The following is a 144,179-nucleotide window of genomic DNA, read 5'->3' as shown; positions in this document are numbered from 1 at the left end:
AGGTGGTCAGGAGAGAATCAAGCTCCAAGTTGCCAGCCATGAGAAAGAGTTTTTAGAAATTAATGGTACCTGTGAGCTTGAACAAAAAAGAAGGAGAAAGACAGCTCATTTTCTGAGACTCAGTTTAGGAGCGGAGACCTGCACTATTCAGAGATTTGATTGCTTCAAACAGTACATACTAACTACGACCAAAAAAAAACGGGCCACATCTGTGATTGCTAAGGACTTTGTTAGCTTGGCCTCCTGATGTAGCTCCCCTGTAGCCAAAGATCTTTGTCATGAGCCTGGCTGGCCTCCCAGCACCACCTACTTCCATCTGAACTGGATGCCATGAGATCCCACCCAGAGGAGTCAAGCCTCCTCAGGAACAATGAGTAATTCTTGGGAGACGCCACTGGAAGGCTGCTGCCGTGGCACGGGAAGGCCGATAACATCTTCCAAGCCACAGCAGCCCTTTGTGTCAGCAGACACAAGTGGGATGTTCCTTCTTAAGCTTTCCAGAGTTGGAGGAAGTGGGCCCTGAAACACAATGCTCATTGAAATCGGCTTTCATCTGGAGGATCTCACAGCATAAGTACTGCTGGGTGATGTGCTTTCCATCTGCTGCCGAGGCCTCCTGATGCATTTCCTCTGTTTGTTCCAGAGGGATGGATGGCAGCACCTTGGAGCAGGCACACATTGTCCTGACTGGTGGGCATTATTCTGGACTGCAGAAAATAGTAGTCCTGAGGCAATAACAGTATCCTCAGGAGCCTCTGGTGGAAGTGGATGACACGTTGAATTACCTCTTCTTTCTCCTTCCCTCTCCATATGAATAGCACACTCATTATAGAAGGGTTTAAAAGCATTTTACAACTAGCTGTGGTGATGTTACGTGCTCTGTTCAGTTTCTTGCTGCAAGGAAAGTCCATATACACTTATAACATTAAACAGTTTAAGCTCTGGAGAGCAAAACTGTAAATGGGGGTAAACTAGAACTGCTAGGAGAATGCTGAGTGTTACACACTGTTGTTTCACCGTGCTTGACAAAGACTGAATGATACAAGAGACAGAATCGAGAAGGCCATGGTCACTATGAGAGAGTCACTTCAGCCACGAACTAAGACACTGTGAAAGCAACTCCTCCAAACAGTGATTTACTTATCATATGGCTACAGACTGGTCTTCTGATTCAGGATGTAGCTTTGCAGGACTTCTGGTTATTCATGGAGTCTTGCAATTAATCACAAGGGACATCTAAGCTGAGGATTATTGCAAGTACAAATGAGTACTGTATGATTCTGCTGTGTGGGCAAACATGTAACTGAGTATGGGAGTGTAAAGAAAAAATGTGGCCCTTTCTAAAGGGTAAATGTTCTCACCAATCCTGTGGAATAAACCCCCTTTTCTGCTACAGGGTACTGTAGAAAGAGATACGCATGTGCCCCACTTATTTGGCATCTCCCGACCAGAAGTACTTCAGGAAGGTTCAAACTGCAGTAAGATGAGATTGGTAAGAAGGAACTGGAAGTAATTTGTCTTTCACAAACTAATTACTGGGCATTAGGCGTGAGCCCAGCTCATGGATCACAAGCAGGTTTTGGTAGAGCGAATATCTCCGCTTCATCACCCTGAGATGTTTATAGAGGGAGGAAAATGCCAGACCAAAAATTCATTGAGTCCATGCAGGAATGGGTAGTGTGTTCTGTGGGAGGAGGAAATTATTACAAAAAATAGCATCATCCCCTCACAGTCCACTTTGGTAACAAAATCTATTTTTAAATTTACATGTCTAGAAATAATGCTGGCAGATCCCCTCTCTGCTGGCTATTCAGGCACTCTAAAAAGAGATCCTTACTTCCATCTGCCTCCAATGACTAAGTGTCATCCAGTCTGAAAGGGAGAAGAATGTCTTTCTTTACTTTTGGTTACTTGTCTGTCTGGAATCCAGACATCATGAGGCTTCCTGGGTGGGCTCAGAGGAGTGGAGTGAGGCTGAGCTGGGTCAGGGAACACAGCAGGCAGGGCAGGCAGGCAGAAGGGCAAGCTGCCTGTCCTATGATATCGCTGGAGAAGCGCCATCAGAATCAGAACTTAGGGCAAAGGGAGACTGAAAGGAAAATCACAACAAAGAGTACAACAAGGAAAAAAACTGATAAAAGGGGGGAATTAAATGTTTTATATTGATTTGTAATTTTTTTGTTTTACTTGCTAAGAGCAACAGGATACACATCAGAGAAATTAGGAGACTGCCAATTAGTTAAAATATTAATTTATTGTAGCGAGGTGAAAGCAACTCAGCCCAGCAAGCTAAAAAATTTTTGTTCAAATTCTAAGAAAAAATCTGGTCTGTGACAAGCTTGGTGATAATACTGGGAATTATATTGTGCCTAAAGATTTCAGTCAAGTTAGGCCTTTGCTGTGTGTGATGTTGTATAAGCACATAATGCCCATTTAAGAACATATAAAGAAACTACCCTAAGACCAGCTTTAAACTTCAGCAAAAGAGTCCTCTTCAGTAGCTGGGCGTCTGATGAACAAACAAGAACTACCAGGTAGACATGCATATATGGTATTCCAGCCTCAGCATCCTTCACCTGAGTGGCAGTAATACTAGAAATTGCATGAGTGTTTTGATAAATGGAATATACAGAAAACAAACCTTTAATTTCCCAAGCTTCTGAGATTAAGACGTCATTTAGGAGTTAGGTGCCGCTGAAACAAAGGAGTTGTCAGGTGAAGAATACCATATGTAAAGAGTGCTTAGTATGACTGTGTCTTCTCAAAGTAATCTTTATCTTTAATATAAGCACTGTTTAGAAAGTAGCCATGTCACTTCCGAACACACATAACCCTTTTCTGGGGCCTTTTAGATTCTCCATTGAAAGAAAGCTCTTTGTTGGAAGGCTGAAGATCTCAGAGATGCTTAATATAACAAGTGTTTTTATTCCTGACTATACAGAGACTCGCTGTATCTTTCATTATTCTTAATGCATCTCTGAAGAGACATCTGCCTGGATCTCAAATATATTCGTCTAGAAGTGAGGGCCTGAAAGAGTAACACTAGCACTTCAGAGCGCACCTGAAAGAGAGGGAGGGTTAGCAGAGTTAGATGAGATTTCCTGGCAGTGATTTGGAGGGAGACAATAGGAGAATATAACCATTTATGTCAGTTGTTTCATTGCTATTTATGCTGTTTCAGCTTCAGCCATCTTTCCACAAGCTTCCCAGGAGTAAATGGCTGCTTCTACTTGCTTTCACTTAATGTGGTATTTTAAAGCAGGGTGGAAATTAAATCATACAATCATCACAAATGAGACCACTTTACTAACCAAAAGTCTAAAGTATCAAACAGAGTAGCAAACGAGTAAACATGATATTGTGACCTCTGGTACCACAGGTATTCTTTCTTTATTTCCAGGGAACTGCCAGAGCTTTAGTCAAACAGCAGCTTAAGAAAAGTCCTATCAGGCAGGGACTATTGTTCCTTGGTCTCCTCTTCTTTCCAGCTGATATCAGGCTGAATCACTTCATGTAAAATTCAGTGACTAAGTACCACATTTCACTGACATGGATCTCAACTGCTTACCACAGTGCTGCATCTTTAGTAATCTGCCGCAGCAGCTGAGACTGTCAGGTAGCAGAAGATCTGTAAAGCACCACAGTGGGACAGAGTAGTCATGGCATCTCTTGGTTACCTTGGGTTGGGCAGGCAGTGAGTAAGCAGCATCATACCAAATGTGGGTGTCATTAGATAAAGTGTGTCAGCATGACTACAGTCTAAGTATTAGGACCTTAAAGCAGCTTAAGTCTCTAACTGCCTCCGCAGATACACAAACCTGACATAAAAATCTGAAAAACCTTAGCTTGCTGTTGGTTAAGACTAGAGGTGCCTAAATTCATGCTACTTTCATTCCTGTGTTTGGGACATGAGCCAGAACGCCCGGGCGGTGTTGTTGAGTGCAGTGGCACCAGGCTGAGCTCCCAGGAAAAGGTAGAGACCAAGGTGACTTACAGAGCAAGGCTTGCTCTCCTCTGCAGCATTTCCAGCCACTTGGCTCTGCCGCTTTGCTGTCCCCCCACCTTTTCTTCCCTGATTGATACACTGGAAGAAAGTGAGGGAAGGAACTTTAACCAACATTTCAGTGTCCTCCCACTTTCTGTCCTTCCACCTTTACTTCTGCTGGGTGCTTCCCCGTATGTTTGTAAAGAAATGGTTTTCCCACCTGATTCAACAAGAATTGCAAACACCTCCCAGCTGACCTCCTTCCAGCTGGCTGCAATGGTTGTGATTGTCTTTTTGCCTCCATGCATTCAGCACACATCAGTTCAACAAAACTGATGGTATGCAATTAAACCTAAAATTTCTGTTACTCTCTAGGAGACTGTTTTTGTGCTTCATTATGTCCCCCTCATCCCTATTCCTGAGTCAGTAATGGCTGAAGCTTTTCAGCACAGCACAGTGCTGTTAAGGAGCTCATCTTCAAATTGACAACATTCCAAATAGCATTAATTTAGCATCTAACTCAACAATAAAACCTGACTGTTACAAAAATGTCTGGAGGGGGAATCAACATTAAAAGCACTAAAAATAAAAAATCGTTGTTAAACTGAGATACCTGGGAACAAACCCACAAAGCCAATGAGAAACAGAATGCCAGATCCCAGATTCACTGCTGAATAGCGCTGAATCTCCCCCCAGAACTGCCTTCTAGGCTAACCCTGTGCCTTTGAGTACCATGTCCCTTGGGAGCAGCAGTGCAGGAACAGAACGGTCCCTCCAGGTCTCTGCCTGCTCTCTCCCGCTGTCTGTGACGCATACACCCGGGTGTAGCAGGGGAGGGGGTGAAACTGTGAGAGTCTGGAGAGGCCTCGGGAGCTTTGTGTTACGTACAAAAAAAGGACAGAAAAAAATAGAGGCAGGGGTTTGGAGTCTCTAATCAGCAGTGATTGCTTCCTGTGCAGAAGTCAGCTGTTTCCATACAATAGCCAAGCTGTTCAGTCTCGAGGCGCCATCCCAAGGTCATCATTTTTCTATTGTTGTTCCCCACCCCCATGGAAATTCCTGTGCTCTTTTATGTATATAAGGGTGTTGGGTTTTTTTAAACTTGAAAACCTCACGCCTGCCTCTCGTGGTTGTGGAAGGGTTCGTCACTACCTACTGGCCTGAACTTGGCTTTTCCTTTGCTCTGCATCATCGATGCCTGATGTGCCTCATCTCAACAGCTTTTTAAGGTTTTTAAGCATAATACTTGTCTGCACTGTGTTATGTGGAGGATGTAAGCCAAATCCAAATCTGACAAATTTTTTCCTACTTGCTTTCCTAGGAATTCATACGTCATTGCCCTCTGAGACAGTGAGAAATGAGGCCATCTCAGTTCCTAGAGATTGTTCTCTTATAAAATATTTATTTACACACATACAAATCTTGCTCTTTTAAACCTACCTACTGGTAACTCTGTGAAAGGAGCTGTTTTATCCTAAGAAGTCATCACTGCGTTGGTTTGGTTAAAGACTTGCTGAACAAAATTCTAAAACCTTCAGAATCCAGAAGTCCTGTAGGCAAATATTCAGTCTGGTTTCTTGGAATTCTTCCAAATCCTTTTCACTGGACTTGATTTGATCCTGGGCAACACTAAGCATCTTCTTACAAACCACTGCTTGTTATTTGTTGCTGTAGACATCAGTTGGTCAAGGAGATTCAGTTTCCTGCAGGTTTGATGCCACTTCTAGCCCAGTGTGCAGTTTTCAGAAGCTTTAACTGAATTAGTCAAACTTAGTCATTTGTAGTTTACTAAGCAGAACCGGAAAAAGATTGTGAAGTTCAGGAAGGGCCTATTCATCAGCACCTCATGCTACTCAGGAATGCAAGATGTGAACTGTTTATTGTCATACCAACAGTGGGATCTCCTCATGAGATATTGGTCTCTCAGGATGCTCAGTGGTGATTGTGGTCTCACAAGGCTGCCTCTGGTGTCACTTACTGCTAATGAAACAATTGTGCTCCTCAGCCTGTGGCTTACATAAAAGTTAAGACATCTCAGTGCTTTAACATGCAGTCATTGAAGGAGGCCAAGTAGGATGAAAACTGTGTATTCTGTGATGAAAAATGTTTTTTCCTAATATATCCTTTTTTCTTTTTTTTTTTTTTTTCCCAAATGAACATGTTTTGATGATATCTACTGTTGCTGAATCAATCAAGGCTGAGCCACAGCAATGCCCTCCACTGTGTCTGAGAGCTGAGGGTATTTGGATATACAGACTCCTTTGAACCTATCAGGCTATTACTGCTTGTAACTCACCCTTTAATTTCTCTCAGGGTGATTTTTTTCAGTACGTGCTTCTTGAGTTCCCTCAGGGGCACAGATACCAGGTGCTCAGCTGCCAATGCAGTTCAGGAATCTCTGTGCTTCCCAGAGTCCTCTTCAAGAAAGTAGTTCTGCTGGGAACAATCGTGTTAAAACACTTTTGTTTGAAGGCTTCTTCCCAGTTCTATGAGCTCTGATTATTTCTTTTCCAGTGCATTATTCCACTGTAATAGTTTCTTTGGGGATATTTCTAGCTGCTGAATAGATTATCATTCTACCATTAGACAAGACATCACAAAAACCCTCTCTGACAATTGTGTTATTTTGAAAATCTTGGGTGAGTTACAGTTTAATGTGAAACCTGTGTAGTATACATATGACACAAAGTAAATTGTATGCTTTTTAGCCTCCATGAATAGATTTCTGTATTATTTGGGGTTATTACAAAAAATAAAATATTTTTTGTTGTAAACCATCACTTTTCCACTTTAGAACAGTTTCAAAGTGACGGGTAGAAACTTAGGCACAAAATGCCACAGAGATTTACATATGGCATCTGTAAACTGCCTTTTTACCTTTTCCCTGATTGTAACTACTGCATTATGTCAAATTCTGTTATGATTGTAACATTATGATAGAAATACTGTCATTTTTTTCTATTATACAAGCTTTTAATTAAAGGCTCTTTTTCAGATTTACACCAAAAATTCTACTACAAAACCTTTTCCTTCTCAAGGATGATTTTTCATAGGCAAAGGCTCCAGGGCAACCTTATAGTAACCTTCCAATACATAAAGGGGGCCTACAAGAAATCTGGAGAGGGAATTTTTCATAAGGGCATGTAGTTAGTGATATGACAAGGGGGAATGTCATTAAGCTCAGAATAGATTTAGAATAGATACTAGTACGAAGTTCTTCACTATGAGGGTAGGAAGGCACTGGAACAGGTTGTTCAGAGGAACTGTTGCTGCCCTATCCCTGATGGTGTTCAAGGTCAAACTGGACGGGGTTTGAGCAACCTGGTCTAGTGGAAAGTGTTCCTGCCCATGGCAGGGTGGTTGGAACTGCATGATCTTGGAGGTCCCTTCCAACCCAAACTGTTCTAAGATATCCAAACACTTCTTAATAAGTATGGTATTCTTTGTCACTATTGGGTATCTCTACTGGTATAATTTACTTGTCGTGGTTTTCCAGAAACTGCTAAGTCCTTGGTTGCCCACAATGAGGCTTAATACAGATTTCTTTACAGCCCCTACAATTATGGCTCAGAGCGTTATACCATAGTTCTTAATAATACAGTCTTAGGATTTCAGATAGCAATGTCACAGTACTACATCTGGCATTGACTCTTAATAACTAAAGTGAATGTACATATTTAAATACTTTGATGCAAAAGCATATTCAAATTAAGTTTTATAATTATGAAATAAAATTAGCAGTACTATGAGAAATGTTGCTATAAATACATTGCTTCATTTCACATAAATAAAATTAAATTTAATAGAAAAAGAATATACTGCTCCTATTTCACACAGTGCCATTCTAATTAGGCTCTTAGACTGGACACTGCTGTAGCACCTAAGTGTCACTCATCCAACTGCCACACTGACTAAGCTGCACTTCTTTTAATGTCCTTTCCACCCCTCTCCCCTGCCTTTCCCTGGCAGAAAATGCTATGAGAGTTATTGTTCAAAAAGAAAACAGACAAAACTGTCTAGAGCAGAACAATCTTTGCTTCTCAGGACTACTGCAAATTCATTCCCAAGAAACACAGTCAATATCACCTCCACCTTTTATTCCAATGGACTGAATATTATTTTCTTTTAATATTATTTATTTATGTCCCTTTGTTTCTGGGAAATGGATCATTTAAAGCTACTAATATGTAATACTGCAGCCCCAAAATTTTATGATCATGCAGGAGCTTTGTGCTGCTCACTGGAACATGCAAAGTACTCAAGGAAAGTGTACAAAAAGGCAATAATTTGGGATGAAGTAGAAGATTAACTTGGTTGTTTATTTCATTTAAAGGTGAGGTTTGCCCTCATATATTATTATACTCCACAATAATGCTTCTGAAAAGAATGGACAGATTGACTTCCTCACTTCGCTGTGAGATATTTCCCGGATGGGTTAAAAGCTAATATTATAACAATTTTTTTGCATTTGTCTTCTCTTCTTAGGTTTTATTTATACCTTTGAAGAAACTTATTCCTTCCTGCTATGATTCAATACCTAGTTTATTAAAATCTTGCCAGTTACTTTATCCTCAAAATTGCTGTTGTAGAGGTGAAGACCCTTGAAATAATGACTATGACACAACTTTTAAAATCCCTCAAGCAGTTAATTATACTCCTGGAGAGCTCAGGTAATAACAAGAACACTCTGAGTTGTAATAAAAATGTAAGAAGATTTTTATTAGAATGGCATAAATAAGTCTCTAACTACAGTGTTTTGGTTTATCAAAGGCAATAGGAAGAGGGAGAAGGGGAGTAGAAATAACTCATGTGAAGCAATAACACAGGAAATATAAGCCATGTGTAAGCTAGGCTATGAAAATATATCAACATATTCACCTTCAAGAAACTTGTAAACACATTTCCACAGAGCAGAAATAACTGTAAGCAGCAGTTGGTCACTTGGGTCCTAGCACAACATGGCTTTTACCCCACACTGCTGAGCCCAAGGAAGGACACTATGCCACCAGAGTAAGGTGGAAATTGGTCATTGGTGACTGAGGGTGACAGTACCAGTAGTGTCTGGCAGATAACCTCCAGGCAGGTTACCCACACCTAGGTGTAGGCACAGCATGGTATGTTTTCTGCATGGTAGTACAGTACTCAGCCACTTGGGCAGAGGCAGGCGCTTTGTGGTGGGCTGAGGCTTTCCCATGCAGCATCCACCACCACACGGGAGATGTGCACAGATGCTTCTCCCTGTTGCAAGGCGGGATGAGACCTCACCTTGCAGCAGGAAGCTGCGCAAGACAAGTCTGTGCAAACACACAGTTCCTGCAGACCAGCTGGCAACAGGTAATAGCATATAAAAACTTTATACACATTTTAGTGTTTAGCATGTGGAGGTACTGAGCAATGGCTGGGGTTCTTAATCCTGGTAGGCCATTATTTTTCAGTTTGTGGCAGCTGGGTACTGTTTAAGAAAGAAAAATATTGCTAATCTTGTTGGTGACATGAGCTTGTGCAGCAGTTCTTATGCTTCTGCTTTATTTGTCTGACATTCAAAAAACAGCTATAGCATAAAGAAGTATTCCAGGTGCTAGTCCTTACCCTTTGCTTTCTAGGAACCCCACTGCATGGATAAGTTCCTGTTGCCACTTTATACAAAACATGTCTTTTTTTAACTTGGCCTGTGACTCTCATACAAAAGAAGCTCCTTTTATCACTACCTAAAAATAAAGAACACTTACAAAATGCTCTGGTTAAAGTGATTCTTTCATCAGCAGAATGATTTTTGCATGTTGCTACTTTGTATGTGGGAACTGCTACACAAGGAGAGAAACTGTGAATAGACTCAGTGTTTACATAGTACCAAAGTATAAGGTTGCTCCTTGTCACCAAAACAGCACTGAACCCTCATGATACTCTAACATGTGCGTGGTAGCCGATGACGCATCATTGCTGTGTACATTAGCACAGCAAAGATGCTTTGTTCTCTTATGTCATGAGCTTCAAATCCCAGCTGGGGATTTACTGACTAAGCCACAGTGAGCTGCTGTGAGTTCCCTTCCAGAAGGAGAAAAGGAATAAAATAGAAAGGCTTCTCCTTTCCATTTCACTTCATAAGTGCTGCTAAGCACTGGGAGTTATTTCTCTGTTGGTACCAAAATATTACTACAGTTCTTGATGACAAGAGCTACACACACCCCTCAGTACAGAAAGGGCTCATTAGCCACCGCAGGACAAGGCATAATAGAGATTCCTCTGAATTCAGATACATAAATCACAGACAAAATCCTCATTCAAATGAAATTAAAAACTGCAATTCCATCCTACCACAGGCTGGAACTGGTAATTACTCAGCATTTCTCTACAAGTAGGCTACTTGTTCCCCTGCACAAATGCAGACTGAGGGCTTTCATATTTACTGCCAGGTAGCCACTTCTTTAATTATTCTCTGTCTTTCTGCAAGTTCTTATATTTTAGTAATGGTGCAACAGATGTTGTATGTGGAAGATGCTAGAACATACAAGTCTTGAATAGTCACACAGAAAACTCACAATAATTCACAGTTACTTTTTCTGCCTTCTTCACCATGAGATATGGATAGTGCAAGTTTATCACCAGAGCCAAGGCTAGTGAATCTCTACAGGAGGTTCTTCGTGCTGAGAACTAAAACAGAATAGGGCAGAGGCATGGACTCTTTCTGTTACAGTTGGTTGTGACCTTTTTGAGTGATGATCCCAAACTACTACACAGTGGTGGAAGATTTAGCCTCACAGAAATTATTACTTCGTTGCTAAAGAAGTGGAAACTTGGCCACAGAAAAGTTGTGACTTGTACATGGTTACACAGGAAGGAGTGAGGAAAAGGGAAAAAAGGTCTAACCAGTGACTTAAATTCTTCTTTTCCTCCTAGCTATTCATTTCATGATCTTGAGCATTTCCTGTATATCAACTCATCTCAGAGAAGTGCTTTAAAGCTTCATTTGTATATGGACAGCACGTGGAGATACTTGGATGGGAAAGATAACTAATAATTTTTCATTGCTTTTGTCAAGAAGCACAGGCTGAAGTCAGGTAGCATCTGAGTTAGGCAGGATTTTCAGAAGCCTTCTGTCCTAGAGGGGTGGCAGGACAGCAAGCACCAGCCTGACTTTTCTTCCTCCAGCAGCAATCCACTGCCAGAATTGCTTTGTAAAAGCAGTGTGAAGAACGGAAACTTGGGTGCTAGGGGAAGAAAACAGACTTAAAGGGATCCCAGGGCACGAAAGTATTCAAAATCATATGACTCCTATGTGCTGTCACATCTCTTCCCCTGCAGTGAGCACCAAGTGGGAGTCCAAGGGATAAATCTCCATCCTGCCCCCAAGGAATGAACAGGACTGAAAAAATTCTAAAACTAAGGGGGGATATGAACCAAGACAAGGCACTGAAATGGAAAGGAATCAGCAGGGAATACTGACAAATCTAGGCGAAGATAAGGACCCAAGGACAATGTGAGAGAACTAAGGAAAAATAATTACAAGAATTAAAAAAGGGTGATAATTGGTCTAGTCAGTTGTAGGTGTCCATGAAGGTCAGTCAGAAAAAGTGAACAGTAGGATTGAGAAGTGTTTTCTCATCTCTAACTCTAGAAAAAGCAATGACAGCTTATTTCTTCAGGGGGCAAGGAGAAAGAAGTCCGTTGCCGTTGCAGAGATTGCAGCACAACAGAGGAGGGGGTTATGAGAGTTCGAACACACCCAAAATCTGTCAGCTTCCTAGCTACCCATTTTGGAGCTGAGTGTGCACCAGGCTAGGTGTACAACCAGGGATGCTGCAGGAAAAGTAATTAAGGGGTGTGTTTAAAATAGCACCGACCCTTCCTATGTTACTGACATTGACTACAGGGACAGGCACACACACCCAGGCCTCCTCTGAACTTCAAAAATTTTACTGGACCAACCGTTTTGATTAGAGACATGATTTCTTTTAAACTGGAATTACTGTGGCAGTAAAAGACCTCAGGTAGAGGCCACTGTACAGCCATACAAATATGACCCAATTTGTGGTCATTCAACATTCTTTTCAATTTCCATATGGAATCAGGCAAGGCAGTATAAAATCACATTGTACTTCTAAACTATGTCAGTACAAAGGCTGCTGCATTAAGTACAACAGTCAGCAGCTAGATTTTCTGGATTTATCAACTTACCTGGGTGGAATCACCTTCACTAAAGCTAGTCTGCCCTACAGTAGCTGAGGATATAAACTCTGTCTGGCCAGACTGTTTGACCAGTATACAAAGCCGGGCTTAACCTTGCTTGTTAAGTTGATTTAAACCTGAACATTTTACAGCTGTTCTATTCCACTGGTGACTGCAGATCATCTCTAGATTAACCCCTTGGCAAAATAAGTCAGAACTAATGATGCAATTGCAGTGAATTTAATTAAGTTACACCATCAATTAATAAAGGTTGACCAGCCTTTATTAAAGTCATGGTTGCATTCTCTGCAACCATTAAAGTCATGGTTGCAGTCTCAAAATAGGCCTTTGTAAGACCTGTTGAGCATTACACAAACCTTGCATGGCTCCTCACAGACATGCTTCAGGCTGAGGTGTTCCTGATCAGACAACCCAGCTGCAGGGGAAGTGCAGCAGCACTGAGCAAAGCCCAACGAATGGGTCTTCAAGGCAGGAGTAAAAAGTCAGACACAGGACGTGTGGCTCCTGCTGCAGAAAGGGAAGTAGAGGAGAGGTGCAGCACTGCAAGAGGGGGCTGATGAGAGAGACTTCCAGTATTGGAAGGTACCTAAATGACCAAACTCCTTCCAGTACCTAAAGGGGTCCTACAAGAAATCTGGAGAAGGACTTTTTATAAGAGCAAGTAGTGACAGAACAAGAGGTTATGGCTTTAAATTAAAAGGGAGTAGATTTGGATTTGACATTAGGAAGAAATTCTTCACTGTGAGGGTGACAAGGCACTGGAACAGGTTGCCCAGACTGGATGCCCTATCCCTGGCAGTGTTCAAGGCCAGGTTAGATGGGGCTTTGAGCAACCTGGTCTAGTGGAAGGTTTCAACTGGATGATCTTGAAAGTCTCTTCCAACTCAAACCAGCCTGTGATTCTAGGATTCTAGATGCTGCTGGTGGTGCTGGTGCTGGTGTGGGAGCTGTGGTCACTCCTCTAGGAGGCCCTTGTGTTTTTCAGGTTCCTTTCTCCTCATTTCCCAAAAAGCAACCTCAGATACCAAAGACCCTCAGCCTCACTTTCCAGATGTCTTGTGAACCAGGGCCGGGGCTGTTCGCTGGCTCCTAGCTCTTCCCACCTGAGGAACAGCACTGGTGGCAGCTGGCTGGCTTGACAGGCACCATGGCACACTCAGTGGCAGCCCTATGTAAAGCAGGGCCCAGGAAGGTATGGCAGGAAGCTGGTACTTGCGAAGGGGGCTGCTCTGAAGCAAAGTGATCAAGTCCCTCCCACACTGAGCTGCTTGGAGTTAAGGAGTATGATCACATTGGAGGTACAGTGGGAGCAAGCACCAGGGGATCTCCTATGGTTTATTATTTTATAAGCTACTGTGTGTGGGCAGTGGATCTCACCTGAGCCTGACCTACCTTTGGAGGAGGGGAAGAGAGGGGGAGATCTGAATTACACTGTCCTGCGTGCAATCCATCTGTGGCATCACACACAGTGTGATGTTCTGTATTCTCTTTCCCTCCGCTCTCTCCAGTTTTATCTCCAGGTGAAGGGAATATCTGAATGAGCTTGATTACTAAACTCAGCAGTAACCCTGTGCTTACACACTGAAACCAGCTATGTCATTCTGATCTAAAAATAGAAGAGGGAGAATCAGTCCAACCTGAACTGCATCCTGAAAAATATATTTATGGTCTTCTCTGCTCCATCAATTGTCCTGCAAGCTCAGCAGAATCAATTGCCCATTGCATTCATGGACAGCCAACAACAGCTCTCCGAACTCCTGCCAGTACAGGCCTCTTCAGATCTTCCACCTGCAGCAGAGGCACCAGACCAGAAGCAGGGATTCAGCAACAACCAACATTTGATTCTGTGTGTAATGCTGTCCTGCTCCAAGCACGTGTGGACAAGGCTTTTGTTAAGGAGCTGCATGCCAAGCTGCACTAACACTCCACCAGCAAAATTCATGTGGGGAGGACATTTGGAGGGGAGGAAAGGGGGAAGATGCAGAGCTGGCCCCTGCCCAACTGTAAAGATGAATGTTGAGAGGATCCTTGTTCCATGCGTGCCTTCTACTTTCTCCTGATAGCTTGGCAGTTTAAAAACATCAGTGCCTGAATGAAAAAACATGTTCGCATCTCTTTAATCCATTCCCAGCTAAATCCCCATCAGTATCTTCAGCCAGCACTACATACAATTAAAGGGTTTGTTTTTGTGATGCAAAATCTCTCCACAATTATGGAGTGTTTGTGAAGCACATAATTTCTATGTGTAAGTTTGAAGAACTAGGTGACCTGCCATTTTATTCCATTCCTACTGTATCACCTATGCTATATTGCCTTTCTGCCCACACACCATTAGCTTACTCCCTTCTACAATGAAACCAGCTCCATTAGGATAATTCTTTTCTATAAAAAGGCAAAGATGAAATTGCTTGCAAAGTACCCTCATGGACACCAAGTAAGGTGTCTGGGATGCTTTGAAATGAAAAGTAGTGATGTGAAACTGAGTTCAGAGCTGGAGGAGAACTTTCCAAAGATATGTTATTTTGCCATCAAACAGTTACACAACTGTTAATTGGAATTCCTTTATATCAGTATAGACAGAAACAAGAGTGACTGAATTTCAGAGTGATGGGAGAATCCTGCAGGGTCTCTGCCCTCCTCATTCAGTTCCTCCTTCTTTAAAGGATATTGGCAGGAGGATGAGTTTAACTACCAAACAGAGCAGCTGAAGCTGTGAAAAAATTGCAAACAACAAAACAAACCAAACCCCTACGAAATTTAGAAATTAAAGGACTGTCGTAAATAAAGAAATTAAATTTATTAATTAAAGGATTATCATAATTAAAGGACTATACGTAAATGCCTATAGCTAGGTTGGTATTCTTATGATCCTTAACTGAAATTTGCATTAACATCTTTTTCAAAATAGATGCTAGTAATGTTTGATTTATGTTTGCTCAGTATGCTTTATAGAGCTGCTTATTAAGATTCCTTATACTGGATACTTTTATCCCATGTATTTGTAAGATGTTTAAAACAAGACATTTGGGTTTAGCTATAACAGTAGTAAAATGCAAAAATAGAAAGTGCAACAGTAAAAAAAAAAGACAACAGCATTTTATTTTAGATAATAATTTCATAACAATGAGCTAACTTACCATTTTAAATTACAAAGAAAACCAAAATAGACAGACATGCACATACATATCTTATGCTCTTTATAGATATCTGTCCCATTTTATTAGTCTTGCATGTGTTTACTTTCTTTTTTAGACTTAACAATAAAGTATAAAGTTACTATGAAAACTGCACATTACTGATTTGTTTGCTACTATCAACTCTGACAGGAGTTTTCAGTGCATGGATCATTTGTGACATCTTATTTAAAATGCCATTCCTCCTTTGGCCTGCGTGACTTCTTGCATCGTGATTCACAAATAATGTATTTTCCTAGTGGGAAGCATGCAAAATTGTCATACCTGAGAACAGAATTGCTTTGCTTACAAAACCTTTTTCAAAAGAGTAATTTAAATTGGACCTAATAATGTACCAAGTGTTTCTTATCTATGAGCAATGGTACTCTTCTTATCAAGTTATGCAGTCATTAGGACAACTGAGAAGTAGCATGGCTCTGTGTTATCTATTAAGATGTTAATTATTATTTGTTACTATTGCAGATATAATATGGTCCCTGGAGGCTTCTTATAATTGAGGTTGCCACTTTCAGCAGTGAAGTGAAGCTCTTTTGACATGAAACAATACAGTTGTCTCATTAACTGGAAAGTGATGTTAAGTATTTCATTCCTCTATGACAAAAGCAATAGAAGTGTCCCTTATTTTAGATACTTTTCTGTGGAGAAAGTAAGGCAGTGGTGAAGGAGCCCCTGTAAAATCATCTAACTCTCCAAGCATCCTCTTCACAGAAAGCCTGAATGGGTCAGAGAAAACCCACTGCTGGCCCAAGGAGCACTGGTTTGGGGAATATTCCTCTGCCACTCCTGATGCACACACATACTTAAGCTGTAGTGAACATCACTGAAGTCAGCTGGGACCCCAGCAAGCGATTATAATGCAAGTATTTCCTGTGCACATGTGATTTCTGAGACACAGCTGTAATTTCAATGCAGGAGAGTTTTTCTCAGGCCCTCTTTGTTGCCTGAACAAAAAACAACAAGATGAACTATGAAACTGTAGGCTGATCTTCTGCCAGAGCTCTCCCTAATTTCCAGGCTTTTTGAAGGCATCTGTCTACAGGCTAAGAAGATTAAGCAAATGTATCAGTTGCTTGCAAAATTACAGTTGGACTCAACGATCTTAAAGGTCTTTTCCAACCTAAATGATTCTATAATTCTATGATTCTATGAAAATAAGTACCTATAGATGCACTTCTGATGAGGTGATTTTAATACAAGTACACTTGTGCTACACACAGTGCTCATTTCATGCAGTGCTCTTACATCATGGGTTAAAAAATGTGTGGAGAACAGCAACATTTACTTAAACATGAGTTAGAACTCTGGCATCTTAACTGGGATCATTAAACAACATGGTTATGAAAGCTAAACTTTCAGCTGAGACAGGAAAGAGCCATGTAGGTGGACGTTTTGCTCCTCTATCTTGCCATTTCACTCATTTTCTCTTATGAATGCCCTATTAGGATAATTTTTGCTTGGCTTTTTAAATCAGCATTTGTCTGGATGCATAATGGATGGAAAAAAAAATAACAACTTAGCAAAAGCTATTTGCTTTAGTGCTACTAGTGTCACAAGATACAGGATATCATAGAATCAAGCTTTTCAGTCCTGCTTATCAGATAAGAAGAGCCTGCTTTCCATAGGAAAGCCTGTTTTACCAGCTCAACTATACCTTTCCTTCCTTCTTTCTACATTATCTCTATCTAGCAGAAATATCTATTGAAGAGAACATGGTCAAATAAAATGAAAAATGCAAATAGGCCAACAGAGATGCTTGAATATTACTTACATCTGAAATGAATTTACTCTGGGCAGCTGAGCATGTTCATCCAGTTAGGGAGCAGGAAAAGCACCGTGTCTTACCTAGCCAAGCAAGACTAAGGAATATAGCTTGCATGTAAAAGATGCGTAATGAATCTATTCATTACTATTTTAGCAACACCTGGAGGCATCAGTTAGGACTGGGACCCTGATTTGCTGTACAAAGACACCTTCTACCTGCAAGAGCTTATAGCCTAATTAGACGAGAGCAGCAAAGAAACATGCAAAGCTATGCACAAAACACAATGTGTATCTCTAGTTTCACTCCCAATGACTGCACACCTGGATGAAGAGATGTAAGTGCAGGCTTCTCTACCAGCATCCCACAGCTAAATGTAAAGCTACAGATAAAGAGCTCTGCTCCTGAAATGTCACAGCACCACACAGATAGTATTATCTTCATGGTGGATAGTCTATGCCATTTTTCTTTCGGACAATATTGTTCTCTTAAAACTTCAATGTGTTAAAAGTGTATGCAAGCAAGCAACACAAACCCTTCTACTTCAGAATTTTTTACCAGGGCTGCCACCAGCAAAAAATGTTAGAGATGCCAAAAAAAAAAAAAAAGAGGGAAAAAAAAAAAGGGAAAAAACCCCCAAAAAACAAAAAAATGTGCATTTGATAAGTGTAAATTTTCATAATTTGACTTCTGTTTTTTTGAAGGACATGGCAAATTGCTACAGACAAATGCTGAAATGGCACTAAATGTGTGCCTGAGGCTTGATGGATTTTGATGACAGTGTCATGCTGCCAAACTGTCTCTAAATAAAATCATTTATACAGTAGTAGCAGCTGAGATGTGAACCTGAGATTAGATGACTTGTCATTTTGAGGGATTTTTCTTCTGGGAATGGTGCCTTATATGAAAAAATTAGAAATCTGGAAAACAAGAAAATAAAAGAAAATGTTTATGAAGGTTTTTTTCCCCTCTGAATGGAAGAGTAGAAAGAGTGGGAAATATATCTCAAATCTTCACTACTGCTGATGAAGTACATAAAGATCAGAGCAGAAATTCAGATCAGAATATCCAGATCCAGTTCTGGTAAGAGAAGTTACATGGAAAAGAGTGTATTATGCAGGCATTACAAAGATTATTTTATTGAATAAAATGTTTAATTTATATTATATTTGTATTCACAATGCCTAATTTTGCCTCCAGGTGCAGCATTTTACCTATGATGATAAAGTATTGTGTAGGTACCTAATGACTAATAAAAAGTCTGGCTTTACAACAGTACTCGTATCAGACCTTAAGACTGAGCTAACTACACTAAAATATATGTATAGAGATATCTTCTTCCAGAAATTTTTCTTCTGTATTCTTGTCTGTATTCATTATAGGTATGAATGTTATGGCTATAACTTTCTTTTTCAGTTATAAATTAACCATAAAGATGCCTTTTATTTGCAACACTTAATTACATTTTCCTGTTGATTATAGGTATGTCAGAAGCAAACTTACCCATAAGCACCTTATATTGCTGTGTATCTCTACCTCTGCATATATTTGTCTTGACAAAGTGGAAAAGAATTTAAACACATCTGCATATATACCTACCTCATAAGCAGTACTTTCCGCTTGTTAACTGACTTACATATAAGATATTTCTTTTCCATAAATAAGCAAATAAATAAATAAAACCAGATATTTCAATTTTTACCCACATTTTTGTTTCTGTAATTTTTATCCCTGAGAGATTTCTTGAGAAGGGGATTGTTTCCTTGGATTTACTATTGAATCTACAATTATTTAATTTACAATTATTCAGAATATTCCATCTCTAAGTGTCCTGAAGCAGACAACCATTAAATGAAAAAGCAGAGGAAAGCTGCTAAATAGTCACAGTACTGTAAATGAGCCTCAGGCATCCCAGGTGGAAAGCTGTTTGTTCTCAGCAGAAAAGTTTTACATATAGGGAACCTAAGGACATATATGATGCAGCTCATCCAAGACAGTTTTATGAACTCAAATCATTGTTCTGGGCCAAGCTAACTCATGCAAGATAACTCTGCTGCTTTGATGAAGGACAGATCCTCCCAAATTAGCTCTTAAAAGTGAGTGTTCTTTGCTTCTTTATTGCTACATAAAAGAGGAAGCTTAATCCCTCCATGATGCAACTTGAAAGAGGAGCTGGTGTACTGAGCCGGTCAGAATATGCTGATGGTGCTTGTGGAGATCTTGCTCTGGGATGATATTAAAACACTCTCTGCCTAATGGTCTCAGTGCTCAGCTTTCAAGTAAGTATTGTCAGATTCACAGTTATGCTTACTGAGGGAATGAACAAATGTGTGTGACAAAACAGGGTCACAACATAACAGCTGAGAACTAGGATATCCTAAATAGACAAACAAGTCAGTGTGCAGCCCGGACATGTTGTGGAACAGATGTAGATGACAGATCATGTTCATGACTAATCACCAAGACTTTGTCTGCAAGGACAAGTAGATCCTTGGGTTGACAGATGAGATTAAAATCATCTGATTTATTAGCAGAATTATGAAAATTAAGGACAACCAAGAGACTTGGGTGTACAGCTCAGACAGAATGCAGGGAGATCTATGTCCCTCCAGTTCTAAAAGATTTTAACGTGGTGTCGTGTTTAGCACTGAGAAAATTGGTAGTAGAAATTGTGATACATAATTTAGAAAGAGGAATGCAAAAGCATGACAAAAAACTTTGTAGAGACTTCTCCATGGACAAATAAAGATGATATACAGTACACATGGCAGTGCCTGGGGACTGTGGTCCCCCTCATCTCTTGGGACTTGCTCACTCCCTGCCACATGATGCCCACTGGGTATATGACCATGCCACATAAGGGGAAGGTGGCTATGCCATCATGTGCAACTTTTCCATAAAGAACCAGTTTTCAGCTGAGCTGTCCCTGTCATAGGTTGCAAAAGCCTTTAAAGGAAGTACTGGCAGCTTCTCAAGTTATTGTCATGCCCCATTTTCTTGGGATTTTTTGAAGGTAGGGACACATTGAGGAGCAGAGTTTATGCAGCCATTATTATTGGAATTAACCACCAGACTCTGGGTAGCAGCAAACACCGTAACCCAACTCTATACGTTTTTGCAAAACACGGCTCCAGTTTTGTATTGGACAGTCAATGAGAATGACAAATAACAGGTAGCGAAAGTAATGAGGTGAAAGATGAGTGAAAAGCTGACAAAATAATTAGAAAATACTAAGGTTATGTGGTGATAGAGTTACAAGTTATGTGCACATCTTAAGGCATGCTTGGACTCTCTATAATGTTAGATTTCAGAGTTCAAAGGTCTGCCTGTGTTACTAAGTTGAAGGGAGAAAGGATGGAGGATACAGCAGAGGAAGGTAAAAATAGAGCAATTTGGGACAACTTGGGACAGTGACAGGAAAAAACAAAGGGAAAGAGGAAACAAAATCGTAGGATTGATATAACGGGGGAAGGAGAGACCATTAGAACATGTGGCCACTAGTATGGTGAGGGCAATACTTTTCGCACTTGCAGGAGCATGAACTGACGGTTACTATTGTTGATGGAGGATTTTAAGCCCTGGAGCAAAGACATTGCCTGTGGAGCTATGTAGACCACTGCTAACCTTCAGGAGAGGTGTGCTCCTGTCTTTCCTCTCAAATGCAGCTGCCTGGGAACCATGGCAGAGTAATACTGTACTGAGGGAGGCTATGCTTAGAGATAATCCTACTGATTATAAACTCCATGGGGGAATGTGGCAGGCCAAGCTAACCCTGAAGCTCTGGTCTAGGACTGTCACTGTAACTGCAGGTTCGTGTTGGGTGAGCAGAAGGCTGGGGAACAAGATGAAGAGATTGCATCTACAGAATTATTTATTATACTCTGAAGTTATAAACAATCATGTGAGAGCAAGCACGTTCTGAAGTGCATTCATCATTATTGTTAGCAATAATGATTAAAAATATTCTTTGTGATTCCCATAGGAGTTCAAATCTCAGGGAAGAAAAACCAACAACCTGAAAATATGAGAATATTATAATGAATTTAGCTTCACAGAAACCCTGTGAAGTAGGCACCCTTATCTACACATTACAGAGAAGGAAACTTTGGCATTGAGAGACTGCAATTTGTCCAGGGTCAGGCTGGAAACCCCAGGAACAGCTAAATAGAGCCCCAAGCTCATGAATGCCAGCCCTCTGCTTCAGTCACAAGATCATTTTTCCTTTCCTTCATTTGATAGTTTTCAGAAGAACTAAGTTAGGCAAATCCATAGTTATGTAATCAAAAGTAACCTTTATGCCATCTTCCAACCCAGGGTGTTCAGAACTACATGGGAACAGAAGTCAGATAAAGGAGGTTTTCTCTACTTTCCATATATGCTAGGAGTGCAGATGAGTTAGGATCTTAAGCATCAAGCTGGGTAGTTTTTATACATACGTCCAGTATCAAGACTTAGAATGGGGTGCTGGAACAGACCCAAAACTTTTCTAGATTAATTTTAAGCCCCTGCATGAATCTTTTTAATTCTCTCTCTGGACTGAGACATATTTGATTATTCCAGGGAGGTTGTGCTGCTTTTTACAGGAAAGCCAGTAAGACCTACCACAGGACACATGGTCACTCTGGACTTGGGGCAATTGTCTGGAGGCTGGAAAAGGTCCAGGATCCTTTTCACCAAAGCAAGACTCAAACATTGCTCATCCTAATGAGTGAATGTTTTCAACATTGTCGTGGTTTAAGCCCAGGCCGTAAATCAGAACCACGAAGTCCACTTCCCCCCCCCACTTTTCTTCCCTCCGCTTCTGGAGGGACAGGGAGGAGAATCAAAAGAATGCAACTCCCACGGGTTGAGATAAGAACAGTTTAATAACGAAGGTATAACACAAATCACTACTGCTACCACTAATAGTAATAATGATAAAGGAAATAACAAGGAAGAGAATACAACCGCTCACCGACCGGTACCTCGCCCCCACCCTGCCATGATCCAGCCCTTCCGGGCACTCTCAGTTCTACATCCTGGGCATGGCATGCTGTGGTATGGAATACCTCTTTGGCTAGTTTGGGTCAGGTGTCCTGTCCCTGCTTCCTCCCGGCCCCTCCTCCTCCCTGGCAGAGCATGAGACTCACAAAGTCCTTGGTCAGGGTAAACATTCTGACCAGCAACTGAAAACATCGGCTTTATCAATATTTTCCCAGGCCGAAAGTCAAAACCACAGCGCTGGACCAGCTACTAAGAAAAAGAAAAACTGACTGCTGCTGCTGAACCCAGGACAAACATTAAGCAATTTCTCAACAGGTGGAAAAAGTCACCGTCTTCCTTGTTTTGCCTGCAGCCTAATCTGATAGAGGTTTTCAAAAAATCCTTATCAGCTCGGATCTCATGGGCAGGAAGAGGCAGGAAAAATTCACCTTGTTTGTGAAAGCCGCTCAGTGTGAGCCTGAGATGATCACCCAGCTGCACAGCACTGCCAAGACTGTTGTTAGCTTTGCTCAGCCCTGCAGCAGAAACATAGGGCACATCTCAACTGCCAGTCACTGTTCTGGGAGCAGACTGAAGCTAAGCAAGCCTGCAGTCTGGGACCTGTTATGGTGAAGACGCTTGCCCTGACTTTGCCATTTGCTGGGGATCATTGCCCTCAGTTCATTTGAAGCAGGATGAACATCTTTTACCCACCACTGTGTTGCATGCAGAGTAAGACTGGATGTACAAATGGTGTTAGTGGTGTTATGGAAGTATAAGTGCCTAGTGTTTCAAAGAATGAAAGCAGTGAGCAGACTGCTAGACATAGTTTAAGATTTAATGGTCAACAGTGCTGGCCTGATATATAAGTCTTTTTGTGGATCTAACTTGAAGCCTTTCACAAACCACTACCAGAGCCATATCAGAGGTGGAATAAAGCCGTAGTGCAGCTACTTTTACCTAAATGCATAATTTCATACATGTTTTTCTTCTTTTAAAGCTCTGATTAGAATTAGAATTTGGATTAGCACAAGTGGGCATTCTTTTTTTTTTTTTTTTTTTTTTACCAACATCCAACATGTGCAGAAAGCAGAGAAGAGTGCTAAGAGACAAAACAAAGAGCTTCCTGTGAGAAGTCATCCTACCACACTGTAGCAACAACAGAGCTGTCTCTCCACCAGCCCTAGGCAGTGCCGCAGAGTGGCCCATGTGTCTCACGAGCCCTGAGGACCAGACATCCACCTTTGCACAAAGAGAAGACACACCTAAGGGACAACTCGCAGCACCCAGGGAGATGTGTTGCTATCACAAAGACAGCACACAGGGTAGCACACAGTGCTACTGCCTCGCAAGAGTTACTGTAGCCTCAGATCAGCTTATGACATCTCTGATTAACAAAGAAGCTTTAATCTTTCCTGCTTTGGGATCACATATTAACCACGTGAGCATGCCCTTTAGCATCCCAAGCAGAAAAACACGTCCACAGTTGTCACTTGTCTAACTACTTCTTGTTTCTCCAGCAGTTTCACAGGGATTCCTCATGTGACATCAGGGAAATCAGTTTCTCTCTCCTATTATCAGTTATCCCGTCTACAGCAAGATTATTAGTAATTCCTGATCTCACACCAGTGTGCAGGATTAACCCTCATCTCTCCTCAAATTATTGTCAGTTTCTAATCTAATCATAGACAGCAGAAAAAAAGACCAGAAAAGTAACAAATCTATGAAAAATATTAAGATTGAAGATAAGATCTTAACCTCAGAGGAAAAGGATCTACTAGGACCAGCCTCTGCCAGCAGCAACCAAAGCCTGAGACTCTCATGAGTTTTACTCTTTAAACTGTTCGTAGTAGCTATCAGGACCACTCATTAAATTAAATGCCTGCCATTGTAAATATATTTAGCTGGGTCGAATGAACACACTCCAGGATCATCTGATCTGCTTCATGGAAGAACTGCACTGGATGCCTTTTTCAGCGGAGGAAATGGGTGATGAATGGCTACCATGGCTGCTGTGACTGCCACTGCCAGAAGCATCATTCCTCATCTCCATGGTCAGAGCAGGGACTGCAAAGTGAAGCTTGGCAAGAGCTGTCTCCCACTAGCTGTGATGGATGTGAGGGCTGTGGCACTCTCTGCAAAAGCAAATGAAACAGAGGAAGAAAAATTACCCCAAGGATAAAGCTAATCAGTCTGCAGAAGTGTTGGCCTCACTGAGCTGAAACAAGACTAGCAAAGGCACCTCGTGTGGTCAGCTTTGTGAGGAATTGTTCCCATGTTTTGTGCCCTCGGGTCTTCTTTTGCTTTACCAGATGTGTGTTGTCACAGTGCTACACTGCAGCGTCTGGACACGGTCTGGCTTGCTGCAGCTTTCTGTGCCTGAGCTGCAGAGAGGACTTCTGCCACCACTGAGGACAGCGCCTGGCTGCCAGCAAGTCCTCCTGTACCAATGATTCATGCTTGAGTCACTTGTCCCCTTGCCAGGAACAGCCAGTTTTCTCCCAGGGAAGACACTAACCTTTCTGGCTGACTCAATGAGACTAACCAAAAAGGACAGGTGAGACACCAGTGTGTATTTGTTCCCAGCAAGGTTTCCCAGGTACTAAACCATCAGCACCTAGCAACAGTATGGAAACAAGTTTAAATTAGCTGCTCCTCCCTCTCACGTTGATTTTATTTTCCTTTTCAGTTCTGAGAAGGAAGTTCTCAGGAACCAAAATGTAGAGAAGTGCTGGGGAAGATGAGAGGCAGCTGTTGTCAGCTCTGAGAACTTCTGCTGCCAGATCAAAGTGTTCATGCCATGCAACATTAATAATGCCCTCCAGGAAGTCTCAGAGGAACATCTATCTCCAGAATAGCAAACAGGTCAGCCCAAGCTTTTTATTGGTCTCCTCCAAATGGATTTGTAAAACTTCAGATCACTTTCTGTGAACTTTCCTGCTGAAACGCACATTTGCACAGGCAACTGACTTAAAATAAAACCTTTCCTCTGTCTCTGTTTGATGACAAATCCTCCAGGATAGTACAAAAGTGCTTCTTTTCATGCTTGAAGGAACTTCTGATCAGTTCTGGAGTGGCTAGACCAGGAAGGCATTGCTTAGAGGTGACTAGTCCAGATGAGAACATGAGCTAAAGCCTCATGTTCCGCTTTCAGTAAAACTCCCCAAAATGACCATTTAAAGGTGGACCTACCCTAAATTGACTGTAAAGGCAGACCAGAGGGTACATTCAGGCACATTTATTCCCCCTTTATTTAGGAAAAAATTATAAGTTTTTCAGAATATATCTGTTTTCCTTTTGTGTTGGCTCCTTTATGACAGAGGCATTTAAAATGTGTCTTCACTCACACTTCAGTAGGCCTGCTTTGATTGCAGATGCCTTGTACCTTTCTAATAAAAAGAAATGCAAAGTTTCCCCTCTGCTTGGTGACCAAAATCGAAGAGAATGTCAGAGAATACAAGATTTGGCAATTGCTTCCGAGAAGCTGAGAAGAGGCTGTTCTTGTGTGAGCAAAGTTGATGTAAAACCTAATGATTAGAGCATCTGAAAAAAAGACAAATGATGTGAAAAGCAGAACCTCACTAACATGTTTCTCATCAGAGAAACATTTAAGACTATGGTGGGGTCAAGAAGCATGTGTAGTATCTTCAGAGTGTCCTTCACCAGGCCAATGGTACTTCAGTTGTCTGGAAGTACAATACTACTCATTTCTGCAAAAGAAATACCTTTGAACTGGGTTCAGCAGTAGCAGTCATTTTTCCTCCTTCTTAGTAGCTGTTGCAGCACTGTGTTTTTGACTTTCAGCCTGGGAAAAGAGCTGATAACAGCGATGTTTAGACTGACCAAGGACTGTGAGTCTCATGCTCTGCCAGGGAGGAGGGGAAGCCCGGAGGAAACAGGGACAGGACACCTGACCCAAACTAGCCAAAGAGGTATTCCATACCACAGCACATCATGCCCAGGATGTAGAACGGAGAGTGCCCGGAAGGGCTAGATCACTGCGGGGTGTGGGCGAGGTACATGTTGGTGAGCGGTTGTATTCTCTTCCTTGTTATTTCCTTTATCATTATTACTATTAGTGGTAGCAGTAGTGATTTGTGTTATACCTTAGTTATTAAACTGTTCTTATCTCAACCCGTGGGAGTTGCATTCTTTTGATTCTCCTCCCTGTCCCTCCAGGAGCGGACGGAAGAAAGGTGGGGGGGGAAGTGGACTTCATGGTTCTGATTTATGGCCTGGGCTTAAACCACGACAGTGTAGTATCTTCAGAGTGTCCTTCACCAGGCCAATGGTACTTCAGTTGTCTGGAAGTACAATACTACTCATTTCTGCAAAAGAAATACCTTTGAACTCCTCCCTTTGAACCTCTTATTGCCAGTAAATTCAGAGAAGGTTCCAAAACACCTTCAGCCCTCACTTGGTACCCCTTAATAGAACAAAAAAAGTCAAAATAAATGTTCTGATGCTTTAGCAATAGACTTGAATTGCTACCATGATACAGAGCAGAAAAAGATGCCCTTTTGCACATCCTCATCCCTACAAGTGCTACATCAGCAGCAGCTGTGTATTGCACACCAGAGAAACTGAGTAACTTTGTTTCTCTGCAGAGGTTGTTGCTGTACTTTCAGGTATCTAAACATGTTGCCAGTATTAATTTATTATTGGGAAGTAAGAAAGATTATAAACTTGATTTTGAACTTGCAAAACAAGTACAATGGGAGCTCATTTAACCTTCTGCGTGTGGTGGTGCAGCACAGGCAAGGATGTCACTCCAGAGCTGTGATTCTGGTTCCCCGCCTTAGTTAGTAGATAATTCTTCATTTCATAATATGCTGCTCTCTGTGCCCCTACCATGACTTTGGAAATCAACCTGCTTTAACACATAGGCCACATGAGTGCTTTCTTTGTGAAACCACATCTTTAGGGGCAAAAAATTTTCAGTGCTATGGATTTTGTGCTCTGCAGCAAGATACAAATGATTGCAATTTGTCCTCCACCCCTCTTGAGCACTCTCAATAGGAGAAATGAACCTTGCTAGAAAACTCACCTTGTAATCTTTTGGCATAACAGCAGTGAATTTCACAACATACCTGGTCTGATTGATGCTCAGCTCTGCAGTTACTCCTAAATACAGCATACTTGATGATTTTATTTAAGTTTACATCACTAGGTTTGTATTCATTTTTGGTTCCCTGGTAAAACTAGCAAAACATGTGACCACTTTTTAAACCAGCTTATTTTTTTTAAAAAAAAAAAAAAAAAAAAAAAAAAAGAGAGAAGTTAAATTTTTGTTTTAACGTGAACTGTCTCCTGATAAAGGAAGATTAAAAGATAGATAGCGTGCTGGATGCTTCCTCTGTCTGGTTAGCAAGCATTTACCGCACACCCATCCGAGTGGAGACATAAACATGGTGAATCATGCTCAGTCCTCCGAAAATGTTAAAATTGAGCCTTTGAAGAGGTTTCTTCATATTTTTCCCTCTGGGAAAGTTCCCTAGACTCCTGCAGGAAATATTGTCCTCTCTTGTGCTTCAGTATTCAGGAAGACCTACAATAGAGCACTGAGACCAAAAAAGGGTTAAAATACTTTTAGAAAACTCAAGAAGTCTGCTGTCTTCTCCAGGTAACTCTGCAAAGCTAACGTCTATTCTGCTGAAAAAATAAAACCTCTGTTCCCAAAATACATGGGAATAATGGTCTTTCAGACTTCTCTGAAATGTAAGAACCCATTAAGGGCATCATATAGCACTTGATTAATATTTAGTAGCAAACAAGTTTGCCAAGTTGCTTTCCTGCCTACTGATTTTGGTTTGTCAGAAAATGAAAACACTCCTGGTAGCTGAATCAAGACTGTGGGTACAGTAAGATCAACCATTAGTCAGGAAAAATGGTTCTTATTGCTCCTGTTTTCAGTACCAATTAGTACTCAAGACCAGCTGTTGGAGGGATTTATGTCTGAAATGTTGTCATGAAGAGAAAGCCAGACCCAGGTGTTAACTGCCATTCAGATGGTGAAAGAGCTGTGCATCATACGGGCTGGGAAGTGGTTCTAGGTCAGAGCCCTGTCCCTTGAACTCAGTAACCCACTGCTTGCAGTGGCAGAGGGCAGGAGCTGTTTAACCCAGAATGTAAAGGAAGATGCAAATTCTAATGCAAAGGTGTTCACCTTTGACAATGATTTAAGTAATGCAGTTTTAAGTAACTCCGGAGTTGCCTAATGTGTGCTTTGTTGAGGTGTGATGCAGTAACCTTTGGATTGCAAAATCCTCACATCTCTCATTCCCTGGCTCCAAGATTGTGACGAATATATTAACTGTTCATCCCACACTGGCTTCTCTGCTTAAGACTGGAAAGGAGATCTGTCACCAGGTCATGGCATTGCCATGAATCAGAAGCTGAATGTATACAATCGTTTGATTTGGAACTGTGAACTCAAAAAACACAATAATAAATTTTGAAACCTTACAGAAGAGATTTGTTTTCTCAGATTTTGCCAGTCCATGTCTTCATATTTGATCAAGCTAGCAATCAATTATCCAATTGAAAATTTCTTTTCTTTTTGAAAACAACAGAATCTGATTTCCAAATAATGAAGTGGAAAAATTGATACCATGTCACAAGTTCTCTGATGAAGAACTTTATACCAGTGTAGAAAATGGTAAGTCAAATAAAGTTTTGCAGTCATAGAGGCAAGCTAAAAAAAAAAAATAGACAGAAAGTCTTATTTCATGAACAGTGGGTTACACCTGTCAGCTGGCAAGGAAAACACTAAGAAAATATCTGTATAGCTATAGCTAAATCCTGCATAAATGTGGCAAAGGTCATAGGTAAACCCATATGTCCTCAGACCCACATTTTTTAAGAAGCCACCTACAGCAACAGATGCTGAGGTTACTCATGAGGTAGCATAAACCAACAGGTTCTGTCATGAAGCTGACACTTTTTAAATCAAGATCCAGACTATTTCAGCCCAGTCCACTTCAGGGATACACTATTGCTTGCTTTGTATTAGGAAGTGTTTGCTTTGTGTTAGGTACTGAATCCTAGTCTACTTCCCAACCTACTGAATTCACCTCAGCTGAGCACCATGCTAGGGAGCGCAGGCTTTGTCACACAGGCTGTCAGATTTACTTGCATCCTGCTGCACATGCCCTGGGGAAATACTTTCGCATATGGTCTGAGGATCAGTATTAGCAAAATGATCATGAGGCAGTGCAACAGTTCAGAGTGGTTATCCCATCAAAGGCAATGCTCTGAAAGCAGCTCAGAAAGAATTCTTTTAGTGGCCTGGCACATTTGTCATGTCTCCCCCCACCGGCGTCCTTCCCACCCACTGTTAATCTCCAATGCTGCTCTTGAAGTTTGCCAAGCTAAATGAGACCTACCTCATGAGGAGGTAACCCACTCCAAAATAGATTTCTCCAAGAAGGCTTTGTCCTAAGTGCTTGAGTGATTAAATGCCCATAAATAGCTCAAAGCGATGAGACACAGATAAGGAATGACCTCTCCTCAGGAAACAACATCCTGCTAACTTGATTCTCATCTGCTGCCTCTTCGGCCTGGTAATAAGGTTGGGCATATGGTCACTTTAAATATGTTATGTGTTGTAGTCCACCCTTTTGGGTCACCACATGACACATAGAGAAGATAAGAACCGTCCCCTTAGGTTTACACATGCATAGGACAGTCTCTCTCAGCTACACCATTACCAATGCCCATCAGATCATTTTCTTAAAAAGAAAATAAAGCTATTGCCCCTGAGGTGTCCTTTGAAGTATAGGACTCCAGGCTCCTGGCCAACATCCCTTTCCTGGCCAACTCGCTTTGTGCATGACTGCAGTAGCACGCTGCAGTCCCATGGGTCCTGCTTATTCATCCCAAATAAACTTTACCCCTTCAACATGGGAAAACAGATTCACAATGATAGAAGGCTGGGACATTCTGCATGCTTAAAATCATAAGACTTTTAAAATTATTTTTTATCCATTTTTTTTCTTTTGGTTAAATGCCAAAGAAAAGAATTACATTAACCCATGATTATAAAACATGCCTTTGATGGCTTGTGTGTTTGCCTTGTAGTATCTCCAAGTTAAATATTGTTTAAATACCCATCAGCTCATCAAGATGTATGAAAGAGACAGGGATCAGGAGACTGGCAGCAAGCTAACTGTATTAGTTGCAAAATAACCAGCTACTGCAGTGCCAGGGCTGATGCACATGGATAAAGGCAGCTGTCAGGAGATACAGCTTCTGCATCCCATGGGTTTCTTCTAGGCCAGCAGCCTGGCCAACCCAGCCCCTTTGGTCTCTGACTGCAGCCACCTGCCCCTGTGCTGGGCTTCAGGGAAGCTCTGCCTGCCCCCCAGCAGGAGGGAAGGTGGTACAGGCCTCCAGGCGTTACAGGGATGCTACATGAGGGACCAGAGAGAGGAGTTTAATTGCTTGGTGTTGCTGGCAGATGGATTTTGAAGTGGCAATGTCATATTTGTGACCTAAGATGACAAACTGACCCAACCTTTGTGACAACTTATAGAATTATTGTCCTCTGGATGCATTTGTTGTGCTAGGTTTAAAAAATATCTTGCCCTGGAATTCCTTCCTTACCTCCTCTGGTGCAGGCAGGTGGCCTGAAGAGATGGCAGCTCATTTTTCTCCTGGCACTTGCACTTCTTTTTTCTATGAAAGCTGTGACTATTCATGTATGAATTAAATGATGCTGGCATTATACTGAATTGGTGTCACAGTGAATCAGAAATCTTTTCAAACCACTTGAATTTTAAGGGGACAGAAGGAGTGGATTTACCTAAATACAAAAAATGAACAATAGATGAAAAGTGAAAGTGGAATAATATAACAACATCAAAAAATATCCTATATTTATGCCCATTTCAGTGCAAACCTCTGGCTTGTGATCCAGACACCCTGCTGATTACAGACTGGGACAAAAGATGAAAGTTAGAAAAGGTGTAATGTAAAGTAAAAGTCAAATATCATTTAAAGTAGTTGAACTTTTACAATAGCTTTGCTATTTTGTTGACATGTCTCTGAATTTAGAACTGCAGAAGCTGGTGCTCGGGGATAGATAGGTGTACCTGTCACAGACACAGGACTGGAAGAGACCAAGCGTGCTGCACAGACAAACACCAGTCTTCCCATAGTACTGCCTACTCACAGGCAATAAACTTTTAGAGGAGCCCTCTGTTCACTTGCTTCCATTTACCACAAACTGCAATATCTTTCTACCCTGCTACAAGAAACTTTGGACTCATCATTAAAGAAAGCCACATCTCTCCAGTGCAATGGAAGACAGAACAGTGGGGACCAAGGATTTCACCACTATTTTAAGCTACACAACCGCATGGGATATATAAAGGAAAAAATACTATTTGTTGACTTTTTCTTTATATATGCCCATTTATTAGAGAAAACATTTATATAATATTACAATAGTTTATTAATAATATATATTGTATATTAATAATATATATTATACACTGATAATATGTTACGTATATGTTGCAACTTACATAACAACATGTAGACTGCAATATATTTTATTTGCTCCTGATTCTGCCATCCTGAAGGAGCCCAGCATGCACTTTTGACCACATATACAACGCAACACCATACCCATACAAAAATACCTTTTTTGTATATACTGGAAGAACAAAGCACACTTTCTACTGAAAAAAAACCCAAGGCAATATACCTTGAGCTTTAGATCAGGGTGTGAATCATGAAGTAAAACTTAAATGGATTCGTTAAATGAGTAAATGTAATAATAAAAGGTAGGATTTCACTAGGAATCATTATTCTAAGGAATACAATTAACAATGTGGCATTATTCACAGTCACATTTATCTATTTTAAAAAGAATTATGACAAAGAGAAGGAAAGGTTAAAACACTTTAGTAGTTTGGTGTGTGAGGGTAAGTGAAATGTGTACCATAAAAGGAGAGGGAGAGATGTGTGCATGTAATCCCAGATACATGGGACTTTGTCACCCAGGTGTTCTGAACATATTCTACTCCAGAATCGGAAATACAGAACATATTCAGAGAGGATGCAATAAGACAGTTGTACAAGGTAAATAAATACTGAAATTTTTATGAGTGAACTTTTATGAACCAGTATAATATGGGATCATGAGAGGAACTCATAAAAGGAGGGCAAAAGCCAAAGAACAGATGAGGACGAGAAAATTATATGAAACATGCAGCAGAGAAAGAATTGTAAAAACAGTCATGGTTTTTATTTGACATATATTCAGAAGAACATCCATTAAAACTGCTAATTTGTTCTGGGGTTCAGGAAACTAAAGGTTTGCTCTTGCATTATAGTTATTTCCACTGCCTGTCTCTTGAGTAACAGCCTCATTAAATTCTACTGAAATGGTATTATTCTTGTGTTCCAGGTACACTCTGGAAATTCTTGGCTACAGCGCAGTATATCTGAAACTAATCTATTTGTACACAACACTGTAACTACATCACAGCCAGGACTCTGTGCTTGCATACAGCTGCTGATTTTGCAACAGAGAGCAAGGATGACTGCAAAAACCAGTGTCTGCAAGTAGGGCTTTGGAAAGGATTCCACAGGCAAAGGTTCAGGTGGGCGACACCAGAGGTGCAAATGAACAGAATATCACAGTTAGTTTCTAATTAAAATAGGGTCATCCTAAAGACCAAAACCTCATATTTCCCAGTAAAAATCGTGACATGCCATGTCTACTGATCGAGCAGGTGTTCAAGTACAATGAAAACTATTATAATAGCACAGAATATAGAGAGGGGCAGAACTCCAAAAAGTCACTTTTATCCAAAGAGTGGCCTACACCATTCCTGATGTGTCCCAGCTGCTCATGGAGCCTCCAGAGATGGAGATTCAACAGTCTTGGTTATTAGCTAACCTGGCTGCACTGTCCCAGCACTTAGCCATATACCAAAACCCCGTATAGGCAGACAAGCAAGGTTGTGCCATGGCACGCAGGTTTGGCAGCTGTCACCTGCAGAGATAGGCTTGCTGGTTCTGAGCTGAACAGGTGCATGGGGAAACTACAAAACTGCTCTATCCACTTGGGAAAAGTGGAACTCCTCCAGTGTTGACAACCTTACTATGCATGATGATTTTATTACGTTTAAAGAACATATGAGCAATGACTGTTATCAACAGTGCTATTACATTTTAAAGTAATTTTCCTGTGCCCAATACAAATTATAGGTGGGTCTGAAATGGTGAACCCATATCAAGTTTTATAAAGCTGGCTGTATCATCAAGATCATTAAAACAATGTATGCTCCTGTTCTATATATAATTTCAGGTCATTATAAAAGAGTATGGCATAATTACAAATTGAATTTCTGGGTAAAGCATTACTGTGCTACCACAGTGTCATTAATCGCCTATTTATTAAAGCAGCAGGAGTAGAATTTGTGCCACCTTTAACCAACCAATTCTGAAAAAGAAGGCTTCCGGGAAATAATTTTGGATATTTTCAAAATCTGTCAATCATGCAGATTCCTTTGAAAATTAATCATATCAGCAAGAACAGCGAGGTAATATATGGAGATTATTGATGCTTTTAGGAACTGAAATGGATGCATCCCATTTTCTTAACCTTTCCAATAATAACACCACTAACAGGCCCGTGGGCTCTTTTCGCAGCTTGTGAGCAGAGCTGCGCAGTACTGCTGGCCCCAGCACAAACACGGTCCAGCAGCCACCAGTCCCAGCACTGCTTCCTTCGCAGTGCCCACCAGCTGCTCTGAGTTGCAGAGAGCAACCCCAGTTTCTTCTCAGCGACACCGAAAAGTGTGGGCATAGTTTATAGGGAGGTGTGCCAAAGACAATTCTCATGCTACCAGACTGTTCCCATTTCAGAAGGCTCTTCTGCTCAGCTCCTGTAAGTACGAAAGTTACAGCCTAACTTCTCGCTACACCTCTGGGTAACACAAATCTTCAGCCTGGCCTTCCATGACCTGCTTTCCTGTTCTTTTTGTGGGTGGAAGTCCTATCTTCCAGTACACAGCAGGACGGGGAGCATCTGACCTGTGCCTTTATTTCTCTTGAAGAAATCTTATGGGGATGCAGGTACCCTGGAGATGTCTTGTGTGCTCAGCGTTCAAGGTTGCTCTGAAATCTCACCTATCTGGTGCTTGCCAATAAACAGATGCACACCCAGCTAATGACACTCTGAGCTGTGACTCCTGGCCCTCGCCACTCAGTTTGTCAGCATTTGTAAAATGAAATAAATGGGAAATACAGAAACCTGAGCAGTGGGTGGCTATAAACGGGTTGCTACCTCTCACCTACGTTTGGTGAAGAGAAAGTGTGAGGAAAAAGGTCAGACAGAGAATAAGAGTTTGTATTTCAGGCTGTAAAACAATAGCGATAGCATTTCCAAACTCAATAAACAGTCAAGAAGCTGTTCAGGAGGAGAGAGAGGTGGCAATGAGCAAAGGCAGAGAAATGTCTTCTGCAAGGAAAGTGCAGGGGGCATAAACAGAAGGTGTTGGGCTACACCACCCTGAGCTGCTGGAGTTAACACTTCTAGTGTCAAGCAGCACTAAATGGCAGCAGGGCATAGGAACAACATCACAGTGTTGCCAACCCTCTCAAAAATCAAGCTCAGGGGCAATCTGTAGCCAGCCACTGGTTTCTCTCTTGCTGGGTAGTACTCAAAGCAACAGCTCCTTTTTTATTTTCCCCAACAAAAGCTGAATTGAGGGCCTGGCAAATTACAAGTGTAATGACCTACTCTGAGTGTTCCTGCCACAATTACTGCCAGAGTGGCTAATCTTGGGTGAGTTACCATGATACTGCAAACATGACATTGCAGTAACCTCTCAGCCCTTCAACTCCCCGGCCACTGTGGGCTTAGGAGGTCACCCAGGCCATGCACAGCCAGAGCCATTGACCCTGATCCTCAGCCGCACCGGGACAGCTCTGCTTCAGTACCAAGCTGCCCTATGGCTAGCCTGGCTGGCCCGAGCAACATTGCTGGCAGCGTAGTGCATGAGCAGGCAGCCTGCCTGTACCCTGCCTGCTTGCTCTCAGGAACATCTTTGGAGCCTGGCACCTCGCCCTGCAGACAGTTGATGCTGGCTGCTCTGGGTATTGGCACAAGGCAAACCCCCAGACTGCAAAGCGGAAAAGGTCACTCGGAGCAAGCGTTCTGCCCCACAGCATTTGAAACAGATTAATTGCATTTAATGAGTATCAGCTGATATTTCAATTTTTTTAAATGTAATTCACTGCTAATGTTAAAAGGAGGCCGTGTGAGGCCTATGGCAGGTCTTTTACTACCCTGGGTGAGTTTGGCTCGGTGAGGACTGTAAGCCTCGATTTTCTCTACAGTACAAATGATTTTCAGCCTTGTGCCTTCTCCCGTGATCTTACTCATCACTGTGACAGCAATCCACATCGCTGCTGTGGGCTGCTTTTTTAGGAAGTGGGCACATGATGACACACTGGGAAAATAAAAAGCCAAACCTCATTTGGAAAGACTCCATTTTAATGACTGTTTAGCATCACATCATGACATCACGATCAATCTTTGGACAGAGGGGATGATGAGCAGAAGGAGAACGTGGGGATTGGAAAGGAGACCCCAGGTTCTGCATGGAAGATTGAAAAATCAGCTTTTTCTGGCTTTATTCTGACAAGACACTTTCCTGGAGGTCACAGAAATGCCTGACTGCCGGGGAGACTGTTCACTATACCACCTCCTGGCTCTCTGCCAGGCCGCTCTGCAGCATTAAATCGCCCCCATTCATCCTATTTGGGGCTGGTTTTTAACGCAGGGATCAGCCCGTGCCAGCCATAGAGACTTGTCGCTGTGTCTCGCTCCGAGGGGCCGTGGGCGCTTTCCTCCTGCCCCCTGCCGCCCGCTGTCGTGACTGCACTCTCTCCCTCGACAGCGCTCACAGTCCGCTCCCCAGCCACCCCTGCGGCAGGCCAGGGGGCTCGCAGCAAGGTTTGGGTGATGAGGAAAGGCTGGTACCCTTGAGCATCTCTCCTGCTCCTGATATTCGTAGGTCTCGATTTTTCAACAAAGCAGCAGCACGAGTGCTGATTTCTTATCCCGAATAAACATGCGAGGAAAGGAAGGAAGAAGGTGGGAATGGTTGCACACAATATAGTTCAGTAAAAAGAAGGGGCAACTCGCCTTGTGTGCATTCTAGGGTATTTGAGGTCATGTGGATACAGGCTGTGAAGCCAGATGGACTGATGCTCAGCCTTGCTGCAGAACAGCAGCTGGTACCAGAGAGGTTCCTCAACACTTTTTGCCACAATTTCTATTCCAGTAATACAACGATATTAAAACTTCCCAGTGATCAGGATCAGGAAACTGTCTGGCACAGTATGACATTATATCCCTCTTCAAAAATGCTCTAAGCAAGGTTAACAAGAAGTTTAGTCTCCAGGCAAGGTATTCCATAACCCTATTTTCCTGCGGTCTCCTTCTGAAATATCTGAAAGCAACACTAAAAGGAAGAGAGAGAAAAACACCTAAGAGCAGTCTGTTGCAATTCTACATTCTCCTCTTTTGAGGAACTTAGAGGGAACGTAGTTAAAGTGTTCATATTGAATGTTAAGTATTAATTATTCTAATCAGTAATAAACATATTCAGACTGTCATAGTGAATGGTCAGATGGTATTAAGAAATAGAGATAAGGCAGAAAAAAATTCTTGGTACAGCATTCTTTCACTCTGTTTTATGTCTGAAAGTTAGATCTCTCCTAAGAGTCACCATAAATGGAAGTTTGGGTCATACCTTAATCTCTCTATGCTAAAAATCACCATTAAGACATTAAGAATAAATATCATCTAAGCACAGGCCTCTTTGGAAGCTTTAAACCAAGCAATTGGAAAGCTGGTATGCAAGTTATGTGAGTTAATTTAGAAATAAATCTACAAACAAACACAACTAAATGCTGGTATGCTTATTACTGCTGCTTGTGGTTGTAGACAGCACGGCAGCCAATGTAGTGTACCTGCACCCCACTGTGCTAACCCTGAGTGACATCTGGACGACTGGCTAGTGTTTCTCATTTATCAAGTTAATATGCTGAAGAAACTTGGTCTTTTCACTTGGTCAGGACCCACGTATTGAAGTCTAATGTTTAATGTTTAGTGAATGTCTAATGGTTAAATATTGATAAGAGACGCTTGGACTGAAAACAAGTAGCTGAATCATAAAATCATAGAATAGTTTGGGTTGGAAGGACCTTAAGATCATCAAGTTCCAGCCCCCCTGCCATGGGCAGGGACACCTCACACTAAACCATGGCACCCAAGGCTCTGTCCAACCTGGCCTTGAACACCGTCAGGGATGGAGCGTTCACAACTTCCCTGGGCAACCCATTCCAGTGCCTCACCACCCTCACAGTAAAGAATTTCTTCCTAATATCCAGTCTAAACTTCCCCTGTTTAAGTTTTAACCCATTACTTCTTGTCCTATCACTACAGTCCCTAACGAAGAGTCCCTCTCCAGCATCCTTGTAGGCCCCCTTCAGATACTGGAAGGCTGCTATGAGGTCTCCACGCAGCCTTCTCTTCTCCAGGCTGAACAGCCCCAACTTTCTCAGTCTGTCTTCATACGGGAGGTGCTCCAGTCCTCTGATCATCCTCGTGGCCTCCTCTGGACTTGTTCCAACAGCTCCACGTCCTTTTTATGTTGAGGACACCAGAACTGCACACAATACTCCAAGTGAGGTCTGACGAGAGCAGAGTAGAGGGGCAGGATCACCTCCTTCGACCTGCTGGTCACGCTCCTTTTGATGCAGCCCAGGATATGGTTGGCTTTCTGGGCTGCAAGCACACACTGAAGCCGGCTCATGTTCATTTTCTCATCAACCAATTTACAGAAGGTCTCTTAACTACCTGCATTGTAACTTAAATGTTAGAGATGCAAAGATTCTGTTCTGCCCCAAGCAAGCTATTCCTTTGTGATCAGAGCAGAACCACTTCCTCAGGCAACTGAGTCAGGTTTGAGTTCTCCCAGTAAATTAAATGAACAGACTCCCTCCTCCTCCTTTCAGAAATAAGTTGTCAAAATTAGGAGTTAAAAAAATCTATCAACTGAATTGCATGGTCTCAGGAGGATTTTAACACTTCAGCATGAGGGTAAACAAAATATTCAGGTGATACAAACACTTTATGGTCAGACTGGATGCTCTAAAGTGGCAACAATTTAGAAGTTTTTGCATAGTGGAGTTATCGAAAATGACCATATAGCTTTGATTAAAGCTATGGAGTATATTCACTCAGTGATTAACTGAAGCAATTCCATGTTGGTATAATTAAACAGCATACTTCATCTTCACCCCACAATATTTTTTCTGAGATGGTAAATCAGTGATAGATCTGTACCCTGCTTGACTAATTGCCAGTTATCCATGCCCTACAACTACTGGTAAAGAATAAAGAATAAAACCTTGAGGCAATTGAAAAAGAAAATGCAGTAAAATATGGAAATAACTGTAGTAATTAAAAGGTCCTTTTTTCTTAGTCCTTTGGGAAAAAGTCAAATATTGTAGTTAATATCTTCTGTTTGAAATAATGGCAATTCTGCTTTTAATAAGAACACTAAACTTGCTGATATTCCAGTTCCTTTCCTTTCTAGAAAACAGAAAATATGCCTATGCTTAACTATTTTTCAACTCTAAAAGGGGAACCCAATGTTTTGAAACAAGCTGATCAGTCAGTCTGGTTGCATTCTTTGTAACAGTTGACCTGCAACCTCACCCTCGACTATTTGCACTTGTATCTTCTAACATTTTGGAGTTTCATAGCCTGTGACATCCTCCCTGCAGTATTTCATCACTGCCTTATAGGTCTAGACTGTGTCCAAAGCCCCAGGGGCCGTGCCTGTCTGCCTTGCAGAGAGGTATACTTTCAATTCAAAGGGATGCTGGCATAATCCAAGAGCTGAAGCATGCTGAGATTTGAAGCTCTCCTACAGGTTCAGTTGAAGGGGCATGATAAAGCGTATCATTGTAAGAATAAATCTGCACCAGTAACTATAAGAAGAACAAAAAAATGGAAAATGCCCAAATAAAGACGGGGAAAGCCGAACATGCCAGTACTAGTGGCACATTTCTAACATCAGGGATCATAAATGCTTGTTTCCTGAGGCATGCATGTTAGAAGAACTTTTCTTGGTAATATTTCTGTGGGTGGATAAGAGCTGGAAAATACCTTTTTTCTGTTGCAGCAACATCCTCTGAAGTGATACAGTGCTACAGCGCTACAGCACATGGCTCAGCCCATAGCAGAGAATTAGCAAAAACAAGCTCCGTTTTCTAGTGGAAATAAAAGCTGTGGACTGTCTTGCCCTCCCCCTCCCACTGACACTGCCAAGTCCTTCCACTGTTCAGTCTCATCCTTAAGCCTTGTAAGTAAACTCAGGGATGAAAAGTGTGCCTTTGTTCACTAAAATATCAAAGGAACTGTGATGTTTCTTTCTCATGCCAATCATTACAACAATCATTAAGTCAGCACAATAGGTGCCGGGCTTTCATGTGCTTAGGGCTGATGGCACACACACAAAATATTGCTGTTATTGTTATTTTTACTATTTTAAGGCATACTTTGTTAAGACTACAGCAAGCCTATGAAAATAGCAGACATTCAGTTGGTGGCCTCTCTTGGGAATCTCCTGCAAAGCCCCATATGAGACAGATTAAGTGAGGAAGAAGCACCAGGTGAAAGTCCTCCATAGGAAAGGAAGCAGCCCACGTCCTGCTTCCATGGGGTTTGTTCTATGCTGGCGCCATGTTGGCTTTGGTGGGACTAGAATCAAGCGCACAGACATCAGCTAATCTTTCTGTGAGCCAACAGTGTAACATACTTGGTACTAAATTCTGCCAAGAAAAAGACCTGGCAGATGTAGATTTCTTTTAAATATATTTAGCTGTTGTTATAATTGAAAATAGTGTAAACAAGATTACCAAAACATACTGACTCATTCTCAGGTGTTTTGTAAAAGAAGGGGCAGATTTCTTCAGGGCTCATCCCTAGTGTCAAACAAAAAAGCTTATCTCGACTGGATTTTCATTTAATCTGATTTACTTTTTATTCGTGTTTTTACTGTTGGCATGAAGGAAATCGTGGATCTGGAACCTTCAAGGTTTTCTGGAGTGTGTTGAGTTTGAAGCTAGCTGCTTACGATTATTCAGTACAAAGAAATCCTCAGACCTAACAAACACAACTGTAACAACAAAAATTGAGGTATCAAGTGCCTGATTCTCTCAGCCTTATCTTCTTTTACAAATGTAGAAGCTGTGATACAGGGTGGATAAAAGATGGCGATATTAGCAAAAGAAATTGATGGGGTTACAGGTTCTACTTTGAAACAGAATGCTTCCCTTTAAACAAAAAAAAAAAAAAAAGAACAACAAAAGCCAGCTTGTGAAAACAGGCTGCAGGCAGACAAAATGCATACCCCTGCCCATGGCCTTGTATGACCAAATCTTCTGCCTGTTCCTGTAAGGACATTCCTCATAAACTACATCACATCAACAGGAACCTTTCGGATCATCCTGCCTTGTTTCTTGTCTGTTCTCTCAAACCATATGAAACAATCTAGAAAAGACGGGAGTTGTGTTTGATTTAGCCTGGCTTTTTCCATTGATTGACAAAGCAGATATGCATTTTTATCTTCAGTATTTGAGCACAGTCTCTTAAAATATGTACTTTTAGAGAACTACTGCAATAGAAAGATGCTGCAGATCCTACTTTGCAGACTGCACAGAGAAACTAAAGCCCAGGCTTCCCAGGGTATGGAGAAACCTAACCTTTATTGATTTCCTTTGAGTTACACAGGAAATTGTTGCTAAAAGAGAGGATCCAGAACCCAGACTAGGATCTCAATCACTGTCGTCTTGCAGTTAATACAATTAGCTTTCCTATTTACACAATACTTTTCTGCCGATTGCATACAGTGGAATGTTAGAATGTGATTTTGAAAGCACAGCAGCCCCATAGTTGTGGAGGCCTATCAAGCCATTAAAATACATTTTTGAAACTGGAGAGTGCTCTAGAAAAGGTTGCACTGTAATTTCCATTAGAAATCGTCAGAACGAACCGATCAAGAGCAGCTGTTCAGGATTCTGGCCTACCATGAGGGGCAAGGGAATAAACAGTTGTCCCTCTTCACTAATCAGGCACCCCTCCATAGGCAGCTGGCAATGCAAACAGGACACCTAAGGGCAATCTGCAAAAGGTTTATTTACTATTAATGAAATTCAGTAGCTTCTAAGGTAAGGAAGTGCTCCTCAGAGGAAGACTCCGGAGCCAAGCCCTTTGCTTCCATTTGGGACTCATTAAGCAAAGAAATAATCCAGTGGAAATGGCTGCTTATAAAAAAACCAAAACAGTCTCTTCTCCCTGAGACAGATTTTGTAAGCCAGATGGATGTTTTCCATGGCTTTATGTGATTTATTGCAGCACGTTGGCACTAACTAGTGGATTTTGATGCAGTGCGTATCTGATCCAAATTCTTCTCATACAAATGATTTTTGATCTGTCATGTCTATTTGTAAGTTTAGAGGTCACTGGGAGAATGACTTTTTTCAACACATATATAAATAGTATGGTAATTAAGTCCTTCCTCTTGTAAACTATTTTGCAGGTTGAGAGCCTCACACTGATTCATAGATTTTCTAGTGTCAGACCTGCTTTGACATGCTGCTTAAGCATCACTCTTTACTAATTACAGTATGTTCAATAAAAGGTACAATTTATCAGCTGACAGGCGGCATTAACTTGATGACACCGTGAGAATATTTACAAAATTCAATTAGCCTCAGCACTGGTTAAAAAAAAGAATACAGACAAATAGGCCATCGGAGAGACAACATGCATGTGGGAGAGGTTTCCCTCAAGTTTTCTCAAGAAAAGAACCCTACAGCACTGCAGGAAGTTATCCCTGCTCTCTCTGAGCTAAATGAAATGCAAATATAATTATGGGGGTGAAGGCTGCAATGCAGAATTCTGATATTTTTACTGGGAGCAATGCTTAATGGTCTGGTAAAGCTGTAATAACATACAGAGCCGTTCATCTCCAGGCCTCTGAGACAAAAATAGTCCAGACACAGCCACAGCGAGGTTGTTATCTGCTGAACATCCAGTAAGACAAAAGTTGGATGCATTCCAGTCACTTCCAAATGAGCCCTGTGTGCAAAGCTTGTAGTTAAAAAACTATTTTCAGTTTCCATCCAGAAAAGCAACCAGGTAAAAGAGAAGTTCAAAGATCTCATCTGTGGTCTTGGCAGACCCAGTAAGGGCAGCAGAGAAGACTGACCATGGGAAGTGGTAAATTTGGGTTGGGAGGACACAACAAGCATTTGTGTCGGGTCCTACACATGACAACACCACTCAAACTTTCTGCTGCTCTCCATATACAGTTTATATACAAGGTGGCAGGCAGCCCCAGGACAAGCACAGCTGGTGTCTGGCAAGACCTTGCGACAAGTTGTACAAACAATTGAAAAAAATTTAAGAAGCTGTGTCAAAAAAGGACCTTCTTGAGACCACTTACTTTGTATTTTTCAGTAAAAACCTGCAACAATCGCACTGTGGCATTAAAACTTGTAATCTCTGTTCCACGCTGTTTTCTGGCAGGGATCTTTTAGCTCCAACTCAGACTAGTCTATTTGTAGAGGAAACACTGTCAGCAATATGCTTCTCCAACAACTATACTAAATTGTCCTGCAACAACTACACTGCACATCCTTTCCCTTACCATTGGCACACAAATTAACACAAGCAACCCAAGGAATGGGAGGGATTTGTTTTGTAGCTGTTAGGACTTGCTTCTCACATGAAGGAGATAATCTCCCAAGATTTACTCCTATGACGGGATATTCCAATCATTCCAAGGATTTCAGGATTAGCCATATCTGACACACAATTTTTTTAGCTGTTTTGAAATGTCAGCAGTGAGAGCTCTCAAAATTAACTGTTTGTGAGCCCAGTCCCAAAAGATTTCAACTCAGTCAATACTTTTCCATGTTGTTGCACAACAAAAAGCAATTGAATGGTCTATTTTTCAATTTAGAAGCATCATTAGCAAAATGCTGGGATGGGGCAAATCAACTTTGAATTTTGCAATGCATTTTAAGGCCTTACTGAACACCCACGTGGAAAATGTAGGGCTTGCTTCTCCAGTGATGTATGTCATGGACAATATTTTCTATTTCTTTGTCCCTTACAAACATCAGGGCCCCTTTGTTAGAGGGTGTTATGTGCTTTGATTTCCTGTCAGTCCATGGAGAGCTGGCTGAAGAGGCAGGATAAAGCATTTTCCTTTCGCCTCCAAGAACTTTGTGTTCACATCCTGGGTATTGTCTGAAGTGACATAAGGCCTGAGTGATTTTCAATTGACATATATATTCCTTGTATCAAGTCACTGAACAAAACCTACCACAGCATGACCGAGCCAACAGGCCACATCATTTTTTATTAAATAGCAGGCAGTAACCAAACCAGGTGATCTACCTAAAAATTTGACTGAAGCTGGGCATTTCACAGTCAAACATGAGAAACCAAGCAGCTTGAAAACGGGAAGAATCTCAAATCCTAAAAAAAGTACTCAAACTTAGTGGGTTTTCAATTTTGGTTTTGTTTTGATTTGTTGGTTTTTGTTGGTTTGTTTGTTTTTTTTTTTTTTTTATGAATAGCTAGGTTTTAAAATGACAGCTGCTGAAAATAACTGGAGAGATTTAATTCCCTGTCTTCAGTCAAAGAACCTATCATTAGGTTAACAGACTTGACCAGGAGGGTTTACTCCTGCAACTATTTGCATAGGAAACAGTATCAAGGAGTCACCCCAAGGGTTCAGGGAGAGGTTTTGATTTTACTCGGATGACTCACGACATTACAGTGCTATGTTCTCTTTGGATGTTTAGTGTTCACAGTGATGTAATTGGCATGTTTTGAAGCTTTATGTCTTTTGTTTTTCCTTTTACCTGCCTGCTTTTGGGGTAGTCATCAGACAAGGGGAAAGTTCCTCTAAAAGAGTACTCTGAGTTCTCATAAAAAGATACTGCAATTGTCCAGGCACTTGCACAGCCCAGCCCTGTTTACAATAACCTCAGGAGCAACCTCCACGCCAGAAATAGTTTATTAGGGAAACTGGAAGTGTTTAAGACACTCTATAAGTTGCATGATGTCAATGTAAATAGCAAGAAAGAACATGCATTTACAAACATTGAACAAGTGATGTCAACGGCAAGAGCTGAACCCCGGACAAAACGGTGTGGCAGACTCCAAAGATTTCTAAAGATAAGCATTTAGGAAGAAACCACAAATTTAAGTCAGCCAGATCCCACTGACTGAACACAACACCTATTTCTTTACACCCCACCCTGATGTTCCACCTTTGCACTGCCAACACTTGCCACACAGCACCATCTCTCTCCTGCAGCAGGACCTGTGAGGCCAGGCTCAGATCTCTGGCAGAAGTGTGATCCAGGGTTGTGACAAAGAAGTCCAAGCACACAGGAGAGGCTGCAGTGTAAAGTGTAAGGAAGACAGGAAAGCACCACCCTGAAGGATGTATCCACAGTTCTCCCCATCTTCACCTCTTCCTTTGGCCCCACCAGCATGTTTGATGTTCTCAGAGATACTGGAACCTCAACATTTAGAGGGTTGTTCTAGTTCATATATATGTACTATTGAAACAGTGCATTAATCCAGACCAATTTTTCCATTCTGCACAAGCACAGATTGAAAGCAATCCTCTTCAGCCATTTTCAAAAATCATTCAAAAATCCTATTTTCAGCCTGAAATTTGAAACATGCAAGTAGGCTTGTAACAAACTCTGGCTCTAATTAAAAGCAAAGATTTTCTTCTGAGTCTCTATATTAGGAGAAACAAAGTTGCTTTCTCATACTTTAGATCTCTTAGTCTTTCCTTCTCTAATTTTGACAGTGCCAATATTGCCTTGCAATACTGTTTTGGCAGTGGTGAAAGGGCATGGTAAGAAAAACATTCATTCATAAGTTTTCCAACCAACCTTTCGTCTTCAGCCAAAGGAAAGAAATGGGCAACCATATTCAGGCTTCAGTTTTCAAGCACTTTATTCACTGCATTTGGAATCAGCTCTGCTTCATTTTTCTGAAAACATTCATGCCCTTTGTTTCTGGCGGGTGTTGCACTTTTGGATCACTGCAGTAGAACATTAGAAATTATTCAGGAATACCTTCAGAAAACTGGATGACTTTTCTTCAGTCTATGTCCTCTTCTAACTCATCTCCATCTTTGCAGACTTTTTTCCAGTGTAAAATAAGGAAAAATAAAAGGTACTTCTTTTAGAAAGAGCTCTATGTAGTCTGTTTTGCTCTATCATCATGGTTTGGCCACTCTCACATGTGCAGATTTTCTGTAGATAGTCCTAGAAACAAAGCCAGAAACATTGTCAAAAATATTATTTACACATCAGCACAACTTTTCTGCACTATTAGCTTTTGCCAGTTGTGTGTGTCTCTTCTACAAGGATGTCACATGCTTCCTACAGTGAAAGTAAGAGACCCATGTTGCACCCAGAGGCTTCAAAAGGTATGTGTGCTTTGTGTCCAAGTATTGTCTATCTAACAATAGAGGTATTCCACGGAAGCAGCAGAGCAGCTGCTTCTCTCCCCCTCCAGCTTTTGTAGAACAAAGCACTAGACTCCTCAGGAGTCAACTTTGTTGTTTTGCTGTTGTATAAGGAGCTGTCATCCGGCCACAGGCGCCAGCAGACTCAGCCCCCCTTACAGGAGCAAACAGTTCAAAAGCAGGGCTGGGTTTATGCAGTTTAATTTGATGAATTAAGCATCTTTATTACAAGCATTCTTGCAATGTTTGCTATTAACGCTCAGAAAAGGATATGTATCTAATCTAGCTAGGACGCAGAGAGGGACAGAGGACAGTTCTGGCAGCAACTTTCAATTGCTCTGACAGAAACTGTAATTCTCAGAGCCAGCATGCAAACTATAAATAAATACTTCAGCATAATATTGATCTTCCCTGAACATCAGATTGGATTACAACCAATAGAGTTTGCCACTGGCAATCTGGTCTTTGCCCCTTCTCTACATCCTTGGCCACCACTTCCAAGAAGAGAAAAACAAAAGTTGCAGATAAACAGTTTGTGGCCAAATTAGTCAGGCCAAATGCAAGTTAAACTGACAGTAATTATGGTGGTTTTATACTCTTTCTCCAAGTGGCTGTTTAGTGTCCATTCGGATCCTGGAATGAAATGACACAATATCCCATGCAGTAAATGCTCAATAGAATTCCCTCTGCCAGAGGTAACATACTGCAAATACTACTGTGTTCAATGATCTCAGCATAGGAAGAGCAACTGCTGATCAACCTATCTTTTAAGAAACCGGAGCAAAAAGAAAAAATCTAGAATCACAGCCATAACCAGTTGCTGGCAGTTAGATGAAACCCTTCTGCAAACCTGCAAGTGCTCGCTTCTGCTGTGTCTATTGCACAGGCACCACAGTAATAAATTATTCAGATAAATTCCTGATTAAATCCAAGAAAGATGACACACTTCATAATAATGTTAGGCAGATGGACAGAATGATTTAAAAAGTAGTCTGTTCATTCCTGTTTCTTACAATATCTGTAAGCATTTTGATTCACAGCTTTAACTTCCCAGCTCCAGCTAATCCTTTCAGAAATAAAGTTGACATACCAAGCAATAATAGTCTTCATATAAATGAAAAAGCTTTTATTTTCCATGCACCCACTGACTTATTCATCATTCAAGTCTCTACTCCAAACACATTTCTTATAACAAAACCTCTACCACTAACATTCATGCAAGAACTGTCTATCATGACTACTGTCAGGAAAGAACAGAAAGCAAGCTTCTTGTTTATACAGGAATAAGAATGATCTTGTGGTTAAGATACTTATTACTGAAGACATATGTATTCCCTTCTTTATGCAGAGCCATGATTTTTGTACCATTTACCTTACTGACTTTGTACCATTTACCTTACCTGTTGTCTCAATTCTCCTTCTCCTAAAGAGACCATTATTATAACAGGGCTTTCAAATCATCCTGGGACAATGTAAGTATTTGCTTCATTTTGACAATGAAAAGTACAATCTCTAGTTTAAGATGCATATATGAATAATTAGGTTACCATAAAGAATCCTATATAGTTATTATCTATCTACACCAACTTTCTTAACCAAACTTTCCCTGAAGTCTGTATCTATGCTGAGTGTTGGGGAAGCAAACACCAGCTGAGCGAGAAGACCAAGCCTTATTATGGTAAGTAGGTAGACAGCACCCAAGGAAGGTGTACACCCAGGGTTACCCAAGGCAATGAGAAGCTGGATAGAAAACAAAGAAAATTCCTTTTTCATAAATGAGCTCCTCCCCAACAACATACAAACGTGCCTAAACTAGCTCTCTAAAGTTTAAAAAACACCCCCACCACAACCTTCCAGTCTTTTCTACTTAGCAACAGGCTTTCTTGCAGGGATGACATGTTCTAATACAAGCATATATGCCACTATGCTGTGTGGTGATTCCCTCACTTTGCTTCAGAAGTGTAAGGCAAAAATCCCTAGTACGTTTGTAAAAGCGTAAACTTTCTTTGTTGTTATACCACCTTCTAGCAACAGTGCTTTGTTACCAGAGTACTGTCTGATAAGTTAATAAATGATGTCTTTCCTAGTACCAAGTAAAAAAACATGCACAATATCCAAAGAGCAAGTTTTGGGAATCCTTTCCAGCAAATTTGCTTTATCCAACCTGATAACCCTCCACAAAACAGTGTGATTGTGACAATATGGTGTTCATCAGTGGTAAAAGAGAAGGAAAGGAGGTTTGAGGTCTTTACTGTCACTTCTTACACACTTCCCTTCAAACTTCACTGCCTTTCTGCCAGGTCTGACCTGACCCCACATTATTCATTAAAAGTTAAGCAAAAATACTCTTCAGAGAGCTGCACTGTCTGCTTATCATAGCACCAATCTCACCCACCATATTTTTAATCACTCAGATGTCTGAATCCATGTGTTGTATGCCCTTGGGCTCAGTAACCTTATCATATTGTTGATCTGTATAGAACCATGCACACTCTCTATCTATAAATAACAGAAGTAATTATTACTAGTAAATAATATATACTACCTCATTTGAAATGAATCATGCTCTCCAGTCACCCTGGAGAATGAGTAAAATAGGCAAAGCTACAAGTCATCTCTTTAAAATACTTTTTATATAATTATTATGAAATTTCATTAGGCTATGACTCATTCCTGCAAATGCAGGGTTCGTTGGGGTAATTAAAGTAAGTCATGTAAGTCTCTATCTCTTCAAGGCAGTGACTCATAGGCTGCTGCCCATAGCAGAGTGCAATGAAGTCAGAGAGAAGCTCCTCTCTTCCCACTGAAAAAGCAACAGCAGCTCATGAAAGCAGTGGGTAGGCTCAGTTTGCCCTTCCCTTTAGTCCACTTAGCCATCAGCTTTGGATTTTTTCCCTATTCAAGAAGTTAAATCACTTACATATTAATTAACTGTCTTACCATGAGTAGAGGGGGGCTGAACGCAACTGGGATATACCAAATGCCTTTTCCCTAAATAACTGTTTGTAAGATTTAAAAAAAAAATTGTGTTTATGTGTAGTGATGTAGCAGTCATCTAATCAAAAGTCACTAAGAGGAAGGTGCAATACTTAGGTACAGATGGATCATTTGATGACAGAAGTCAAGTTGCAGCTGAAATTAAACTGAGCACTCAAGAGATCAGAGGAAATTAAGAGTGCTGTTCTCTTTTGATACTAAGAAAGGAATTTGAGCAAGTGAGGTGAGGTCAGCCTCTGCACCCATGAATATCTGCACAAGAGTTGACAAGAGCTTACATTCTCAAATTCGTGTTGAAAAAATACACACCTTAGGTGAACCAGATCAGAATAATTAATATAGTTTGGAAAACTGGTTGTCAAAATACAAAACTACTGAAAAATAGAGCGTAAAAGACAGGAAAATTTAGCTGCAAAACTCTCCCACACTACAGACAGCTCATAAGTAGCTCTTTGTTTATCTCTACCACGGTTTTCCATGCTCTACACTTGGTGTTCTGTGCTTTCTAGTATGCTTTGCTTTGCTAAATATATTTTAGTTTATAAGTATATTCTTCTCATGAGCTCTTCAGCTCTTTTGATGTGGGAAAAGCCATACATCAAATACATATCTTATTTATACTCTCAGCAGTATTTCATATCAGAAGATTGTTGTCCACATGACCATGACAAGAATTAACTTAGGGAAAAGAGTATATTTTCAATATAAAAAATAATCTAAAATCTACCAATTTTTGGAAATGTATTTTTTGAGAATACACGATTAAGCTGATAGCATGATACATCCCTTTGCAATAACACAGATCATAAATGTAGGAATCTGTGACAGTTCAGTATTAATTAACTAGCTTCTTTTCCTTAAAGCTTACCATCCCTGCTAAAGCTTGCAAAAAGTTGTGCAATGGCAATAATGGAGCACATGCAGGGTTTAACCTGGTTTATGAGCCTAGTCCAAATGAATTTGTTAAGAAAGCTGCCAGAAATACTGAAGGAAATGCAAAGTTCAGGTTGTCCAAGTGAGGTTAACTTAAAACTGTGCATTAAACATTCACCTTCTTTTTCAAGTTTCACAAGCACATTCCAAGTATCGAATGGTTGCTTCACCACTTTCTCTGTATGAAGGGAGACATTAGCATACCATTTCAACAAGCCCTATTTGAATATAAAGCATGATGTTGCATGTTGGCCCTAGGGCCTAACAGGCAGGGTGTAATTCATTTAAGAAGCTGTTTTTTAAAGAGGTTTAACTGCCAGTTTATTTATTTTCCTGTTTGGGAATGGAGATTGCAACTGATAAAAGCAATCTGTTTCGGAATTTGTCACCAGGTTTGCAAATGTCCATGGTACATAGTTGGTTATAAGCCTGTGTGTGTAAAAAAAGTGTAAATTTACATTTTTGTAACTGAACTGGATCTGGCTGGGATGGAGTTACCTTTCCTCATAGCAGCTCATAGCTATGCCTTGCATTTGTGCTGAGACGGGTGCTGGTAACAGCCCACTGTTTTGGCATTTGCTGAGCAGTGCTTGTCGATCATTAAGGCTGTCTCTTCAGCATTCCCCACAAAATGCCAGTAAGCTGGAGGTGGGCAAAAAGCTGGGAGAGGACACAGCCAGGGCAGCTGACCCCAACCGACCAAAGGGATATTCCATGCCACAAGATGTCATGCCTAGCAATAAAAGTTGAAAAAAGAGCATTGAGGAAGGAGCGCAGGAGTTAACACATTGCTATTCCAAAGCAACCAGTACTCACACTCAGGTCCAGCTTCCCAGAAAGTGGCTGGACATCACCTATTCATGAAAAGTACAGAATAGATCTCTTCATTTTGCTTTGCTTCTGTGTACAGCTTTTGCTTGTCTCATTAAACTGCCTCTATCTCAACCCATGAGCTTGCCCATCGTATTTTCTCCCCATGACCTATTGAGGAGGGGGAGTGAGAAAGTGACTTGGGGAAAGGAGAGGTGTCTGGCATCCAGCCAAGGTCAACACACCACAATAATATTCACTGATTTTTAACTTCCTATACTATGATATGTCTGAACTTTCAGTTCAGGTATGAAGAACTGGAAGGTCTTTCATGGCCCTGCATTGCATCTGTCTATTCTTCATGCCTCATTCATACACTTTCTTACTTTCTCATTCTAATGGTTCAGATCTTCATGTGATAGAAGCTGCAACAACACCGTTCATTAGGTGTTGCATCAATCTATTAAACAGAAACACCACGTTATCTTTTTGCCAGACCACTTTGCACAGTGGATCTCTTGTATAAAATGAGGTTTTAATTTCAAAGCAGTGAGTCATGGACACACAGTAGCACTCTAAAAATAAGTATCACAAATAACCAGCCCAAGTGAATAAATCCTGTGGATTGTTTCAGCAAAGAGGTACTAATTTTGTGACAGAAGTCCAGAAGATCACACTAAAATACTTGGCTGACCTGTTCTGTCGATTGTAATATTTATTAGTGTTCTGGCAACTTTATCAAATGTTTCCTTCACATAAAATGAGTCCACTCCATTTTTTTCCATCAGAAATCTTTTAAGAGCATGACTGTACAGAGCCAAGAATCTTACTAAAATGTTTTCTGTTTTGTCCCCCTTTTTATGGGCATGTGCTGAAGCACCCTGGAAAATAATTTAACGTTTTTACTAAAATTAACTTCTAAATACAAAAAAATCCATACTAGCGAACATCAGCCACCTCACAGGCAGAAAACCTTTGAAATGTGCTCTGTATTTCCAACAGAAATAGTTCGAATTCCAAATGCTCAGATTTCCTGAAACATGCTGGACTTCCCTCCTCTCATTGATGCCTGTTCTAAAAACTCCTATTGCTTTGTCTCACCAATGGAATTTCATCAGTATGAAAGAAGAACCACTAAAGCCATTATTGCAGGACCAGAAACAAATGTGTATGAATTATGTATGCTTGTGTACTAAAGAACTATATGTGATTGTTTTTACTATAACCATTATCCTGTACTTCCAATCCTCCATTCCTATTTATGTTTCGATTTGTCTCCTCAAGTTAGAAACTGTGCCCCTGTGACATCTGTGGCACTAATGGATGGCACTAGAACAACAAAGAGTACAATGCCATTGCTTGTAATGCTCATGCGGAAGACCTGGCAGCAAACTAATCATAGACACAAAATTAGTTAGGATAGACATACGCAAAAAGTAAATTCCATTTATCAACACATCACTTTTATTGAACAAAACTGAACAGTCAGCTGTCTGAATTGTGCCTAATGACTTCATTTACTGCTGTTCTTCATGTTAACTAGTGATACACCAAATATCAGGACAAATTGATCAATCTATATATGTCAGCTTCCAAGACAAATCTTTTTGCTTTCAGCAGCAAAAGAAGACTCAAGGCTAGAATCACTACAAATGCAGTTCATGGAAGGGTATAGCCTTTGAATTGCTTGTTGTAGTACTTCAGGATAAACTCAAACAAAATACTAAAGTTGTGGAGACCGATAACGAATGGTGTCCCTCAGGGATAGGTGTTGGGACCAATCCTGTTCAACATCTTTGTCAGTGACTTTGACAGTGGGATTGAGTGTGCCCACAGCAAGTTTGCCGATAACACCAAGCTATGTGGTTCGGTTGATCTGCTGGAGGGAAGGGATGCCATCCAGAGGGACCTTGACACGCTTGTGAGGTGGGCTGATGCCAAGTTCATGAAATTCAACCAAGTGCAAGGTCCTACACCTGGGTCAGGGCAATCCCAGGCACAGCTACAGGTTGGGCAAAGAAGAGATTCAGAGCAGTCCTGTGGAGAAGGACTTGGGGGTGTTGGTCAATGAGAAAATGAACATGAGCTGGCTGCAGTGTGCGATCGCAGTCCAGAAAGCCAACCGTATCCTGGGCTGCATCAAAAGCAGCATGACCAGCAGATCGAAGGAGGTGATCCTGCCTCTCTACTCTGCTCTTGTGAGACCCAGCTTGGAGTATTGTATGCAGTTCTGGTGTCCTCTAAGTAAGAATGACTTGAAACCGTTGGAGGTAGTCTAGAGGAGGGCCACGAGGATGACAAGAGGGCTGGTGCACCTCCCGTATGAAGACAGGCTGAGAAAGTTGGGGCTGTTCAGCCTGGAGAAGAGAAGGCTAACTCATTGTCAGAGTCCTCACAAATGCTTTGAAAGCTGTTCACTAGCTTCAGCCAAGGCTGACAGCCATGACAACATTTCTGAAATACTAGTGGTGTACAAGTTTTTTGAAAATCAGTGGAAGGGAGAAGAAATAGATACAAATTATTCACAGAATAACAGAATAGTTGAGGTAGGAAGGGGCCACTTGAAGTCATCCTGTCCAACCACCACTCAAGCAGGGCCACCTAGACCCGGTTGTACAGACTCTAGGAAAAGAGGAAAAGACTTAATCATTCATCCATCAGATACCACAGAAACAGTACAGAAGAGACACAAGAAGAAAGATTTCATAAATTTTACAGCTCATGGAACTTAGTTCTTACTGCAGAAATTTTCAATTAAACTATTTTGGGGGACAGAGGTGACACGAATTATAATTTCAAAATTTTAATTTTACTTTGTCAAGCTATGTAGCTCTTAATCTTCGTATTTATCTCATTTTCTTGGCATAATTGCAACATGTCCTATGACTAAGATGTTATAAATAAACTCCAGCTATAAATGACTCATAGCTCTCCAATATAATACATAATATCAAATTATGAACGCAATACATAATGCATTATTATTGCAGCAGCATCTAAATAATTGTTGTGTTTTGAATATATCTAAAAATTTACAGATCTGACCACAAAATGCATTGTCATTGTAACAGTACAAAATGTCATGATGAACTTCAAAAAACTTAAAATGCTGCTGGTTACCTAATACCCCCTCAGCTTTCCTTCGTGTAATTTAGAATTTCACTTCAGAAAGGGCCTTGGGATATTTCAAGTATGAAGGAACCAATTTAAATTCCATTTTCATCCTCTGTCATGCCAAGGGGAAAAGCCTTATGAAATGTTTCACCACATTGCATAGGCTGATGTAATATTACATAATATTGGCTAGGTACTGAAAGAAGCAAACAAACGTTTTCAATATACACACAAAAAGCCATAAACCCAGGGGTCCTTTCAGTGCCCTCAATAAGCACAACAATAGAGACACTATAAGGAACAAATCTGGTTTTCAGTTGAACTCATTCGAACAGACACGTAAGACTGGTGCTCTTCTTGTGCTCACTTTGCCCAGGAGTGAACCAGGAAATGTTCTGTTAAATCTCCCAGCAAAAGCAACTGGATCTTGTCTTGCAAAAGAATGCATATTCTTTCAATAAAAAATTACAATGTTGGTGACTACAGACAATTTGATGGTAATTTTTTAATTTTCTATTTGTATTTCAGTCATGAAACCAAGGTCAAAATTGAAATTCAGTGGTTTTCTACACTCCTGTGAAAAAGTAACAGCTGTTCAAAAAACAAGCTACAATCTCTAAGAATAAAGTGTCAATTCTGGATTGGTATCTACATGTTTTCTGTATGTGTTAGTTCACTGTTGAACTAAGCTAAGCTTCAGAGAATGACTTAACAATATGTAACCAAATTTGACTTGCTTCTGTACTCTTTTACACATATTCAGAAACTATTTTATTTTATACAGCAGTTATAAAAAAGGTCTTGTAGCACAAAGGAAAAGTTTTTACTTTATTAACTAAAACCACTGATGAGCATAACACGCTACCCCTATTACTCCAGACAGTAGAGTAGTGTCTGCTCAAGGAACGTGCTGCTGCTGTACCAAGGAGTCAGCTATGAACACTGAACTGGTAGCATCTGCATGAGTAAAGGTCTATCTGGGAGCAATAAGAGCATGTCTTCAAAGTAGAGATGGTTTCTAAGAATCAGATTTCAGACACTGCTGAGAGAAAAAAATGAAAACACTAGAGAGTAAAATTTTAAGCCAAAGCTAACACTGTTTTGAAGCACACATCCTCCACAAAGTATTTACACTAAGCCATTAAGGCAGTCAGCTTAGAAAAAGATGGTAACGTATCTGGCTGATGTTTTCATGGGAGGTTTGCATGCTCAGGGACTGTAGTTGCCAGTTCCCTCTGCATTTTACATCTCAACTGCTCAGTTACTGATAAAACAAGTCTTCACTACACTAGAGTTATTACTCTGTATTTAGTCTTCTTTTTAATATTCAATAATTCTGCCAGATGACTTCTGATAACTGCACACTTTTTCCATACTTCAATCTTTGGAGTTCTAACTGTAAAAAAGTTCAGAAATAACTGAGAATAATTGTCTAACAGTCACATATCAAGTCATTATTTTTCTCTTAAAATCAGAATTTAAACTTTGTTTTTACAAAAATAATGTATATGCTAAACTATGAGAACATGCTGGCTTTTAATGTGCTAGTGAAGGATGTCATCAATAAATTATAAACCAATATTTTTCAATGTCGTTTTTTCAGATGGATGATAATAAAAAGGAAGTGAAAGTAAGAGGAAAATGCAAGTAAAAGCTACTGATAGATAAGCTATGGAATGTGAAAATATGAAGTAAAGCCATTCTATATCTGTGATTCCTCTTGCTTGGCACACTGATATAATGCAGCAAACAGAGTAACAGAGAAGCATAAATCTTTATGAGAAAAGTTAAAGAAACCACATCAATATCAATCTAACTAGAGAATCAGACTTCAATGTCAGTTAAATTTCCTAAGTTAGCATGTTCATGTTTCTTCTGTGAGATCTTGTGGAAACTTTTCACATTAGAATTTCAAGTATAAAATTTACAGCAATAAGGAATAACCTTTCTTTTGCAACACTGAATCACGAAAGATTGTTGGAGAATGAAGGTAAGAGGAAGGATAGTATAGGGAAACTATTAAAGAATTTATGAAACCTTCCATAGAGCTATTTCTTTTGTTGCTCTTTATGCAACTGACTATAATTGGTGCATTGCAGGTTTTTAAAGATCTTTCCCTTTCCCTAACAATAAAGAAAGGTGTTCTGATGATGATGGCCAGAAGACCTCCTGGAAGTGGCATGTCAAGTTTCATTGTTTTGTTTATCCCAACTACTTTCAGAAATAATTTCTATTTTGTCTGTATTCTAGGATACTAATTCACAAGCAATAGTGAAATGCAACTGATTTCTGAGACTTTTCCTTTTTTTCTGAAATAAAATTCCTTAATTATTTTAAAATTTTTTATTAAAAAAGTTTGAAGCATACTGGAACTTTAAAACAAAATTCTCAGTTAACCTCTCTAAATTTAACTAACAGAGATTATTTTCTGAGTTAGAGGAAAGTCACACTGAATATACAGAACTAAAAGTATATTTTTGTTAGAAAACTTATCCATTTGCACACCTCAAAGATAAGCGATGTTATAAGTAAATATATTACAAATAAACAGTTAAATAAAAACTCAGCTGAAGTTAATCAGAGTTCATTCATACACTTCAGTGAAGCCAGGTCAGTGTCAGTGACTACCACAAATGCTAGGTTAGTTAATGTTTTTACTTGTAAACCATTAAAAATCTGCTTTTACACTATTTAATATTTAAGCTAAGCCAAAAAAACAGCAGTACCACAACAGAGTATACCTGAGAGATAGACTCAGCTTGATGGATGCCTCAAAGTCATCACAATTTGCATGTAAGTTGCGATTGTGCATGTAAGATGCGATTGCAAAGTTTAACTGCTGATTGATGGCAGCTGTCTTTTTCATATCCCAATCTGGGAATTAATCTTGAGCTCCAAGTCCCAGAGCAGAGAGGAGAAAGGTGATGTATGGACTCAACTAGCAGAAAAACATGTTGGAAGGAAGCTGAAGACGTCATTGATTCTTCCTGCTTCTCAGGGCAGGTCAGGCGTACGGTACATAGCTCATTCCTTAGACTCTTTTCCTAGGGAGCTCTCAGAGACCAGAGACCTCCTAGAACTTCCAGCCATTCCCAGTCAGTCTGCTCCAGCACTTTGCTATCATTTTGCAGGAAAAAAAAAAAGAAAAAAAAAAAAAAAAAAAGAAAAGGGAATATATGAGAATATGTGAGTCCCCACAGAGAACAGCTTCATATATTCTCAGTGTCTGCAGATAAATCACACTAACACAGTCTAAGTTGTCACAGTATCACAGACTAAGCTAGAAAACATGACTTTTTCTTTCCAAAGAAGATAAAAATGCTAGATCCTAAAGTGTTTTTAGCATATGAGCAAAAGTTGTCTCTCATTTGTTGAGAGTTGACCAGTTAGTCACAGAAAAAAGAAGACCAATTTCAGTAACAATCATGGCTTGCTGTGTTCAGAGCCAAAGACCATGTACAAGTGATTATGAGCTGGAGCAATGTATATGCCCAAGAAGGAAGTTCTACGCAGTCTTCTTCAAAAAAAAAAAAAAAGAAGAAAGAACCTAAGGCTGGTATGAACAGAGGCCTCCTCTGCAGAAAGGAAGGTTATCCTTAATAAATAACAAAATACTGAAGCACAAGCCAGAAGAAATACTGTGAAGTGATAACAAAAAGGGTAGCACAGGACAGGAGAGAACCACCCGGGATATGACAGATTTGGTTTCACACTAAGAGGGGCAAAACATCATATAAATGAAAGTATGACTATACCGTGTTCCTCTTTGATTTCCTGATTATCTTTAGTTACATGCTGCATGAATTATGTAGGGACCCATCTGGGCTGTGCAATTATGGCTGTAAAGATAAATCTAAGTCAAAAAACTTGCTATCCTTTTTCACTTATTATTTCCATCTCACTCTCCACTTATTGTAATAAATGTGGTGATATCTGATCCTATACAAAATAGGGCTGAAAAATCCCTGAATACCAAGGCAAGACAAGCCCTAGGCCAACAAGGCAGTTACTTATGGGCCTGATTGTAAGTGCACAGACAGTCCCATTGAAGCTGGAGTGACTGCTTGAATGATGATACTACTTAGTACTAGGATCTTCATGGGATGTGAGATATGTCTTTGCAGTTACCAGAGGATAAACAGTAAATCATATCCAATGCTATCCATATGCACATTGGAACATTTTAATGCACTCAACCACACACCTTGCTTGCTCACAAAGTGGCAAGCTTGTCACTGAAGACATCAGAGGCCCTTTAAACCAAGATGTACCACCACTTCCTGTACAAGCCAGTGATGAGCAGCTTTCATTTCACTCACATCACATTTTGTGTCTACCACAGCAAAAGCCATTTCACTGCTCTGAATGATAAAGGGACTACAGACACCATATCAAGGTAATTAAAGGTTTATAGTAGTGTAAATAATTAACACTCCCCCTTTCCACTGAACACAAAAGTCATGCTTAGATGAATACAAAAGCAGCAGTGAGCTCATATCAGGCATCTAAAACCAATTTAGCTATGATATATCTCAGAAGCCTCACATTCTCTCTTGACATTTTTTGTTAGGTCAGGATATATTCGATACAAAGTGATACACTACATACTTAGTACTTTCTTCCAAAAGAATGAAGATGTCCCCTATTTCATAAATGCTTGATAAAACCAGTCTGTTTTGTGATTAGGCTCAGGAAAGCAATATGATAAGCTCTTCAAGCACTGGAGACTATACTACTCCTCTAGTTTTGACACAACCAATCTTGTTGCCATCTAGAAACCTCATGATAGAAAAATATTTTTCTTTCTATGCAATTTTAGATGATACTGCATTAGGTATCACTATTTTTCCCAATCATTTTTCCACCATAAAAATCACAAATATGAGTTCTGGATATAAACTCTTGAGTAGCACTTACCACAAATGCAGGCCTGAATTTAGAGGCATGCATTGTTATGTCCCTGCTGGAAAAAATACTTCTGCGTCTCATTTTCTTTGTATCCCAATAGGATGGCTTTAAATCCGTTTAGATTACACAGTGTACTTTTGCAGCACTGTTCTAAAACCACAAAGAGCGCCCAAATTGAAATGCTAAGGTTGCAAAGACCAGTACTTAAAAATGGATGAAATAATGCCAGAAATAAGGACAATGTGGCAAAAATTTAATATAGATCCATTGTTCATATGCACTATGGTAATGTCATTGTTTGCTTTGTCACTTGCTCTTTATTTGCCAGCTTTTTCTTTCACTGACTGCAGGTAATGGAGTTAGTCTTGTATGAATGAAATGTGGAGTGACAAAGGTTATTCTCTGCAGTTTCTCTGCCTCAGCTGCTGCAGAAGATGGAGAGTGAAAGATGAACAAATTGGCTAAAATCAAAATTTCTATCTCCAAGGGAATTTCAATGTTTTGTATCAGGTGCTTCAGTTGCAATTAAGAAGGAAAATAACAGTATTTCCTGCAGGATGGAAATTCTGACGAGGTTTTGCTCTGTAAGAAGAAAAAAGCCAGGTAATCTGTTCAAGAAACAAGTTAAAAGCTTGCAAGTTTCTGTTTCTTGAGTGACAGACAAAAATACTGCCTCGTAGCTTCTCCCACGCCAGCACTGAGAAGACCGCTGCTGGTTTGGATTGATACACCCACACCTCCAAGGCCATCACTTCAAGGAAGATGTGCTGCCTTCAGAAAGTGCGCTAGACTGCTCAAGCTGGAAGAAGGGCTATTGGGACCTGTGGGCAGGTGTCCCTTGAGTTTTATCAGCCTCAGGTCACGCTCTCAACCTGGGTACAACACCAGGTTTGGTGAAGAGGGGTGTCCATGATGTCTTATACTCAACTCCAGGCAACAAGAAAGGTGACTTTATGCACCTGCATTTCTATGAGGCCAGAGAGGAAGAAAAAACACCATCCCTTGGATCAAGGGGAGAACATTTGCCTGGGGCACCAGGAAGGCATGCTGACAAGCAGTTACATGGAGGCAATGATTGCCCTGGGCTGGAATTTCTTTCACAGAAGGGGCTGGGTATTCTTGTACCTGGGCCAGGATGTCTGTGCCAAAATCTGCCTAATGAATAAACCTCAGAGCCTTCCTCCTAAACCAGTTGCATTCCACAATCATTTTTTATGGACAGGGAAACAATGTTTTTGTGAGAGTTCATTTGTAATATGTCTTTTTTTTTTTTTTTTTTTGCTTTGTCCCCTTCTCCTTCCTTCTTTTTCACAGCAGTTTGACATGACCCTTGGTTGCTGGCAGCCGCAGCCCCTGCAGTGCCTGTGAGGGCTTTGCTCCTCTGAACGGGTCTCAGAGTACGCAGGGGTCATATCCATTTCTCTTGAGAGTTTCTTAGAGACATTTGATTCCTGTGACATGAAACTAGTTACTAAATAACAAAGATTCAAAGATTAGTGTTACAGTTTCTCCTCAGGCTGCAGCCAGGCTGTGAGGGGGCAGAGGAAGGCAATAATGTGAGCTGCAAAGGACATCAAGTCTGCAAGGGCCGATGGAAAAACTCGTTATTCATCAGGATTTCCAGCTGAAAAGTTAAACTCAGATGGTTTTGCAGCTGATATTGGTCCTCCCTGTTGCACCACCCATGACCACACAAGGTGTAACACCATCCTGCTAACACAATTTCACATAAGAATGTTAATGGCAATAAAAAGGCCAGACGCTAATTTGCTGTAATGTGACTGATAAGTGCTTTACTGGTGGAAGAGGACCAGGATTAAGTAACTGTTAAGGAGAGGCTTTCCCTGTTTCCCAAAGACAAGAAGAGTACATAGAGAAGAAACTGAGAGACAGCAAGGAAGACTGGGAAGAATGTGTATGCATGCTTCACAATTTCTTGCACTGGGAACATTTGTCATTGAAATCATACTCCTAAAGAGCACTGGATATACTGAGTAGCAGCTACAAAATGGTTCAGCTCTGCTTTTTAGAGAGTTCTGCTTTGAATACAGACTCCAAGCCAGCCTGTGGGTCAGTGGGCCCAAGGGGTTCCTATTCCTAAATGCAAACAACGCAAAACATGTGAAACATCTGAAGAGACAGCAGAATTTTCTCTCATTTTAGTTAGTGAATAAAAAAGAAAGAAAAAAAAAAAAAAAAAAAAAAATGAAGCAGCAGGTGCTTCTTTTTGTTTCTGTGAGACCGAAAGATTCTTCTTTTCTTCTATTCAAAAAATTCAGGTGCGTTCTGCAGATTCTTTAAAGCTTTCCATTACATTAAAATACCCTCAGATTATGTCATGGTCTCAATATCCTTCTGCAAAGTGTTCAAATATTCATATAATGAGGATAAATGTCTATAAGCCTGTTTTAGTTGTCTGCAGTGGAAGTTCAGGGGTTTAAAATGCTTGTTTTTTCAGAAACACATTCAGAGAATCTCTGCCTTTAAGCACAGCAGATTATTTCTGTACCTCTTGAAAGCATCATAAAAAGCCAGAGGATGAACCTTAGGAACATTCAGAAGAACAAATGACTTGAGGGTTTTGCATTTTAGGATTGTAGAGCACATATAAAAAAGCAGCTGTGCCAAGGAGCCTGGGAAACTTACTCCCAGAGTTCTGCAGAGAGCCCCTGCACAGGGGACCAACATGCAGTGCCCTCTGACTCAGCTTTGACAATGCAGAGCCCCAGCAAAGAGCAGGAGCATGTGCACAGCTGATGATTGCTTTTTACCTGCTTCCTCACATTTGTGTCTCTTCAGAAACTTGTTCTCCCACTGTGTACTGTTGCATATTTATCCTGTGCTCAGGACAGCAAGGAAGCAGCTTTGAAAGGGAATGAAGATGGGAACTACAGGCTAGGATCTCATTGGTTTTGTACACATGCTTCATCTCAGCCACTGTATCCTTTGCAGAATATGAAAGCTGTTAGAGAAAGATGTGTCATGCATAGGGTCTGATTTTTCCCAGCTTTTTTTTTTTTTTTTTTAGATTCATTTTGCATCTATCTGAAGCAAGTAGGAGGAAAAGTGCCTTACAGAAACTTTTACACGTTATAAATAAAATAAATATGTTGAGAGCCCATAATACTTTTTTAAAATACTATCTCTATCTGTCAATAACAAAAAGGAAATTTTTTATCTGTGTATTATTTTCCTAGCAATTCCTAAATAGAATTAGGTGTATCAGAAATAATGCAAGAAGTCTGCTGGTGATTCTGAGAGTAATTGCACATGTTGAGGATGTCAGAATAACTTGAATAACTTGTGGTTTAGATTTTACATTCTGGCTACACGTATTGTTGACTTAAGCCAAGCTTTGAATTTTGTCTTTTATTTGACACAGCCAACAATATCTCCAAGGTGGTCAAATACTCTTTCAAAGAAAACTAACTAGCTAAAAGAAAAAAGTATTACTCTATAGAGGTATTGTGGCTTCTCTTTCTCTTTGTATGAGAGCTGGATAAAAAAAAGTTTAAGCAATGGAGATATTTGAATGAGACGGTAACAGCATGAAATCCTTCCATAAGAGTTACCACTATCCGTAGTGCCAAGAATTCCCTCAAAGGAGCCAAACAGGCCAGCAGGATAGCACCTGAAGAGCAACACAAAGGAATTCCAGCCATTCCAGCCAGTAAGTCAGTTTTATCAAAGGCCCAAATTAAATGCTTATGTGCAAACCCACACAGTATGGGGAATAAACAAGAGGAGTTAGCGATGAGTGTACACCTACAGGGGTATGATCTTACTGGTGTTAGGGAGATGAGGTGGGATGGCTTCTGTGAAGGGAGTGTTGGAATGGAAGGATGCAAGGCTCTTCATGAAGAACAGGCTTCAGAGCAACAGGGGAAGTCATGTTTGACCAACCTCATAGCCTTTTATGAGGAAATAACATTGTGGATGGATGATGGCAGAGCGGTGGACGTGGTCTACCTTGACTTCAGCAAAGCATTTGACACAGTCTCCCACAGCATCCTCATAGCTAAATTGAGGAAGTGTGGCCTGGATGATCAGGTAGTGAGGTGGACTGCGAACTGGCTGAAGGACAGAAGCCAGAGAGTTGTAGTCTATGGGGCAGAGTCCAGTTGGAGGCCTGTATCTAGTGGAGTGCCTCAAGGGTCAGTACTGGGACCAGTATTATTTAATATATTCATCAATGATTTAGATGAGGGAATTGAGCGTACTGTCAGCAAGTTTGCTGATGACACTAAGCTGGGAGGAGTGGCTGACACGCCAGAAGGCTGTGCTGCCATCCAGCGAGACCTGGACAGGCTGGAGAGTTGGGCAGGGAGAAACTTGATGAAATATAACAAGGGAAAGTGTAGAGTCCTGCATCTGGGCAGGAACAACCCCAGGTTCCAATATAGGTTGGGGAACGACCTGTTAGAGAGTAGTGTAGGGGAGAGGGACCTGGGGGTCCTAGTGGACGGCAGGATGACCATGAGCCAGCACTGTGCCCTTGTGGCCAAGAAGGCCAATGGCATCCTAGGGTGTATTAGAAGGGGGATGGTCAGTAGGTCGAGAGAGGTCCTCCTTCCCTTCTACTCTGCCCTGGTGAGACCGCATCCGGAATAGTGTCCAGTTCTGGGCCCCTCAGTTCAAGAAGGACAGGGACCTGCTGGAGAGAGTCCAGCGCAGGGCAACTAAGATGATTAAGGGAGTGGAGCATCTCCCTTATGAGGAAAGGCTGAGGGAGCTGGGTCTCTATAGTTTGGAGAAGAGGAGACTGCGGGGTGACCTTATAAGTGTATATAAATATATAAAGGGGGAGTGTCACAAGGATGGAGCCAGGCTCTTCTCAGTGGCAAACAATGATAGGACAAGGGGTAATGGGTATAAACTGGAACACAAGAGGTTCCACTTAAACTTGAGAAGAAACTTCTTCTCAGTGAGGGTGATGGAACACTGGAACAGGCTGCCCAGGGAGGTTGTGGAGTCTCCTTCTCTGGAGACATTCAAAACCCGCCTGGACACATTCCTGTGTAACCTTATCTAGGTATTCCTGCTCCGGCAGGGGGATTGGACTAGATGATCTTTTGAGGTCCCTTCCAATCTCTAACATACTGTGATACTGTGATACTGTGATACTGTGTGTCATGTCGCCCTTTACATCAGTGACGAGCTGGAGTGCATGGAGCTCTGCCTGGGGATGGATGAGGAGTTGACCAGGACTTGTGGGTCAAGATTAAAAGGAGTGCAGGAATGGGTGACATTATATTGGGGTTTGCTACAGGCTGCCTGACCAGGAAAACTGAGTGGATGAGGCCCTTTATAGACAGATAGGAGCTGCCTCACATTCACAACCCCTGGTCCTCATGGGGACTTCAACCACTCCAATACCTGTTGGAGGAACAACAAAGCAGGTCATAAGCAATGCAGAAGGTTACTGGAATGCATTGATGATAACTGCCTTCTTCAATTGATAGAGGAGCCAAAAAGGAGAGGTGCTATGCTGGACCTTGTTCTCACCGACAAGGAGGGGCTGGTGGGGAATGTGAAGCTCAAGGGCAGCCTTGGCTGCAGTAGCCATGCAGTGCTGGAGTTCAAGATCCTGAGGGCAGCAAAGAAGATTCACAGCAAGCTCACTGCCCAGGACTTCAGGAGAGCAGACTTTAGTCTCTTCAGGGATCTGCTTGGTAGGGTACCATGAGATAAAGCCCTAGAGGGAAGAGGGGTCCAAGAAAGCTGGTTAATATTCAAGGATCACCTCCTCCAAGCTCAGGAGCAGTGTATCCTGACAAAAAGGAAGTCAGGCAAGAACGCCAGGAGGTCTGTGTGGATGAACAAGGAGCTCCCAGACAAACTCAGACAAAAAAAAAGAATGCTACAGAGGGTGGAAGCAAGGACAGATAGCCTGGGAGGAATACAGAGAAATAGGTTGGGAAAGCTAAAGCCTTGCTAGAATGAAATCTGGCCATGGACATCAAAGGCAAGAAGAAGAACTTCCACACACACGTAAGTGATAAAAGAAAGACTAGGAAAAATGTGGGCCCCTTCTGGAAGGGAACAGGAGACCTAGTTACATAGGACATGAGAAAAGCTGAGGTACTGAATGACTTTTTTGCCTCAGTCTTCGTGGGCAAGGGCTCCAACCATGCTGCCAGACACAGAAGGCAATGGCAGGGACTGAGAGAATGAAGAACCACACACCATAGGAGAAGATCAGGTCCGAGACCATCTAGGAAACTTAAAGGTGCACAAGTCCATGGAAGCTGATGAGATGCTTCCCCGTGTCCTGAGGGAACTGGCGGATAAAGTGACTAAGCCACTGTCCATCATATTTGAGAAGTCATGGCAGTGTGGTGAAGTTCCCACTGGCTGGAAAAGAGGAAACATAACCTCTGATTTTTAAAAAAGGGAGAAAACAAAGACCTAGGGAACTACAGGTCAGTCAGTCTCAACTCTGTGCCTGGCAAACCATACACCATCTCCTCCTGGAAACTACGCTAAGGCACATGGACAATAAGGAGGTGATTTGTGACAGCAAACATAGCTTCACTAAGGGCAAATTGTGTTTAACAAATTTGGTGGCCTTCTACAACAGGTTTACAACATTGGTGGATAAGGGAAGAGAGGCTGATGTCACCTACTGGACTTGTGCAAAGCATTTGACACTGTCCCACACAATATCCTTGTCTCTAAACTGGAGAGGCATGGATATGACAGATGGACCACTCAGTGGGTAACGAATTGGCTGGGTGATTGCACTTAGAGAGTTGCAGTTAATGGCTCAACGTCCAAGTGGAGACCAGTGATGAGTGGTGTTCCTCAGGTGGTGGCATTTAGTTTGGCGTTGTTCAACATCTTTGTTGGCAACATGAACAGGATTAAGTGCACCCTCAACAAGTCTGCCAATGACACTAAGCTGTGTGGTTTGGTTGACATGCTGGATGGAAGCGATAACATCCAGAGGGACCTTGACAGGCTTGAGAGGTGGGCCAATGCCAACCTCATGAAGTTCAATAAGGCTGAGTGAAAGGTTCAGCACTTGGATTGGGGCAATGCCAAGCACAAATACAGGCAGGATTGGAAGTAGATGATCTTTAAGGGCACCCCCTTCTTGTCTTTCATTTCTAACCATGTGTGTGAGCTGTTCCTTAATTAAAATTAATTGTGATCACAATGATCACAAATCTTTTATTATGTAATAAGACATTGTTCAGGTTGATTTTCACACAACTTCAATGCTTTGCTTTGTATGCCGCAAGTATTATGGAAGAAACATATGCGCTGTCTTATCTTGACTATGACGTACTTAGACCAAAGCACAGACTTGCTATATTCGAGATGCAGGACAGACCTTTTATGTTCAAGCTGCTGCTGTTGGTACTTGGAGTTGTACCAGTTGCACTGCTTCAAATTTAGAGAATAGCGAGCACAGGGGATTATTGAATGCAGCCACATGGTCTACATTTTCCCTCTGACACCTTTTCCTGTGTGACCTTAACCCCCTCCCAAAAGCCAGACTTAGATGCTTCCATTAGATAAGGCAGAAAAAGATCTTCCAATTTTAGTAGCCAGCATATTTCTCTTATGTGAAATAGAAACCATGCATTGGATTTAATACAAGAGTAACTAGGTCATTAAATAACCTGGCAACCTACCCAAAGGACACAGAGGCATCTGTATGGGGAAGGTTTTATGTAAACATTTCATTCCACTAGTGAACAACTATCATTACTCCTTTAACAAGCACTTTGCATAATCATCAGATAATGTTCAACCTTCTTTCCTATTTAATTTAAAAAAAAAAAAACACAACACCCTTTCTTTGTCATGTATTATTCCCTTGGTATATATCTGCATTGCCACACAACATTATGTTGTGTAACCACCAGCCAGATTACCCTATTTTGCAAACTGAGCTTCACTGTAAGCTAACAGGCATCTGCTAAATCAAGTTTGTAATAAAGCCACATCCATTACAGATCACCTTGGCTTTTAACTGTTGATGAACAGGAACTTACTTCACAAAAGCTTTGCTTTTTTCCCTTTTTCCTAGTGCCAAGACACTCAGAATAGCAACATTCATGCATCATATGTCTTATAGCACTGGGACACCCTGGTCTCCACTTTATTATTCTAATCATTATTCTGCTTTGAATTTTTGGCTGTGTTTTATTCTCTGTAGCATGAGATTCTAGTAGGTTCTTGTAATGAGAGGTCAAACTAAATAAAAATGGCCCTGCTGGTTCTGTCAATGAAATTCAAGCATTACTGTGAAGCTTTATAGCAATAATACCTTTCGTGCTACTATATTCTGTAAGCAATTCCAATGGAATCCCTATTCTCAGTGGCTTATTATAGCTCAACCATAAAAATGTGCTTTGGGCCGAAAGTGAATTTATAAGATTTCTGCCCAGAAGCATATGCTTTGTAAAATTTAATTTAAATCAGCTTAGCTATTTTTTTTTTTCTGTAAAGACTGAAGAATAAAAACAGAAATAGATTATTTGTGTTTTTCTTAGCAGAACACCCACCCTCCCCCTCCTTTACTTCTGTAACAAGTAGGCATTATTCTTGCCCTTCAGGCATGTATGTAGTTCCATCAACATTGGGGAAGACTAAAACTAGTCTTCCTTATTTTAAATGAAATATGGGGGCTGTCTGGCCAATTATTTGGACTAGGAATTTCTTTTTCTAAGGGGAAAAATAGAAAGAGTGATATTGCTATTGGAAAAAAGAGGGTCTACTGTACATAAACTACTTTTCACAACAGTTAACAACAGAGAGTTCTATGAAATGGCAATAGGAAGAATTTTATTTAATTCAGTATAAGTCAGTTTACTCTTGGGATTACTGGATATAACATTTTCTATGCTCTGATAGATTTTGGAGAATTTGAGAGGTTTTTCTCTCCCTTCCCTATCTCCCCCCACTTTTCCATGATTTCCAAACATCTGGACATACATCTTGATGAGAACTCCAAGACGGAAATACAGCAGCTGTTTCACACATTACTGGTGCGTTAACAACATGCAGTAATTCCTTCTGCAGTCTTTAGGTGGTATTTATAATACTGTATGGCGTTTTGTGTCATGGTAACATTTACATGAAGGATAGAATAGGTGCACCTTCTAGAATAATGGGATCTGGAACAATGAAAAGAATAACCAAGAAGGCTGGTTGCCTGAAAGTTTTATCATCATTATTGCATCATTGCATGGATGAATGCAAAACTGAAGAACTACATTGATTTGGTTCAAAGTGACAAACTTCCATTTCAGTTTGACATAAAATATTATGGTTTTGGTTTGTAAGAATTTACTCTGACTTTTTAAGATTTGCTTTACTTGAGTGAGCTTTTCCAGACCAATATCCCTGCTTTTCCACTCAGCCTTATCAAAAAGTAGCATTGACTTAAAGAATAGTACTCCATCAAACATTTCACAGTTTTTCTGACAACATTCAATCTCAGCAGAAGCATTGCTTGTGAAGAACTACAGCCCTGCCTACATTTCATATTCAAATTTTGTTCACCTAAAGACAACCTTGATAACTTGCCAGAGGTCAGGTAGACATGGAGCAGAGTAGGTTGAATTGAGCAGATCATCAGAGAAGGCTGTGCTGCTTCACATGCGTCAGCAGACAAACTGCTCAGCAAGTAACAAGTAGTTTGGAAATGTAGGGGTGATGCTGCTCATGGAAACTAGAAAAAACCTGTCTGATGGCAGTGTATAAGTCATGCACTGTCTAATTCAAGGCTTCCATTAGTTCAGAGGAAACATGCTGTCCACTAACTTCTCTTCCAACATAGCTGAAGATTTCAGATCTCTCCTTGAGAGAGTAATTGTCATGTGCCCCATGATTTGGGCACTCCTTTCCCTTCCTTTCTCTTCCCTTTCCTTCCTTTTCTTTCACTGTAATAGAGCTAATCCAAAGTTAATCCAAACATGAAGAGCTATCTACAATGAAAAGACTGCTTAAAGAAAATGAATGAAATCCGATGTTGGGAAGGCACTCTTCACCTTTTTCAGTGGGCTAACTGTTGATCAGCAACTTCCAGGGAAAACAAAATGAGTTATAATAAAACAGATGGACAACAGTACAGATGAAAACAGGAAGCATTTAGAAACAACATGGAAATGAGGATAAGTAAAGAAATTATATATCAAAAGAGCCTGATGAGTTTCAGGAATACCAAGAGAAGAATATCTGAAAAAGCTATTTTAATATGCAATGGATTGTTATAGTCATTCTCATGTACCCATATAGATACAAATACACTGACATGCATATATATATGAATAGTCTGATGCTATTTTAATCTTAAATTACAGATTTTAATACTGACAGGTGTTCAAGATGGTTAATCAGTATACCCTGTGCCGCTGATACATATCCGGGGATAGGAAGGAAGGAACCTGAAGGTACCTGCCTTCCTGCAATATGCTCACAGCTATGTTTGATGCATGAGGCAGTACAATAATTTGCTGGCAAGCTGGAAATAGCTAGCCAAGGTGTCTTGTACATTTAGCAGCAGTAGTCAGTGAATAGAAGTCAATGCTGCATATCAGAGATCCTGCAGCTGTGTCATGTAGGATCCTGCAGCAGTATTCACAGTATCACAGTATCACAGTATGCTAGAGATTGGAAGGGACCTCAGAAGATCATCTAGTCCAATCCCCCTGCCGGAGCAGGAACACCTAGATGAGGTTACACAGGAATGTGTCCAGGCGGGTTTTGAATGTCTCCAGGGAAGGAGACTCCGCAACCGCCCCAGGCAGCCTGTTCCAGTGTTCCGTCACCCTCACTGAGAAGAAGTTTCTTCTTCAAACATCCATCTTCTACATATGTAGTGGATTTTGTAGTAGAAGAATAGGCAAGCTCATTCATGACTTAATTTATATCAAATGGATCAAAACCCAACATGTATTTCTGCCATGTGGTCCAGTGTGATTTCTAAGCTATAGCCTTTCAGTCCATCCAAGCAGCTAAAATCTTCCACTAAATTCTCACATCTCTAGCTCTTACAGGCCACATCTCCGTACTGTCTTTAGCTTGGCTATGGACAGGTATGTCTTGTTGTACTCATATCTATTCATATAGCTTATTCTCCTATGGCTTGTGTTCATCTGAAATACATTTCATACTTCTTTTTCTCTAACAGATGAAACAGAAGCAAGTTCTTTTTACATTTATAGCTCTTCACCATGCCTCTTCTCAGACTCTTGTCAGCAGTATCAAATACATGAAAAAGACAATGTAAACAGACTGAAATATAAGAAAAACCATTTAAATATCAGAAAACACTTTCTTACTGTGAGGGTGGCTGAACACAGAAACAGGCTGCCCAGAGCAGCTGTGGAATATGCATTCCTGGAGACACTCAAAACCCAACTGGGTATGGTCCAGGGGAAACTACTCTCTCTGACCCTGCTTGAATAGAGGCATTGGACTAGATAATCTCAATCAGTAATTTTGTGATTCAGTGATCTTATCTACCATCTCTCAATCATTACTGACTTGATGCCTAAGAAGCTAGCAGCTTAGGCCACCTAGGAGCTGTATTTCCATGTCTTCATGTCTAGTAAAATCTCTTTACAAATTGCTGCAAGGCTGCCCTCTTCAAGACTTTCCTGAAAACTCTTTGTTGCTATCTATAAAGCCTATAAAATATATTATCAAGATGTAGATAGTTGCTGTCTCTACTTCTTACTCTGAATCTACTTCTATGCCTCTTACTCCCTTTGTAATTCAGGTTGTAAAACACTTGACACAAATCTTGCTTAGGTTTTGTGATTCACCTACCACCACTGTTTGTTGTACATAAGTAGGACTGCTAGACAGTCAATGAAAACAAAAATAAGTGGTACCCACAAAATGATCACAATATGTTCCACATTGGGTAAAAAATAAAATAAAGACCTTAAGTACTATTTTCAGTCCTAAGGAATTGTTTTGCTTGTGCAAGTACACAGAAACTCTGAAGGTATTTCTTTGTTTGTTATGCTATGCATTTAAGTTTTACCAGTTCCATGAAATTTATCCTGAATTTTACTGGTAACTACGGTGAGTAACTGTAATAAATGAAGTGACAAAAGTGCTTCAGACTTTATGTACTGGGGAATAAGGAGCAGCTAGAAACAGAAATCTCTATTTTTCACAGACAGGTCATTCAGTCAGCCACTTACATAGGCTGTTAATATACAGATGAGTTTTGAATCACTTGCCTCCATCTATATGAGTAGGTCTTGTTCTCCCCTTGTTTAATGGCAATGCGTTGCATGCAATGAGCCAGGCAGATAAAGTCCTGAAGCAATTTCTATAAGGAGATGGAGTGGCATTACATTCTAGACAGGTACATTTCCTCTAACTTACCCTATGCACTGCAGCGTGAGCCAGATGCCTGAGCAGAAGTTGCTTCCTATGTGTTTCTGGTTCTCACTGGCAGCAGAGATGATGCTGTGTTGAATGAAACTATAACTGCACATCCTGCTGTCCCATTTCTTTGATGCAACAAGATAGGAGGGAAGACCTTAAACAGGACTGCACTTGCGGGTGGCCAGTTATCTGGCAGGATGTTTGGGAAAGATCTTTTTACTCTTTACACTTCATTACCAGCTGTGAAGAAAGCAGTTAACACCTGGCACTTCTTCTTGCATTTTTGATACCTATAGAAATAGAAAAATGGATGCTACAATGCTACAAGCAGAAGAAATTCAGAATCATCTCTGTGATGAGAGTGATCTACTCAGTTCTGATGAACTCAAACCAGCAATGTTCTGTAGCTGTGTCATACTGATCTCCGTTCAAATAAGGCAGCATCTAGAACAGCCAGAAAACATTGACCTCTTTGTCATAATGATAATAACAATACTGTAGCAGCTTTTAAATTATGAAAATAATTGCTTGATTAGAGCAATAAGATGTTCTCTTAAAATTTCATGAGATGATGAGGAGTCCAGAAGATTGCTTGCTTTTGACCAGGTACCAGCGTGACATGATATGGATGGTGTCAGGCAGTATAAGGTTTTGCTGTGTTTCATTGCATCCATGCAATACATAATTGAATGCAAATTGAATTATAAATTGAAATAAATAATTGAATATAAATATATATATGTATGTGTATTACTGTGATATAAAAGTCACTGTTTGTATGAAAATCTGACCCTTTCATCACCAGAATTAACTTCCTTGTCTATGTTGGTCTGTTTGCAGTGTTCCATACCCAAAGTACTTAGAAACAATACACTGACACAGTTCTGCTGCATGGACAGAAAGAAAAGACAAACTAATGTTTTTTCCTAGTGCATTACACACATATTTTCTGGAAACACCTCCTTGCCCAAAACACAGAAAGACCTTTCCTCCTGCTAACCCAGTTTTCTTGGTTTGAGAGTGAAGAGTCACTGCTTGGCCAGGTGAAAGTTGGAGAAGTTCTGGCATAGGCAGAGCAAGTTCTGAGACTTGCATAAAGAGCATAAATAATATGATTTTAAAATATAATCTATGGCTTGTGAAATATGTAATAAATCTAGCGCCCTGAGAGGTGGTTTGAGAAATAAAGCAGCTCCAGCTCACTGTCAGCTGGGTGTCATAACCCAGAGCAGAGTTATAGACGCTAAGAAGCTCACCTGAACATAGTTTGTGGCAGTGCCATGAGAAACAAAACCATGAAGCGCTATTTGTATTTCATGAATGGCCCAGATTTTGTCCCAGCAAGCTCCCAGGTCTGCTGGTTTAGCAACCTTATAAACTGGCACCTGGGATTTTCAGCGAGGAGGCAGTATCACCAGCTTTGCTTTTGAGGAATTGTCATCATTGTGCTGAGACTAACAGCTGACAACGTATGTTAAGCTCCTTTTCTACTCTGATCCACCAGGCAGTCTAGCTAGTGGACTTTAAAACTTTTGGTCATCTGTAATTTTAACTCTGAGTCTGATTTAGCCTTGGTTCAGAGTACTTGATTTCACCCTAGGTCTAAAGTGGTTAGAAAAACATCTCTCCCATCTGGCCTGTGAGAGCTCCCAAGTGGCCTTTGAATGATTTGCTTTTTTCTCTAAGGTTCCAGATAAATGTGCAGCCTTATAACACACACACCTTGGGGGTAAGCAATTATTCATGATACAACAAGAAAATACAAATAATATATCACTATAAATTCTTAAATGAGCTGGTTTCACTTTCTGTTCTCAAAGTATTTATTTTTTTTTTGTTTGATCTGTCATAAATATTTCTCTTAGCTCTTTAAATAACATTGGCTTATTGATGTATGTGGGAAGATGACTTATTGCAGTGGTAGAACAAATTAAATTCTCTTTTAAATGTGAGCTATTAAGTGCTTCGGTGCAGGATCCAGACACCAAAGTCGGGATGCAAAGTCTCAGCACTAGTTGCACAACTCTCAAGTACAAATGTTAATGTGACAAACTGAACAGGGTGCCTGTTGAGACTCACTCACTGGAGAGTTACTCCCCTTCATCACTAGGACTGCTATTTTTATTTACTTCTAACCAGGAAAAAAATTGTGCTGGGCACCTACTTTTTAGACAGTCCTAGTGAAAGCCAGAGAATAACAATGACAAGAATAATGATACAATCTCTCCTGATTTCTTAAAAGCTCAGCAATCATTCAACATCAGCTGAATGGGTTTTGCCTTATCACAGTGGACCCAACATCTTCCTGCATTTTTCATTATCTTGATTTCTAAATTTTGTGTAACTTTTTATAGGAACTGGAGGGAAGAGAGAAAAAGAGGATGTTTAAAATGCATTGAAACCATGCTTTGCCTTGATTGAATACACATCAGTGTCAACCAGCAACTCTGTGTTAACGAGCTACCTAGAGATGATAAAAGGTACCATGGGAGAAAAGGTATTAAAAAAAAAAAAAAAAGACTGAGATCTCATTTTCTGATTTATACTGCAGGAATTTTTGTAACACTGCTTTTTAATCTACACCAACCATTATTTATGCCACAACCGGAGAACTGCACAGCAAGATCTTGCATTTTCTAGGCCTGCTCCTGTCCTGTTGGAGCTTTTCCACACTGGAGCCTGGCTGAGACATCGAGACTTCATTCATATCCAGCACCCCCAATTCTAGACAGTCCCAGAGGTCAATGCACCCTCTCCAGAGCCAACAGAGCAGTGACCTGCGTGACGGTCTCCTCTCTTACCTCCCTACTGGTCATCTCATTGGCAGACAGCCTAGTATCAGCAGCCCTGATGATGAAGATGAGCTTTCCCAAAGCTATTGCCTCTCTATTTAAGCCAGAGGTGAGGAGTGCCAATAAGCTGCTAACCTGCTCTGGGTACCAAGATCCTTAGTGTGGCTCATATTTATATTCATGTGCTCTGTAGACACTGCAGCTGCTTCTCCAGCATCACTGTCCTACATCTGTGCTGTCTGCAGCCAGCATTGGTTCCTCTCTCCCATCCCTCCCTGACTTAAAGTGTTGGATGTTGACCAGGTGCATTAATAATGGGGTTTCCTTCCTGTGAATCATGTCACCACAAACAGAAAACCTGCATTTTTAAAGGACCTGTGATTTGCTCTGATGTAACAAACTCTATTTCTTGAATGAAGTGTGAAACAGAGGTTCTGACACCTTTCTAATTATATAAAATACACAACAAAATGTTTCTTTAGTTCTCTAAGTTGTACATTGAGGCCAGTAGGAAACACATCACACTGTGATCAAGGGTGATACAATGCCCTTACAGTCAGTTTTCAGAACTCTTATGTTCTGAAAGCGTGGTGGGCTGTGTTGAAAAATAAATCCTCTCATACCATTTAGCAGCATGCATGCATACAGTCCAGGTTGCTCTGCTGTCCTTTTGCAGCCCTTGAAAAGTCAGGCAATTATTTTTCTTCACTCTTCCTAAATCAATGCCTATTCTGCTGTGAGTGCCAAAGATCCTTGACCTTTGCAGACAAGGGAGAAAGAAAGAACTGTGGGTCATACCTGACTTTTTGTTAAAAAAAATGTAAATTGCATCGAGTGAGAAAACTCTTTGTTCCCTCTGTGTTTTGGTAATATGCAAGAATTGAAAGAACTGATTCTGCAGTGATATTACCAGGTAGGACATCTCTCATATTTGAGGCCATCTGATAAGCTTACATATTAACCCTGCTGATCTACGTTAACACAGCCATGGTGACAAGTACTCTTTGCACTTACTGCACACTGGCATTTTGTCTTTCTGCTTCCAAGGAATTCAAGTAGAGATTAGTGACGTTAATGAGGAAGAATAAGAGGGTGGATGCAAGCAAAGCTTGAGATATTGGCAAGTATCAAGAGGTCTGCAGAGGCAGCAAGCAGAAAATACTGATTAGCACTCAACATAAGTTGCACTTTCCTTAAAATACAATGCTTGACAATTCAGTCCTGTCTGGCTTTACACATATTCTTTAAACTCTCATTAATCTTTTGACAAAATATTTTTTAGTAAGTCTCATAATTCAGATATTAATGTCCTCTCTGGAGATCCACAGGGCCTGTTTTTCTCTGAAGCAGAGAAAATGCAGTTGCCGTTACTACTCAGAATTACAGTAAAACACTTTACTCTGTCATTACCCTGTACAGGATTTTATCATTGCAAACAGAGAAGCTTACCCAAACCAGAAAAATATGACTTAGCCAAACTATAGACAGAGTTAAACAAATCACCAAACAGAATTCCTTTGCCTGTTTGCTACTCCAAAACACCAACATGTGCATAAATTCTTCCTCAACCACAGCTGTGCTAAGTGGAAGCAGAATAAGCTATTTCTTATCTATGGCATGTATTTCTGCCAGGGCAATTAGTACAAAGTAGCCACAGTGTCACAAGCTTACACACAAACTGAGACATACCTTGGCTGTGAAGCTGGCTAACATCAAAAGCAAAGCACGCAGCACATATTCTGTTCTTGGAAAGGACAGGACTGGGCTGTTGCAAACTGTTGCAAAATAGTTCAAGGGACAGGGTAGCTCTGAGGTGCCAGAAAATGTATGAGGAGGAGGCAGGCAGTGCCAGGGATACAACGCAAGGGAGATAAAACCTGCAGGAGATCCCAAGGCTGACCCTGAAGGGTATGTGAAGAAAAAGGCAGAAACTTTGAGTCCTGCATTTAACAAAAAAAACTGGGAGCCCCTGTCTTTGTTCACACTGACCTCAGCATTACTCAATCATATAACTGTATCCTCAGATGAAAGGTCAAAATGTAGACAAAAAGATGACTCTTGTCAGACTGTCCTGTTAGGGGTCACTTAGAGAGCAGACACTGACCATTTTTCCTGAACTGGGGGATCAAATCCATGATTCCCAAAGTATTTTGGATTAACATTTTCTGCAGAGCCGGCCTTGGCTGTGTGACCAGGTAGTTTGCTCTAAAGAGCACACTGTTGCTAGAGCTAACGTTTACTTACCTGCAGGTGGATGCTGGTGACGTTAATAGAAGTGGATAGGAGGGGAGGTGGAATCCAATCCTAAGATACCAGCAGAGATTGCACAGGCATACAAAGGTAGCAAACAGAAAATATTGATTGGCAGTTAGCATAGGGCTGTACTTCCAAGCGAGAGCACTAAGTTGACTCAGGAGGCTGTAATTTTCCTCTCACAATTTCACTAAGTCATTTCAGCAATTTTACCCTGTTGCCTCTTTCCTCTCTGGCAAATAAGAATAATTGTCTTCTTCATAATTACCCTTTCCCAGATAAGTAGTAGTGGCTCTTCAATCTTTTGTTCAATTAGTTTTCCCCCCATTTTGCCAATGATTTAGTTGATCTCCTCCAAGCCCCCTGACAGTTGTTCAGTGTAAAAGAGAAATGTCCATGCTAATGCCAGTAATGTCATCCAGACCTTCCTCGGACAGTATAGGATGGACCCACGAGTCTACAACGTGCAACTCTGGTTGCTGTTTACCTTGTGACTCCTGGAGTAGTTTACTGAATGTCATTTTTAGCTCTTTATGCAAGGAACCTAGAAGAATATATACTCAGATCCTCTAATGTATGAGGATTTCATTTACCTTAAGAGGACAACATTTTTCACTGAAAGTCCACCACTGACAAGCTGAGCACATCTGCTATTGGCAGTCCAGGTCATGCTGCCCTCAGATGCTGCAAAGCAGCCACAGAAACAGACCTGGGTTTGCGAAGGTAGGGGCAAAGTCACAGGGCTGCAGTTTGCCACTTAGTACAAATCACTGAGTGTGTGTGTATGTTTGTGTCTGTGTACTCCTGACACGACCACAGGGACTCTGAGATCGGGACTGCAGCAGACCCTGCTGAAATGTTGCCTAATTCATTCCTGACAAAAGTGAGTTGGAGTAACAAAGGTATGCAAAAGCCAATAGATATATAGTAAAAAAGAAAAAGTCATAGCAATGCTACAGAAGACACTTTTTAAAGGGTTCAGAAAAGCTAAAATGAACCCAAGACTCCATCAGGGACACAGAACAGCATCACTTTTCCACAGATGCAGGAGTCTGGATCAATGTTAAATTAACTTCAAACTTCCTGGCCTCTGCTGAAGCCTCTCATTTATTAAAATATCAGTTAAGCATGCTGGGGTTAACTTCCTCTTTTCTTTTTTTTTTTCTTTTTTTGGAAATTAAAGAATCTTTCATGTAAACATGCATCCAGAAAAGACTCATATTTTCCATTACCTGGGAGTTGGGAAGTGAAGAGAGATGAAATATGGTAAAGAAAAAAGAGGTTGGGATTCTCAGTAAGAGGATGAAGAAATTTAATAATGAGAAAACAAAATGAAAAGCAATGGTCAGGAAGGGAAAGAGACCTGAGGAAAGAATGTCTTGTGTTGCAACCTGGTGGGAACAGCACCTTGCTTCTTACATTGTCAGGCCATGAGTACGTGAGCTCCAGGGTCACTGAAGTCAGAATCTAGCTCCTTACCCCTAAATATGGAAAATATAAGGTCAAAAACAAGCAACAGGCATTGCATGACTGCTTTACAGAAGAACGTAGACTGAAGAGCAACTTATAAAAGAAACAAAGAAACGCTTGAGCTGTCTTCTCCCTGTCTTTGGGAATTCAAGACCCATTATCCTATGGTCAGTTGCAGCAAGGGTTACCTGTGGCCAGGCATGTAGGAATCTTTCCAACACATAGGAATTAGAGCGTATTAACAAAACATATGTATGAAATAATATTCCAAGGTAAATTATTTTGGTTCTTACAGTCCCCTTCCATATCCATGCTACCAACAGCAGTCAGGATGAAACTTTATTTCTTGCCATTTGAAATAGTGCAGTAGAAATATCTGAAGACTTGAGCAATACTATCTTATAGTTTGTTCAGACATAGAATAGGACCCCAGTATTATGACTATAGGGGGTGGATGAAAGGCCTTTTATTCCTTTGTAGTACCAGCTGTTGAGCACACACACGTCAAAAGAAGTTAGTTGTGTAGCAGTAGAGTCTTACCAGTTATGCTAGGACTTCATTCTCACCCTCACTACCAGGAGACTCAAAAAACTAAGTCTACAATATACTGAGTAGGAGATATAAAACATCTTGTCCTTACAGAGGTACAAAGGGTTTGGACCAGGAAAGCCTATGAACAATAAAGGCAGAAAACTAACATTGGAGATACTTAAAAAAGACAGCGTGAAGCTGATAGGCCCTGGTTACCAGAATCAAAAGAAACAAACAGAGTGAAACTTTATTAAAAAAATAAATACTTGGATCTCCATTGTACCTCCAAATACTACTTTAAGCATCAGTTCTTTTCAGTTGAGCTATGGCATTTATTATTTTTTTAGATTTCTCAAAGGATTTGGATGTTCTATTGTGGCCAGACTGTGATCTGGCTTCACTTCCCACAAATCAGTATCAAATGCAGAGAAGCAACCTGCTACACAGGCATTTTGCAGACTAAAATAGTGCAGAGCCTAATCAGGAATCTCATGGCAGGAAACAGGCCTTCCTACAACAGGAAGCGTAGGAAAGACTACTGGAGACAGCAGTCCGAAAGCAGACGCTTTGCCAAAAAAGACAAAATGGCTGTATACTGGCAACTCCTGCAGCAGGAAATCGCTGAATTAAGCACTCAATCTGCAGAGCAATTTACTATGTCATCTGCTTCCTGGCAACAGATATTTGGAATCACTTTTACATTGCATTGCAGCTCTATCTCATAATCAAGTTGAGGACAGTGTGCTCTCTAGTAAGCAAAGAGGCCAAGGTCAGAGGCTTCTCTGAATCCTACCCAGAAAAAATATTTTAAACCCCTTTCTTTTCTCCATTTTCATCATTTTATCATTTCTAATTTAGGGGCCTGACATTCCTGTTTCTGCTCTGATTTGGGGCCAGGGCAGACTGAGTCACTGATATAACGCCTGCCAAAGTTAACTGTAGCCTCCATGGGACTGTACAACACAGTCTGATAGAAGATAAGTATCACATGCCACAGTGAGAGGGAAAAGTAGGCCAATGGATTCTCCCTGTGATTTGTTTGAAAGTTTCTCCTGAACATATATAAATACAAGAGAGATATAGGAAGGGAAGAAAGAGAGAAAGAGATGTTCAGATGGCATCTTCTGTATTTCGGTTTGTGCCCATTGGTTCTTGCCCTGATACTGGGCACGACTGAAAAGACCCAGGCTCCATCCTCTTTACATCCTCCTTCAGGTATTTAGAAACATTGTTAAGATCCCTGTGAGCCTGGTCTTTTGCAGGTTGAACAGTCCCTGCTCTTTCAGCCTTTCTTCCTAGGAGAGATACTCCCTTTCCTTCATCTTTGTGATCCTTCAGTGGACTTTCCATGGTATGTCAATGTCTTTCCTGTACTGAGGAGCCCAGAACTGGACCCAGCACTCCAGGTGTGGTCTTACCAGTGCTGAGCAGAGGGGAAGAATCCTCTCCCTCAATCTGCTGGCAATGTTCCTTCTAATGCAGCTCAGGAGACCATCAGCCAATTTTGGAGCCAGACACGTCTAACACAATCATTTTGGTTTTGGTTTTGGCTTTGGCTTTTGAAAATAAACTGTGGATAAAATATACCACAGATGAGAGAAAAAAAGGCAACAGAGAATCAAAATGACAGAATACAATTTTCTTCTGTCACAGCAATATACACACGTGTTTGCTATATTTAAAAAAAAATCATGTCATTGTTGACCAAAGGAGAGAGAAGGATGCAACCAATTAACTGTGACTGGTTTTAGCACTGTTATTTACAGTAACTGAGTTTGCATAAGGTGATCAATGTCAGTTAGATTTGCTGGAGTTGATGTCCGTCTACTCCTTTGGTCACCCCAGGAAATCCCTCAGTTCAGCAGATTTGGAAGCTGTAAAGTATACCTGCTAGAGACTTTCAGAGGTTCACATTTAGTGAGCCAGGAGGCATGAAATCTATCTCAAAATGAGAGACAGCAATGATAATCACCCCGGTTCAGCTTCAACAGTTTTGATCAAAACCAGCCAATTTCTTATAATTTACTGATAGCTTCAGTATCCATTATAAGAGCAGGTTTTTATGGCAAAAGAGACTGGCTACCAATATTATGTTTACAGCAAGCAATGGAAAATAGGTTTCTGAGGAAAGCTTGCTTTTACAAAATGAGGTGTGCCAAGCTTATAAGATGCATGAGGCAATTTGATCATGAGCACTTCACAGTTTGATAGAAACAAATGGTAAGCAAATTTTGAATATGGCTTTGTTAACAAGGAGAATTAACTTTGCACCAGAAATTTACAGTACAGTCTGATAGTCCCTAAATTATGGGTTTGCTTCCTCTTTATGTTTATATGACACTTGCCTTGGTTTATTATTTGTCAGGCTTTTAAATGTTCCCTATGACAGAGAAACACCCTCCTATAGCTATGAGCGTTAAACACCTGGCCAAGTGTCAGTGTCAGCCTAAGGAACTGTACTTAAGCTAATGCTTTTGCAGCTAAGAGTTTTTTGACAATTAAATACTGCTTGGCAATTCTGCAGAAAGAGCTGGCGTAAGACAGGACTTCATGAATTCCCATGAGTGCAGGTTGCTGCTATATCTTAGCACATACAACTAGGGCTCTGCTAGGTGAAAACAATGGGAGAGAATCAGGATGAAAGCTGAGGGATTTAAGGGTGGAGTAAATATTTCTAAGTCTAGGCCTTGTGTCAGAATACAATTTGTTCAGTTGCAGTTTCCATTGTTTCTATTCTCTCATATTCATCTGTCTTTGCCTCAGAAATAGCTATAAAAGGGTGTATAGTTCAACAAGGCAGTTGAAAGGATGATACATGACTTTTCTTTTGCCATGCACTGGATCTGTAACTGGATCCTTTGTCTTGTTTCCTCAAGGTCCTATCCACTGAGCTTGGAGACATCTGAAGTCTTCAGTGCTTCTTCTAGCTGCTTCCTATATATCTAGCAGCTAAATTTTCCAGAGCAAGCCCAAGATTGCCTGTCTCTAAACACTTAATTCCCTTTTAGTAATTTTAGTAATAGGGCAGAAACCCAACAGGTAGGGCTTTTCAAAGTGAACCCATATGGACCTTGCTTTTGGCCAAATGCCCTGCCGGTAGCTCCAGTCCCTGATTCAGCTAACCAGCATTTACTTAGACTTAGGGTCTTTCTTCAGCCTTAAAAGACCTAAGATTGCATATCCCCTGGGAACACCCTAAACTGTCATAAAGGACAGTTCTTCCTGACATAATTCCACTTTGCATAGACCAATTAAATAATTACTGGACCAGAAACATAGAGAGAATAAATCTGCATCCTAGGAGCTGGGACATTCTATAACACCAGGAGTTAGGTAACGTGAACTCACAGCAGGCAGAGGAAAGAAACAGTGACCAATTCCTGTTGCCCCCTGCAACAGCCAGGCATGCTCTGGCCATTTGTAATAAATGTAGTGATGCTGTCATCTCTGCCTAGATCCCCTACTGCACCTTTAAGTGAGGGCTGCTTTAGGCCCCAGCGCATATAACATTCTGTTAAGCATGATAAATCCAGAGTTGAAGATTCCTCTGTGACCCAGAATAAAATGTGTTTTCCTTTCACTGGACAGGGAGCCCTGACTGGCCCTGCACCAGGCGTTCCAACTCATTGCTATGCCCTGAGCTCTTGCCAAGCATGTCCTCCTGAACATCTCCTGAACAGCTGAGTGTAAAACCAGGCTGTGCTGTGAGCACCATAAAAGCTCACCGTGCAACCCAGTGCTCACTTTGCGCAAGACATCCTATTGATACAACCTCAGCTTTGGCCTTTCCTGACATGGAGGGGAATTTCCAATAGAGAAAAGAAATAAAGAAAAATGAGGGAAACTGAAAGGAGAAGACAAAACCAAGAAAAAGTGAAGCTTGGACTGAGAAGGGGAAATGAAAGGCCTTTGGAAAAGGGCAGTGTAGACAACAAATAAAGCCTGGTGTTACACTGCATCACTTTAGCTCTGCCAAGTCAGGTAAGAGACAACGGGATATAAAACATGGCAAGTATTCATGAAAAGACTGACCTCTAACTGGTGCCAGGCATGTCTCTAGCACTTCATCAGCACTCATGGGTGTGCAGAGTTTGCCAGGCATGCAGAACATGAATGCCCAAGGCCCTACTCCATTCAAATCATTATCAGCTCCCTTTCTGGCCCTTTCCTTCTTGGTAGATACAGAATTATACCAAATCCTTGTATCTAATGTCCTTGAACAACAACAAAGTTTAGATCTGATGCATAATCAGCTTCTTACTTCAGTGTGGCATGATCCTTGAATTACACGCTTGTAGATGGAATCCAGATGTTGACCCAAATCAAGATTTAGCAAGTTGGAAACACTTGAAATTCAACAAGAAAGTTGGAAATGACAAAACCAGCTCAAGTCTCTCTGCGTGTTGTGGGGCAGATTCCAGAGAAATTAGGTGGGTGGGTAAAATTACTGAGTTCAAATGCAAGGGTGGATGATGAGAGGTGAATAGGGAGCTGAGGGTGGAATGTTAGCAGCACCACCCTTGATTTCCTTCTAACCTACTATTGCCAGGCACATATCCATCGAGCAGAGCAGCACATAAGAACCGGTGCCTCCATTTGAGAAAAACAGAAGAGCATTTTCTTAATATTTTATTCATATTTTTAACTTTCTAAGACAGCTTAACGCACTGAATGCAAACGCAATTACAAATAGGGAATTAACAAAAGTGTTAAGTATGTTACAAATGCCACAGTTTATATCCATATTGCAAAGGCGTTTTTCCTTTTTAATACCAGAACAGAAATTAACTGAATGACATTGGTCAGTTTAGCCCACCAAACATGGCATAGTTCAAACAAATAAGTAACTTAGAAATGTGGCAGAGCTATTCAGAGATGCTCAGCACCGAATGACCCTGTGCTCAGATGAGCTCTTTAGAAAAGAATTTGGTCAATATTGAGCTGGGGCAACAAGATCCAAAAGTTGCAAGCTGGGAATTGGTGCACAACCCTGAAAAGTTCCAGCACAGCAGGGGAATACCTTCCAAATTGTGTCTTTGATAAACTTTCCCCTTGGTCACTTCCCAGATATTACTCATGATCCAGCCCACAGTCTGCTCACCAGAAAAGAGAACAGAAATCTCACTTAGAGCAAACCACTGATGTCTATTGCTAAAAACAGTTTCAAACAAAGCAAACTAAACCAAAAATGTCAGCACTACTGCAGAAAGCATGGAAGATTTCAAGAGAAGTACTCTTTTGACACCATCTTCCACAACATCCTTGCGGTCAAGCTGACAAAGTGCAGGTATATTGTTAGAAAAGTGCAATGAGGTGAACTGAAAACTGGATGAGAAGCCAGGCCAAGAGGGTGGTGGTCAGCAGCACAAAATCCAGTTTGGGACAAAGCACTAGTGGTGTACTGCAGGGCCAGTACTGTTTAATATCTTAATTGGCAACCTGGATGTTCATAAATGATACAAAACTGGGAGGAGTGCCTGATATAACATAGGGTTGCGCTTCCATTCAAAGGGATCTCAATAGGCTGAAGAATTGGACCTGCAGGAAACTCATGAAGTTCAACAAAGAGAACTGTGAACTCCTGCACATAGAGAAGAACAGCTCTGGACATCATCAGCTGCTGGGGGTCACTCAGATGGAAAGCAGCTCTGTAGCGAAGGATCTGGGTGTCTTGGTGGACACCAAGCTGAACATGAGCCAGCAATATGCCCATGTGACAAAGAAGGCTAATGGTACCCTGGGCTGCACTATGAGAAGCATTGCCAGCAGATTGCAGGATGTGATCCTTCCCCTCTATTCTGTATGTGTGAAGCCATACCTGGAGTGCTGGGTCCAGGATTGGGCTTCTCAGTAAAGAAAAGTATGGACTTCCTGGAGCAAATGAAGTACTTTTTATATGAAGTATATACCCCAAAGACAGTTAGGGAATAGAACATCTTTCATATGAGGAAAGGCAGAGAGAGCTGTTTAAAGACTGTTTAGCCTAGAGAAGAGTAGGCTTAAGAGGATATTATCAGTATGTATGAATGAATACCTGAAGGAGGCTGTAAAGAGGATAGAGCCTGGGCCTTTTCAGTGACGCCCAGTGATAGGACAAGAAGCAATGAGCACAAACTGAGGCACATGAAAATCCATCTGAATACAAGAGCACAGTTCTTTACCATCATGATGGTCAGACACAGGAACAGGTTGATCAGATAAGTTGCTGTGTCTTCATTCTTGGAGATATTCAAACCCATCTGGATAGTCCTGGTAACCTACTATGACTGACTTTGGTTTGGGCAAGGGGATTAGTCTAGACAATATCAACAGGTCCCTTGCCACCTCAGCAATTCTGTGATCTGTCTCCAGAAGAAAAGGGACTGGAGCAATCAAACTTGAAGTGGTGCCACAATCAGTGAAAAATAGTTCCAAAACTCAAATACCAATGACTAATCACTCCTCCAACAGCTGTGTTGACAGTTAAAAAAAACCACCACACTTGACCAGAGCAGATTTTGCTTTTGATTTGATGCCTGTTCTGATTAGTTTTCCTTCACTGTAGATGGGTTTGCAGCATGCATTCAGCAATACTGATCACAAGTACACTGCTTACAAGATGTGTTCATCCTGGGGAAACTGAACTTTTCCCTCACTTCCTGTTTATTCCCTGCTTTTCAGGAGTACTGGATTAAACCTCTTGAGCTAAGCAAATATGAAGACTCAAACTAGACAATCCTGCAGAAGGTGGAGTTGGGTATGGTGGGCATGATTTTATGGACCTCTCATAGCTTATGCTTTGGAAAGGAGTGAGGAAAAAGTACTTTTCAAAATGAAACACCCTAGAAGATAAGAGAGGAAATAGCCACTGCCATCAGCATTGGTGCTGTGCTGCTAGAAGGAATTATATATACTGTGGTAGGCCATATTTTCATGTATCATGTCAATCTTGCTATCCCAGGTAGGAAAAGAGAAACTGTGTTCCCTCCCATCAAGCCTGCTCCTCGATTGATTGATTTTTGCCTTTTTCCTGAAGACCAAGCTGTGGGGAGGCTGTGGAGGTTCTTGCCTTCTGAGCAGATCCTGTTCCAAAGGCTCTGCCAGCACAGAGCAAAACTCTCCCCTCCAGTTAAAAAGAAGGCAGTTGGAAAGAAAGCACATTAACTTAACATTAATTTTCTTGTGTTTAAACAACTCCTTTAGAGATCTGACAATGAAAGCCTTACTTCTTCCTGGGCTGATCCTGAAATCATGAAAGAAAGATTTAACAGGCTGAGGACATTTGTAAGGTGGAGAGCCATGTTGCTTCAGAGGTTCTGACATTTCCTGTCTAAATCTTAGTAAAGAATCTCAGTTGTGGAAGTTGCACAGTGCAGAAAGCACAGTATGCCCTGCTGTGAAAGAAATTAGTCTGACAGTCAAACTGGAAATTACAATGCCACCCTGAATGAATCTGAAGTTGTTATGCAATATCTATTAGGCCAGGTGACTTGAGGGCATGAAAAGCTTTATTTCTCCTTGACTTTGTGTGACAAAGTCTGACGCAGCATGTTACTGTAACACAGCACAATGGCTTATTCCATTTGTTCTTTAAACCAAGTATTAATGTCTGCACACAATGCCAGAAAGTACTAAACGTAGGGTTTTAATGTTGTGTGCATAAACAATAATACTCTTTATTTTTCTTAGAAAAGGCAGAGAGGCCATTATGAAAGCAATTTGAGTGTTACAAATGGAAATGGAATAGTAGGAACTGTAAGCATAGCAAGCCATAGTAGGACCACCAGACAAAATTCCTCAAAGGTCACAGAACTGTTATTTGGTAAAAAAGTGCCAGCAGGCATCTTACTTCCAGTGACTGGTTTTTAAACACAATTCTTCTTTTATGCCACACAAATAAGTCCACCAAGAAAAAATGATCACATCCAGAAATGCTTTAACTGCATGTACCTTGTCAACATTATATCATCACTTCCACTTCAGCAGAAAAGATATTTGCAATAAAAGTACCTTGACCTATTCTTGTTCACAACTTTCTCAACTACCACAACTGATGCAAAACCCCACTTAACTGAATCCACACAACACACTGAGATCTATCTGCTAGTCCAGCAAAAGCTGGAGGCAAAGCTCCCTAACTAGCTACATGTAAATGTAGAAAAAATATCTCTACCTGCACCTTGGAGTGCTTCCATACAGATTGTTTCTCATCCACATTTTTGCTGGCAGAACAATGTTTGGGGAACAACAATCTCATTTTTCCTCTGATTAACAAACCCAAACCCTGAGAACACAGTCAAAAGCCCAGCAAAATATTGCTTACTTTCTTCTTACCATTTGGCTTCCAAAGTATTATTAGTAATCTAATAAAACACAATTTCATACCCAAACACCAAACTACTGGTGACTGGGTCTCTTAGGCAACTGTCTGAAAAGTCTGTCAGCCCTCCAACATTTTTTAGCCTTTTAATTTTTATAAAAGAACACAAGGTTATTATTTGATTTATACAAATTCTCTCTTCCCTGTTTAAAAAGCCCAGTTAAACCATAATAATAAAAAATATGCAAAAAAAAAAAGCAGATCACTTAAGTAAAAAATAAGTGTATGTAGTCCATTCTGCATGGAGTCTTTACAGCACAACTAAATCATATAAGTCACATTATGTCTTTGTAGCTATTTATAGCCATGTATGTCCATCATTTGCATCCTATAGTTTGGGGTTTCTTTTCCAGATATAAACAGAGCTTCCTCCCTTGCTTTGTTTATGTGTCTGCCCGTCAACGTAGCGCCAGCGACTGTCTCTCCTCTTTTCTGCTGCTGCTCCCTCATCCTGTTTATAGGTCAGCAGTGATGACTGCCATTGCCTCCCTGCTACCGAGCAGAACTTCCCAGAGCACTTCAGGATGTTTTAGTCATATTAACCTGTGCCGCCCGTCTGGAGCCAAACGTCTGCCCTCCTCGCTAGCACTGCAGGCAGCATTCGCCTCAACAAAAATCAGTTTTTGCTTCCTGGGAGGCCCAAATTTTTCAGCTGTCTCTTGTACGAAAACACAGCTGGGTCCTATACGTTGTCCCATCCATTGCAAGAAAGCATAAACAGACACACAGCTGAAGAGTGAAAAAATCCTTCAGTTCCAAGAACATGAAGCCTCATGGTGGACAGGATCCTTGCCAGCCACTGAACGTGGAGAAAAAAAACCTGATACCTCTTGATTGGATGCAGGTTTTCATTGTCCTCATCAAGTAATGTCCAAGGTCATTAATACAATAATTCTCTAGGTATTTACTTCAGCAGGATGCAGAAAGGTCATGTGATGGGAACGTGCCCAAGATACCATACAGGAGGAGGAGGTAAATCAGCTGTTAAGCAGAGCCAGTTGCTGAAATGAAGCCAGTAAAGCAGTCTGTCTATATCCCCACAGCACAGGGAGAGTCGTCTTCCCCTTTAAGCCAGCTGGGAGAAGATGCATAAATCGAGAACCTCTAATGAACATTAGAGCTTTGTGCTTTATGAAATCCATAGGAATAAGAGTGCAGCAGTTTTGCAGATCACTTTTTCCAGTTACAAACACATAGCAGCAGAGAATTATTAGTATTTTGGTCAGAGGTTGTTGAAAGACGTTAGTGTCTGTCTCCATGGCCTACAACCTCCTCCTTATTATTGGATTATAATTCAAGGGCCCATCAGTGTATGTCCAGCAGGAGCCTGTAATGTTTCCTTTAACAAGCTCACACAATCAGTTTCAAAACACACATCAGTAACAGTGTTCACAATTGTTCCTGTGCCATCTTGCTGCAGTTTGCTTTTTATACAGATACCCAAAGAACATACATTATGTTTAACCTCCTCTTTAGGTTGGGAGATGGAGCATCACAAATACATCAAATGAGATTGACCTCACCTCTGCCAGGAACTGCATGGTTTGCAACCTCTGCAGAGGTTTCCAAAAAGCTAGATGGCACTTACACACCTAAATTTCATGGGGTTTGTATTGGTAGTAAGGTCCTTAAATTGTGCCTTTCAAAAATTTCCTTCCTGGTCTTTAAAATAATGTCAAGGAATATGATGCATGAGAAAAATTAACAACTCAAGTTAAAAGTATTTTTTACAGACAATTGAGCAAAATGAGTATATCATCAAAGCACTGTTGGCATGTAGATTGAAGTTAAACACATGGCATGAATGCGTAGTCTTTGACAAAAAGGCTGATCTAATAATTTTGTTTCTTTAGATCCCACTGTAAGCTTTTAAAAACATTTTACTGCCATAAAAAGTTGATGATTCTGACATACAGGCAACTTCCTCTGCACTCAGCAGCCACTGATACGTGTGACAAGATCACAATTTCACATGATGCAGTGTGACCAACCTTTGCAAGTGCTGTTGTGAATCTCATGATGCTGTGCTTTTTCTGTGATATCACCAGATCTTAGTGTCATATGAGCAAGTATGAATGTGTCTGGGTTTCTTGCTGTATATATGTGTTCTTTAATCCCACATTTTGGGAAGATGAAGAGGAAGTTAAGCAATCTGAAAATATTAGAAAACGCACAACAAGATACTGATATTTAAAACCTTTTTTTTTTTTTTTCCCCAGGTATGAGTAGGTTTTGCTTCTTGTTCTACCGCATAGCTTTGTTACAGCGCAAGAAGTTGAACTTATGTTTATCATTTCCCCACTATGACACAGAAGAATCACTGTACAAGGAAACTGCCTCACTTCAGTAGTGCTGAAGGAGTGAGGTCCATTTTGATTTAGTTCAACATCTTATCTGAAGAGTAGTGCAAGAGCTTCTTTGTAGTGTTTCTTACTGGCTTAATCACAACACTGGATTTCTGTGGCAGACTCATTTGTTTTGTTCTCACATATTATTCCACTCCTCATTTAGACAGATCTGTATTCATTTCACAAGCAGCTTCCTTCTAAATCTTTTGTTCAACTGTTAATTATCTTATGTGCCACTTCCTTTTCAAAGTCTTCCACTACATGTAAAAAGATTTGATGGCCCAAAGAGGTGCATATGCTTGATATGTTTCAAGATCCTCACCTGTACATCGGGTTTTTATTTTCCTAAAAAATAAGGAGAGCAAAACAGAAAAGATCAGTATACCTGAACACCCTGCTGTAATTATCAAGTGACTGTTGAGTAATGACAAAATATGCTAAACTTGCCTAATGTTTCTGATGAAAAAACGTAATGGCAAGCTATGGAAAGACAGAATGATATTTAACTTATTTTCCATTACTTCCCTGCCAGCTTTTGGTGGTGTTCAAAGATACAGCTTGCTAGCATGTAGAATTACTCTTCTGTTTATAGCAGTTCTCTGTGCCAAGTCCCACAGATGTTCAGATTTTTCCCCATGTGGATGGGATACTAGATACCATCTTACCTTCACATCCAGTCCTGAGAAGCCAGAAGTAAAGCCTACAAAGCAAAATGGCAGCTGGGAATAAGAGTTCAACAAGGGGACGAACTAGAGAGTCAGACTCAGACCTCCCACTCAGAAATTATTACCTGGGAGTAAAATTATTTTCACTGATGTTTTAGAGTCATTTCTGCACATAGAATGATGCCTGCCTTTCTCCTGCGGAGATTCTGAGTGACTTGGGAGCAAAAGATCTAGGGAACCCAATCACATTCAAAATAAATTTAGTTAGCTGAGGGCATGCAAGGACAAGGAGCATCCCAGTGATAGAGGGGAAAAGTGGAGTCCAAATAAGTAAGCACTAAATACCCAAGAGTTAAAACTGGTTGAAATAAGACTAGTAAAAGAAAATGAGCTCAACCTTCTTGAAAGAAATAAAGTCTGGTGATGAACGGATTCAGTAGCCAAATATCCAGAAAAGAGAGAAAAGGATAGGAGAGGAGAAGAGAAAAGAGGAGAGGTAAAAAGAAAAACCTCTTCAAACATGTTTAGAAGTAGAGTGCCCAGACATAGGTCACATGATAATTATTCTCTCAAGGAGAGATCTGAAAAGTCAAAAGTCACAAACCAAAACTTGTTCTAACCCAGTTTTATTATTTTACTGTTCTCACAATGAGTGTAAGGAAGAGTTACATTTCAATGTATGCAGTTATACATATGCATAGATACATACATGCATGTGTATACATATGTACATATGTACATATACATGTGCATATGCATATACATGCATATATACATATTGCATTGAATTCCTATTTGCTTATCAAAACAATTCCAGACAATTTAAACCACTGCAAGTAGGCAATTTGGACAGCTGATCTGGACAGCCTATTTGATTGACTGGCAGAATTTCATAAAATACAAAATCTATACCAAAACACCTGTACCTATGTGGTCTGCTTAGGAAAGCTGGTTTTGCCTTTGAGAAAGACTTGTGTAAATCTCAAAGTATCAGATCAATCTGTGGAAGAGATATTGCATGGATAAGACATCGTGGCTTACAGCTACTCGCAGCTTTTTACCATGGTATGTCTCAATGGACCTTTTCTTTCTCTAAATGTAAATAATTTTATTTACCTTTGCAGAAAGGTATTTACCTTTGCAGAAATACAGATTAATGTGTTTGCTTATCTGTTACCAGTTTTGCTTAACGTACTGGGGTAGGACATTACTGCTTTATTCAGCCAAAACCAACCGTTCAAACAACGTTGATCACTTCGGATCTTTTCCCAGCTGCATAATGCGGTGTAAGAGCGCCTTCTATGCTTGGACAAAAGAAATGCAAGACAAAAAAGCCATTGAAAACGAGTCCGCAGAATTGCAGCGTACCTCTCTTGGGTGCAAGCTGAGCTATTCTTAATACAGAAGAAGGAAGGGTACAAGAGCTTTCTCTCTGTTAAAGGAAATGGGTCAAACTCATCATGATGGTAGCAAGGATATAGCCATCATCTTTGGAGTATGATTATAAATACTTCTTAAATGCAGTGTAAGTGTAGTCTCCCCAAGGAGCCTTACAGAGTTCTATTGGCAATTTAATTTTAAAACAAATTTTGAAAATCATTTTCTTAATATTCGCTGTGGCTTTTAAGGAGCTGTGTGAGCATTAATGAGCTGTGGTTTCACAGGGCAAACTGCCAAACAAAGGTGTGAAGAAGCTCTCATTCTGGAGTGTTATTTTTCGAGTGTTATTTTTCTCTGGGGTCATTTCAGTGTTCCAGTTGCCCAGGCAGCTTCACAAACAGTTATAATAACCCAACTAAAGGAGCAGCAAGCTGTGGTGGAAAGTTACAAAAAAGCCCCAACAACTGGAGAGAAGAACTTGCCAGGAGCTACCTAAGCCAATTAATATGCCATTGTATATAAAACTAAGCAGAACTTGGACCCCGAATAGCCACCTTCTGGGTGAGAGTCTAATTCCTAAACTAGAAAACCATGTTATTCCTCTGTGGACAGATCACCTAGTAAAGCTGTGGTCTGGCAAAGCCTTAGGAATATGGTCAGATTCAGCTGCACGAATGCTCCATGTCAGTAGGACAACTTAGGTCCTTAAAGCCGAGCACATGTCTTGGGGCTTACCGTAACCCATATACAAAGGATAGAAAGCGAAACTGGTTGAAATCAACTGCACAATAGTCTTGGATTTCCGTGTAACAGTTCTACCTTGATTTCAATCTCCCCATAATTTTTAATTTTACTCTTTCCATGCACATTGATTTTGATATGAAGACCCTCTTAATCCATATATGATCTCCATATGAACAGAATTAACTGTAGTCAGAATGAGCTGTTTTTTCACCTCTTCTCTGTCTTTCCATCGTTGCAGTACATCTGTAAACTGGAACTAGTACACCCAACAGAGTCCTTCATGTGTCGTTATATTCAGGAAAAGACAGCTAAACCATGCTAAGTAAAGCAAAGAGCTCCTGTGGTCTATTCGACAGCAGTTATGGGGCTGGCATTCAAGTAGTCACACCACCTTTTCATGACATTGATATCTAATCTGTTCACCCACCCACATCCAAATGAGAAGTCAAACTTTGCTGAGGAGCCGAATGCTCTCTCCATTAAGCTTTTAATGGCAAGTGGGCTCGATTGAAATGAGACTGATCATGCTGTTTAATGGTTGAAAATTACAATTTCCAAGCCAGGGAACTCACTAAGCTGCTGGAACATCTATATGTGAGATAAGGTAACTCAGGCAAGAACAGATACAAGTCTAAAAGGGGATTACATGGTTGCGGCAAGTGATCACATGTTCCCAGAGTCCCTACCACAGCTTAACACCACGCAGTGAAATATCTTGCAGGGAGCCAGAGCAGACACACAAACTGGAAGCAGTATTAGCACATAAGACCAGTCTTGTGCCCATTAGTGAATCCTTTTGAGATACAGCTTTTATTGAGCTGAAGGAAGCACCAATCTCATATAGCAATACCACTTTGCAATCCTATTACTCTCAAAACACTTCAAGCCAAGAGTACAGAGCCCAACCTACTGGCCTTGCCTACCCTAGAGGACATTTACTAGCTAAACTATCCTGGCAAACCCTCTTAGCAGAAATGAGACATATACCAGCAAATATTTTTCCACTGTAAAGCTTAGGCAAAAGCTTTTGATATTGCATGCAGTATCAGGGCTTATCCAAACAGTCCTTTTATCCCATCGTCTGTTTTGTGACACAGGTGTGGTCTGCTCTTGTCAGAATATTATTCTTGCTTGAGAACAGAACATATGAGATCTTAGACCAGCAAAAGCTGTATTATGAACATCACTGGATGTAATCTGAAATGTCTTCTCTCACTGATTGCAAAAAAAAATGGTTTGGTCTAGTCCCTGAAGGATATTTTCTTTACAAGTAATAATGTCTCTCTCACACAGACACAAAAGGACAGGGTATAAAAGCCAGACTAAAGGCAAGGCACAGATTTTGGAACTTAAAATAGCCCTTTCAGAATGCATCTGTCTCAAAGGGGAGGAAAGGTGTGACTGGCTGAACAGTATAAAGCCTAAATGACATAATGCTTCATGTGATTTTATCCAGTTCAGTCTTCATCTGTGACACTGGCTTTCCTATGGGCATTCTCATCTTCTTAAGCAACAATGAAGTTATTCACCCAGGGGTCTGGAGGCAAATTAGTTCTTGTTTTAAAAGTGTAATGAGAGATGGCTGTTCCATGAAGTTCATAACACATAACATCATACCTCTGTTGCTTATTTGATCATCACAAAGAAATCCAGCTTGATTTTCAATATAGCATATTCATCAGCATACAAATCTGAAACAAAGAAAATAAAATTATATTTTCCTGTTTCTGTTACTGATCTCTTAATTTCATATTCAAGTAATGCTGCCTCTCTCTTCTTCTTCATCTGACTTGTTGATTAATGCTGAAAGCTCTTTGGAGCCAGATCTGGCCTATATTTCCTATATGGGTCCCAACTAACTGAAAGATGTCCTAAGCTTCTCTGCATATTCTCTGCATTACTATAAAGTATTTATAATTAAATGTATTTGAGGAAGTTTTGATTTGAGAAAAGCAAAAATGGCAACCAGTGGTTTAATCAGCAGTTAGTTGGCTTAGAATTACTCTCAGTTCCCTCATAGAGTTAGTACAATCTACCACTTGAGGAGTTTTATTACCCTTGGAGTATACTAGCAAAACCAATTCAAATTTAGAAGCTCTTGTGCTAAAAGGTAGAATTGAGAAGCTACCACATGATCAAAACCAAACCAAACCAAACCAAAACCCAAAACAAAATAAAAAAAACCCACAACAACACAGTGTTTTGTCAACAGTTTTACAGGTGAGCATGGAGATGGATGATTTTAATAATTGTTTCCATCAGAGAGATCTTGATATTTAATCTTATGAGATGAAGGAATTACACTAAATGCTATGAGTTACAAAGTTTCAATTGCCTAATTACACAGCTAGTTGTCGTGGTTTAAGCCCCGGCTGTAAATTAGAACCACGCAGTCTACTTCCCCCCCCCACTCCCCAGAGGGATGGGGAGGAGAATCGAAAGAATGTAACTCCCACGGGTTGAGATAAGAACAGTCCAGTAACTCAGGTATAACACAAATCACTACTGCTGCCACCAATAATAATAATGATAAGAGAAATAACAAGGGAAGAAAATATGATACCGCTCGCCGGAAAAGAGCCCGACCGAAAAGAGGACATGCCCTTCCGGGTAGCTCCCAGTTACATCCCCGGGCATGACGTGCTGTGGTATGGAATACCTCTTTGGCTAGTTTGGGTCAGGCGTCCTGTCCCTGCTTCCTCCCGGCCCCTCCTCCTCCCTGGCAGAGCATGAGACTCACAAAATCTTTGGTCAGTCTAAACATCAGTTGTTATCAGCTTTGTTCCGAGGCTGAAAGTCAAAAACACAGTGCTGCAACAGCTACTAAAAAGGAGAAAAACTGACTGCTACTGCTGAACCCAGGACAGTATCCACCCCTTATTCCATACCATTCACGTCATGCTCAGATCCCACATTTTCCATATACCCTCACTCTCATTTCAGTGCACTGTTATCTTAGTGCACGGACCAATTCCTATAAAGCTACTGAGTCCGTTCGGTTCATGATGTTGGGCTCCATCTCTTGTAACAGTCTTTCAGGGCAGGAGAGGCTGTGTGCAGTGTTGGATCGTTGTCTGCTGATGCTGATCGTTCCTTCACTGTAGAACTCATCCGGTTCTATCAAAGTTCATTCTCTGTTGGGATGATGGTCGGAGGGAAGTCAGGGCCAGTCGCTGGTGCCCTGCAGACTTCTAGTTGATGGCTATAGCAGGCAACAGCGTACAATTGAGTTCATTGTCTGTTTTCCCCTAAAATCAAATCCCCTTGAGGTACGCATCGGACTTCCCCATCTTCCCGCATTACCCACCAAGTATATCCAGGTCCCTGAGCAAAAGCAATCCCACGAGTGGGTTTGCCTTTACCTGAAGCAGGAATAACCCAGACTGTCTTCCCCAGCAAATTCTTCATGTGCACCACAGGAACTTTGTCCCCCTCTACAATATGTAAAAGTTCCGACTGGGCTGGGCCAGCCCTGTTGGCAGATCCTCTGGTGTTGACCAACCAGGTGGCCTTTGGTAAGTGTGTATCCCAATGCTTGAAAGTTCCCCCACCCATTGCTCTCAGTGTAGTTTTTAACAGCCCATTATACCGTTCGATTTTCCCAGAGGCTGGTGCATGGTAAGGGATGTGATATACCCACTCAATGCCACGCTCTTTGGCCCAAGTGTCTATAAGGTTATTCCGGAAATGAGTCCCATTGTCTGATTCAATTCTTTCTGGGGTGCCATGTCGCCACAAAATCTGGTTCTCAAGGCCCAGGATAGTGTTCCGGGCAGTGGCGTGGGGCACAGCGTATGTTTCCAGCCATCCGGTGGTTGCTTCCACCATGGTAAGCACATGGCGCTTGCCGTGGCGGGTTGGTGGGAGTGTGATATAATCAATCTGCCAGGCCTCCCCATATTTGTACTTCAGCCATCGTCCTCCATACCAAAGAGGCTTTAACCGTTTGGCTTGTTTAATTGCAGCACATGTTTCACACTCATGAATAACCTGGGCAATAGTGTCCATTGTTAAGTCCACCCCTCGATCACGGGCCCATCTGTATGTTGCATCTCTGCCCTGATGGCCTGAAGTGTCATGGGCCCACCGAGCCAAAAATAATTCACCTTTATGTTGCCAATCTAAGTCCATCTGAGCCACTTCAATCTTAGCAGCTTTATCCACTTGTTGGTTGTTCTGGTGTTCCTCAGTGGCCCGACTCTTGGGTACATGGGCGTCTACATGGCGTACCTTCATCACCAGGTTCTGCACCCGGGCAGCGATATCTTGCCACAGTGCAGCAGCCCAGATGGGTTTACCTCTGCGTTGCCAGTTGCTCTGCTTCCATTGCTGCAACCACCCCCACAGGGCATTTGCCACCATCCATGAGTCAGTATAGAGATAAAGTACTGGCCACTTTTCTCGTTCAGCAATGTCCAAGGCCAGCTGGATGGCTTTCACCTCGGCAAACTGACTCGATTCACCCTCCCCTTCAGCAGTTTCTGCAACTTGTCTTTGAGGACTCCATACAGCTGCCTTCCATCTCCGATGCTTTCCCACAATACGGCAGGACCCATCAGTAAACAAGGCATACTGCTTTTCACTTTCTGACAGTTTATTATATGGTGGGGCCTCTTCAGCACGCATCACCTCCTCTTCTGGTGACATTCCAAAATCTTTGCCCTCTGGCCAGTCCATGATGACTTCTAGAATGCCTGGACGACTGGGATTTCCTATTCGAGCTCGTTGTGTAATTAGTGCAGCCCATTTACTCCATGTCGCATCGGTTGCATGATGTGTAGAGGAGACCCTGCCTTTGAACATCCAGCCCAGAACGGGCAACCGGGGTGCCAGGAGGAGCTGTGCTTCAGTGCCAATCACCTCCGAAGCAGCTCGAACCCCTTCATAGGCTGCCAGTATCTCTTTCTCAGTTGGGGTATAGCTGGCCTCAGATCCTTTGTATCCCCGACTCCAAAAGCCGAGGGGTCGACCTCGAGTCTCCCCTGGAGCTTTCTGCCAGAGGCTCCAGGTAGGACCATTCTCCCCAGCTGCGGTGTACAGTACATTTTTTACATCTGGCCCGTTCCGGACTGGTCCAAGAGCTACTGCATGAACTATCTCACGTTTAATTTGCTCAAAGGCTTGTTGTTGCTCAGGGCCCCATTTAAAATCGTTCTTCTTCCGGGTCACATGATAGAGAGGGCTTACAATCGAACTGTAATTTGGGATGTGCATTCTCCAGAACCCCACAGCACCCAAGAAAGCTTGTGTTTCTTTCTTATTAGTTGGTGGAGACATTGCTGTTATTTTGTTGATCACATCTGTAGGGATCTGGCGACGTCCATCTTGCCATTTTATTCCCAAAAACTGAATCTCCTGTGCAGGTCCCTTGACCTTACTCCGTTTTATGGCAAAACCAGCTTTCAGCAGGATTTGGATTATTTCCCTCCCTTTCTCAAAGACTTCTTCCGCTGTATCACCCCACACAATAATGTCATCAATGTATTGCAGGTGTTCTGGAGCTTGCCCCTGTTCCAGTGCATTCTGGATCAGTCCATGGCAAATGGTAGGGCTGTGTTTCCACCCCTGGGGCAGTCGGTTCCAAGTGTACTGGACGCCCCTCCAAGTAAAAGCAAACTGTGGCCTACACTCTGCTGCCAAAGGAATTGAGAAGAATGCATTGGCAATATCAATCGTGGCATACCACTTGGCTGCCTTTGACTCCAGTTCATACTGAAGGTCTAGCATGTCCGGTACAGCAGCACTCAATGGTGGTGTGACTTCATTCAGGCCACGATAGTCTACTGTTAGTCTCCACTCTCCGTTAGACTTTCGCACTGGCCATATGGGGCTATTAAAGGGTGAGCGGGTCCTGCTGATCACTCCCTGACTCTCCAGACTACGGATCAGCTTATGGATGGGAATCAGGGAGTCTCGATTGGTGCGATATTGCCGCCGGTGCACTGTTGCGGTCGCGATTGGCACTTGTTGTTCTTCGACCTTCAGCAACCCCACAACAGAAGGATCCTCTGAGAGACCAGGCAAGGTGGACAGCTGCTCATTTTCCTCAGTCTCCAAAGCAGCAATACCAAAAGCCCATCGGTACCCTTTTGGGTCTTTGAAGTACCCTCTCCTGAGGTAATCTATGCCGAGGATGCATGGAGCCTCTGGACCAGTCACAATGGGGTGCTTTTGCCATTTCCTTCCAGTCAGGCTGATCTCAGCCTCCAGTACAGTCAACTCTTGGGAACCTCCTGTCACTCCAGAGATATAGATGGGTTCCACCCCTTGACAGCTTGACGGCATCAGGGTACACTGTGCACCGGTATCTACGAGAGCTTTATACTTCTGTGGGACTGATGTGCCAGGCCATCTGACCCACACAGTCCAGTAAATCCGATTATCCCCTACCTCCACCTGGCTGGAGGCAGGGTCCCTCTAACAGTCATCACAACGTTGGACACCTAAGTCGTATTGAAAGGGATTATTCTTCATTATCATAGGAGCTGGAGTAAAATCAGCTCTTCCGCTCCATCTGGGAACCTGCTCACCAGAGACTGAAGCCGCAGCTCTCATGGGATGATTAGTCTTGACCCTTGTTCCTATTTTCAATTCATGCACCCGTTCCTCCAAAGCTGAAGTAGGTTTTCCATCCCACTTCGTCATGTCTTCTCCATGATCCCGCAGGTAAAACCATAGGGTGGCCCGTGGTGTTTGCCTTCTATATCTTCTGTCTCGAACAATAGGACGTCTTTTGTTAACAGCTGAGACCTGTGTTGGTACACGTGAGGAGCTGGATAAATCAGATAGATCGTCCCTCAATTGTTTGACATCCTGGGACAGTTTTTCCACAGCTGAGATGATGGAAGGGGTGAGATTGTCTTCGAACTCTCGGAGTTTATGAATCATTTCATCCACTGTTGGTGTTACTATGTCACCCCAGGTTACTGTTGCCAATGAATGGGCATATGATGACGGTGCATTCCGTGTAAGTTTTCGCCACATGGGTCGTGTACATTCGACTTCATCTGGGTCTATGGGTATATCTCCGTTATTCGGTTTGATGTGATAAATCATCTCTACGATGGCTGATTCCCTCAGAGACTGGATGCCTTTGTCTAAAGTAGTCCACTTGGCCGAACGACTCGTAACATCGTCCTTGTATGGAAATCTTTCTTTCACAGCTGCCAAGAGCCGCCTCCAAAGATTGAGGGACTTTTTCTCTCTTGCAATTGCTTTGTCAATTCCCCCTTCTCTAGCAAGTGATCCCAGCTGCTTGGCTTCCGTACCTCCTAGTTCGTGACCATCGGCCCCATTGTCCCAGCATCGCAGCAACCAGGTGATGATGTGCTCCCCTGGTTGACGGGTAAAATCTTTTCGCATATTCCGTAGCTCGGTTGAGGTCCAAGGTCGAGAAGTCACCTCTTCTTCTTCTTCGTCATGTGATGATGACTCCAGACCAGATGCTGTCCTGAGTGGTGAATACATTGTTTCTTCATCTCGCTTCACCCTTCTTGCCTCTTTTTTGCTTTTTCTCTTGCGTAGAGGGGCAATCGATATTGGTACGAATTGGTCCTCTGGTTTAGCTGCAGTCATCACTGTGGTTTGAGTAGCAACAGTACTTGTTGCTGGGGGTGGTGTAGCTGCTGTGGTTGGAGCTGGGGTAGCTTCGCTGTCTGTTGCAGTTGAAGTTTGAGTAGCGGCTGTACTTGTCGCTGGCGGTGGTGTAGCTGCTGTGTTTGGAGCTGGGGTAGCTGCACTGTCTGTTGCAGTCGAAGTTTGAGTAGTGGCTGTACTTGTCGCTGGGGGTGGTGTAGCTGCTGTGCTCGGAGCTGGAGAAGCTGCGCTGTCTGTTGCTTCGCTCTCAGATCCAGGGACATTTTTTCCCTTTTGAAGGTGCTGGATAGCGTTGAACAAGGCCCGGTAGGCATAGGCCAAGCCCCAGCACGTTGACATGATTTGTCCCTCTCTGGTATGACCAGGATGACAGCACACCTCATTTAAGTGTTTTACTAATTCTTCTGGATTTTGCAGTTGTTCGGTGGTGAAATTCCAAAACACTGGAGGGGCCCACTGACCTAGGTACTTGCCCATACTATCCCACACACCTTGCCACTCATGGCTGTCCAGCCTTGGGGAAAATCTCTCGGTCCCCCTATTTTGTCGTCTAACCCCAGACAAGACCCAAACCCGACTCTGCTTAACTCTTGAGATCAGACGTAATGGTTGTGGACAAAACACACTCTGTATGCGTGCCAACATGGTGACCCCCATCACAATCAGCAAACAGGTCTCAACAATATTAAAAGGCCACTCAAAAACTTCAAAACTCTCAAACGATGCTGTAAACGGTCTGGGAGGGGCACTGGGAGGGTAAAAGAATGTCTCCTTCATAGGTTGACCACCCAGGAAGGAGAAAAAAGATGTATAGTTGCTAAGCATTTGTATTATATACCTCCCAAAGTATAAAGGTGGTGACCACACTGGGAACACAAGCCAGATCAGTTTCATGATCAATCCTTCTATTGTATTACAAGTCATTGCTACAAAATACAACGAGACAACAACCTTAGCCCAAGCCCCACACTTGAAAAACACCAACACAGCAAATACCGGCTCTAAGTAACCTACGGCATATTGAGACTGTGAGATCAAAAACAACAACTTTGAGAGCCAATAAATCAGCATTGTGACGAGTGACTATTAATCTAAAACACTGAATGCTTATCACAAATACGATTAGACACACTCCGGTCAGATCTGTCGTTATCTCAACCCTTCGTGCCCCACGTTGGGCGCCAAAAAGAACTGTCGTGGTTTAAGCCCCGGCTGTAAATTAGAACCACGCAGTCTACTTCCCCCCCCCACTCCCCAGAGGGATGGGGAGGAGAATCGAAAGAATGTAACTCCCACGGGTTGAGATAAGAACAGTCCAGTAACTCAGGTATAACACAAATCACTACTGCTGCCACCAATAATAATAATGATAAGAGAAATAACAAGGGAAGAAAATATGATACCGCTCGCCGGAAAAGAGCCCGACCGAAAAGAGGACGTGCCCTTCCGGGTAGCTCCCAGTTACATCCCCGGGCATGACGTGCTGTGGTATGGAATACCTCTTTGGCTAGTTTGGGTCAGGCGTCCTGTCCCTGCTTCCTCCCGGCCCCTCCTCCTCCCTGGCAGAGCATGAGACTCACAAAATCTTTGGTCAGTCTAAACATCAGTTGTTATCAGCTTTGTTCCGAGGCTGAAAGTCAAAAACACAGTGCTGCAACAGCTACTAAAAAGGAGAAAAACTGACTGCTACTGCTGAACCCAGGACACTAGTGTATTCAGAAATGCATAAGTAGATTTTTCAGCTTGCAATATTATTCAACAAATCTTATGAAATTATAGAAAAAAAGAGCAGCTCAAGGTTAATATTTCAAATACCAATGACATTTTTAGTTACCGAGGAGCTTTATTTGGGCCCATGAATCCTTTTCACTGGTGTCAAGCACATTAAAAACCTGTCTCAAAATGGTCTAGTTTTCACAGCACTCACTTGAAACTTTGGAGATGCACAGTGAATTAATTATTCTGCCACTGGGTACCATTTTACCCACTTATTAAGTAAATTAATGCAGGGTAAAACAAGAAAGACTGTAGCTTTTAGACATAGAGTTATCTATTTCTAGCTATCTAGAGTTGTCCCTAGAGACATGAGTCTGCTCAGTCCTGCCTTATTTTACTCAGTTTTGAAGGACTAGTTCCTTTCTTGCACGTAACAAAATGCAAACCCACATCTCCAGTCACTGAGAGGAAAACCTTTCAAACTCTCTATAGAAGATCTGCAACAATAAGACAAAATTTTAAGATTCTTTGAGACAGAAACAACGAAGGAAGAAGCTGGAACTGGTATTCTTCCAGACTCATCCGGGAAGAAGGAAATTTAAGTTGCAGTCCCTGCACCTGTGACAGGGCTTTTTTTGCATTTTCCATTAGAAAGTTATTAGGTAAACAAGCAAAAATTGCACCACGCACTGATTTAGGCCCCTCTATTCCTCTGAAGTCTCAGCCTTAGAATCACAAGTGATTTTTTTAATCAATGTAGAGGAATTAGCCAGTTAAGCATTGCAACACTGAGGTCACCAGTGCCTGAGTATCTTTACAGACAATGGCCTTTTGTCTCTGGACCATGTCCATAAACACACCTAGATGCCTAAAGCTCCCAGGAGACAGTGTATGGTATGTGTTTAATAACTTCAGGGATATTTGGTCTCCAGATAGGAGCACTCCATCTATACAATGCTGTAGGGTGCTCATAGATATGAATTCTGCTTTCCTCTTACTGCTTGAAAAGGCCATACAGATTTGTGAAGACCTTAGGAGTGAATCTTCCACAGCCTCAAACTGATGCTGCTGCAGACACCAAAAAACTTGTGAAACCTATTAAAATCACAGACTTAGATTCCACTGGCACAACTATGGCAAAACTGGCTTCAGATCCTGCGCAGTCCACAACACATGTATGCAGTATATGCTTGCATGGTCACAGTGGTGTTAATAACCAAATACACGAGACAAAAGCTATCTGTATGTCTGTCTGAAGTGCTATGCAGTGCTTGCAGATATACCTTACATCCCTATCTCATCTAAGACCCCAACTTAGACATACTTCATGTGCATGCGAAACACATGTGGTTTCATTGAATGGGAGACCAACTCTTCATCCATTTTTTTGCATCAAAATTTTTGGATACATATTATGTTGGCTGGCAGTTTTTCTGCAAAAACTGCTAAAAGCAATAAAGATAAACCAGGACCTGACATTTCCAGCACAGAAAAAAAAAATGAAAGAAAAAGATCACAGAGAAGCCATAGTTCTGCCATACAATATGGTAGTAAAATACCACCTATGGTATATAGAGCCACACCTTAGAAGATGTAACAGATATAGACACATAAATTTATTTTACTGTTTTGACATTTATCTTCAAAAAGGCCCTTACAAATGCTACCACCTTAGCATATAAGTAACTTAGAAACCATTCATCTTTGCCTGGGTAAGTAATTGCATGACGTGGGTTCTTGTTTGTTTGTATTTCTTTGAATAAGCAGCATGGAATGTACCAGAATATCAGACCACGAAACATTCCTAACATTTTTTAAAACATGTTTTTATACTGCTGCTCTTGAGCTCTCAGATCATCACTTCATATCTGCCCACACAGACACTCCCCCAGACAATGCAGGGAAATCCCGCCTTCCAGGTTAAAGGCCTTACGTACACCCATGACAACACTCCAGGTAAATTCCACACATAAGAAATGATCTACATAAACCTAGTGCCATGCTGAAAATTTTTTTTTTTTTTTTTTTTTCACAATTTGGTTTATTTTCATTTTTTTTTACTCTTTGGCTGGAGCATACATATCTATATTTGCAGGTTTCTATAAAACCAAATCACACAAGTCTTGCATAGGTTAAATTTTATGGCAATGTGTTTAAATGGAAGCAGATGCAGAAATTTTCAGGCTCAGGTCCACTTTTAGGATTATTAATCTGTTTCTTCAGCTGTTCTTATAAGTATATGCACCAAGAAACACTTCTGAAGCATTCAACCTTTGCTCCATTTTTCCAGACAATCATGAGACAGTAGGGAACATTTACCATACAACAATCCCAGAGCCAAGACCCAGGACTGATATGTTTAAGCACAGGTATGCTTAATAGACCTCAGCTTCCACTTGGTGCAGCTATCTGCAGAAATATAGTTTCTTCTCAGTTTTTTCCCTGTCTTCTTATATTGTCAATAAGATTAATTGCCACCAATTCCAGCAATCATTGCAATGTTCACATTATTAATAAAATGTAATTCACTATGGTGGGGTGATTGGAACTAGATGATCTTAAGGTCCATTCCAACCCTAACTATTCTATGATTCTATAAATAGTAATATCCAATAATATTTTTCTGTCACAGTTGACCTGACCTGCCTTAGAATTGTTCCTGCTGATTATTTTCCAACTTTAGGCCACAAATGATGAGATATAGTACCAGTGGGTTGATGGTTTGCAAAGTATTTTTTACTCTAATGAACACAAGCATACAGAATAAACAACAGCAGTTTTCTAAAATTTGAAAAGTTCAAATTCCATCAGTGTAATCAATGGAAAATAAGATGGTGAAAAATCACACTTGAAACCAGAAGCAGCACAGGTCCTGAAGATTCTGTGTTCCTTTACTGATCAAATTATTGTCTTAGGTGGTATGAAATAATAACTTAAGACTCCTAAAAATACATTATTAGATATCATTATTCCTCTTACACTGCTGCCAGCTAGTAAGAAAAATCCAGATACTTTTCCACATACAAATCCACATACAGATTCACAAAGTTTAAGACCTAAAGAGACCACTGCATTATTTGATGTTCCCTTTAGTAAATCACATATGATAAAGTTTCACCTGATTGCCCCCCCCCACTGAGCTCATGATCCTGCCAACAGGCAGACATTGGCTTTTGAACTGAAGAAATTAAATGGCAGCAAAGCCACTTCCTAGCAAAGTCACTGTCCTGAAGATTAATGTGCTTCATTAAGGAGTTGTTCCTCCTTCAGACTTGTACAGGATCAGCTGGTAAGCCTTCATCATGCTGCTGCTTTTGTCTGTGCCTTTAAATAGTTGTCATATGCTTCCTATGAAGACACAATGTAATCAAGTCATCTCCCAGACACTCTTTTCCATTTTCACCTGCAGGGCATATTCTTCAGCCTTCAAATCACTTCTATGCGTCTCTTCTGTCATGTCTACAGTTTGTCAGTCTTCTTTTGGAAAACAGTCTCTACATTTGAACGCCGTAGCCCTGCAGCACTGTCACAAAGGGAGAAGCTCTCTCCCTGGTCCTGCTGTTTTGTACTGCCCATCACTGCTTTAGCTGCTGCTCTCTGAAGAAGACTGCAGCTGAAATGTCTGTACAGGCACCTCTCCAGATACTAAGCCCATGTTCTGCAGCTGTGTCCAGCTTTCTTTGTTCCCAGATTATAAGCTTTCATCTGAAAATATCTCAATGGCCTTGCTTATCACATGATCGTGATCACTCCATTAGCTGCTTCATCCTCTCAATTTAACAGTCTGCTGATCGCTATATTATCTCCACATTTTCTCAGTAATGATCTTAAACTGTTACTAAAATAAGCACTAGTTTCAGTCTTGTGACTGTCTTGACAATATCTTGCTTAGAGACAAAAAATATCCATTGGTTCTTGGCTTGCAACCACTTGTAGGATTTGTCATTTACCTTAATTTTGACCTATAACATTGATTTGATACAAAACAGCACTAACATCTAAATCAGAACACTGAGAAGTGCTGACAAAGCACTTCAACAGTCATTGGTCACGCTGAAGCCTGTTTCAAGTACACCAGTCATCTCTTCATCCAACTTCACTATGTTAGATTAGTACAAGTTAACTATGCCTACTGATTTTAAAAGACTTGCCTTAGACATTTGCCATCATCTTTCTCAGAAACTGAAGGTCTGTGAGATACTCCATCGGATGGAGATGAATTTTTCTTCACAAGCACACTGAATTAATACTTTTCTTCCTCTTCCAAATCTCTAATAATGTGCCTCCCAATTTTCAAAATTTCCTTTATTGCTTGTTTATTTATGCTCTTTATCCTTCTTTTTTTTCTGGATCTAGATCTTTCTTTTGTCTATTATTTCCCTAATCCTTTTTGCAGTTTCATAACTTGTCATTTATTTTGATTACTATATAATTGTGCATTCTAATAGAGATATATACATGTATGTGTATATACACATAAACCACTTTTTTTTACTTCATCTTTGAGTCATGAAGTCTTATTCTTTCCGACTATCTGGTACACTACTATCTCACAGAGCTGCAAGTTATGTTGTTATATTGAGAACATGGAAAGTAATAGTGTCTTAAACAAGGGAACCACTGTCACTATCATACTGACATAGTGCCTAAGACAGTGTCTAAGACAATAAAGTCTTACCCCTGTTACAAAAGTAAGAACATCAATGACTGCATGAATTTCTAATTTCATAATTAAGAATATAATATGCACAATTATTGAGAATTACAATATTCTTGCCCCTGCAAAACTACTAAAGAAAACAGGAGATGATGCTAAAGGCCTTTATTTTTCCTCTTGTCCCTCTAAAGGGCATAGATGCCCTCTCCTTGCAGCCAGGCACCCTAAAAGACCTGCTTACCTCACCTCCCCAGAGAGGTCAATTGCACTCTTAATACTCAGGTCTTTTGGCTATATTGAAACCACAAAAAAATTAAAAAGATATATGTTCAAAGTTTGGTTTGTATTAGCATTAACAGTGATAGCAAAAAGAGCTTGCCTTCACCAGATCCCAGGTGTGGTCACCTGGAACTAACAGAGGCAGCAAGGTTTTCTGAACAGGGATTGTGAGAAGGTCAGAAGGGACAACCACGCTAGTCAAGGCTGAGCAAACTGACTAAATATGAGCAGAGAACTTAAAAGAAAAAAAAAAACCTACAAATAACACCACCACCTTTAAGGTCCATAAATTGTGAAACTGAGGTGAAAAATAGCTCAGAAGTCATTTCATAGGCAGGCAAACAAAGCCTTTTCTTATGCACCGAAAGAAATCAGAAACCCAGTTTTGAAGTTGGACAACTCCTAATAGAAGTTAAGAGAAAGCACTAAGGAGGAGGCACTTCCATAGCAAGCAAGATTCATGCAGTCAACAGCTAATCCATTTCTTTCTTGGTATTCAGCTTACAGAGATTTGGCCAAGTTACTGTCTTCCCTGTGCAGAGAATGTATCTGACAAAGCAAGTTTTTAATCATTGAAGTTCATCAAGGGGGGGTGAATTCATGCAGTGAAGAAGCAGAGAGTATTTGACACATTTCAACTTAGGAAAAAAAAAAAAAAAAAAGGCATGGAGAGAGAATAGTAAAGGATACATTGCAAATCTTGTGAAACTATTATAAAGTCTATTATCAGCTTGTCAATGTTTGATACTGATTTATCTGTACAAAAGAGAAGTTACCGATATGAACCATAAATACCTGACCCATTCTTCAGTTTCCTCTGCCAAACTTCTCCCTTCACCTCAAATTTTGTGAAGTTTTGACTCAGTACTAAATTCAATTTTACCATAAATTTTTCAGGCTTGTGGGAGAGATTTGTCACGGTGCTTAATCATGAGGTAATATGTCTTTGTTCCATTTGGTGGTTTGCCCTGCCTTCATTATCAGGAAATGGAGTATTTAAAAAGGATGATAAATTCCTCTCCAGCCCTCTCTCTCACCCTCCCACCAGGATGAACCAGCTCCATATCCCAAACACAAAGGTTTAACATGTGGGAGAGCAAGGCATAAGCTAAAAGAAAGGCCAAGTGCAACAATGACCCCTTATCTATTTCTTTCTTCATTCTTCATAAATAGCCAGTACTGTGGTCCAAAGTGGAGTCTTCCCTGCAGCATTATCACAAGACTCCTCTGAGAACAGACTTAATCTTCATTGGTTCTTTATTTTGTCATCCCTCTTCTCCTAAAAGTCTTGTCTATTGTTAGGTTATATTTTTGGAGGTTTGGGGCAAAGAGAGTTCAGGGGAAGCCAGAAGACAAAATGTCTTCGTTATAGAAGAGCAAAAGTAATTCACGCTCCAAAGAGGCTGCACAGATATGGCTTTGCTGTTTGTGTCATGGCTCTAGCCAGAATTATGTTGTTTTCTGCTGCCCACAAGCTCTTCCACAAAGCAGTTGTTTTGTGGACACAGATGAAAAATCACTGACCTGTCTCTCAACCCCTGAGAAGGTCAAAATCACACCTGCATAACAAATGAAGGTGTGTTAGGAATACAGGTAGACATAAATCCACTAGCTTAACCTCTCATTCACAGAGAAAATAGCTGTTAAGATATGACAACAGGGACTTCAGAGTCAGTTATACACTGTGCAAGTCACTTTTTGTCCATCTGGTAATTTTGAAAATTACCCACAGTTGCTAAATTTAAGATCAGGTGTTCACCTAGCCTTGTTACAAGTTGGACTTCTATTCAGCTTCATAAAAATGCCTAGTCTGGCCATAGCCTTGTGGAAACTCACTATCTAAAAGCTAAGAATTGTTTCAAGAGAAGGGCAGCCTGTTACCACCCCCACACCCTCCCATGTTTTATTTAACATGTATTACGAAACATGCAATGCTACTCTGTCATTATTTTGCACCAGTCATTCTCAAGGAATTACAGAGAGTGGGCACAGATGATGTGACTGAATAAAGCAACATGACTTTGCAATTATCCCCTGGCATACACTTTCAGTCACTGGCATTAGGAAATGAGAACTCATCGTGTACAACTAAGCTGCTTTGGAAAAATACTCAGGAAGCATGTGGAAGAGAGATTAACAAAAGCATTCCAGCTACCCCTCCTAGTTGCCAGATGTTGAATAGCCAACAGAAGCAAATGATTTTTAGTTGGCTGCTCAGCATCTCTCCTGATGCTGAGCAGCAAATTCAAAGTCAAGAGTGGAGTGATGGAGAGAGAGAAGGTATGGCATACTGAGAGATAGAATGGTCATGCTTCTCCTGTAGATTGAGCTTCCTTTGCTTCCAACCATAAGATAGTTTTTAATGAGAGTACTCTAGAAAGGAGGTAAGTGAACAGAAGCAAGGAAAAAGTCAGAGATCTGTAAACACACAATTCTCCCATTTCTCATGATGATTTCTATTCCCTATATCCAGGATTTCTCTGCCATGTTCCTGCACCATATAATACACCAGATTTCAGGGCTCAGCTAAACAAAAAATATTCTTCTGTATGGATAGATCACTCAAAACCTCTGGTTAATTTTCTACCGGTTCCTGCTCTGATGCTAACATAGAAACAAAGCATATTGTTACGATCAAATTAGTCTCCCTCAAATACTGTAAAAGATAATCTTTTCTGGACAGACAAGAGAGTATATGAGAAGCTCCTGTGAAAGGAACCATTTAGAACCCCTTGATATCTCAAAATGAAATAATATTCATTTAACATTTAAATTAAATATTATCAAATATGCTTCATATATTAAACACCTAAATTTATATTTTCAACATGCAGTTGCCTTAAGGCCACTGCGTACTACAGAGATTATAATTTGCCCTTGAAGACCAGCTATGCATAGGCATATATAGGCCTATCTTCACTGACGTTTGTGTGCAAATATTATTATTTGTAAAAATACTTACTCCTGTGTCTAGCTTCGCATTACACGAAGAAAAGAGGAATGCAATAGTTCAAGGGTGAAAAGGGGAACTAGAACATTTCGTTCTCGGTTACTGACTCAGCTTGAGGTCAGCAGCTGGTGAGGGGAGCTCTCCGAAACAGATGAAGCTCTACTTCAATCAGATGGTAGCTTTCAAAACACCATTTTTTGCCATTGAACCACAGTCCAGACTTACTAATGACAGCAATCCATTTTTATGGGCTAGCATTGGGTATGAACCATCAATCACTAAGAAGGCAATGGCCAATGAGTACCTTTCTTTAAGGAAGCAGATTTTAAAATCCAGGTGTTTCTACACAAGGCTCATGTCTGCCCAGCTCTGAGATGCCCCCAGTCTACACTAGACCCAAAACAATGAAGGAAGACAACCGAAAAAATGGAACATAAAGAATGAGGAAACAGAAACTTTTAATTCTGGCCCACCTTGAAGGATATAAAAATGTCACCATGCAATGCAGGGCAGCTATTGACGTGGACAGGTTTTCAAAGATACATGTTGAGAAGTTAAGCAGACCTGATCTGGAAGTCCCCCATCACACAGTCTGAGTCACTTGAAGGTGTTGCTGCACATGGCAGCATTCTTGAGAAATTTTTACTTTAGTAATCATGACTGGGATAAGCCTTAGCTTTAACAAAATAAACTGAGGCCAGTTATTAAGGCACCATACTCAAACTCTGATTTCCAACTTCAATTACAACTGTAAGTTAGCTTAGCATCCCAACAAATGTCGTTTTCCTCCAAAAGACAAAAGACTGAATCAAGCTCCAGCAGAAGCTGAGAAAATGACATCAATGAGAGGAAAATTATGATCATCTTTTGAAAACCTTTTGTATGTATTTCCTGTATTGCACATATACAGCTGGAACAGCTACAGATAATAAACTTGCTAACCACCTTTCTGCTATAAAACTTATCTAAGTTAGGTCATAATTCATATAGATGGGCTTCAAAGCAGTAACTGTCTGATCTTATTGTCCCAAGCTTCTCCAAATTACCATTTTTACTGGTTTGTTCAGACATCCTCATTTATAGGGGGAGGAAAAAAAAGTTATCAGCAAACTGTTCAAGGTGTTATACAGACAGTGTAATGGGATCCTGGTTATGCTGCACCTCTCCTTGGAGAATAAATCATCCCAGAGTGTCTTATTTTGGCAGAAAGCTTCAGAGGAGCCTTTGTCACAGGTTATCAAAAAGCACTAGGGCTGATTTCTTCTGATTTGGATTGACATAGTTGCTTTGCTTTTTCAAAGAAGAATGCAACAGTGACCAGAGCTGACAGAGGAGCAATTCAGAAAAGAGCCTACCAAATACTGGGTGGTTTTAGTTCACACTCTGTTTTCAGCACCCTCAAATCAAGACAGAAGACATACCTGTTAGTGAACATCAGATACTCCACTTGGCACCCACCCGGTAAGTGTGGTAAGCCTATCTGTTTGGTTATTTGCCTTAGGTAGGTCAAAGTTAGACAGTGCTGAGCAGTTAAATGGGAACCCAGCAATGATTATGTGGCTCCACTCACAGATGTTCTGACAAGGCAATAGGTTGACAGGTTTGTATAATCAAATATAAATGACTGAATACAAAACTTGTAACTTGAAATCTGTAATTGCTTTGGCAATCCATTTCTATGGCAGTAGCTAATCCCTGAAGCTACTTTAGTGACTGGTAATATCAACTATTATTAACAAAAGACTCCTCTCTCTTACACCCTATATTGATTAAAGGCCTGGTTTAAATACCTGACAAAAGCTTCATCCTCATGAGTCAACTACGAGAAATGCTATATATGCTAAGTGTTAAGAAATATTAACTACGCTCCTAAACAGAGCCTCTATTGGCGCATGAACAAATTCAGTATTTTTATAGTTTCAAATGCTTGTAATAAGTATTTGAAGGCCAAAACAAGAAGAATCTGATGTATCCACAAATCAGACTAGCTCAGCAGTTCCTATGGCACAGAATGAATGGAAGAAAAGTCCCCTAGGTATGCAAGGGGAGATGCTGACTTAAGGAAAGACATTGAGCGACTGCTGGCTGCAGTGTGGGCAGGAAGCACATAATGGGCAGCATTGAAAGAGTCAGTCTTGAACAGTGAGAGCTCCCACCTGAATGAACTGTTGAGGTAATGAAGAATCACAGAATCAGCCAGATTGGAAAAGACCTTTAAGATCATCAAGTCCAACCGCTCCCCAGCACTACCAAGGTAGCCACTAAACCATGTCACTGAGGGCCTCATCAACACTGTTTGTGAACACTTCCAGGGATGGTGATTCCACCACTGCCCTGGGCAGCCTGTTCCAATGCCTGACTGTACTTTGGGGGAAGAAATTGTTCCTAATATCCAGTCTAAACCTCCCCTGGTGCAGCTTGAGGCTGTTTTCTCTTGTCTTATCACTTGTTACTTGGGAGAAGAGACCAGTCACCACTTCCTTCTTACTTAGAGAGGTCATGTATGGGATTTCAGCTTCCTTTCTGGCCCTGCACTTTTCCAAACACTTACATGCAAGAGGCAGTCATGGCTACTCTTTTGTCCCTCTTCAGCCAAGTCCTAGCCTTGGGTACCTATGTATCCCAGATGAGAGACTGAAAGAGCACACAATGCCTGTTTATGTGGTTACGGTAAGCTTCATTTTCACCATTTTACTTTGATAAGGGTAAAAATCATTGTAATAATAGCTCACAGTGATGTTTTGGGTACAATCTGGAGATGGTAAGCAGAACCACACTAGTGACAAGCTCCTTAGAACAGGACCTGTGCCTGTATAAAACCTATTAAATTGCCCTGTGTAGTATCAGGTGTGGTGCAGTAAAGACGCTTTGACAGCTACTGCCAAAATGTGCTGCATTAGTACAGCACACACCAAAAGAGAGGAGAAGGGTCTTGAGAGTCCTCTGTTTCAGCCAGCTGATGCAACCATTAAAAAATTTACCACATAACCTGTTACCTCACACAGAACTGTCCTGACCTATTTCCCAAGAAAAAACACTTGTTTCTGGTATCAGAGAAGTTTAGAGCCTTGTTTGAACAAGCTCCGATGATTAACAACAATCTGTTGCCTTATTCAGAGCCCACATCAGGTTTCTGGCTTTGGGAATTTGAACAGCTCATGAAATCTTATCTCTAGAGAGGCATTTACAGGAAATGTTATCTAAGACAACGTTCAAAAAATAGCCCGATTTTTTTTATATTATGAAAAATTTTTAATAAGAAATTTAAGTTCTGCAGTATTTTTTCTTATTTCCCTCAAATGAAAGTAAGTAAAAATGCATCTAGTTTTAAATCAAAACATTTTGTTTTGAAACAAATGGCAAAGTTAATTCAGTTTTCCATTTTTCTTTTTTTTTTTAAATTAATCACAAATGCTTCTCTTTTTTATTTTTTTTTTTAATCAGCACATTTTTATCACAAGGAATTCAGAATAAATAACATTAAATCAATTTTAACTAAAAGTTTTACTTATTTCCATACAGGTCTGTTTCAAAATCAGAAATAGGTATGAAAGTTATTGGCACTACTCAGCAAATAAATTTTTATTAGTCATAGAGAAATTTGGGTTGAAGATGACCTCTAGAGGTCATCTTCTTCAGTCTCTCACTCAACACAAGGGTCAATTTACTCAAGGTCTTCCCAAGCCACATTTTCAAATCTCCAAGGATAAAGAGTCCCAGCCTCTCCAACATTAAGTGGTTTCTGTCAGATATGTTTGCTCCATGAAGTAGCTCAAGTGAGGCGCTCCCACCATGTGCTGTTACTTACACAGTTAACAAAGCTCGGACTATAACGGCTGCAAGTAGAAAAAAGTTGAGTGTATCACAGGCTACTCTGTGCAACAGTTGCACAGAGATGTTGCTGTTGTTACAGGAGACAGGACTGCATACACACTGAGGTCTATCTTCTATGAAAATAACCTTCAGGAAATTCTGGGGGGTTACCCAGGTGTGGAGTGACATAGTTATTCCAGGTCTGAAATGATACTAGCACCCCAAATCTGTCACTTTTCACCTATTTATTTCTGTGGATAAGTAAATGGGAACAACTTCTAAGAAACCTTAAACCTTCAGTGAGTTTTGCTGTGCTGCAAACTCTTATAAACTCTTCCCTTAGGAGAGCAGAAATATGTGTCCTCATAAACGGCAACAGTTCATTAGCTTACCAAATCCCCATTCATTTTACTCTTAGATTTATAATTAAAGGATCTTAGCATCTTTTATCCAGATCACCCCTGAAGTGAGATCTGAATCAGACCCTGGAGTTTTTGTGGGGACACAGCACCCCAGGAAACATGACGTCAGCCAATGGGACTCATTTCCGGAACAACATTATAGACACTTGGGCCAAAGAGCATGGCATTGAGTGGGTATATCACATCCCCTACCATGCACCAGCCTCTGGGAAAATCGAATGGTACAATGGGCTGTTAAAAACTACACTGAGAGCAATGGGTGGTGGGACTTTCAAACATTGGGATACACATTTACCAGAAGGCGCCTGGTTGATCAACACCAGAGGATCTGCCAACAGGGCTGGCCCAGCCCAGTCAGAACTCTTACATATTGTAGAGGGGGACAAAGTTCCTGTGGTGCACATGAAGAATTTGCTGGGGAAGACAGTCTGGGTTATTCCGGCTTCAGGAATAATCCCACTCTTGTGATTGCCTTCACTTAGGGACCTGGATTTACTCCCTTCACTGTGGATGGAGTGAGCAGCCTTGATTATTTGCCCACATATGGTTAGCAGGAATCAAGGTCAACATTTACGTCTTTTAGGAAACTTATGCCCTATATTTGCACCCAACAGTTAAAGAGAAACTGTCAGTTTGCCATTCTTGTCCTTATTTTCAACTGAAGGAGCCAAGCAGCCATAACTACCACAGCATAACAGGAAAAAACAAGAACATTTAAATCTTTGCTTTTGTTGCGCATTTCCTGTTCATTTTTGGTGTCCTTGTTTCCACAATATTACCAAAACTTTCTCAAAGCTTCCAACAGCACTGTCATAACAATTTAAAAAGGCAAGGTACATCCAAAGTTGGCAGATGCCAAGATAGAGTCAACTTGTTGTTTCCTAGGTCTCTAAAAATAAAGCCCATGACTCCACAAACTGATACTGCACAATGGTCATATGATAAGCAGCAACATATCCAAATTCTAATTATTTGTCTTGTAATCTGCTGCCAACTCCTCTTCATCTGGGGTCTTCATATTCAAACCTTTAATGCGTTTCACATACTGATACTAAAACCCTATAGATGTAGGAGTCCTTGACAGAACTCTTGATCTCCCTAGATCCTTCATCTGACTTCATTACATATTGCCTTATGCTCATCTTCGTGGTCCTCCTCATGTTCCTTGCCTTTCGTCCCCTGCGTTATGTCTCCTTCACAAACACGTATCCCGACAAACTGCTTTGTTAAGCTTTTTGCAATGCCTTTGAATCAATCCTGTGATTTTTAATTCTCTGTCCAAAATTGCTGCTGACATTCCTTCTTGATGGACATACTGTCATTCAATCCTGAATTTGCATTTCTCCTAAGAAGCCTACAAATCATACCTCTTCTAGAAACTGCTGACTGTCAAAACAAGTTAGAGAGAACTGACATTCTCAGGGATAAGACTGGAGTCAGCAAAACACATAGAAGAGCAGAAGAAGCTAGTGTTCAGTTCTCTCCTTTCTCTGAATATTGTGTGTGCGCTATTATGTTTCTGAGTGAACAATTTCATTAGTGTCTGTCAAATGCCTTATTAATAATAGTAATGATAACCCTAGTCATAATACCTGTCCAGTTCATTGTAAATATCAGTTTTACAGTTTTCACCTGAAGAAAATTTCAGGAAGGTTTTCCCAGTCTGAAAACAGGCAGCAGTGTACAGGACAGCAAAACCCTAATGCTTTGCCAGTCTTTCGTTCCTGTTCCTGGAAGAATCGTCCTGCAGAACATCTCATTCTAATGAGCTCAATGCAAGGCAAGCCACATCTCTTGCACCATTTTAATTGGCTGAAAAGTATTTTCTCATTCTCCAGTCTTTGAGTTCCAGCTTTTCCAAACAAAGTAGTCCCAGCAGGGTCCCATTGGTTGTTTCTGCATTGTTTTATTTGAAAAGCTTGTTCACTTGACAGTGAATTATAACGTATCTTAGAAATTAGCTACGGAACTCTCATCCAGTGCTAAATAAATTCCTTGCAATCAAAATCATATTAGATAATAAATACCAAATAATTGATAAACAAAGGCTACTGCAGGAGTTCGTTATATGAAGAAAACTTAACAAAAGTACTGTGTCCTCAAGAACTTACATGAAGAATGGAAAAACAACAGAGGCAGAAAGACAGCAGGATTAATATGCTTTTAAGAAGAAACAGAAATTAAAACACGAGGACTGAGGAGCTAGCCAGAGGATGGGACAGGAGAAGTCTGACTCTTTCAAAGACTTCTGGGCCTGGAGGCTACCTGATCATTCCTCAGCCCTCTTTAAATGCACTGAAAAACAGTAGGCTAGATTTTCATTTAGTGGAAAAAAATACAGCTCCACTGAGCTTGTTTCCTTCAATAGGGTAACACTGATTTACACGAGATGAGAACCTGTCATTAGAGACTTGTGCTTGGCACTAGCAGGCAGTTTGCTGGCTTTAACAACTAGACATTAGAGAACGACGCTTATCCATTTAATCCAGATTTTGAAATAAAATCAAATGAATCCAATCGCTTTTTAATTTTCTTTACACTCTCTGCAGGAAGTTTGATGTGAAGACCTTTTGCAGAAGGATCACAAACCATTTGGTTCTTCTACATTTTCATAAGAATAAAATCAAATATGAAACTTTTCTCAAATTTTCTCAGCTAGAATCAAAATTCTCTGAACCATGATACAGCCTATTATTCCTTTGGGGATTTATAAATCTTCAGTTAATTCGAGCAAAGATCCCCTCTAGGGGGATAATACTCCCAATGGAATTGACAAAACAAGCAGAAAATGCCTTTTCTAGTCAGATTCACACAATTCCTGACTCAGGAGGAATGAAGGCACAACTAAGAGCTCAAGGAAAGCAATTCTCCCAAGGCTTCTCAAGAACTGGAAGCTGGAATAACCATCTTAGTCTTCAAAAGGTGAGCATTTAATTGGACCATCAATGTCCTGGTTTTTAGAAATAGGGCATGCAATGCTAACTCTAAGCCGTATTTATTGAAGACAGCTTGGGATGGCATCCCAATTTTTCTGTGCTTTACTTCTTCTGTTGTTTGGAAGAATATAAGTAGAGCCCTCCTGAAGCAGAACTCAATGTCCAAATACTCTTTTCTAATTTGAATGTGGTAAAAATGAATATGCATAAATGCAAACAACAGAGCAAGTAATAAGAAGGCTTTTCAATGAAATATTTCTCCTCTTATTGCACAAAGGTTTCACATTGTAAAATAAAATGGACATATTTTCAGTACAAGGATATTTTCTTTTTGCAGTGTTATTCAGAAGACTTCAGCACCATCTTTGAACCAAGGTCCCTAGCTCTGAATCAAATAACATAGTGACAAGTTTGTTGCTATGATGAGGGGTCAGTCCTACAACAAAGAGCAGAAGACAAAGCAGCTCAGTATGCTGAATGGTAGTCTCCCAAGTCCCCTAATTCTGGGCATAATGAGGAGGAGCTTTGTAATTTTTAGCAGAGAAAAAGAGCATCCTTTCAAGACACAGAGGTGAAGAACTCACTCTGTATCAGGGCCAGATAAACTTGTCAGCTGGAATGGACTGTGCCCTTCACTACATCTGTGATCTCCATAAGCTTAATCAATATGAAAACATGCCCAAATTCTTGTCACCGGGTAACATGCTGACTTCATTTGCTAATAAACGTCAGTGCATACATGAAGCTTCTTCCGATTATCTTTAGGATTTGAGAATAAATTTCAAATTCCTTGAATTATGTCTTCAAAATAAACTGACAAAACACATCTTTGGCAATCTTGTTTTATGTACAACTGTAGGTTTTCAGCATGCTATGCCTTTCCTTTTATTGGAATGCAATATTGAAAGCTATAAAGCACTTTCAAACAGTATTGCACGTAAAACCAAAGTTCCAGGGCAGCAAGAACAGAGTTAATATAGCCAAAGCATTCTTGACACCACTTCATTTTTCCCAATCAGTGCGCACACTGTCTGCATGCCAATAGTCTTACACAGCAAACTGTGCCTGCTCTGAATGAGTCTCCAGAACAGCTCTCACAGTTGCTGGAATGATCAGTGGGGAACCTTCTTCTGGTAGGTCACTAATTAAACACCAGCCTCATTATAATAATGACTAATCCTTTTTACCTACTGTTTTACCATCATGTGCAAAGTAGAGCAGTGGTTTCAGCCCTGTTTCCAGCACCCACAATACAGAATGCATTTGCTCAGCTCCAACCAGGTAGTTTGTTTGTTGAATTCATAGCCTCCAAAGAGAGAAGAATGAAAAGAACTAAACAAAGAAACTCCCTTGTGTGGCATTTGCTAATCATGACTGGCAGAGTAATGTCAGAGCAAGAAATTGTATTCTAGTTTCTTTATACCATGGCCAGGAAAATCAGGCTTTTTTATTGTTGTCCTGTAAAGGAGGTTATGACCTATGCTCCTTCTCTCCCACACCGTTGCCCCTCAGCATCACAGGTGAAGTCCAGCTCTTCAGGGATGTCCCCCCTGATCTCACATCTAAAATATCTCTTCTACACCTTCAGCTTAACCTCATCCCTTCCTCTCTGGGGAAGCAACAGTTTTGCTTCGGTTGGGAGCTGCCCTGAGCAGGCTGCGGGAGCCCTGACCTGTTCCTGCTCCAGTTAAATGGAAAGCTCACCCACCCCAAGCAAGCTCAGAACCTGTCACACCACATGAGCAAGGCCAAGTCATAGAATCATGGAGTCATAGAAGTCTGTCAGGTATCATCACCTGATGTCTGCTTATGAGATATCCTCTTTCAGTCCCTTTGCAAAGTTTTAACTGTAAGAGTTCATAAAGTAATTATTCTAGGATGATAGGCTTGCAGTGCCAAACACAACATTAAATCCCATATCTACACACAACTCCAAAGGAAACTTCTGATCATGATTGTAAATGTATTTATAAATTCAGTTTTAAACCCCTTTGGCATTTCTTCTGTGATGATTTTTTAAAATAAAGACTAAATTGCTAGAAAGTTTGCTTCTGAAGACTTGACCTTGAAGTGAAATTCAAACCCTTACATGTCTAGACTGCACAGTGTAACCAGCTCCTTCCTCTGCAACTTGCAAACTCCAGCATTTCTCAGAGAACTGCAGTTGAACATAAAGGCATCTGGTGACAAGGAGCAGTCAGGCAAATGTGTACACAGAGGATATTTTTTGTCTGGGGATTTCAGCTTTTTCCTATGCTCCTTTGATGAAAATATGGAAATGCTTCCAAAGCAGCATGGGCTTTGCAGATCTTAAGAGATAAGGTCACTCAAGACTTTGCTAGGAAATAGCCATTTAAAAAAACCTACAAGCTGTACTCTGCAAAAACTCACCTGCTTCAAAACTCTCACTTACATAAAAGAAGAGAAAGAACAGGAGCTGTTTTTCAGTGTCAACATTGTTAAATCACGTGAGCATTTCATAAAAGAAATCTACTTGACTATATAACAGCTGTAGAAATTTATTTTGCAGGCATGAATTAGGGCACCTTGCAAACCCTGCTCACCATTCGTTTGCAGTCACATGGAAGCTGGCTGCTCCTGCAGTCACACACGTGAGGCACGAGTACTTGGCTGCAGCCTGCGGAAAGCTCACCCGTTACATGTGAGGGTGGTTCCTCATTGCTCCTGCAAATGTCAATCCTATTGTTATCCATTTTTTAAAATATTTTCATTTATTTATCACTGCTGTATTGAACTAATATAACCAAAGCACTAACATGAAGGTGTTTTTTAAAGAAAAGGAACCAGGGTGTCCAGAACAGCTCCTTTAGTGCCCAGGGACCTTTGCAGCATAAATCCTTCCAGGCAGCTTCATTAATTAGTAATCTGTAAACATTTAATTAGTACCACTGGATATTCAGAACTTAGAAGCATCAGTCTGAAGAAGGAGGTAGCAGGGGAAGAACTGTTTCAGGAATGTTTTTTTCTGCAACTGTTCTTACAACTTGTACCCTGCTGCTTTATCAACAGAGCTCTCCCGTTCATGTAACATCCAGAACACTTCCATGGGATACAGATCTCTCATGCTTACTTCAAAAGATGTTGGTGTTCTTGGGGCTGTGGGGCAACAAGACACATAATCAAACCCACCCTTGTGCTTCCAGAAGCCACAGAGAGCAATGGAAAAGGTCCCATTGACTTTGGACCCAACCCTGCCTTAGCTCATATTCAAGATGGGTGAGGGAAGGTCTGTGTAAGGTCTGGATGGTCTGCTCCAGGGAAGGGTTTTGGCTGCAGCAAAAAGGTCTGTGACAGTGCACTTAAGAAGTCTTTTTATTGCCTACGATTAAGCACCAGCCTTGTCAAGACTATTTCCAAAGCATCAAGGGAGAAGGGTGAGTCCCATCGAACACAAGGACATCCCTTCCCACCCTTCCTTTTTGCTAAATATGTGCATGATCTAAAAGGAAGCACAACGTTTCCATCTGAAAAAAAGAAGTGACCAGCACAAATTAGGGCTGCCATGAATGGGACTGGAAAACCTTTAGGTAAACTCACATCTTTGAGTAAATGCCTAAAATGTTCCTTGTTCCCAAATCCTTCATTAAAATACTGCTTTGCTTCCCCTATGAAAGAAACAATACCCCTGCACTGAGACAAACTCCCAAAGGACAGAGCATGGGAATGTGGACAGAGCTGGACCTCCCCACCCAGACTGGTGGATGCCTCCAGTGCTGGAGCTGAGGGCTGGCTCTCAGAGCCACAGACTTACAGGTGGTGGCTGAGCTGCCACCAAGCCAGCCTGATGATGTCCTCTGCAAGACCAGCCAGACCTCTGACACTGGAAACTAAAGGTGGGAGCACTGGAAGGGAAGATGCCTGCTGCTTGCTGCTTACAAGGAAGTAAGCAAAGAGATCTTTGATTACTTCCTTGCCTCAGAAGTCCCACCTCACACAGCAGGGACAGCGCTCCTGCCCACTTCCCATGTCTCCAGGAGGACCTGAGAAGACTGAAATTTGTTCTGCTCCTGTGGAAGTTGGTTGAATCCAAGAGCTTTTAAGCAACACACTGTAGCTTCAGATACAAGATATGTTTTGATTGAAGTGTTTTGCCAAAAGATTTCCAACTAATTATGGCAAGACTTCCCAAACCTTATCAGCCCACACACCAGTTTACTGGGCAGTTTTGCTAATCTGTTTCGCAGCCTCTCTTTCAAACTTCTGGTGTACCATAGTGTTGTTAACAATGATCACCTCTTCTTCCACTGAACCCTTTAATTCAAAATCTTCTCAGTTTCTTCTTTTCCTGTGGCCAGTATCAAACCAAATCTAACCCATGTGCTCACACTATTCAGGTTGTCCCACTTTTGCTGTAACAGTGTTGAGCTGCTGTGACAATCGATTGCTATGATTAGCTTAAGTGCTTCTATCCACTAATAATGCTTACCAGTGAGTTCAATATAATAATGTTTATATAAGAAAAAACATGGCAAAATTAGGAAAGATTAAGAAATACAGCACCCTTTGAGCACACATTAACACCTTCTGGAAGTTATGCCTCTGGCAGCTATTATACATATTTACAAGAGCTTGCCGCCACAAACTTAGAACATACCCTACCTGGCTTAGCTTAAGAGCAAATATTATTTTCCTCAGCAGTAGTTATTGTCCATTAAAATGTACATGCCATTACACTTCTTTGGCATAACTCAGTAGGTATAAGGTGATCACAGAATCATAGAACAGTTAGGGTTGGAAAGGACCTTAAGGTCATCTAGTTCCAACCCCCAATGATGATTCCTCTGAATTGAATTGTGTAAATTCCTTAACCACATCGGGAGAGTGTTCAAATGAATGTATTTATGTCTTTACATTAATCTTATATTTTTTCAGACACTTTCTGTGAGTCAGACAAAAGAATCAGGTTTCCTAACACAAACTGTACATACAGCCTCTAAATAAATATGTAGACTGATACAGACTGATGATTTATGCACTTAAGGAAGGAATTATCTGGAAGTTAGCTGAAATGAAAGCTTGAGAAAACCTGACCTCCAACTCAACCTTGAATTTGATGATAACCTCTCTTTGAAAGAGCTCGCTCCCCAAGCAAGCCTCTGAGCCCAGACATGTGCAAACAAATGCTCTGATCTGGGAAGCCAGACATTTTGTGCTCACTTAAGTTTTGTCATGACTCACACTTGAGGCAGGGAAAATACCAATGCTCTGTATAAGACTCCAGAAGGTCCAGTTGATAAATGAGGCTGTGAACAGAGGAGGAAGTTAGGGCATGACAACCTGATATTTGCAGAATAACTTCTTTATAAGTGTACTCCATGTGCTGGCCTGAGAAAGCTGACCTGAGCAGCATCCTACTACTTGAAGCTGCTGTTGCTCTCACCCAAGGTCCCCCTTCCTGTACAGGATAGCCCCCCATGCCTGCTGCTCTGTTCATGGTCACATGGGGAATTGGGCTCTAAGTCCTATCAGAGGTTGCAGGTGATACAAGGTGAAATAGAGATGATTTCACACTACCAAGAAGCTGACCGACTTTGCAGCTGGGAGTGTAACACCCTTGGGTGAGGTGAGCAGGTAACTGAGAACCAGTCAATAGTTCAGAGAACATAGGGAGACTTGTGTTGTTGTCCCTGATCCCAGAAATTATTACATATTTCACATCAGACACTCATTAGGTTATGCTCCCCACCAAAAAAAACCAAAACAAAACAAACCCAAACCAAAACCCACATAAACAAAACAAATCAAAAAATCAAACAAAACGATAAAACCAAAACAAAAAAATCAACAAAAAACACACCCCCCCAAAAAAAGAAAACAAACAAACAAACAAAAAAAAAAAAAAAAAAAAAAAAAAAACCACAACAAACAAAAGAACCTAAACACCAAATCATAAAATCTACTTCAGTTTTACCTTAAACTACTATTAGGAAACCACCTTCTGTCAAGAGACAATTAAAGGCCATAAGACCACCAGTTTAATGTATTTAATAGCACTACAAATATCTTTCAAGCAAGAGAACACCTGATAGGTAGGCAGTAGAGAGGCAAAGTAAAAGCATGCTTTAAGGATATTGGACACTTTTTTTATATATACTCTACTTTTTCACATAATGCTGTTGTCACAGATCTTTCTCTAACTGCGTTTTAGAGCAATTTGCCAAGGTTTTATCTCTGATCACCTTAGTGTTTCATACTTCACATGCCACCTCCTCTCAATACCTGCTCAAAGGTGTGGTGACAGGCTGTAGTTGCCAGGGCTTCAGCCTTCAGACCCTTGCTGATCTCCTAAATGCAAGGGAGAGGTTAATTTAAAAACAGCAAATGGGTACATCAGAAAAATACAGCTGACAAAAACTCTCTGCAAGTTATCACTGAGTAAATTTTTTCAGGAACCTCTCTTCCTCGCCTTGCCCATGGCATTTGGAACACTGATAGCTCATTTCCAGTAACAGCAGCCTCAGGAACTGTTGAACATCACTGGATCACACATGCGTAGCTTCTCCAGCCTGCCTAATTCCCTGTGTTTATCACTTCTTTCAGCCTGGATAACTTTATTTTCATTGACCCAATTTTTATTTTCGTTTTTTTAGTTCAGAAAGCTCTGCACACTTTCATTCATCTTACAACTTACGTCAATCCTTTATCTGTGATCAGGCTCAGTCCTGCTCTGGGGATATAGCTCTGTAAACTTAGCTCTGCTCCTGGGTATACAAACTAGCCCAGTCTGTAAAGGTTTATTAAACTGCAAGTCTTTTAAAATAATTAGCTCCCAAATACTGAGGCTGGCTTTCCTTTTCTAGAGACGGAAAACTTCACTTTCTCAAGCTTTAGAGGTATCTAGATTCTGGTGTCTTCAAACAGGAAGGTTTCTGACTTAAGTTGTACCTACATTTTGAAGAAGACACCATTACCTGCCTCTGCTGATGTATCAGCTCAATAAGTGCATCCTTTAGCCTTGCTGGTCAATGCCATCGACTTTGAAGACTTACCTATTAATAGACATAGGAGTTTGAAGATACCCCTCCTCAAACTGAATCACAAGTTTTGCAGATGTTGGTCCTACTCAAGTGAGAAAGATGCCATATAATTCTCTTCTGATGGTACAAAGCTAATATTCATAATATATTCAAGAATGCAGGTAAAGGGTGATTTTGTGGGGCAAATAATGGTAGTCTTGATTGCATTGAAGAAGAAACAGGTTCACACTTTTATTCAGTCAAGTCTATCAATTGTTCCATACTACTGAATTTTCTGAGCTACAAACTTCATGGAAAAATTAAGAATTAATTTAAATTACTTGCAGTGCTCCTGTACTCGTAATTGAGCTAAAATCTTGGACAATGTTATCTGTCTAGCATAGTCTTTTATTTCTTAAAAGCTTTACTTCTGGGCCCACCATTTGTTATAGAGATGTTCAAGAAGCCCCTGGAGCAGAGCTCATCTGTCAACAGCTATTGCAGTTCTTTGCTCCTCTATTGTGTAGAATTATGCTGTTGTCTTTTGCGCATCTCTTAACACCAGGTTCTTAATTCTTCAGCTAACATTATTAATTACTTTCCTAAGATCTGACTCGTCGATATTGTACATCTGGTACTGTCATTCACCACCCAAAAAAGTGTAAAGATTATGAAATATTACTGTTCTGATGGGGAACAAGCCAAGGGATACATTCTATTATTCATCCTGTTAAGATGTAGTCCTCTATATTAACAAAAGCAAAATTACTTCGGCTAACATAATATTCGCTTGCCTTAAAATTTGTATGCTGACTTCTGCTGATCCACGTATTACAAATATATTACAAATGGAAAATACCACTTTGGTCCATATGTTGAAGCATGAGCTCACAATTTGGTGCAGAAAAGTTTAAACTGGAGGCATGCTTTTCAATGAAGTATATAGTGAAGGAGGATCATTCTCTATACCATAGTTTATTGCAGGTTTTGCAGGGCATTTTTGAACATCACCCACCTCTGGGAATCAAAACAAGGGTATGCCTACACTACAGCTACTAACCTTGCTCCTCAAATCGCAAATTAGAGAGCTCTATGCTGCCTCATCTGATCATAACCCAACAGCCACCTAAGCTACCCGATATGACTGACAAGTAGTGCAACCCTAGCTGACAAATTCTTCTGGTGAACTAAGCAACATTGTTGAAAACTAAGCAGACTAGCAGTATGAAATCTTAATTTTTCCACAAAGCAATTCTTCATTTTGTTTCAGTGCATCTGGTTTTTAATGGGTCATTTGAATTGTGCCGAGTAATTATAATGTTCCTTTAATCCAGGCCCAGATGTTCCCTTGCTTGAGCCCTGTGACACCCACTCACATTCCACAACCTCTTCATCCTGAGCCAGCTTCAATTCTTACCCTAATGCTCAGCAGTCACTGTCAGCAATGTCATTCCCCAATACCAGCACTGAGACCGCTTAGCGGCCTAGATGACTATGTAGCAGATGTCACCTGGGGGAAAGGTGTCTCTCTCCCTGTCTCACAGGGGAGACATGCATTGAAAGACTTCTCTGTACTAGAAGAAAGGATGGCCAAATGTATATGCAAATAGTATGGAAGTGTGTTTCCTCTTTTCATAAATAACAAATAATTACAGTGACTCGAGAAACTGAATTCAATAAAGAAACAATTTCCTCACCATTATTTGCTCTTATCCTCCTGTGTTACAAACTTCCTTGGGAAGTCTATCTTCTTAACAGAGAGCTGCACTGGTATAAGCACTTTATATAAGCACTTAACAGAGGCACCCATTTCTAGCTTACTATCTGGGCTGCTATAAAGCAGCTTTCATGAAAGAGTGTTAATTGTAAGGAAAAAACAGAACTGCTTCTGCTCCCTTCTGTTAAAAACGAACAGTTTTTAATGATGGAAAGCATATTCCCTTAGGCATGCCTAAGGGAAAATCCATCAATGCCAGCATGTGCAGCCAGCCTTAGGAATATATGAAACCAACAGCAGCCATGGGAAACATGGGGAAGAGGGCCACTGCTGTCTAGATTTGCATGAAACATTACAGGCATTTTTGCATAAAGGTTTCTTTTTGCATTTCATTGCTAGCTTATTTCTCAGTGGTCTGGTTTTTTTTCTAGACAAGCTGGATAATCCACAGCTTTTCTGGTGTCATATGCAATCACCTCCAGAATTTGAGATTATTATGTTACTTACCATAACTGCCCATCCCTTTTCTAATGACTACAATTAGACATAGACAAAAGCTTTTCATATACTTACACAATCTGCTAGGCACAAGGCAGTATTAGGCAGGATTCAAAGTGCAATTGATTTTAATGCCACATACTCCTTCAAGGATCTTGCAGAGTCTCCCTATATACTCCTGCAAGGTATGTGAATCCATCAAATAGAACAGCAGACAGTGTCTAACCACCCATATAGTACTCCCTGCCTAAGGAGGCATGTTACCTGAAGAACACTATAACCACCCGGGGCATTGTTTTTCCCACTACACTGACAGCCCCCAGAGCTACCAGGACATTATAAAAGAGCAGCGAGGTCTTATGAGAGAGTTCTCACAGTAATGAGAGAAAAAGATTTGCTCTGAATCATTTCAAGTGAGAAAAGATGTATTCAAAAATAGCTGCTTTACCAAAATGTGAATCAGATATTGAAAACTTTGAGAACTCCCAAATTAGAACCAAGTTTTGTTTGTTAGCTGTTTTCACTGCAAAGCATAGCGGTGCTCATAATACTGCAGATAGCCTTAAAAATACACCTACAACGTGGTCTTCTACAACAGCATGAAACTTTATACTGCATGTCATCTTGATTAGTCTTGGCCACTGCTGCTTTTACCTAAGTTACAATAGGGACATCTCTATTAACTAATGTGGAGAAAGGTGGGATATGACTGTCCAGGTGTAGGACAATGACATCTTTTATGATGGTCAGATTTCTGGTTGTATGATTAAGAAGGGTCAGCTACAAGATTGGGAATCCTGCATTATAGGATTAGTTCCTACTATATTGTTAAAACCCAGTACAGGTATGTGTATCATATGCATCTTCCTCTCATAATACTGATGTAAGAAGCAAATTTGTGATAATGCAGACAACAGAAAGTCTTTAAAACCAAGCTGTGGAACAGCTCTCTGAGTGAGCTTGTAAAAAAACAGGTGTGCAGTGAAGTGTAACACTGCAGCATTTCTCTACCCATGCATTTAAAAGCCACCTCCTGAGCACACCCTGTGAGGAGAAATCCAGCCGCTGGGCTGCTTCTGATTCTAATTTTGTGGTTATTATTCCAAGTGCAATTCCCAGCAATGAGGTAACAGAGATATTGTTGTTTCTCTGTGGGAGGTCTCACAAGTAATTTTTTGGAATATATAAAACTGTCCTCCTGAAAATCAAACATACTTGTAGAGTTGGGTTTGTAAGAGGAGTGCTAAATGACCCCCTAGTCAAAAGACCAGAAACATTTCAAATCGCATTCAAAGATCTCCTGTTTCCTTGGCCACTCCTCTTCTATCAGTTATGCCAGTACACAAGTGGTACTATTTCTTTACTGAAGGTATATCACTGCTTTTAAAGCTCCAGCTTTTCACAGCTGTATCTGTTGCATGAAGCATTTCCACAGGAGAAACACGGTATTTCTGGAGCTCCCATTTTAACGTTTCAGTGACACTGTGGTATGGTGAATCTGCACAGGTTGCTTGGATTTTTAAAAACATATCTTTAAACCTATGCAAGCAAATTCATCAATGGAAATTCTTAGCCACCAGAACCTGACTGGTTGTCAGTGCAGTTGTTAATATACAGTTAAGGTGCTCACGACTTGCATGTCCCTTGGCCACGGGCCTTAGCTGTTCTGAGCTGGGACTTGGCTCCTTCTCCAGGCTCCTGTTGCCTCCAGAGATAAACACTTCATCCAGAGGATGATTCAGGGCCAGACCCTCTGCCCCTCTGACTCATCTGCTCTCCACAACATAGACAGCCAGGAGATTATTCTCCTCTGGCTATGGTGAGCCCTACAAATACTCTGCTGAGAACTGGTTTTGCTGGTGCACCATTGACTGAATGTCATTCAATATTGACTTCCAAAATCATCTCCCTTTCTGAATACGTTTTTCTAATCCTTTGGAAAGGTCTGAAACAGCTACGATTCTAAAGCTGACCTCTAACAGAACTCGTTTCCTTAAACACACTTCAGTGTATTACTTCTTTATCATGATTTTATGATCAAGGATATAGATAAATAAAAAAAATGTGTCACAGTGAATTAAATGCTTACTTTTCTCGGTCTCTCTATAGTGGCCAAGATGTATGATGTTCAGTCCTCCAGTGTCTGATTCACAGAAGGGGAGAAATTGTCCACTATCTTTCATAAAGTATTTACTTAGATAAAGGTGTTTGTTTGATTCTGATCACATCTTCTCTCACAATAGTCTTGAGACACGTCTTCAAAATTACTCTGCATTCACACCACAAAAGTGTTGACAGAGAATGAGCATATGTAGTAGTAGGTACCTTACAGACATACTCCTGTCTTCTCATATCCAATCAGTAAAAAACCAATAATTTAAAATAAACCTATTTTGCAATGAGAAAATAAATTAAACTGCTGGTCACTTCCAAGAAGAAAATTCCATGTACCATAGCAATTAGACCAAAAAAAAAGATTAAAAAAAAAAGATTAAAAAAGAAGTTGTTGGTTTGTTTTTTTTTTTTTTAATCGTATTCTCACCCTGCCTTACCTATTTCATGTCAAACAGTGGTGAAAAGGAATTTACATTCATATCAAACTTGTGATTGCAGAGCTCTTCCAGAACATCATGTCTTCACTGCCTGACAAGTATCTCATGTCAGATGCATACTGCAGGATGGAGAAGGTAAAGCAATACTCACACACAGTGATGCCACCCACATCATAGCTCTGCTCTCATCGCATCAATTCAAATGCCTGCAACCAAACTAAGAGTGGCTCAATTTATCTCAACAGCCAACAGCCTCAGCGAAGAAGAAGCCTTGAATCCTTACAAATGGAATTTTATGCTAAATGTATGTGTTTATATATATGTGCACGTGCACATGTATGAATGTTTTTGTAGGCAATTCTATATGGGTTACTGTGCTTCTGGATGACCACAGGCAGGCAGTGGCTGTCAGAGCCTGGTTCCTTCTTCCAGGACGGAGAAAGCCACCAATTTACAGTGCAGGGCTGACTCTCACTGATGGTTGTCCTTGAAAGAGATTAGGAATCGTAAGGATAGTTAACCTGATCATAAGCGGGTCACTGAACTGTGTTATGACTGAGCCAGGTGTTACAGAAATGTTTCTCCTTTAGTTAAAATTCCAGTCCCACAGGAACAATTGAAGTTGGATGGATTCATTTTTTATGTATAATGTTTGACTGTAATAGAGTACTGAAAAGGAAACCAGTACTGCTTCAGTCCCACAAGTTTTCTACACTTTCTCATTATAATTTATTATTACTGAGGCACATTGTTTTAACGACACTTGCTTTCTTGGAACTGTCTGGGAGTTTATAAAATCAAGTGTAAGACAAAAAATCAAAACGATCATCAGGTTCACCAGTAAGTAAGAAAAGAAGGCTTTTAATCCTTCAAGTCAGATTTACAGAATGAGGCAGTCCTAAGAGAGATGACTGACAGTTCTGCCTTTTAATGCAATTAACTATGCTCACAGACTCACAGAAGGTTGATTTGGGGGAATCCTGATTAAACTATCCATAAAGCATTGACACCTCTGCAGTATAGAATAACTAAGCTGAAATCCTAGCTTATTAATTGGGTTATAAGGTCAATGCATGCTTAGACTATTAATAGTAATTTGCTTTATGTCATTATTTCCCTTGATAAATAATCAAAGCAATATGCAAATATGACTGATTGAAGCCTTGCCATACTCCTGTAGTCGTTATTCTCACTTCACTGTTGAACATACCACACTGTGCTCTGTACACCGGCACAAAAAGGTATTAGGACTTTACAATAGCAGCAGAGAAACTTATCATCAGGCTAGAAATAGAATCAGGGTAACCAGACTCCTTGGCATGTGTCAGGTGCAGAGGTTGAATCTGAGTCTTCCCTCACCACCTAACACAAGCAGAAATAAAATGAAAATGCCACAGAGCTTAAAAATATGTCGTAAACTAATATTCAAGTCTCTCCAATGGCAATACTTGCCTTCTTTTGGATCTTGAAAGTTGGTCTGGCTTTTCCTTCCCTCCCCAGCTTGAAACAAATGGCAAAGCTCAGTTGCAGAGGTATGGTGGCACCAGGAGCACACCACACACAGTCAGTCCATTACTGAGGATGCTCTGGCAGCCCTGCAGCTCATGAAGAGTATGTGCAGACTCTTAGCAGCAATTTAAGCAATCTGGTCAACCACCAGAACATTCTTATTAATTATCAGCAGGAGCATAAAACTGGTTTCCACAGTCACCCATCTCAGCTCCTGGCATAATAGTCATAATGAGATGCAACTTGAAATCAACAACATTTAATAGGAGAAAGTGTAAAAGTAAGTAGAAGAGCTGGCAGTGAGTTCCAAGGTTAAGCTCCAACTTTTGGGTTACAGGTAGAGAGGTAGCAGAGTACCTGTAGAGTCCCTCTGTAAGTAGAGGGACTTAAGCAGAGACAGATTTTTAACATTATTTCATCTGCCACCTCTAGATTTCTTAGCACAATTCTACATTTCTCAAGGCATTCCCAAAAAGAAGAATGAAGATCAATTTTATGTGGCAAAACAATTTCACCTGGAAAAGAAAGGCTATTTTATACTGTGAGAGAGCAGAGATTTGCAACTGCACACATTCATTTCAGAGCAGGGAGCACAGTGAAGCAAAACAACAGGGAAAACTAAAGTTCACAGATAGTTACCAGTATGAAATTTTTTCATTTACTTCCCACTGAATAATTTTTTCATCTCATAGTATAAGGATACATTGAGAGAAATAAGGAAAAATATTTTTTTATCAGAGTTCTGCCAGTGTTGTGGAAAAAGAAAAAAACATCTCTATCCTTTGGTCAGTCCTTCTTAATTGTGAACACAGCCCAACAGTCTTAAAAGGCTGCTCATTGCAACTTCCCAGAAATAATTAGTATGGACGATGTTCACAATGATCATTTTTAAAAAGGCCAGAGGAACCAAGATGCCAGTGGGAATCCAGCTTCCTACCACACAGCATCTGAAAACCACAGCAGACAAAACCAGCTGCCTGGTTTTTGCACAGCTGATTGGCAGCCATATCCTCCACATCCCCATCCCAGCTCACACACTGCTGCTGGTGCTGTGACCAAGCAGCATGAGCCCCCTGCGAGGTAGCTGCCCATACCATTGCTGCTAATGCTGGTTTTTCTTCAGCTCCTTTCAAGAGGTGCTCAGTGGCTGCTTGAAGTTTAAATACTTACTTTGAGTTTGGTTCCAATCTCCAGGGGACTTGGAAATCTCTCCTCAGTACCACACTTCTGGAAAGTCCACTGCAGTTTAATGAAGGGCCTGACCTGCAGTTCTTTACCATTTTTCCAAAGACATCAGGTTTTTCTCATCATGGCAGTCAAGGGACACCAGCTCAAGCATATGAGGAGTTCAGATACCAAAGTACTCACGGAAATTTTAAGACTCTACATATTGATGACAACTGTACAAATCACAACAGCCCTGCAGCTCCTGCTGGTGGGTTTTAGGATGACCAGCATTCAGATAAAGTCTGAACAATGTTGGGGAAACAGGTATGTGATAAGAACAGATAAGAGAGTAATGTCCAAAGAATTTGATTCCTTCATTTTTTATGCCTGGGAAAAGCTTTTAAAACCTTACCGCATAACAGTAATGCTGTTTTCTACGGAAAGTGCATTGCTGCTGACAATGGTAAAGCACTGAGTATTCAACTACTGCTTTTATCCGATTCCCCTCTGTAATCTCCCGGATAACAGCAAGCAAAGCATTTTGTAGACCCTTCCTATCCCTCCTGGGAAATTTAAAGATGCAAAAATCCACCATGGGATACTGTGGAGCTTAAGGGAGAAATAATGAACACTTGTTAGTTAGAAAGGAAGAAAACTCCAAGGAACCTGAGCACAGAACTGTAAGGAAAGTCAGCAATGACTGAATGGCTCTGGAGGGTAAGATATTAGCGAGTGCAAGTGAATAGATCATTATGCATAAGGCCTTAAGGGACTTCACACAGAGAAGATAGGAGAGAAAATTTCTGCAAGACAAGAGGGAGACATAAAGTTTCTCATTTCTTTCTTTCAGACTCAAGAAACAAGAGGAACAATTTACCCTAAGGACAGCTTCACACTGAGGGACTGCACCAGCCCATCTGGCCTGCACAAATACTGGGAAGGAGGGTTAGACTTTTCAACTGAACTTCATTTCAAGGAAAGAATTTACTTTGAAGAGCCACACAAATTTGGCATCCCTTCGTTTTTATTGTTGCAAGTTATTTGCAGCGGAAATAAAGAACAATGGAAGAGAGGATATAACAGTACTTGGAGGAATTTCTTATTATTTATAGCTAGGAATGAACACCAACATGTTTTACATTTCCCGCTTGCAGATGTCGTTTGATGCCCTGCGTTAAATGTCAGTGTTGCCCACTGCACCCCACCTGTGGCCCTGGGCTGCTGGAAACTGCAGTGTGGTATTTCCCAGGAGTCTGGGGGCTCAAACAGACCTGGCCAGCAAGTGCTCCCAGCAGAAGCGAGCACTGTCAGCCCACCCTACAGTGCCCAGCGCTGACCTACTAGTGAGACTGCAGGAGTAGAAAAAACAGACGAGCTGTGTATAAAGGAGGCTGAGGGAGAGTCTGGGGAAAACACATTGAGAAATAATGGTCAAAGTGAAGAGTTGAAGGATATCAGCTGCAGCACATCACCTGCTGTGGTAGCATATTCCTTATTTTTAGTGTTACTGATTGTTCTTGATAAGTAGTAGTAGTGTTCTAAAGCAAATCTCTCCCAGAACCATTTCAGATGAGTCTCAAACCATAAGTTAGTAATGTTGAAAAACACTGATATACATGTTCTAAGCAGGGTCCTGTTAAATTCTGCTGACACAGGCCAAAAGGGGAAGTTACACCTTATGTGCCCGTTTAAAGTGAAATTAATCTGAGAATTCAAAGACTATGTTACTGAACACACAGCCATTAGTGAAATATGAGTAAGCATATTTCTATAAAACTTTAGATGACAGCTTTCTAGCACAACCTGAACACAGCCTGTTACTGTCCTTATAGCAATATGGGTATAATGAGCTCTGAATCTAGAGACTAATGATTTCCCAGGTGCAAAACATGGGAGAATGGTTCATTTCCCCTGTACTACTTTCCATTGCTTCATAAGCAGAAGTCATGACCAAATCATAGGAAATCAGACAAAGTCCCAATCAATAGTGTTTACACTTTAGTTTCCAAAGAGTCAATTCCCCAGCATTGAGGAAAATCAAGAACAAGCTGACTGATAATGATTAAATACTTTCAGTCAATTTGCAACCAAGCAGGAAGAATATTAAACAAATTAAAGTGGAGAGGAATATTTTTTGCTTAGTAGATGAAGATAATTCATGCCATAGAGCACCAAAAGCAACGTGTGAGCTGTTAGCTGTTGATGAATTTTCAGTTACAGGTGAAACTTTCAGAAGTGTGTCAGTATTGTATTAGTACTAAAACAAAAAATGAGGTAGCCTGTTTAACTGTAGCTGATATCAGTTTCAGGCAGTTATGGCAAAGCTGAAGCAGAAATTTGTGACTAAAACAAGATTGGAGTGCAAAGGGAAAACAAGTTTTGCCAGATCAATCCGACCTCACGTTTCAGTGAGATTTCACTATTGTTTAATAAAGTTAACAGCAGTGGTGTACAAAATTCTGGCAAATTCAAGAAAAGTAGTGGCATGAACTTGTGCTGAAGAAAATGCACCTATAGCACGTCAACCCAACAGGAAAGAGTGTGCCTGTCAAAGAAGGAATGACTCAGATGTGGTTTTCAATATTCGTTAGAATTGGGTTGCAAGTTAAGTCAGGAGCTAAGAACCAGTGTCTGCCACCCTTTGGGACATGGATGTGATGTGCTTTCATATAGTTGCAGGATTAAAAGCACCATGAAGTATGGAAATGGACTTTGCTCCCAAAATTCAAATAGATACAAGCTCTGGCAACAGCAGAAGAAACAAAAAGGAGGAGGGAAATATGTTGAAAACTGCAAATAAACAGTTATTTATAGGAACGGGTTAGTTGATAAGGAGTGCACTGTGTGGAATTGTATCAGCTTCTTAAATCCTTCCCATTTGACTAAAAATCTTGGCTAACAGGCAAAAATCTGAGAGGTGAATGCACAGCTGGGAAATGAGCTTCGCAATGCACAGGCAGTCCAAACCCCAGAGGGGAATGGCCCCACATGGGAATGGCCCCACATGGGGCTGGCACAGGGAAGCAGAATGACATGTGGGACCTTGCAGTGCTCTCTGCAGATGAGAATCTGAAAAACTCAAGCCAAAAGAGATTTGCAGCTGCCAGCTGAATCTGAAAGAGACTTACCACAGATAGGATTTGAAGTACTTCCACTTCAGCAGGGAAGAGAGAGCTGACCTGACTGCAGACTCAGGGGTTACTTATAACACTTGTGAAGCTGAATTCATCCTTGGATTCAGATGTGCTGATAATGTAGCAGTAATGGAGACTTTCCACATATCTCATTTGAGAATTTACTCAGATACTGGGATTTATTATTTAAAAATTGACTAATGCCATTTTGCCTTTACAAACGGCTGTGCCAGGATATAATTTTCCAAGCATTGATTTGTGAAACATGTATGAGATGAATATATGTATATGAAATACATATAGCCACTGATTATGGGATAAAAAAACTAAACTTCAGTTTCCATTTACTGTACAAACCTGTCACTGTAATCAATAAAAGCCTGTTAAGTATTAGCAAAGAGAGAACAAATGGGGAAACAGCACACTGACGAAATCCTGCTTAAATTTCAATTAACTGCCAAAAAAAAAAAATCTCTTTTAAACCCATGGCCTCCAGGAATTGAGCATTCTGTTTGGCAGTGGCATTTCTCTCCATTATTTAAACATTTAGTCTTTGAATGCCTGCAGCAGTCTGATGGGAAACATCAGTGAAAAAAGAGATTTCTGAAAAGACCTTGCTATGTTTGGAAGATCCCAATTCAAAACAGCTATGTAGAAAATGTGTTTCAAGAGGGCCACATACATGCTTACATTTTTATTTGTAATCACATGCCCAGCAGGAGAATAAAAAAAGAAAGGGGGGGGGTGGGGGGTGTTGGTGCTGTTTTCCAAACAGAATTTTAGTGGAGAAGTGGAGAAAACTGACTGAAACTGGTAAAAAACAGTGTATCTGACCAATATTGTCTTCTTGTTACCTCAAGTTCCCTCTTCTGCCTCTATTGTTCCAGCTGCTATTCCTATATTTAACACATGCCCAGACTACAGAGAAGAGTGCATCAGTGAGTGCCTGCAGACTAATTTTGAATCAGCTTCTCCAGCAGCATACTGAGCAGGTTGTGCTGTGCTCCATCTCCCTGGAGCTGGAGCTGGGAGCCTCACCAGCTATGGGTCACAATACCAGCAGCAAGATGATTGCTCACAGGACTCCCTGACATGAGACTGAAGCTGTCCACAGTGATACTACATGTCTGGCAGTCAGCAGGATACAGGTCCCTTCCCTACATGACACTAACAAAGTAGACAAACCGTGTTAGAGTCCTTTCAAAATTCAAGATCTTTTCAAGAATTAAACCAGCATTACAAGATGCCTCTCTTCTTGCACATATCCTCCGCTTCGGAGAAGAACAATTTTTCAAGCTGGAACAGTCTCCATTGAGTGGTCCTCTTTGATATAACTAACTATTAACATGATGGAGAGATTAAGTGCTCTGGGCTTAATGGGATGGCACAGCTGCTTGCCATTGCTCATTAACTACCAACAGCAACACAGGAAGCAAACCAAAGCCTTACTGGCAGGTTTTTTAATCTGTATAAATTGGCATTTAAGAACTAGGGAATATGCCCTCAGAAAAAGGAATGTGGCTAGTCAGGGTGCTCACCAGAGAGCAGGATATTAAAAAAGAAAAATTACTCTCATTTAGTAAGTTGTTGTAGCGCCACTGAACGTATCACAGCTTTACTGGTCCACATAAGCTCAGGCTTTGCCTGACAGGGCCAGATCTGTTGAATCTCCACACCTAACCAGTGAGCTATGCCACCCACACACTAATTCCTCATGCTGTCCCACAGGTTTTTTCCCGATCTATCCGCCTCTGCACAATCCTTTATCAGTGCAGTTTTGCAGCACAAACATTCAAATGAAATATTGCTCACTGCTAGTGAAGGACCACAGTGTCATTTTTGCTCAGAACAGGTACCATGGTACAGCGCAGTCCAAGTGGGGAAATAAGGTAAGCTTCAAAGAAAAGAAAACAGGGGCAGTAAACCACAGACATTAAAAGCCTCCTTTTAAAGAGTCATCTGGACTAATTATGTGAGCTTATCCAATACTGAGTACACACTGAAAAGCTCAATTGATAAAGAAAAAAGGCTGGATCTGACAAATCCATGTGACTAAGAAAAACATGTCCTGAGGAGGCTGCCCCTGCTACAGCACAAGAAAGCACATTGTGAAAACACCATGATGTGGGTGGGAAGCAAATTCCAGAATTACGGACGGTATGTGGCAGCATATTGATTGCTCCCCAACAGGACTGCCTCAGCTCTGCACAGGCATTTTGTTTGAAGGAGGCAGAAAGCAGAGAAGCAAGTTCTCCTGCAACACAGGAACTATTCTTCTGAACAGCCAATTCATCGCCTGTATGAAATTGTCCATCATGGTTGCAGTTGTTTAGTTTCTTCAAAAAGTCTTTGTACTCTTGGGTTTTGAAACTATGGGAACAGTGAAAAGGTCTTTCAAAATCAGCTGTTAAAGTGTGATATATTTACTTTAGCTCATTATAGATAAATAAGAGCTTTGTTTTTATAATAATGTATTTTTTTTTTCTAAAGCCTTCTGCAAACTTTTAGCTATGTAACACTAAACTTTGTGAGATTTGACCTCATTCTTCATAACAAAAACATATGGTAGGGAGCCATCTCTAAGATGAAAGGCACATAGTTCAACCTTTGCACTATATTCAGCTGTAAAAACAGTCTTCACACTCCTCTAGAGAGCTATTGAGCAGGTTTAGCAGTAGAGTACATCAAAAGGATTTGCCTCCATGGCCCACAGTACCCACAGCCTCGTATTAGATCATACTGGTGGAGAAACCTGAAGTGCACGCTGTTGAAAGGTCATCACACACTGGTAGGTGGAGATGGGAGCAGATTCACGCACAGAAATAAACTTTCCGTTCCTCATGACTGAAATTTTTGCCCACATTGCAGGCTTTGCTTGGCCAGAATCTCTCCAAGTCAGGCACACACCATTCACACTCTGATTTCAAACACTTAGGAGATGGCAGCATTACCTGCCTCTGGGAAGGCAAATTGTATCTGGGAATGATTGCCCTGCCTTCTGGGAGACCTGTGGTGAGACCTGGACCTGCCTCTCTTTGATCCGCAGTGACTGCCTAAACGAACAGACTCAGGTCTGCGAATGTATCTTCAATAGACTTGATGCTCTAGATCTCCAGAGCCTGAGTTACGTCTGAAGTTGTGCACAGATAGCGAGTGGATCCAAAACTTAGCAGAAATATGTTCTGCTTATCTTGCCATGTCTTGTCTTACTTGCCAGCTTGGTGGTCCTCAGAGCCCCTGAAGTGAAGTAACAGCACTTACCATCACTCTTCATACACATTTGCAGCAAAATATTATTGTGAATAGACATTAGAAGTAGGCTTTATTGGAATGGCTGGTTTCTGAAACATGTGCCATGAATACTTACCAGAAACTTAAGGATCACTGATGAAAGAGCATCTCCAGCTCAAACTAGATCTTGACAATGGAGACCAAAATGCAGTGTGTGTCAATATTTTACCCAAGCTCACTTTAAAGCAGGCAGGAATACTATTCTTTTGCTCTTATCTGGATCAAGAAAATAAACATTAAGCAGCGTTCAGCCATTTAATTTTGGAAAAAATAACTTTGCAAAACTAGAAAGTACACTGAGCTCTTTATGTTGACTGCTCTATGAACTAGTACAAAATACAAGTAAGGCGGTAGAGAGGTAATATGTATTTTAAATCAGGTGATAGAGCTAGGGATGAAAGATCAGAAAACCTTTCAGGAAACTCATTTTATTTGCCTGGTGCTGAGCACCTGCAGACTGAGTCTCATCACAGTGCAGAGTACTGTTTTATAGTGTGGCTTAACAAAACAAAAATTGTTAGCCAGTTTTATGTGACAGCTACTGATGCCCTGTTCAGAAAGAGAACCACAGTCTACTAACCTCTTTTCTTTGTTTTAATTACTGAATCATGCTTTCTGTATTAGAACAGTTCAGTGAAGAGTGGGAGAGCTGAAACAAACACCAAATGGTACAATACTTGTTCCAATAACACTTTACAAAAGTAGAAAATTATGATGATTTGGCCCAGAGGAAAGAATATAGTGAAATATAAATATACCACATTGCTAGATCAGTGAAGAAATTAATGGAGGCAATCAAGGATTATGCCTGCTCATAATGTAGTCATGGCCAGGCATAAATGCACTCACAAAGGGAAGGGCAAACTTCTGCTACTGGCACAAAGACCTTACAGACAAGTATTAGCACATACCAAGATCACTTTAAGTACTTCTGATGATGAGTACTGAAAATTTCTATGGTCCAATTTAATTATTAGGTGCTAGATATCTTACATTTATCACTGTAGAAAAAAATACTCCTCTCCTAATTAATTCTAGGGTCTGTAAAAATTGTTCCCTGGGGGCTGCTAGATTGTTCCAGTATTAATTTAACACATTCCTGTCTAGACTGAGCCGTCAGTTTAGCTCACTGCAACACTGACGATCATATCATCCCATGAAACTGCGTTGTGTACACTGTTCATTACATCAAAAGTTTTTCATTCAGGCAGTAAAACCAGTTATAGATAGCACAACATATCCCAGAGCCTTATGAGTTCAGAGGAGATAGACAGAAAACTGCCAGGCTGTTTTTGCTACCCAGCACAGCAGTACCCTATCTGGGAAGGGAGAAGTCCTGTTCACAGATCAAAATACACAGGAGAGAAAGCAGCTTTCTGCTGACAAAGATCTTACTTATAGCTTTCACTGGAGAGATGCAAGTTGTAAAATGTGCAGTCTAGCCATTTTTCATTCATATGTAATAAACACAAATGCTTTCTTGCAGAAATCAATGACTCAAGAAAAAGTTTGTTTGCTCTCCAAGTGATTTGGGAAGGCAGAGAAGAATGCTGTTGGGGAGTACTTGGCATGAATTCACAGCCTGAAGACAGCAGCCTGCAATGGAAGTTGGGAAATATTTAGAAAATTTGACAAGAGATTGTGCTATGTTGTTCCTGTCTCAAATGATGTGTGGACAGTGTTCATCTCCCTGCGGGAGGGATGGGGGTGCATGGCTAAGGAGGGAGGCTTTGGAATTTGCATGCTCCAGTCCCATTGGCCTTTGTTTTGTTTTGGTACAGAGGGAGGACAGAGAGCAAGGAAAGGACACTCCTTGTAGGCCTAAGAAATAAAGAAGTGTTTTAATTAACGCAAATATATTGTCTTGTATGAATTGTCTTGTATTACTAGCATAATGGCAGGAGATGGGGGGGAGAGGAGAGGTGGAGGTACTTTTTACCCCCCAAGCTTGGCAGCACAGGAAAGCAAGCATTTAGAGATAACCAAAATTTTTTTCTATATTAAATTTTTATAAAGTCAAAGCTTGCCCATTTTGCACAACATAAGCTGTCATTGTTTTGACAGGAAGGAGGGAAGAGGGTGGGGTAGGGAAAAAAGTAAAGAAGAGAGGAAGACAAAGTACATGAGAACAAGCACATGTAACACTTCCCAAAAGGTTCAGATGTTGATGAGAAGTGACATTTTGACACAACTCAGTTTAATGAACATGTTTGAAAGAGCTTGGGTTTATTTCTGTATGGAACCAAAAGATGTTTCAAGACCTCAATAGGTGCCCCAAAATGGGAAAGCCACTCTCCAAGAAGATCCAACTAGATTTGCTCCAGTGTATATCAGGCAGAACCTGAATATGAGTAAGATAACAGACACAGAATTTACACTCAGGTTTATACTATGCAAACCATTATTATACTTTGCAAACTATATTATACTATGCAGCCATTATGCTCTTAATTGAGAGCTCATGGACAACATTTTGACCTGCTACTAATTGAGAGCTCATGGACAACATACTGACCTGCACCTCTGTGGGCATCCATCTGAGTACAGATAGATTCTTCCAAACCAGTTTTCTTAATTGCATCTTCAAACTGCTGTTTAGAGACACTATAGTAACCCACCACCTTGGGTTCCTAAAGAACACCAAACAGCACAAGCAACAGAAGCTCACTAGGGTTAGAGGAGAGGTAAGCAAAGCAACACAGTTGTCAGGTCCACAGAAACAATCAGAAAGAATCTTTCCAGTCATCTCAGTCTTCTGACTGCCCAGGTGATTGGCTCTGGTACTCTCTGGGTGAGGTGGGTCATTTTCCCTGTTACTGATGCAGCTCTGTGCCTTTCAAAGAACAGTTCTGCTCCCCTTACTGCCTGCCTTTGAGACTGATACTGGCACAGCAAGAGCAGGGGCCTGAGACCATAATCGTCAAGCAGGTTCTTCACAAGACTGACAGAGAAACAGAGCATGCCGTTTATTCCTGCAGATTTATTCCAGTTTACAACCCATGCAAGAAACCTGTGTGAATGATACACAGCTGAGATAAATGTCTACTTTCTTAAGAAAAAAAAAAAATAATCTTGCATCATCATACATAAGTATTTATCTAAAAGCATCATACATAGGTATTTGTCTAAAAACTCCTACTATGCAGAACATTTTTACCTCTATTTCTTAAGATACACTGGAAACCTTAGCAAAGTTAGAATACTGGTTTAAACAAAGGGCTATTTTTTTTCTGAATATGTTGGAAATGTAAATTTAATCAGCCAAATATTTAGCTGAAATGCTATGAAGATATGTTTTCAATTCCACTTACAGAAAAAAGTATGCATAGACTTAGAAGAATTATAGTACTTCATAAAGTTTTGGGTTCAGTTAGGATCACTTAACCTAGTTTAGCAGACGTAGATTTCCCATAGCAGCTTCTAGTAAACCACCATAGATTATCGCAACATTACAAGAGGCCATTTTCAACTTGATTGTTTGCTTTCCAGTTACAGTCAATGTTACCTTGGTTATATCAGGTTACCCTGATTACAGCAGCTGTAAAACAGATCAAGGTCTTGGAAAACCTAAAGCTCAATTGGCTCTATTTCTAGAAATCCTGTATTTTGAGATCTTTGTAGTTCCAACCATACAGGGCAGCTCAGGCCAGAACACAGTGGCTATTGGCAAGGAGCCATATTTTCATCCTCCTCACCTACCACTTGCTGTAGCAGTCCCAGAGACACATGGCAGGAGGAGAGCTGGAAGTACCAAGCAGGAGGTTACAGAGTAGATTGACTTTACATGACTCTTAGCATCAGTACAGGCCACTGCTTAAGAAGAAAGACTCATTGGTAATATCTAAGCATCTAAAATGTAAAGTCAGAAGGAGTGAGATATGTGCACTTGCTTTTCAATGCCCTGTGCCATATGGCATTGCTACATGAGCCTTCCTGTCTCATAAGCTGAGTGGAAGCAGGCATGTGTGTAACTAATGCATGTACTCATCATGTCCTGCTCCTGGGAGCCATGCCAGATTTAAGTAACTGATACTTCCAGTAGCCCATTTCATTCCACTTACGTGATCTGTGGGAATCATTAGGGTCATGTTTGCACAAGCCAGTCTGCAACAGAAGGCCAGCCAATGCTTATCTACTCAGAAATTGGAAGCCGTTGAGCTGGTAGGCACCAGAATTCATTTGCTCCGAAAATCAGCACCGTTAAATGCAAACCAGGGCAGGTCGATACCCTTAAGTTCAATGCCAGTCTACATCATGGTCAGACTAGAATGGACGGTGTTGCTAAATTTGATAACTTGCTTTATCATGTCTACTCTGTAATCTAATTTCCATGTTCACCCCCTCCTTACCATAGTTAAATGATGCCTGAAATACTCATTTGACTGAATTCTGTGTCCTCCACCCCTTATCTATGATAATGGCTTGTTATTAAATATTGAAAGGGTTAGACTTAACATAGGGAGATGGGAAAGTTTCCAGGATAAGCACCTGTTTACTGCACACTAATTGGGTCACTCATGCACTGACAAACTCTAACGTGTGTAATGTACTGGCTGTTGTCTTTCAATGCATTATAAACCTACAGTCACATTAGGTGTATCTGCTATTATGCCCAGAAGGAGCTGTGCAAATCCTTGTGTGAAAAATCTGAGCATCTTCTAAAAAAGACCAGAGAAGTTGTCTTCTGCTGTGTTCACATCTTCTCATGCACTTTTCCTGGAAACATTCACCCACCTACTTAATGAGGCTAAAAGATCTGCAAAGAAGTGGTTTATGCTTACACATACAAGGATTTTACATTCTACCTCTCTTGAGTTGGCACACCAGTAATCTGCTTGTAATTATACTCTTATACTTGAGTGCAAAGGAACAGTATCTCTTACCCGATCCAAACTTTCAGCCCCAAGCTACAGAGCTTCTGCTTTGCATTCTCAGCTCTGAAATCATAGGGTCAGCAAAAGTCAGGAACAAGTTTGTGAAATCATTGTGATTGATGATGGCAAGTTTGTTCACAGTCCCTTGCCTCACCAAGCAGTAGGAGGTGTTTCACCAGGTACGAGTCAGTGTCTGTAGCTGGAACTAGATGCCTAACAGCATATAACACAAAAGGATCACCAAGGACTAAAAAATCACACTAATACTTTCAGCAATAAAAAGTGGGTACAGGCAAGGGGCACTGGTATCAATAAGAGTGTTCTTACCATATATTCCGCAAAAACATTTCTCCAGACTAGCATTGGATGTACTGACTTTTTTAGGAACCTGCCAGCAATCAGGAATCCCAAATGTTTATTTGGGGCTGGGATTATAGGGCTCAACTCCAGTATTCTCTAAAGTGAACAGGAGCACACAGCAAGCATCAGTTGTCTTAAACTCTTCCCACGCAAACTGGCACATGGACACTGGTGGTACTCTTTGAGATGCATCTGAAAGCAAAAAGTTATGTAAGCCTATATCATCATAAGAAATTAGTTGGCTAGATGTACATCAGGTTCTGTTTCAAGTGGGTTAGTAAGCCCTTAAAGAACAAATAGTACATTTACACTTAACTGCTGTACTTCCTGAAAAGATCAGAAAAGAATATTGATCCCACTTACTGGCTGAGCTTCCTTACAAATCTTGCTTTCTAATAACCAACATTTTTTGGCACAGTTGCCTTGGCAAAATTCAGTGTTTTCAAATACTTACAACAGATGCACAATCACAACACTTTCCATCATACTCACATTTGGATAGAAATCTCTTCAATTCTCTTTTAAGGATGGATTGTAGGTATTATCTTTGTTTACAGTTTAAAACTTGAAAAACAGTCAGGTGCAATTTTTGCCTAGAGGGACTCAGCATCTGAATACATGCACAGATTTCAATGGAGCACTAGGCATTATCATGTTTTACTTGTATACGCCTGCTCAGTTCTTTCACCTTCAGCATGGAATATCCATTGGCTCTGTTATCATCAGCACAACTTAGCAAATAAACCAGCAGATGGAAACCTGTCCACTTTACTGTGAAGGCTGAGACCTCCACATCAGTTGGATGATTCTTGGAGCATCCATCTTGAGAATGTTCTCATCTGTCCAGGTTTTGAGCTGAGACAATCAGACTAAACATAGTACATATTGTGTTGGCTTTACACTGGAACAATTCTTCCAGTTGAAATACAATAGCTAGAGCACTTATTTGAAAAAATTGTCTATCTGGAATGATGATCTGTTCTAGTTTGCCAGTACCCACCCATACTAAATGTATGTGTCGACCATCCTTTTGGATTTATTGAAAGAGAATTTACTACAGTTGTTTATAAAGAATCCACTAAATGAAAAGCCCATTCATTAAAGTAAATCCTTAATTCATTTCAGGCTCTTTCATGCCCTGTCATGTTACGGGTATTCCTATTTCACAATCCAAGCAAGAAAAACAGAACAATCCATCCTTTGGTTCTCCAGAACATTCACATGACCTGATGACAAATATCCATCATGGAAGAAATAAGAGCTTTCACATGGTGCCTGAAAAAGAAACGTTCAAATGGATTCATGTTAATAAGCAGTTTAAGTTATTTTGGACAAATATTTGCTCTCATCAGGAAATAAAGCACTCATTTTGTTTTTCAGCTACTCATTAGAAACAACAAAAAAAGGAGAACTTATGGGAATTCAAAAACACTGCCAACACCCTTTTTCCCACTTATGTTTGTAAATAGTCTGCAGCAAGTGTCCCACGTACACTAAACAAAACTGCTGATCGCTGCTAGTAAATGAGACAAATGACACTACAGAGAAAAGCTTAGACTGAAAAGGAGGAGATTGACTCTTCCATCATACATTGTCTGAAAGAGGGCTGCTGCTGATTCCTGAAAAAGCAGAACAGGACAGAAGAGCAGCTTTTCCTCATTCTTGGGGCAAAGGGCTTTCAGCACAGCTTGTATCTCTACCTTTCACTCAGAACGAATGACTACAGTGTGCTGAGTTGTCACTCCTTGCTACTTGCAGAGCTGTGCAGCAGATTCACATCACCCCATGTCAAGTGACTAAAAATGCAATATAATAATTAACAGAACACTGATGAAAACCGATGATGGGTTTAGAGTATTTTTAAGAAATGCCGTCTTTCCTCCTTCATCTTCTTTTCCCTTTCTCATTTTCCAGATTGAATGTTCCCTGGTGCTAACAGCTTTTGAGCTTGACCTTTTAAACCTCTGCAGAGGATGTTTTAAGCTCTGTGTGTAAGTACACTAGATCCCTTCAGGAGTTCAGTCATGAGGACATTGCTTCTCTATACACAGCAGGGCAGCAACCCATATGTTGAAAGGGGAATCTCTGCATTAGAAAAAAGTACATAACCAAACTTTGATTTCATATGCACTCCACTGCTGAGCTCCCAGCGTTTTCTCTAAAAATCATTTTATTCCCTTTAATTTGTCCTACAGTTTTCTCCTTTGTAAAGCTGTTGGCAGGAAAGTGGAGCAGAAGTACAATAAACAAATATAAGAACAGCAGAAGTGTCTTGGTACGTTTTTTGGTGTTTATCTTGAAGAAGTTTTACAGCATATTTTGAGGTCAACAGAAGGGTACTCATTAATCAGATTGGACAGTGCTACTTAAGCAA

This window comes from Psittacula echo (assembly GCF_963264785.1).
Source record: "Psittacula echo genome assembly, chromosome: 4".
Classification (NCBI taxonomy): domain Eukaryota; kingdom Metazoa; phylum Chordata; class Aves; order Psittaciformes; family Psittacidae; genus Psittacula; species Psittacula echo.
Note: the sequence above shows the minus strand (reverse complement) of the source record.